The sequence below is a fragment of the Cryptomeria japonica genome, chromosome 3, assembly GCF_030272615.1.
Source record: "Cryptomeria japonica chromosome 3, Sugi_1.0, whole genome shotgun sequence".
Lineage (NCBI taxonomy): Eukaryota > Viridiplantae > Streptophyta > Pinopsida > Cupressales > Cupressaceae > Cryptomeria > Cryptomeria japonica.
Window position 1 is genome coordinate 795,094,205 of NC_081407.1, and position 144,179 is coordinate 795,238,383.

A 144,179-nucleotide genomic window follows, 5' to 3' on the forward strand; every position below is an offset into this window, starting at 1 on the left:
GTTTTTGATTCTCTCACTTTGTCCTCTCAATCCTCTCCCACTCTGTCAATCCTAGCCCTCCATTTTGAAATCAATCTTGGCCCTCCATTTTGGCCTCCTCCAATCTATAGATTGGAGTCTCATCTCCTCACAAATCATCTACTTCCATTATATTGTGATGTCCATTTGAGGACGAAAATCCTCTATCATACCATCCTAATGCCAAAATCTTGCTTCATTGAAGCCAATCCATCAAATCCTCACTAATTATTTGATCCAATCCCTTGTTGTGTAGTCGAGATAAATCCACAATCCACTTAAGGACCAATCCAATCAAGTGAGGAAGTGACACATTCTTCACTTCACCAAAGGTCTAATCTGAGGAGCAAGAGATCATCTTCAGGAAGGTATAATGGTTTTTGGTATATTTGATTATGTGTTTTATGCTTATTTTGATTTAATCTAACCATTTACCCTTGTGTGGATTTTCCCTTAGTTCATTTTGGCACGTCCAATGGGACCCACATCCCTAGAATCTAATAATTTTTGTCTTGTTTAAGCATTTTTACTCACAAGTTCTTGGAACGATGTCTGAGATTGCATTTCGGTGTCTTTGTAGTGTTGTTTTGGCGTCTCCATTTAAATTTAAATTTTCCCACTAACATTTTATGCAGAAAATAAGAATTGACGTCTTTGCCTACAGATTGGCATCTCTGCCTCTCTTTTTTAGTGTCTCCATAGCCCCAAATTAGTGTCTTCATTTGAATTTTATTTCTTGCTAACTGTTTTTATGAAAATATTGCAGATCAATATCTCCACCTGCAAATCAATGTCTTTGCTTCTCTGTTTCGATATCTTTGTAGCTCCAAATCAACGTCTCCATTCAAAAAAAATTCCTACCTAATTTTTTTTTGAATTTTTCATGAAAAACTATGAATTAGCATCTGCATAGATGTTTGTTATTTGCACTTAGTAAAAGGAAGTTTTTTGTAAAACGTGCATAACATTTTTCTCAGGTGTTAGATTTTTGAAATTTAAAATATGTTGGAAAGGGGTATGATCTACATCCCCATGCACCATCAAATGTGGTATTTTGGGCTACTACAGTAGGCTTCTTACTATAATTCTGAGAGATCACCAATCCAATGACAGATTCTCAAATCAAGCCACTTAACATTTTGACTAAGCTTATTGGCGTAGAGGGGGCCACTACATACGTCGAATTCACTCAGCACTTTAGCCGCTTGACCAGTATATTTATATAGAAGCTCAAAAAACATGCTCGAGATCGTGCCAAGAGAGACGATATCCTCGATGTGTCCCAATTTGAAGTACCCTTGTGGGGTGATGATATACCCAATCAAAGATACCCCTCATTACAAAAAGAAAAAGCAGGTGTTATCAATCACCTTTCTTGTCACCCAAGGTCCACAAAGGCGAGGGGAGAGGATAATAGGTGTGATGGTGGTTCCATCCTACACAAGTGCAAGCACACCAAACACGATAGACAATAGTTCTTTTTATTTCCACATATAAAATGTTGTCTACTCTAGATGCAATAAAGAAATCTACTTTAGTGGAAAAATAAAAAACCTTCGACAAATGTCTTGCAAAAGATGATTAGTAGTCTATGATGATTGATCTTGGACAATGAAAAAAAATCTGAAAGAACAAGATTATTATCGCAGAAAGATTACAAAAATTGTATCACTAATGATTTTTTAGGTGATTTCCAAAAAAGGTTTAATGAAAAATGATTTCATATGCTAAAATTATGTGCATTTAAAATTCAAAAAAAGAGTTGACTTTCGAAACGTCAAACTAACTTTTGAAGAATGATATAACCTATATTGATAACCCATTTTAGATCTTCAAGGTAAGTTACCTCTCATGTACCCACTCAAGATGAGATAGGAATCCCTTATATGATCTTAGATCTTTGGGGTAAGAGAATTTGGTATGCCGAAGAAGTGAGTGCACTGTAAGGGAGAGCCGGTGCTACTAGAATCTCTATTTGTCTTCTTTTTTGAGGTATTGTCTTGTGCGAGAGGCCCATTTGATGGTTTCCAATTTCCAGCCTAATTTGTATGTCTGACACGTGCCTTCGTTTGTGCAAAACTAGTGAAATATTGTTTGGGCTAATCTAGGCCCCCTTCACTCTCATGTTTTTCATAAAGCGGTGACTTGACCAATGTGCTTTTCATTGTTTGATTTCTCTTGCCAAGAGTAGATAACATCCAAAACATTCCCAAATTTGACCAAACCCTTCAATTTTTCATGTTATCACTATCAAACCCCTCCACTTGAGTCAAACCTCCAATCAGTTTTCATCCATCCAAATGATCATCAATCCTCAACTAATATCTCGATCTAATCATTAATACAATCTTGGGTAACCTTCCCCTTCTTCTTCTTATCGTCAATTCATTCTTCCATAATTATTTTCCTCCCACCTTTGAAGACAACACACAAATCAATCAATCCTCAATCTTAATGAATCATCAATCAATCAATCAACCTCATCCTAAGGTCAACACTTTATGAAACTTTGATTTAGACCTTTATCTTTAATCAATTAATCAATTGGCTTTTGTGCTTGAGAAAGAATCTCCCTCAAGTGCCTTTGTCTAATTCATTGTGAGTCGATCAAAACGCCTATCATTTGCCCTATTTTGCATAGGAACATGAGGCTATCCTAAGTAGAAGAAGGCTTGATCAATTGTAACATAATCCAAGGGTTTGAATTTTAGCTATCTTGGCTATCACCTTTCTTTGTGGTCCACATCATCAATTTCATGCCTCATCTAAGTCCTAATGCAAGGGCTAAGGCATCATCCTAATCCAAATCAATATTTTCCTAATCCAAGGACTAATCCAATCCAATCAAATCAAATCCAATCCAATCCAAGCAAATCAAATCGAATCCAATCAATCCTTAATACAATCCAAAGTTGCTAAGTCCTAGTCCTCATCTTCATCTAACATCATCTCATCACTTTTCTTGTTTAATTCCATTCATCTAATTCCAACTTGTCACCCCATTCTCATCATTTTGAGGTTACCCTTTCATGGTCTTCACATGCTCACAAAAGAAAAATTTGGCTACCCAAAATACACATTCAAACAACATGGGTTGGTTTCAAGAAATGGTTATTGAAGTTCAAGGATCACCCTATCAACCATGTCCATCTAGCTCATGCATGCCTCAAAGCTATCCAACTTCCACCTATTCATGTCTCCCACCCCAACCAACTTACCAATTCAATCCCAATTCATCTCACATTCCTTATCCTTCCCCTACCTTTGCCATCAAGAATGCATCTTATTCCCCATCCATGTCTTCATATTATCCCTCATCCACATACCTCTTTGATCCAATATCTATACCTCCATCTTTCCACCCATCCACATCTCAATCTCCATATTTTTATAACACTTTCATTATATCCACTCCCCATCCAAGTCCCTTACACCATAGTCCTCCAAGCCTTAATCCTATTCCTCCAATCCATAATCCCGATCCTCTCTCTAACACTAAACCTCTCCATAATTCTCATCCTCCAAAATCCACACCATCTCCATCCTCCAATTCCTTTCTCCATAATTTTATCCAAGAAATATTTGCAAACGAGACTAAATCTCCACCTTCAAATAAATTTTCCAAATCTCCCCAAGTCCTCCATCCACCTCCATCCCCTCCAAATCAAGAGAAGTCCCAATTCCCTAAGCTTCATGATGCTACCATCCCCCTATCTACCCAATTTGAAGAATACACCTCCTCCTCCATCACACCATTTGTCCAACCCCAACCTTGTCAAGCACTTGTTCTAGAGCATGCTAGCATAGATTCCTCTCCACTTCAAGATCAAAGCATCCATCCATCACATGATATCACTCCATCTCAAAATCCAAGTCTACCATTCACTCCATCTAATGATCCCCTTCCATCTCAAGATCCAATCATCACTTCCACTCCACCACATGATCCCATCCCATGTCAAGATCAAAGTTTCCTCCATCTCCATGTCATTACCCCAATCCATCTAAAGATCCTAATATTCCTCCTAATTCCCCAAATGATCACAATCCTACACAAGCTACCATCATCCCTATCCAAGCTATCCATGAATCCCATACCTATCAACCTGGCTCTTCCACCTTCATTCACTCTAGTTTCCTCCAAGATCTTACAATCCTTTCCACATCCTACCCCCCTCAAAATGGACTCTCATCTTTTTTCCAAAATAATAAGTTTCCTATTGGAAAAAAGAATTTGTTATAAAATGAATTATCAAGGAAAGGGTTAGGACTCCATGAATAAGGCATATTGGAACCTCTTCAAGTATAAGAAAATACAAATTCATATGGCATTGGCTAAAAATCTCATGCTCAATATGTTTTTATACCTTCCATCTCTTTTGAATCTAAAATCCTTTCGTCTAAATCCAAACATTTCCATCGCCCATCTTCCAAACCCCTTTTGGGTCCTTATGTCCTAAATTCCATTCCTTCCTCATCAATGCTAAACCCTGCATCCCTTTCGTCCATCTTGGGTCCTTACATCCCTCTATACACCACTCCATCACCTCAAATGATCACTAAGAAAGATCAACAAAGGCACATATCTTTGAATTCCTTCCAACATTATCCCTCCATCATCCCATCCATAAAATTTCCAAGTCATTTATCCTCATGAACCCACATCATTGCCATTGAAAGCAATTTGTATGCTAGATATAAAAAGCATAAAGCTATAAATCCACAAAAATCCAAGTATCAACATGTCCCATCAAAAATACATGCTTAAGAAAAGGAAAACATGATCCAAAAGAAAGAAAAATCCAAAAGGCCACAAAGGCCCAAAAAGAAAAAAGAAGAAGAAAAAACTATGTGGATTCCCAAGCTACTCATAAAAGAAATGCACCTCAAAGTAAAAACCAAATTGGCATTGAAACTTGTTAATCCAAATGATCCCTCCACTCATAAGTCTTCAAATCCTCTATCTAACAATCCTCCATCTTCAAAATCCATTTGGGCCCTTATGTCTCAAAATCCATTATCTCACATTCATCATCCCCTTCATCTATTTTGGGTCCTCATGAGTCATGTCCCAAAATCCATAATTTATCCTCCATCTAATTCAAAACCATCTCTTCCACAACTCCACCACCCTCCATGGTGTGTGCCAATATTGATCTTCCCAACATTCCCATCCATTTATCCGCCAGTCTTTGACAAGTCCATCCATTATCCATCATCCATTTTCCATAATCTCACCCCTTTGGTTTAATCTTTTGCATAAATCCTTATCCCCTTCCATCTTCCATCCATTCCATGTCCCCGTCTATTTCTGCCAATATCTATGAGCATACCTCCAGTTATCTTGGTTCAATATAGCACATATTTAGGGGATACCATCAATGGAAGTAGATGCTTGACTTCTTCCTCTATCCTACATGAGGGCTTCACTGGCTAGGCAATATTATATCACATGCATTCATATTGGGGTTTTTAATATCTCAAAAATGAGGGTGCAATATATTGCCTATTAGTAAAAATAGGAAGGTTTTCAATTCTAGCTATGAAAAAATACAATATTTGGTGAAAATAGGGGGGATTTTAATTTGGGTTATGTATGCAGAGGGGATGAGAAAAAAGGAGTTTAGGGCAATCTTTTTGAAAATAGGAGGATTCTTTAATATTCCATGAGCACACGTGCTATAATCCAGGTTCACTAAGTGAAGCCCTCGTGCTATCCTATCACACATGCACTATCTTCCAAATCCACTTACATGCATCCACTTATTCCCATCTATATCCATCCAAACTATTTCCAAAAATACAGAAAAATGAAAAAAAAAAAAAGAAGTAAAGAGAAAAATCCATCCAATGATGAAAACCACATCTTGTGGGGCCTTGGGTAAGTACCATGATGATAACTTGGTAAACAAGTGTCATGTGTAATCCCCCATCCCCTTGCAGTCTACACTTGGGGAAAGCTTCACCTATGCCATCCTACCATCCAAATCTTCCATATTCCTTATCCACTATTTGCATCCTATCTACATCCATCCTTCTTTCATATCTTTGATCTTTACTAGATCATATCCATATCCTCCATCTCATATCCCTCATCCTATCCAAATACATCCTCCATTCATACCTTTGATCTTGATCAATATAGAGGCAAAATAATATTCATTGATGCTTTGGAACACACAATCGTACATTTTTCCTCCATCCATATCCATTCCACTTTATTCTTCCATCTCATACATCTTTATCCACCACCCTTCTATCCTCAAATTGCACTACCCTTTGTGGGGTGTTTTACTCCTTTGTACAATAGTTCTTGGATCCCCATTCCACCTATCTTTCATGTTTTACTCCATATCCTATCACTATCCATCTACTTAATCCCTCCATCCTCTATCAAAGCAATCTCTCCATCCATTCCCTCTTTTCACCAAGCCTAGGTTCTCCCTTTCCCTAGTCCCCATCCATTTATCCTATATCTGCAATCCAATCCTATCATATGTATTCATTTATCCTCCTCTAATCCTATCCAATCCATTTATGATCTCCGTCGCACTGAGCTTTCATCCAATCACATTGACTTTCCCTATCACACTGATCTTTCCCTATCACACTGAGTGTTTCCCATCTATCTAAGCTTATATTGATTTGCATGTAATCAAACATCCATCCACAATGTGTTAACCAAATCCAAGCAGTAAGCCTGCCATCTGCAAACCTTGCTCAACCACCTGGTATTTTGCTACCTTTTCAATCTATCCATACCCTACCCATCATGATGCATCCTTCCCATGTCTAGCAGTTTATCCAAATCCATCACCTCCCCACCAGGATGTATCCTTCCCATGTGTGGAAATCTATCCAGATCCATGTCCTATTTTTGGCAAGAGGCATCAATTGGCCATGTGCATGCTGCTTGCATGATTGAGATTTTCACTTTGATTTTTATCTTGTGTCCCAATACTATACCTATTTAGGGCTGCCTTGATCATCCTATATCTGGGTATGTCTTGGTTGGTGTATAATGTGGCATAGTTTTTGTAGCATGACATGTTTGAGGGTTTCTCTTGTATGATCATGTAGTCTTGAATCTACACCATCATTGATGTTTGTGAACTTGTGTCCATTGAGATACCTATTGTCTGAGAGTTTAGTCCACATCTTGGATATTCACAACATCCCGATTCCTATAATTATTGGTGTAGGTAATCCATGGCAATATCAAAACTATGTTTTCTCTCCACATCTACACAACAATAAATCACATCAACTTACTTCCTTTTGTTCATTCATCTCATTTCATACATTTATCTTGGAGACTCCAATTCATTCATTCCCCCTTCATCCTCCTTTTCCTCTTTACATCCTTTCATCCTCAATCCTCTAGTCCTCTAATCCATTTCAAGAGAAAACCCGTGTTCTTGGAACCCACATGTCCTCTCGATGGGGCATACCACTACCTCCTCCTCATCCTTCCTCATCTCACCTATGACTGAGGCATCATGCTAATAGTCCTTATTCTTTTTCTATCCACTATGTTTTATTCTTCTTTGATATAGCTTAGCTTCATGATGCTATATCAAAGACGGGAAAAATTTAGATGCATAAAATTAATTAAATTAATATTTAATTAATTTATTCCTTTCCCCATAATAATTTAATTAATTGTGTTAGTCCTCTTCCTCTTAAAATTGATTAAATCTTATTTAATCAATTTTATCATTATAACCTTATGATTAATTTATCAATAAATTAGTTATTTCCCATTCTTCTAAAAATTATTTCAAGGATCATTTATTTCTTCTAAACCCTTCTTAGTTAATTAACTTCAACTAACTAAGCTAACCATGTGATTTCTACAAATCACTTTCTCTAATCCTCACTTAGCCTATTTAATTCGTGTAGAAGCATGATTATCATTATTCCTCAATTTTAAATTCCTCCACTCATTCTCTGTCCTCATGTCACATTCTCCTAACTTTGTCACTTGCACTTCTAATCCCTCATCAAGCCACCTAATCGATCCCCTTAATAATTTGCACATTCCTAATCAGTTTGATTAGAGATGAGTGAACTCTTTGGCATAAATGCCCACTTTGATCCTTTCAAAGAAATTCAAACTCTTTTAATCTCCTCTTGCATCCTTTTCCCAAGGAATTTTTAATTTCTTTTTTCATTTAGTCTTCCCACACATCTCTTATTTTCGATTTTTTAACTCCTCCTACCTTCCCCCAAGAAATTTTTATATTTCTTTTCTTTTCCCATTGTAATTGAGGAACTCTTCCCCATATACCTTGAGAGGTGTGGAGACAAGAAATTCCTTGAGGGAAAACCTCTTGGTTCTCCCTCTTTGTCCTCTCAATCCTCTTTCGCTCTTTCTTTCAATCCTAGCCCTCCATTTCAAAATTAATCTTGGCCCTCTATTTTGGCCTCCTCCAATCTATACATTGGAGTCTCATCTCCTCACAAATCATCCACTTCCATCATATTCTTATGATATCCATTTGAGGATTAAAATCCTCTATCATACCATCCTAATGACAAAATATTGCTTCATCTAATCCAATCCATCTAATACTCACTTATCATTTGATCCAATCCCTTGTTGTGTAGTGGAGAGAAATCCACAATCCACCTAAGTACCAATCCTATCAAGTGAGGAAGGGGTCTATTCTTCACTTCACTGAAGGTCTAATCCAATGAGCAAGAGATCATTTTCATGAAGGTATAATGGTTTTTGATATATTTGATTATGTATTTTATGCTTATTTTGATTGAATCTAACCATTTACGCTTGTGTGAAATTTCTCTTGATTCAATAGGATTTGAGTTTTGGGACCTCATAAATTATATAATTAAAATGGTGGTTGATGAAGACAATGCAGGTCATAAGCTCTTCAATGGATGAGAGAGTATTGCAAGTCCCACACTCCAATAAGCTCCATATTTTATTTTGTATTAATCCTCTCACATTTTGATGTAATTTGGAAAAAGGCACATCTTAACATTAAGATTGTGTCATACTTGCTTTATTTTTGATGTCTGTATGGACTTAATTATTAATACTATAAATTGAATATTTGAATTATAGTTGAGTACAATTATTAATACTATAAATTGTAACCTTCAATTACTTATCACGATTCTCTTTGTTCGATTCATTAGGATAGTAACAACATATGTAATCAGTGCCATTAACATTAAGATGTGGAACCCACTTTTTGTTTTCCAGTTCTAATCTCAAAGCTTAGTGTTTCCTCTTTTTCTCCCTTTACGACCTCCATGAAATCATTGTTTTGACTCCCCTCTAACTTTACCAAAGATATGCTACTTGCAGAGCCCTTTGAATTTTTCTTTGTCTTTCCAGTTTCCACAAACAAAACAACTAGAATCTATGTGTCCTTGTCTCTAATATAGGCAATAGATTGGGCTTCTTCACCCTCTTTAAATTCTGCTTCTGATTGCAAGCCATCAAAATCCCCTTTAACTAGAGGGACAACATCAATTTTCTAGTCAAAGCTATTGATATATGCCTCAAGAGTCAAGAAGGAAACATACCCAACATCCTCTTCCTCTTTAGCTAAAACCTCCTCTTTTTTCCAGCCATCCCACCAATGTACATGGTGCTTTGTTTTATCTTTTTCTTGCACAATTTCATTTCCTTTTGAGTCTAAATTCCTAAGAAATTCTTCAATGACAAAATCAGCCTTATCTATCAAAATCTTACACAAAGGTGAATCAAAGGTAGGATACACAACTCCCACTTCATCATGAAATTCTCTAGAGCCACAAGACCAAGACATTAGAGGTCGACATCACTCTTCCCAATTGATTATATCTACCATATCACCCTCTTATTCTTCTTCCATCTCCTCTCAATCCAACCATAGCTCTAATAATATTTTAATTTTGCCAGAGACTATTTGAGAATTGTACAGATTAATCTTCTCCAAAACAAATTGGAGTCAAAAACATCTTTTCTTATTAATTTTTCAGGCACAATTCCACCCATCCCCACCCATCAAAACACTACTATAAACAATAAAAGAAAACATAATGAAATAAAACTAAAGTAGACCTAAGCACATAACAATGCATAACATGATAGTTTAGCATGGTTCGCCAATAAATGTCTGCCTCCACTCTCAAGCAGCAATAACTTATATTAATTAATATAAAAGGTAATACACCTCATACATCTACGTCTCTAATACATAGACTGCACACATCTATTTATGCATCCATATTCAACTATGAATCAAAGAGTTGAGAAGGTGATTAATGATCACGTGACTGTAGGGCTTCACATTCCCAATAATACATATATATGTTCATGTGTATATGTATGTGTATGTGTATATGCATATAGACATATATATATATGTGTGTGTGTGTGTGTGTGTGTGTGTGTGTGTATGTGTGTGTATATATATATGTGTGTGTGTGTGTGTGTGTGTGTGTGTGTGTGTGTGTGTGTGTGTGTGTGTGTGTGTGTGTGTGTATGTGTGTGTATATATATATGTGTGTGTGTGTGTGTGTATATATATATATACACACATATATATATATATATACATATACATATACATATACATATATACATACACACACATATATATATATGTACATATATATATATATGTATATATACATATATACATATACATACATATATATATATATGTGTATGTATATATGTATATGTATATATATGTATATCTATATATGTATATATGTATATATACATATATACATATATATCTATATATGTATATATGTATATATACATATATACATATATAGATATACATATATATACATATACATATATAGATATACATATATATATATATATATATATATGTATATCGATATATACATATATATATATGTATATCTATATATACACACATATATATATGTATATCTATATATGCACATATATATATATGTATCTATATGTATATATATATATGTATATATATATACATATATAGATATACACACATATATATACATATATATATGTGTGTATATCTATATATGTATATATATATACATATATATATATACATATAGATACATATGTATACATATGTGTATATATATACACATATATATATATATGTATATATATGTATATCTATATATGTATATACATACATATATATATATATATATATATATATATGTATATATATATATATATATATATATATATATATATATATATATATATATATATATATTGGTCGGTAATAGTTTGTATTTTATTTCTTCATAATAATAAAAAGGATTACATAAAGTATATCTCTGGGTTTTCTAGTCTGCAAAACAACCCATCTTTGGAAATCACCTTTACAATCATCATCACTGAAAGACCCTCTACACCTGAATAGACTAAGGAACATCATTAAAAACTAGACCCATAACACTAAGTAAAACTTAATTAACTCCTTCAAGTTGGGGAAGCCACAAAACCCAGCCACCAATAGTAAAACCTACCCATTAAAAACATCATCTTGCAAAAAAGACCTATTCCAACTTATAACCATAATTCTAACTAAAAACTGTAAAACTTTTTTAACAAGAGGAGGTCGCTTATCAACATTTAAACTATAGACTATGAATTTTTTTTGCATTGTCTAAACAATTCTAGCACCTTCAACAAAGCTTGCACCAGACACTCACCTTCACCTAATCTTGGTTTGTCTACCTTTGGGAATTTCCTTTGGCCATGCCCATGTCAAATCATTATCTTCTCTCTCATGGCATAAAATAATCCATTTGAGCCTCTCCCATGCCTGCGTTCTTTCCATCTCATAAGCCTCTTTGAACACCTTCCCAACCCACCTGACAAAGGAAAAAATTCCAAATTCATCTACATCCCTTACATCCTCAAAGCCTTTTGAATAATCCAGACCTACTCCAGGCACAACCCACTCCAAAATGGAGTCCAAATCTTCTTGTTAACATTTGCATGAAGATTGCATTGATGAACTATTGTGTTGTCATTGATGTCGATTGTAATTGGTAATAGAGTGGTATTGCAATCGGTAATAGTGATGAAGTAATGCAACGTATAGTTGAGTAGTGAAGGAAACCAGTATTGTTATTTGAAGCAGAGCGATCAACCAGTAACCCTTCCTGTTGATAGGCCGAACCCTAAGTAATGGACCTTGGTGAATTGGTTGTGTTGATCTATGATCAAATGATGATCGAAGATGGTTATGCCACGTATGCATGATGCACGTGATGAGTTTCAAAGTTGTTTTTGCACTTAGAGATAATTGTTTTATCTTGGGAATGAGCGAGTGCATTGCATGAAGTGGAAACCACGTGATGAGTTATAGGATCCAATGTGCGGTGATCTAGGAGCGGTCGAGGTTGTCTTGTACAATGTGTAGTTGATTGCTATGTAATCTAATGGTCATGTTTGAATCAATTTGTTTATAATATCTATGAAATCTTAGGTTTTGTGACATGTTACCGACCTATTGTTTTGCTTATAAGGTCAATGAGTTGTTTTATAGTAGTGTTGGCAATTTTGGTTAAGTGTCAGTGTGATTGATTGCCAAACCAGAAGGAATATTTGTATTATGTTTGAAGGCAGATAGGAGTATGAAAAAGATCTGATCAAGAAGAGTAGTGCTATTACCAGATCAACAAAAACCCTATTGTTCTCTAACAATTACAATAGTTAAATACCTTAACCAGATAAGGTTTAACAAACTTGGTGTTTTCTAAATCCTTTAACCAAGTGATCCATTAGCTTGGATTTGAAATATTCTATCGAGGTTACTCCTAAAAAGGTATTGCATTTAACAAGGTATGGTAGTCAATCCCTTAACCGGGTGGTCCTTAACCAGATTTGTTCCTAATAGGACATTTTTGTAAAGCTTCTAACAAGGCTTGGCTCCGAACAGGGTGAAGTTCAAAAGAGTTTAGAATACTTGTGGGTATTCATCCCCACCGTATTTTTTCCCATTTGGGTTTCCACATCAAAAATCATTGTGTCAAGCAGTGAATGCTTTTTGTGGTTATGTTTTGATATGGTTAATTTGTTTAACTGGTAAAGCCACCTAGATATGTTAAGATAACTGAAAGTGATCTGAACTGTGCTTTTACTAATGTTAGTAAAGTGGTTTTATGTTTTGGTTAAATGCTTTGAGAGTTTCAAATCTAACACTATTATTTTTATATGATAGTCAAGTGGTAAACTTGATAGTGCAGTTGCAGTTTATAGTATAGTGTTTGAATCATTTAATTCAGTGATTAATTTATGAGTTGGGTTTTGAGTTTGGTGAAATTTTAGTTTGTTTTCTATCTAATTATTCACCCCCCCCTCAGTAGTTGTTTGGATCATTATTAATTCATCATCTCATCACTTATAACATCTCTTCTTCAAAAATAGAGGTGACATCCCATTTAACCATCTCTATGTCTTCCCCAATATCCAATCCCCAAGAAATGATCATGGATATTATATCCAAATTAACTTTCCACCACATTAAGTTCTCCATAAAATAAGGACCCAAGACCCCTAAGGCAGCATTGACACCCTCAACTTCCTTGAAATACAACAATCCCTGCATTCTTTATTTATTTACATGTCCCTAGAACCCTTTTTTCTATTTTCTTATGCTCACTGTAAAATTCGCTTCCATGATTTTTAAAATAGACAACACACTACTAGTTCTCCTCCTCACAAACCAATTTTAACACATAAAAGACACCACTTAACTCTTTATAACATGAGCCACACAAATTTCATCACCTTAAATTCCATCTACAACCATAATTACAAATCTGACATTCCACCCTGTAAAGTGTGCCATCGCAATTCCCATCATCCTTGGAGATTTCACATCAAAATTCCCAACCACCTTAACATGCTCACAAATCCTTCTCGAGGATTTGGAATGAGCTGTCCTGAGAAAATCATGCATTCACTATCATTAAAAAGATGGGACAAACTAAAATACTGCCATTCCCAACTTTAAGTTCCAATCGAGAGTGGGTCGTCCTTCCAACTCATTTGGGAAACATCACCACCACTTTTCACAAAAAGGCCGCACATTTAATACTACAAGATGACATTATCTTGTGATCACCACACGACCACCATTCAAATTTTAATCATTGCACAATCACATCGTCCAATATAAAATCCCCATGAAAATCTTTAATTCTTGATTCGCCTTCCTGCTCAAAGGATAAAGCCCATTTAGAAAGTCTATCTGCAGTCTAGTTTCCATCCCTGCAAATGTGATTTATTTTAATATTATCAAAAAAATTTAAATCTTCAATGATCATAGCTATCAACCCTTGTAAATGCCAGGCTCTAATTTTCCCATTCATGATGGCATGAATTATTATTAGAGAGTCCCCTTCCAAATGAACATTTCAAACACCTTGACTTCTGGCCATTCTAATGGCTAAAAGAGAAGCATGAGATTCTACCTCATTATTTGTGCACCTCATTAATCTTTTTGCTCCACACTTGATTAGGTCCCCAGATTCATCCCTAATAACAAACCTTGCCCCTACTACATTTCTACTTGCTTGTGCAGCCCCATCAAAATTCGCCTTGAACCAACCCTTATCAGGAGGATTCCAACACACACTTGGGACCTTCTTATTTTTACCCCTATTACTAGACCATGGACCATGTCTTATTTTGATTCTAGGCCAAGTTCTCTATATTCTGCTATCTATTAAGGTAAAAGGGGATGTCAGTGTTAGGGATTGTGAGGCTGTTGCACCAACAACTTCTTCAATAGCCCGATTGATTATGCCCAGTAACCTTATAACATCCTCTTCTTTGTTGTAAAAAATTCTACGGCTTCGCTCTTTCCAAATCTCCCATATGACTAAAGAGGGGCTAATACGCCACACACTTGAAAGAGTCAACTTACTTGATTGTCTTGGCCAACTTTCAAAGACCTCTGAGGGTGGACTGAAGATGGCCTTGCCAGTTTAATTTCTCTTTAATATCTAACCAAAACCTCACAACCACATCACAACTCAGTAATAAATGATCCACTGATTCCTTTGACTTTCTACACATCACACATTTGGAAGGGCCCATGAACCCAAGTTGTTTCCTTATCTCCCTTGTTAGAATTCTACCTTTTACCACTAACCATGAAAAAGCACTAGCTTTTGGAAGGCAAAATTTTCTCCAAAATAGATCCCAAAACCTAGAATGAACCTCTTCCCTGCCTTCTAATAATTGATAACCTATTTTAACTGAGTAATTCCCATCTCGAGCACCACACCAAATCAGCCTATCCTTTGATCCAAAACCTCCATGAGATGCTGCTGAGACTGAACTGAGAGACCTTTTGTCAACAAATATTTCCACACCCATTCCTTTCCAAAGTCACCTTCTATAGCTACTATATAGTCTTTTACACAATCACCCCAAATGGGCACCATATGATCCTTAATTGTAGAGAAATTTGCAATGTCTTTGATGGCTCAAAACCCTACCCAAGAGTCATCCCAAAACTTAGCTTTCAATCCTTTACCAATCTGCCAAGATAGATGATTAGTGACCACCCCTTTGTAACCTACTATAAAATTCTATATAGCCGATCCTTTAGGAGGGTTACAAATTGTGAAAATTTTATGATCCTTAAGGAGTCCAAATACTTAGCCCGCAAAACTTTTACCCAAATTTGGTCTGGATTAGTATAGATATTCCAAACCAACTTAGCCCCTAGAGCTATATTCATCTTGTGCCAATCTCTCAAACATGCACTACCCTTAAACTTTTCTTGAAAAACACTATCCCATGCCAATAAAGGGATTTTATCTTGATCATTTGCTCCATTCCAAAAGAATTTTTTCATTCTTTGTTGAATCACATTGATCACCTTTTTCACAATCTTTAGACACATCATTGAGAAGATTGGAATTGTAGATACAAGTGATCTTAACATTAGTATCCTGCCAGCCAATGTAAGCCATCTACTTTTCCATCCATCCATTTTATTTAGACAACAATCAATCAAAATTTTCCATAAATCAGACTTGTTCGCACCTCCAAAGAAAGGGATGCCTAAATATTTATTGGGAAGGATTCCCATCTGTTGGTATTTTGATGATGTTGTGATTGTCATTGAAAGACACACACTTGTTTTATGATCACATCCTTATGTATGAAGTTATGCTCAACTGGTAATTGTTCCAACTAGTATTATGTATTATAGTCTTTAGACTATCGGTGTTTTTGCAGAAGGTGTTAACCGGTCACTAACTAACTGAAGACCCAAAGCAGTATGAAGACCTCAAGCGGTTCGAAGATCTCAAAGCGGATCAAAGGAACAAAGTGGTAATTAACACTTTTCCCAGTCTTCATTTTGATAACCGGTAATCTGTAAAATGTATGAACCAGTATTACTCTGTGATGAGTTACCAACCGGTATTTTTGTGATGAGTTATCATCCACCAACACTTTGGTGGTGATTTTGTGCCATGTTACCAATTGTGTCTAGATGCATTGAACCTGGGAACTTGCAATGTAATCATATTGGATCGACATGAAATTAGATTCCTTTATAAGGACACCATGTCTACGGTTTTAGGTGTGGATAGGGGTTTTTAGTAGTTGATGAGGTTTTTGTATGTGCGATCATAGAAGAGCAGATTAGGTCTATGTGAAGAAATAGAGTGTGGAGATATTGAAGACTAAAGTAATGCTAAATGTGCATTAACAATGAGCTATCCTGGATCTAACCAAGCATACTATGCTAGTATCTAGATCACTCACTTGTTGATTACTCACATCTTCGACAACTCTAAAACCCTTAACTGGGTAGGCCTGGCAAAGCCTTTGTAAATCCTCTCACAAGGTGGTTCACAATTGTGATTCTAAAATCTTCTCACAAGGTAGCCTTTAATAGGACTTATCTCCTAACAGAGATCTAGATTCCTAACAGGATCTGTTCTGGTGAAGAACATTGTATGACCTTAACTAGTCTGGTTTCTATTCTACAGATAGTTACTTGTGAGTTTTTGCTCACAGTGGTTTTTCCTGTTTGGGTTTCCATGTCAAAACCTCTTGTACTATGGTGATTGTGCTCTTGTGGGTGAATTCTTTATTTGTTGTTTGTTTTGCATTTGTCTTAACCGGTTTGTTGGTAAATCTGTTATACCGGTTAACTGTTAAACTGTATAAGAGTTTAAGTTTAGTATTTTTTGGTATACTAATTCACCCCCCCACCCTCCCCTCTTAGTATTCATCAATTGGTATCAGAGCCAACCTTTCTATAAGTTTAACCACTTGGAAGGACATATGGGGGAATGCACTATGAGGGAACTTACTCAGCGTCTCACTCAGACTGAGAAAGCCCTTGATGAACTCAAAGTCAAATATAAGGCCTCTCTGGCAAAAAGAAGAGAGCATGCTGAGAAATTGATGGAGCTTACTAGAAATAGTTCTTCTGATGAAGTAGACATGGAAGCCCTAGCTAAGGAAGGTGAAAAATTGAATGAATCTAATGCCAACCTGAGAAGGTAACTGGAAGGACTGACTATCAGAATGTGTCAAGAGCTTGAGAACCAAAGAAAAGCCAAAGATCTGGTAAAAGATAAAGATCATGAGATCTCCAAGCTGAAGCAAGAAATCAATACCCTTACCACTCATCTCCAAGAGAGTAAAGTGGAAAAAGAAGAAATGCAAGGTGAACTAAACATGGCTATTTCTGAGAATCCAACCTTGAAGGAATCCAATGCTGCTATTTCCAAGGAACTCACTGAGTTGAAGGAAATACTTGCCAAATTCAATAAGAGTACTATTAAGCTAGAACAAAAGATTGAATCAACATAACCGGTAAAGAATACAACTAGACTTGGTCTTTCTGGTTATGAGAAAGGTGAGACCTCTGGAACAAAAGATGGAGCATCAAAGAAGCAAATGACATCAAAGGATAAAGGTAAGCAAAATTTTAAACCTATTTGCTTTAATTGTCTCAAGGAAGGACATACTGCTAATGTGTGTAGAAATAAGGCCTACAATAACTTTCCTTATTTCCTAAATGATAAGCCTAGATCCAATAGATTCAATGGAAATTGTTATGCATGCAACAAGTTTGGGCATAGAGCATTTGAATGCAGGTCTATTATGCACAACATTGGGAGATATCCTCAAAGGACTCAAGGAGTTTTTCCTAAATCATATGTGAACTGGAATCCAAACCAGTATAATGCCTATAACCATCAGTCACGTGGTGGTGGCTATTACTACTTATCAAATTGCCATTAGTTTCATATCCAAAGTCATACTATATTCTAGTCGGTTAGTATTACCAAATCATGTAGTCGGTACACACAGAGAAGTCGGTATGAACAGTCTAGTCGGTTACTGAAGAAAGCAGTCACAAAACATAGTATTCACCAAGCTGTTTACCGAGTAAAGGTTCATGGCTACCGAGTGGTAAAGTTAACTCACCGAGTTGATATTCACCAAGTGAAACATTTTACTAGATACATTGAACCTGGACATGCACATGAAAATGTGTTACAAGATTGAGGCACATCTAACTATTTTTGCATTGGAAATTGCACTATGAGATTGTGTATGATTACAAGGCCAATCTAACCTATGAGATATTTTGTTTAGTTATTCATTCGAAGAATCTTTTTGTAAGATCGAAGCAATAAATCAGATCACCGCTATAAGAGATCTATATATATACAACATGATTCTAGGGTTAGATATATGACATGATATGATGTGATAAGAGATGCAATGAGATAGCAATGTGTATACATGAAGGAAGACTATTACAGAGACACAGAGAGGTCACCGAGAAGGTTATCAGTGAATAGTCAAAGATCAGAGTAAACATAAGGGTTTACCAAGTTTCATTATGGGTTACCGAGGTATGCTACAAGCTAGGTAATCTTATTCAGAACACATAGAATCTGCTTTAACATTTTAGATGTAAAGTTGCAGATATTTGTAATGATTATATTGTAATAATTTGAAGTTGTAAGAGAAACCTTTAACAGGGTAAAAGACTCTGACCAAGTCTATAAATTGTAAATCCTTTAACCAGGTGCTACACTTATATAGTGTTGTAAAAATCCTTTAGTAAGGTAGATCTAATTGATCTTAATACTCCTAACAGGGTAAGCTATCAAAAATAGCTAAATGTAGCTCTAACCGAGCATTCTTTATTATTGCAGTAGTGAAGTTGTGGGTGCCATCCCCACCGTAGTTTTTCTCTCTAACCAAGAGTTTCTGCATGACAAAAATATACATGTTATGGAGTGAATCATGTATGATTGTTATCTGTTGATTATAGTTTTATATTGTATGTTACTACACTATTCTATTTATGCATAATAGTAAGGTTATTACAAAAGAAAAGTTTTGGAGTACTGATTCACCCCTCCCCTCTCAGTACATTAGCTTTCTATATTGGGCCTAACAATTGGTATCAGAGCTTGAATCGTGGAAAAGGGTTTAACCACCTAAAGAGAAAGATCTTAGCAATGGAAGGCTACAAACAATCTTGGATGATTGTGCATCTTCAAGAAGAGCTGGATAATGCCAATCAAGTGATTGCAGACATGCAGAGGCAAATGCAAAAATCTCTGAAAGTAAGGAGAACATTATCTGATGACTCGTAGGATTCTCAAGAGCTAGTGGAAGAAATCGAGACATCATCTGAGAATAGTATATCTGAAGAAACTGAGGAAATGATTGGAATGTTGAAAGAAAAGAACAAAGCATTGGCTGATCAACTAAAAGAAATGAAAAGAGAACATGAACATTTCAGTACACAAATGACTGAAAATCTAGATGCATTAAGGAGAGTTGAGGATAAAGAAAGAGATCTACAAAGAGAGAAACAACAACTTGAAGCTCTAGTATCTGATAAGGATGATGAAATCATAAGGTTAACTAGTATTCAACAAAATATGACGATTCAACTAGGTTATGCTCATCATGAAGCAATTCTGAAGAATGATGAAAATCAATCATTGAAACTTGAATTATCAAGGTTGACTGGTGAACTTGAAACATAAAAGAAATCCAAAGAATCATTGGAGAAAAGTTATGAAGCATCAAAGATGTTGGATGAGCAACTGAATACAAGAAGACTCTACAAAGATGGAGGACTCAGTTACAAAGGAAAAGACTCTACTGAGAAAGGAATTAATACTACCGAGAGAGGAGAATCATCAAAACAAGCTGAAAAAAGAAATAACATCAAAAGGAAGAAGCCTATTTGCTACTATTGTGGAAATCAGGTCATACTGCCAACATATGCCAGATCAGAAAAGGTAAGTAACCGAATATCTCTAAGTCCAATGGATATTGTTATAATTGCAAAAAATATGGTCACATACCTAATCAATGTAGGACAAAGTCTATTAACAACCATCAGAAGGCAAAATTCAAAGGGTTTTGTAAAAACTGCAATAGATATGGACATAGTATCGAGAGATGTTGGTTTAAGCAAAAGAACTACATGAAGTATCCACACCGAGCAAATACTAGAGGTTACCAAACTCACATAGATTCCTACCAATAATATGCAGCAGTACCATGGGATTACAATACAAGGATATGGTGTGAATGTTGTGGAAGATATGGACATATAAGTGCCAACTGTTTTATAAGGTTTGGAATGAACAACCGGAGATCATGGAGAAATCCCGGTATGGCATGTTTTCATTGTCACAAAGCTGGACATTTAGCTGGAGATTGTAGTTATCAATAGAGAAGAGACACTGAGGAGATAAAAGAAAAATTCAAGATGATTTGGAGAAAGAAAGAAATTATGTCTGATGAAGAAAGCACCCTACCTACCGAGTTAGGTGCACCTATTTCAAACTAATCAAGAAAAGGTATGAAGGGACTGCATTCTCTAAATGTTAAATCATAATAGTTCCTATTATGAACATAATTCAAAATTTGCATAGTTAAGATGCAATTAGAAAAGTTTGCATACTATACAAGAAACCTGTCAAGTCGGTGTATACAGGAAACATGTCAAGTCGGTTAACAAAGCAAAGTTGGATACTTGGTGAAAACAAAAAATGAAGTAAATCGGTAAAAGGTGAATCAAGTACATTTAATATCATGACCTAACTTGCACGGAGCCCAATAAGGTATTTTTGAGTACTTAAAAGTGTTTTCACGGTTATTTTCACTCACCCAAGTTTTTGAGAAGTAGAGCAGAGCGAATCAAAGCAACCAAACTTCATTCAGAGTGAATTTTCAAGGTATTTACATCAATCTATTCTTACTATTTAGCTGATTTTTGATCTAGTCAAATTGCTAGTGTCTACCGAGTGTGAAGAGTAAGCTACTTGTAAACCCTAAGTATAACCTATCGAATTTTTACTTGAGATCTACCATGGTGCCCAAGATCTAAGACCCTGTAGTTGTCCAAAATGTGGAGAAGCCATCTTTGAAGTATTCCCTAACTCCTAAAGTCACCTCAGAACTGGATGATAAAACTACATTTTCACTCATCCTGGATCGAGTCTTATTGGTAGAAGATGTCAGATTCTTTATCAAGTGCCATGTTGAGGAACTCGGTCATGTAGAGATTAGTGACACATATGATGAACTGTGCACTGATGGCAAACTGGATAGTAAATTTGAACATACCATAATCAAGGGATTAACTGAAGCCCTAGTCTATCCTCGTGTGTTCAAACCCCAATGGGTTAAGTTTGTATTGAGCAGAGTACATGATGATTTCATGTGGCTACAAGAGCAACCATTCAAGATCACGAAGGAAGTCATTCACCTGATCACCGAATATCCCATCTATGATCATGCTCATACACAAAAAATGATATCACAAAAGGAGCTAATCAGTCTAACCGGAGTAGAATCTGATTACCGAGGATTACAATTGAACAATGTCACTGATGCTGAACTGAAATTTGCAATCAGAGTCATTGGTTACTGTTTCTTCCAATCTGCAAGGGAAAACAGTGTACCATGTGCTACAGTGGACCTGGCCTACAAAATTGTAAAGAAGGGAATGAAAGTAGACTTGTGTGAAGTACTACTAAAGAACTTATTTGAGAACCTAAACACAATAAGGAATCCGAAGAATAACAACTCAACAAACACACTCAAGTTCGGTTCACTACTTGTCTATATGTTTTTCTATTTTGAAAAGTTCTTTCCCTCATTCGGTAAAGTAGTATGGGAGCTACACCGACCTATCACCCATCAGATCAATGATTACATCAAGAAGTTAGGAGATAACTTTAATGATGTCATGGATGATTACTTTAGCAAATTCCAAGATAAAATGCACAATAGGTACAGGATCCCACCACAGCTGGTTGAAAAATATAAGGACAATATTTGTTTGAAGTCAACATTGATTACTGCTATGTAAATGCTATTGAACCGAGGATTCAGTCGTTGCAACCAATGGGTTATGAAATTGATTATGACATCACATAGCAACAAATTGATGCCTATCTATCATTGTCAAGGCATGCAACTGAACTAAGGTATGGAACCTATGAAGAGGTAAAGGAGAGAGTAAAAATGAGCATTGTAGTTCCTAAGGCTACAAGGAAAGCTACAAAGATGATAAAAGCTTTATCTAAGAAATTTGGAGAAGAATCCTCATCTACACCTATCAAAGGCAATCTTGCCATTACTGAGGAAGAATAAAAAACACAAGAGGCTACAATAACATTGAGCACAGAGTTACCAAAGGGAAAAGTTCTAAAAAGAAAGAAACAAGACATCACAAAGGCCCTTCCGACTCCACCAACAAAGAGACCCAACACCAGAGCATCAGCTGCATCACCGAGCAAGAAACAAAAGACTATTGTTGCTCCTAAGGTAACAAAGACTTACAAGAAATCTACTTGGAGACTCATCTTGGCAAAAGAGTCGAGTGATACAGAGTCTGATGATGCTAACAAATTCCAGATTGTGAAGAGCAAAAAGGAAAACATTCATAGTGTTGAAAACTTTTGTGCCAATCTTAAGGAATACAGTGGATTTGTAGGATTCAGATATGTTAAGTATGAGTCTAGGAACAATGATGAGAAATGACAGATTGAAGAAGTTGTCATATGTACACTTCTGAAGTTTCAGTTAGCACCATTGGAACTAGAAAAGTCACTTCCAAGTGAACTCTACTCACATATTGATAACAGATGGAAATATGCATGGATTCAGAGAGACAAATAAGAGAAAGAAGTCTTGTCCACTTATTTCCTGACATGTCCGTAGCTGAGATCAAGGAGAATTTGTCCACATACAATTCAAAATTTCTTGTGAAACAGAGAGCCTTAAAATTGATGAATGGGCTATATATTGATGTGGAGAATGAGGCTAAGGCCAAGTGGCAGGAGATATTCAAAAAAAAGGACGTCAGTGAACAATCTCAAATTGAAATTGTTGATGTCACCGAGCAAGATCCAGATGTCACCGAGGAAGGTCCAAACCTGGTTGACACAATACAAATTGATCAAGATGTAATGGATGAAGCCACACCGGAGCAAGAAATGATTGAAGGCACCACTTATACAAAACTTGTGTCTAGTGAATCAGTCTTAGAACAAGTTTATCCTTATGCACCGGTGAAGCCAATAGTACCAACCGAAGCAGACACCGAACAAGTTACCAAAGGTAAGAAATCTGAAGCTGCAGAAAATATAGGCAACAAGTCTGAAGCTGCAGCAGACACAACAAAAGATCAATCGTCTCAGGGACAGACAAGCATAGCAAATATTACAGCAGAGACCCCTAGCACCGAGCCATCCAAAGACACTGCAACTGCTACAGGAATAGTGCAAAGTGTTGCATCTACCGAGCAACCTACTGAGGGATAGCAAGCCTCACAAGCACTTGTCTTAGTGCCCCAGACAAAAGGAAAAGAGAAAAAGGTGAGAAAGCATGGTTTTAAATTTGACTTATCTAAACCGATCGTGTTGCCCAATGTCGACATCTCCAAATTAAAAGGGCAAGCACTCATTGAATTTGGCAAACTATGCAAAGCAAAGGCCGAATAGGAGAAACAACTGGCAATACAGAAAAAGAACAAGGTACTTCAAAAGGTTAGGACACTGCTCACTGAAATGCTACCATCAGCAACAATGTAAACTGATGCAGCCATCCATATCCAATCGGATGAACTCCTTAATCAAATTGAAACATCTGGAGTTGATGCATCTGAATACCTAAGCAAGCTCAAGTATAAAGACCTCACAGCAAAAATGATAGAGGAAGTCCAAAAATCAATTGTTGTTGGCAAGGTAAAACTTGTCAAATTCATTGCTGAGTTGACCCCTCAACTCAAGCACATTCTTTATTTATTTTAGAAATTGTGTACATTTTCTTTATTTATTAAAGACATCAAAAATAAACTGATGCAATTGAGAAAGAGATCACTGATCTCTCATCCAAGTTGACCACTGAGCCTAATTTAGTTCAAATTTTTTACAAAAAGCTACAACAACTCATGGCTCAACAGTTAGAACTAAGGAATGAAGAGCATAAAATTAGGATGGATATAATGACCCTTCAAACATTATTCCTTCCTCATATCTCATCAGTCCAAGAGAAACTTAACTGAGCTACAAGCTTATCAACTACCCAAGAGGGAAGCACTCTTGATGGCTTGATATCACTCTTATCTGATATTCAAGCACAGAACTCATTAATGGAAAGTCTCAAGGACTCACTCTCAGTCGCCCTCACTGACGCCCAGACCAAGTATAAGACTATTTTTGATCAGTTACCGCCTCTAGATGCAAATTAAGTTTTTAATGTTTGTCAAAAAGGGGGAGTAATATTATGTTACTACATAGGGGAGGAAAGCCCAGCAAAGGGGGAGTAATTCTACACTTGGAGAGTAGTACAGTTTTGATAACACAATTTTGAGTATTGTATACAAGGGGAGTATACCGAGTAGAATATACAAAGCATTCAGAGCACACAAGTATAGTACAAAACATGCAAAATTTAGAGTTATGTATAGAATAATGATAAGGGGAGTATATCTACATATACTATTGACTATTGTACATATTGTCAAGTATAGTCATTTTGTCAAGTATATAGTTTTTTGAGTTATGACTTTGTAAGTAGTTTTTGTCAAACATATCAACTAATATCAAAAGGGGAGATTATTACTACTTATCAAATTGTCATTAGTTTCATATCCAAAGTCATACTATATTCTAGTCGGTTAGTATTACCAAATCATGCAGTCGGTACACACAGAGAAGTCGGTATGAACAATCTAGTCAATTACTGAAGAAAGCAATCATAGAACATAGTATTCACTAAGTTGTTTACCAAGTAAAGGTTCATGGCTACCAAGTGTTAAAGTTAACTCACTGAGTTGATATTCACCGAGTGAAATGTTTTACTAGATACATTGAACTTGGACATGCACATGAAAATGTGTTACAAGATCAAGGCACATCTAACCATTTTTGCATTGGAAATTGCACTATGAGATTGTGTATGATTACAAGGCCAATCTAACCTATGAGATATTTTGTTTAGTTATTCATTCGAAGAATCTTTTTGTAAGATCGAAGCAATGAATCAGATCACCGCTGTAAGAGATCTATATATATACAGCATGATTCTAGGGTTAGATATATGACATGATATGATGTGATAAGAGATGCAATGAGATAGCAGTGTGTATACATGAAGGAAGACTGTTACAGAGACACGGAGAGGTCACCGAGAAGGTTATCAGTGAACAGTTGAAGAACAAAGTAAACAGAAGGGTTTACCGAGTTTCATTATGGGTTATCGAGGTATGCTACAAGCTAGGTAATCTTATTCAGAACACATAGAATCTGCTTTAACATTTCAGATGTAAAGTTGCAGATATTTGTAATGATTATATTGTAATAATCTGAAGTTGTAAGAGAAACCTTTAATAGGGTAAAAGACTCTAACCAAGTCTATAAATTGTAAATCCTTCAACTAGGTGCTACACTTATATAGTGTTGTAAAAATCCTTTAGTAAGGTAGATCTAACTGATCTTGATACTCCTAACAGGGTAAGCTATCAGAAATAGCTAAATGTAGCTCTAACCGAGCATTCTTTATTATTGCAGTAGTGAAGTTATGCGTGCCATCCCCACCATAGTTTTTCTCTCTAACCAAGAATTTCTGCGTGACCAAAATATATGTGTTATGGAGTGAATCATGTATGATTGTTATCTGTTGATTATAGTTTTATTGTATGTTATTGCACTATTCTATTTATGCATAATAGTAAGGTTATTACAAAAGAAAAGTTTTGGAGTACTGATTCACCCCTCCCCTCTCAGTACATTAGCTTTCTATATTGGGCCTAACAGTGGCTATCAAGCGGCAACTGGTTGGAGAGCAACCTATTTGATCTACCATGGTAGTAGTCACACTACTACAACATGTAGGAGGAAGAATGGTAGAATAAACAATGGACCATGGAGAACACTTGGAATGGTATGCTATCATTGCAACAAACCGGGACACCCTGCCAGAGCCTGCAGAATGAGAAAGAACCTATCAGATGATATACCGGTTACTCCAGAAGGGAAGATTGATGTTGAAACTGTTGAAGTAGGAATGAATAAAACATGGAAAGAGAAACTTGAAGAAGTGTCACAAGATGAACCAGTTTCTGCACCTAGTGTGGAAATCTCTAAACCAACAAACTGAGCTTCAAAAGAGCTTAGGGGAAACAAATTGGTGAGATGTTTTGAACCCCTAGTTTATATCGGTAAAAGACCTTAATCAATATATGTTACCTATCAATCATTAGAAGATTGTGAAGTGGTAAAAGGCAAAATTAGGGTTTATGCCCTAGCGGTGGAGCATTTATTATGGTAGGTGAAGAATTCATTTAAAAGGAATTTTCAAAGTTATTTTCACTTATCAATTTTCGAGGGAAGATTTTTCAAGAGCAGAGTGACGAAAGGCGATTCGACTTGCGATTTAGAGGAATTTCAAATCTTGCAGAAGAATCAGGAGAGATTTACATTCAATCAAGTGAAGAACACGAAGCGGTATTCAAGCAACTGAAGTGGTGTAGAGTGAGTTGCATTTGTCAAGCCCTAAATTTCAAAATTCTAAAGGTATTTCTCAAAATTTTTGTTTTCAGTTAAATCATGGCTTCTGCATCACACTCCAGCTCTAGTGTACCTATGGACTCGACTAATTTCATTCAAAGAAAGATGAAATATAATGCCCTGTCCAAATACCTACTAGAGTCATTGTCGAAGGGGATATTTCAGGGTACATCAATTGCATCTTAGAAGACCTAGGATCCTTAGCAATTCATTCCCAACTAAGTCTGTTTTGTGGGGATGACAAGATGATCAAACTGGAATACAACATTATGGAGAAGAAGAAACTTCACAATACGGTTTACTTTCTTGAAGAGTTCACAGAAGACCACATCTGCATCATCCTGATTAGAGTACATGGTGACAAGATGTATCTTGAAAGGACGCATGACATTACGCTTGAAGCAATTCATGCTGTCACCGATTTCTACAATGTTGGTGAGGTGCTAGCCCTAAGGAAGGTCATCAAGAATGATATGACTAGGCTCACCGGTTCTCTGAGCAACCAACAAGGAATGACCACCAACTCCATTAAAGATGATTTGGTCAAATATGCTTTTATGGTGATAGGATACCAGACATTTTGTGCCAGCAGATTAAACTCTATCTCTGCTGTTGTGGATAATGCTGCCTACAAAATGATCATGGAGGATGCCTCATTTGATCTATGTACATGTTTTCAGAAGAAACTTCTTTTGAACTTAAAATCCATCAAACAGGATGGTGCCCTAAGATTCAAAATTGGACAACTTTTGGTGGGTCTGTTCTTCTACTTTCAAGGCTATTTCCCGGGAGTCGGTGACATTCAATGGTTTGCTAACCAACCGGTCACCAAACAAAGTAGGGAAAGTCTTGAAGTGATGGGAATAGGATATCCTGAAGTCTTGAATAAATATTTTGATGAATTCAAGCAGAAGATGATCCAAATGATAAGGATATCTGGCAATATTGTTAAGAAGTATGAAGAGGACATCTGCTTTATCATTAGAGTAGATGAGTACATAATGGAGGCAGTTGAGCCCAAATAGGAGGAAGTAAAATTGATGGGATATGAGGTTATGTATGACATGTTGGATGGGTATCCCTCTATCTTGATTGCCTCTCCTTTAAATGCAAGGAAAAAGAGAACTGACACCTACTTGGAAAGGGTAACACCAGTTGAAGAAACTTCTGTGAAAAAGGGAAAAGTAGTGCCAGCAACATCGGCACCAGTTACCTCAGCCAACCCAAAAGTGACCAAGCGGTCACTTGCCAAGAAGAAACCAGAAGTTGCACCCACTAAAGTATTTCAAAGGAAGCGGAAGACCAAAAGCAACTCAACTGGGTCTGAGGATACAGAGTTAGATGTGTAGCCTGAGAAGACCAAGTAGACAAGGAAGAAGGTAAAAACTATTAGAAATACACCTGCATCATTAGCACCAGTAAATATTGATATCTATTCTTATAAGCCAATGACACATTGTCAAAGGACTATCAAGAATATAAGAAGAAAATTGCTTAGTGATCTGAAGGAGTGTTTTGATGATTTTACCGATAGTGAAAAAGAGGAAATAGAATAAGAAGTCATTAATTATTTGTACATGAATGACCAGTCGCCATCAAAAATTAGATCTGAGGCACCTGATTCTTTATACAATTCTTTGGACAACAAATGGTGCATTGCCATAGAAAAAGAATAGGAAATAAGAGAGAAAGTATTTGCTCAATACTTTCCAGAAGCCTCCAATTCCGAACTATATGAGATTATGGCCACAAATAAAGGTCTCTTCTTCATGAGAAGAAGAAGACTCAGGCTGCTAGAAGGAAAAATATCTGAAGTAGAGGAGGGCACTCATTTGCATGCCAAAGTTGTTGTCCGGTTGCATCAAGTGTCTAAGGCCAACAAGAAGGCCAAACAGGAACTGGAAACTAGAAAACCGGATGAGGTATATGATAGTGAAGGAGAACCAGTCACTGAATAGGTCGACACTATTGATGTTTATGCCTTGGATGGTGAAAATGTCACTCCAGATGCAGCAAAGGAAAACGCTGATAAAGAAAAAGCAAACAAGGAGAAATAGGATAAAGAGAAAGCGAAGAAGCAAAAGATGGACAAGGAAAAGGTCGACAAAGAGAAAGTGGAAAAAGAAGAAGAGAAAAAGAAAGAGGAAGAGAAGAGGAAACAAGAAGAGGAGAAGAGGAAAGAAGAGGAGAAGATGAAAGAAGAGGAGAAAAGGAAAGAAGAGGAGAAGAGGAAAGAAGAGGAGAAGAGGAAAGCAGAGGAGGAAAAGAAACAAGTAGAGGAGAAACAGAAAGAAGAGGAAAGAAAGAAGGAGGAAGAGAAGAAAAAGCATGAAGCAGAACAAAGGGAGAAAGAAGAGGAAAAGCAAAGAATGGAAGAGAAGAAGGAAGCAGAAAAGAACAAGCAAGCAGAGACTTCAAAGGTAACCGATGGTCAAGCCAAACCGGCTGACATCACCAATCCTCTTGATCTCCAATCTACAGATGAATCAGAGCTGCTACAAGGTATAAAGCTAGCACAGGAAAGACTAGAAGCATTGAGAAGGAAAAAGGAGCAGGATGTCATTCACACTACGATTGACACCCTTACCAGTTTGATTCCAGGTACCAACCTTCCCGGTACAGATTCCTCTCTGGCCCAACTAAAAATTCTATGTACAGTTGTAGAGGATCAGGTACAATGCCTAGAGGAAGTTGCTGAAGCTAATGCACAAAAGAAGAATAAAAAGGCACTTAACACTGCCTTAGTAAAGAAACTAAATGAGCTCCGGTCTCAACTTCAGAAAGAGCAGAATAATATAAGAGATGCTATGGATGAGGAAAACCTATTGTTGAGCAAAATAAGCCAACCCCATCTATTTTGTGATGATGTGCTAGCTCAAAAGGATAAACTACAATCTGATTTGCAGGCATACATAAGCAACTTTAAGACCCTGTATGACTCTTTCACTACATATGGGAAAACTGTTCACTAGTATCAGCTTAGTCTTCCCAGATTGAGTTGGAGATTAGCAACAGGACAAGAGATTTGTAGGAACTTCAACTGGTTTTATTGCCTAGACTACAAATTCTTCAGAAATGCTTTCTCAATTTGGAAGCTTTGCTGGTAACTCAAGAAATGAGTACAATTGATGCCATGGAAGAACAGGTATAACAGATGCAGATAGAAAGTGAGGTGGCTACCTCATTACATGAGTCATGGTCATTATCCATGAAGACTTTTATGTAGAATTTTATATCAATTTTTGATAAGTTTTACTCATTATTGTCATAAACAGTTATTTATTTTAATGATAATGAGAAACAGGGGTTGTTTTGCATTACTTTGTCATTGTTGGCAAAGGGGGAGTGGTATCTAAAATTTTGATGAATGTTATGTATACTTGCATGTTATCTCTTTAAGGGAGTAGTATATATTGTATTTTCTACAAAGAGGGATAGTGTATATGATTAGGGGTAGTAATTTTGATTATGGCATATTTTTTTGTTGTAAAAAATTTAGATGTCAAAATTTTCCTAAGTGTTGCCATCAATGCCAAAGGGGGAGATTGTTGGCATTTTGATGATGTTGTGATTGTCATTGATGGACACACACTTATTTTATGATCACTTCCTTATGTATGAAATTATGATCAACCAGTAATTGTTCCAACCAGGATCTGGTATTATGTATTATAGTCTCTAGACTATCGGTGTTTTTGTAGAAGGTGTTGACTGGTCACTAACTGACTGAAGACCCAAAGCGGTATGAAGACCTCAAGAAGTTCGAAGATCTCAAAGTGGATTGAAGGAACAAAGCGGTAGTTAACACTTTTCCTAGTCTTCATTTTGATAACCGCTAATCGGTAAAATGTATGAACCGATATTACTCTATGATGAGTTACCAATCGGTATTTTTGTGATGAGTTATCATCCACCGACACTTTGGTGGTGATCTTGTGCTGTGTTACCAAATGTGTCTAGATGCACTGAACCTAGGAACTTGCAATGTAATCCTATTGGACCGACATGAAATCAGATTCCTTTATAAGGACATCATGTCTACAGTTTTAGGTGTGGATAGGGGTTTTTAGTAATTGATGAGGTTTTTGTATGTGTGATCATAGAAGAGAAGATTAGGTCTGTGTGAAGAAACAAAGTGTGGAGATATTGAAGATTGAAGTAATGCTAAATGTGCATTAACAATGAGCTATCATGGATCTAACCAAGCATACAATGCTAGTATCTAGATCACTCACTTGTTGATTACTCACATCTTCGACAAGTCTGAAACCCTTAACCAGCTAGGCCTGGCAAAGCCGTTGTAAATCCTCTAACAAGGTGGTTCACAACTATGAATCTAAAATCCTCTCACAAGGTAGTCTTTAACAGGACTTATCTCCTAATAGAGATCTAGATTCCTACCAGGATCTGTTCTGGTGAAGAACATTGTATGACCTTAACTGGTTTGGTTTATATTCTATAGATAGTTACTTGGGAGTTTCTGCTCACCATGGTTTTTTCCATTTGGGTTTCCACATCAAAACCTCTTATGTTATGGTGATTGTGCTCTTGTGGGTGAATGCTTTATTTTCTATTTGGTTTCCATTTGTCTTAACCGGTTTGTTGGTAAATCTATTATACTGGTTAACTGTTAAACTATTTAAGAGTTTAAGTTCAGTATTTTTTGGTATACTAATTCACCCCCCCCTCTTAGTACTCATCAGCATCTTCATTCCCAAAATTCTACAAATCTCCCTCTGTTTACACGGTTTGGCGTTAAAAAATTAAATTTCAGATTTGAACCAATTAACCCGCTATCCTGAAGCATTCTCATAGACATCTAAAGCTCCCTTGATAACTCGAGCTTCCCTAGCTAACACATCACCTCCCAGGAACATGTCATCTGCAAATTATAGGTGGGTTAGGGGATTTGCACGTTCTACAATTTGAACATCTTTCGATAACCCTTTTCTCCACTTCTTAGAGATTAGTCTCCCTAGTACCTCTACCATGAATTATGATGAAAAGAAAGGGGGAGAGAGGGACTCCTTGCTGAATGCCTTTCTTGGACTCAAAAAATCCATGAGGGCTGCCATTTACAATAACAAAAAAATGAGGGGAGCTGATGCAACTATGCACCCAAGCAATCTATTCCTTACTGAGACCAAATTTCTAGAGGACTTGTACAAGAAAGTTCCTATTTACCTCATCATAAGCTTTCCTTATATCCACCTTAACTACCATCTTTTTTCTCCTTGCCATCTGAATAGAGTGAACAACTTCATATGAAAGAATTATACCTTCATAAAGGGAAAATCCACTTTGTTCACTTGATATCACCGATTCCAGAACAAGTTTGAATATATTTTCCATTACTTTGGATATCACCTTGTATGTGATGTTACATAAAGAGATTGGATGAAAAGCATCAAAGGATGTGTAGTCCACCTTCTTTGGAATCAAGGCAATAAAAGTGTTATTGAAATCCTTTAAAACAAAGCCCCCTTTCCTTGATTCCTCCACCACATCCAAGATATCATTTGCAAGAATATCCCAAAATTTTTGATAAAATTGGGGCAGGGAAGCCATCCGGCCCAAGGGATTTGTCTGACCCTAGCCCAAAAACTACTCTTTTCACTTCCTCCAAAGACACTGAATCCAATAACATTTTGTTTTGTTCTTCCTTGACACGTGAAGGAATAACTTCTAGAATCTGATGTATATCCCTAATAGGGTTTACTTCACCATTAAAAATATTAGAAAAATGTTTAACTGCCTCCAAGTTAATCTGATTCAAATATGAGACAGTCACCCCATCTTTGTTCTTAATTGAAAATATCTTGCTCTGAGTTTGTTAGGATTCCCAAAGATACTGGGAGGGGGGGTGAATCAACATCTTGTCAGTTAACATATTTTTTGAGCTTATTAAATAAATTGCATTCCAAAACAGTGTACCGGTAAACAAGAATTAATGCAGTAAATATGAACAATAAACACAACATAGAAAGCACACCATAACATAATATTTTTAATGAGGAAACCCAGTGTGGGAAAAACCTTGGTGGGATTTGTGACCCACAATATTCACTCACTGGCCAATGAATGGATATTACTTACAATAGGGGCCCACACATGCGAGAAGGCCAACTGCCTAAAGCTCACTACTTAATTACAAAAGGAAGTCTCACTGACTTAAAAAATGGATTATGCAAATCCAATATAATGTACTTCTTTAGTTCAGCATCTGCTATGCCAGGTTCAGTACTGGTTTAATCTCTTACAACCACCATAAACCTTACTCCAAAAATTGCCTTAATATTTGCTCATTACATCCATCTATCATGTATATCCTATCCCAAAATGATCTACAAGATCTCATACTTATATGGGTCTTATTACAATATGTCATGTCAGCTTACAAGAAGACATTACAAATAAATACAATATATAATAAACAAAATCGAGTCGGCCAGGGTGTCGGTAATCATCTTTGTCACTGTCGGTAAACTATCTGCCAGTGTAGAGTCTGTCGGTGCCGGTGCCTGCTAGTGCCATAGGATTGCAAGGTCTCCATCAATGACAATACCTTCAATCACCTACAATTTCTCTTTGGAGTGTGTAATGCCAACAATCTCCCCCTTTGGCATTGATGGCAACACCCATGAGAAAAATTAAAAAATGTATCCAAAATTTGAAGTCCAAAAATCTTACCAAAAACTATGCCAAAACAGTGTGCTCCCCCTGAGCAGATGATCTCTTCTGTCCATCATTTTTCTCATCTCTACTACTCCCCCTTTGACATCAATGACAAAGGCTGTCAAAAATGTCAACTGAGTGTAGTTCTCAGCTGGAACCTTGTAACTGGTTGGTTATAATCTGAAATAGGTCTACTAATGCAAAATTCAGGCTCTGAGTGAACATTTCACTATCCTTCAATGCTGCTTCAGTCCTTTGAATTGTACTGGTGAGGATGTGAATTTTCTCTTCCGGTGTCTTTAGTCCTGGAACAAGTGCCTTTGAGATCTCTTTCCTCAAAGAGATGAGGTTGTCAAGTTTCGGACCAAGTCTGCACTTAAGCTCTTTAGCCTTGAATTTTATTCTTTCATTCTCTTTTTCAAATTTTTCAATTTTCTCCTCAAAACCTGCTATTTCCTGCTCTATAACTGATATGGGTTCTAATGAACCGATGAGATTATAAGCTATATCATTTATTTCTTTCTGGTTTTTGTTGATCTCCTTGTCTATATCAACTGTCAAAATATTAGTTTTACATGTGTCCCTGTCCAACTCTTTAAATTCCATTATTTTTTTGCTAAGTGCCGGTAATAGGGTATCAATGTGTCCCATGCACTTCTTTATTGACTGATCAAAGAATTTATCTTTTTCTTTATTCATTTTCTCTCTAAATGTCTCCTCATTTATCTGTTCAATTGTCAATATGTTACCGGTGATATACTTAGACAATGTATCTAATTGGCTCAAATAATCTTTATTGTCCACATTGCACTTGGGTACAATCAATTTTAATATAGGAATTGTATCATCAATATCTTTATATGCAAGTGCATTACAATCTCTTATTTTCTTGATGGAATCCAATAGTACCTATGTCACATTAGTTGGTCTGAATTATGTTATGGAAGAACCAAATGATTGTCCAACTACCTTAACAATCCCCATTTCATTGATGTGACTAACCTCTTTTCTTGTGTTGACCTCTGATAGGTCAGTTTGTGTCTGCATCTCAACTAGCAAAGGCTTGGGTTTCTCAGTAGTTGCCGGTGGCACTATCTCAATTTGTACCTCAACCTTTTTTTCTTCCTGTTTCTCAGTGTGTACCTCAGTTTGTTTCTCTGTGCTTTCTACTACCGGTTTCTCTGATGTTGTCTCAGTATCCACTATCGGTTTCTCAGTATGCACCTCTGAACTATCCATGGTCGGTATCTCAATGGGTTTCTCTGTGCTATCATCAGCCGGTTGCTCTAACTCTGTGGGATTTGCAATGTGTGCATTAGTGGTATTAGTCACCATTTTAGAGGCCAGGGGATCAACTGATTATTCAGTTTGTGTCTCAACCCCAATTTCAATATTTTCAACTATTTTTTATTCATGTGTTTCAACTGCTATATTCTCAGCCAGTGGCTCAGTAGCCACATCTTTCTTTTCACCAGTGGTTTCCTTATCAACCACAATATTTACCTCTTGTGTATCAATATTCATAGTATATAAAACTTCTGAATTAGGATTGGTGTCCTCATGTGTTGATTCCAACTCAACATTATCAGTTACCGGTGGTGTATCAACAGTCTCAACTGGTGGAGTATCAGAAGGAGGTGGGGGAAGGTTGTCTGTCACTTTTATGTTTGGAGGTCCACCTACCTTGCATTTACCTTTGTCCTTATCCTTTTGGTAAACTCTGAAAGTTTTGGGTCGTTTGAGCTCTTCTTGCTTTTCTTTCTCCACAAAGAAGATATCCCATTTATCCATTGTCTCTTTAGAGATTTCATTCACTCTTCCAACCATTAAACCTACATGCCGGTGACCACTAGATAATATTGTCCTGTTTGCCTCACTTATTAATTCATCAATTTCATCTGCTGATTTCATTGGATGAACTGCAAGCAATTTTTCTATCTTTATTTTCTTATCCAACTCTATAATAGCTAGTCTTTTTGCATCAAGTCTCCTATACAAGTCACTCAGTAAATCATCTACAACTTCTATCAAAAATTTCTTATATATGTCTAAGTGTAGAATGATACTATTTTCTATGGTTTCCTTTTCTTCATTAGTATAAGTATCATACAATTTACTAACATTAGACAAGTTTCCTTCATTTGTTATTCCATTTAAAATATTATCTAAAGGAGGAATAACTTGTTTTTCCTTCTTCTTCCTTGGTGTCATTTTCTTTGTTGGAGGCCTTTCTACCTATTGTTTCCTTCTTGTTCTCTTTGGTGCAGGAGAGGGTGCCGGTGAAGGTTTTCTTTTCCTTTCTAATCTCTTAAACTCAGTTGGGATTTCACTGTTAGATGAAGTTCCAATCGATGAAAGATGAGCTTCCGGTTGTATCCCTTCCAAGTCACTTTCCTTAATACCAGTAATATTCAATATGTTTTCCTTGATCTCTTTGGCCTGTTTAGTTTCTTTTTTGATATTTTGTTCTCTTTTCTTCCTTTGTTTAAGTGTTTGTACCTCACTCTCAATGGTTTCAGCATTTCCAAATATTTTTTCTTTGGGTTCTCTAGGGGCTTCAAGTAGGGCTTTTACATATGTCTCTATTATGTTTTCATCTTCCTCATAACCCATTTCTGTTACCCAAATAGTTCTTGGAACCACTGCTTCCATCCAGATTTCATCTTTCTTGATTACAAAACATATATCCTTTTGATATTTATTAGCTATGCTTTGAGATAACCTTTCCCTTGTTTTCATTCTAGCCTTAAATGCTTGGAAGTAGTCAATTATGTTGTTTTCCTTGTCATCTCCCATGCCAGTAAGGATATCCAATAGTTGTTTGCCTATGGGTATATCAAAACCAAATTCTTTCCTACCTATATCAGGAACTTCCTTAGTAATGTATAGCATTAGGCACACAAGTAGATTACCAAATCTGAAAGTACCTTTCTTATCACTTTTAATTTTCTTTAGATTGTCAATTAATTCATCCTTTAGCCATTCACATATGTCAATCTTAGTGTTACTGTTCACCATGTCATAAGCACTCTTGATACATAAACTAGAAACAAAGTTCAGTCTATTAGCATGTGTAGTTTTGTATCCTAGTATCATGCTAATGAATTTGACATTTATATCTTTCACACCATTGACTCTTAAGGATCTACTGTCATGGGTTGCACTGGTTAGGGTCATCACAGTGTTGTTTGGAACTTTCTTAGTTTTTTTAGGCCTGCTATAGGTGGAAGGTAGGCCAGTCACTGCCCTAACTACTTCTCTTATGATCTTGTGGATGGAGACAAGCCAAAATAATTCCCCATGAAATCTACTAAGTACAATCCTCACAACTTCCTTAGGAAAATCAGGAATACTAAGTATTTCCACAAAACCTAAGGTTTCTATGATCTTGTGTTTCGGTTTCACAATACCATTCTCATCACAAATAATAGTTCTATACATGTTCATAATTTTATCAGCACCAAGTTCCTCAATATGACAATGTATGTATATCCTAGGATCTTCTTCATATGCAACTCCTTTGGGTATTTTAGAGAATGCACCTAGGGTATCATCCTTCTTCGCTACTTCAGGTATGATCTTAAATACGACCCTAGGGCATTTAACCACTTCAACGACAGTAGGGTTTGCAATGAATTCAGGTGCAGAGGAGGAAGCCATTTGATAAATACCTTAATCTGCCTTTAGGTTTGGATGCTTGAAAGATTTTGCTTCACTTATCGCTGTGGATGCCTTCGCTTGGGTTTTTTTTCGCACTCTTAGGAAATTTGAATGCTTGGTGAGTGAAAAAGAGTGAAAAACACTTGCTTTATAATGTCATTTCCTTCAAATACCATAATAAATGTTTGTTGGTTAAGTGAAAACTTAACACATCTACCGGTAAAGAAGCATTTCATCTTCTTACCATCAACCGAGGTTAAACTAGCATGATTTTCAATTAGTTTCCATACCCCTGAAAGGTTTCTTTTTAGTTAGATGAAGAATCTCTTGCCGGTGGAGTGATACTCTATTCTACTGGTGAAGGAATAGCTTCATTAACATTATGATATGTCTTTCTAATCCATTGTTTTGAAAATTCTTGCTTTACCTCTTCAACCTTTTCTTTACCTTTCAAACTGGGTCCTTTGTTATTTGTCGGTGATGCCTTCTACAAAATTTTGCAATATGTCCAATCTTGTTACAAGCATAACAAGTCACATTATTTTTTTAAATAGCTTTTCCATATCCTATGCTGGTATGTGTTTTGCATTGATTAGATAAGTGTCCAAATCTTCCACAAACATAACATCTTACATTCATTCTACAATTTTTTGAATTATGACCAATTTTGTTGCATTTAGAACATTGATCGGTGGGTGCATTGGTGTTCTAATTGTTTCTGGATCTACACTGATTTTCTCTATGACCATACTTGTTACAGTTAAAATATTTCCCATTAAATTTGTAGTCATTAGGTTGTCTTATCGGTATACTATGATCATGATTGATTGCAGCACCAAAGCTTTCACCAACTTCAAAGCCAAGTCCATTAGTATCTCCATTAGGTTTCTGATTTCTCAGCATATCATCAAGTTCTTCTGAACTTTTCTTGAATTTCTCTTTATGTTGATTTACAGTAGCTCCAACTCATTTTACAAGAAATCCTTTTGTCTCATGAGTTTAGTTTTATCATGTTCCAAGTGAATTAGATCAGTCTTTAATATATCATTTTCATGACCGAGTCTTAGATTTTCATTTCCTACATCATTGATTCTCCTAGCCAAGTCATCTTCATTTTTCTTTTTGTCTTCAGTGTCTTTACAAAATCTCATAGTCATATCTTGCATCTCATTCCTCAAGGTCATGTTTTCTTGCTTCATCTTGCTTACAAGATCATTAAGAGTTTCCTTTTCATTATCATCATTCTGTATCTTCTCATGAAGTTCTCTTCTTTTATTTCTAGCAATAGTAAGATTCTCCTAAAGTCCTTGAATGATTTCCTGTGCAGCCTTCAGATCATCTTCAAGTTTGATATTCTTCAACTTTTCTACATCATAATCTGCAAGAGCTGTTTTCAATTGCTTTCTCAAGTTATCCATCTGTACTAGTGTTAGAATCTCCCTCAAGATGTTAGGCTTTTGAAAAAAGAGGACCAAGCTCTGATACCAATTGTTAGGATTCCCAAAGATATTGAGAGGGGGGGTGAATCAGTATCTTGCCAGTTAACAGATTTTCTGACCTTGTTAAATAAATTGCATTCCAAAACAGTGTACTGGTAAACAAGAATTAATGTAGTAAATATGAACAATAAACACAACATAGAAAGCACACCATAACATAAGATTTTTAACGAGGAAACCCGTTGTGGGAAAAACCTTAGTGGGATTTGTGACACACAATATTCACTCACTGGCCAATGAATGGATATTACTTACACTAGGGGCCTGCACATGCAAAAAGGCCAACTACCTAAAGCTCACTGCTTAGTTACAAAAGGAAGTCTCACTGACTTACAAAATGGATTATGCAAATCCAATATAATGTACTGCTTTAGTTCAGCATCTGCTATGCCAGGTTAAGTACCGGTTTAAGCTCTTACAACAACCATAAACCTTACTCCAAAATCTACCTTAATATTTGCTCATTATATCCATCTATCATGTTTATCCTATCCCAAAATGATCTACAAGATCTCATACTTATATGAGTCTTATTACAATATGCCATGTCGGCTTACAAGAAGATATTACAAATAAATACAATATACAATAGACAAAATCCTGTCGGCTAGGGTGTCGGTAATCATCTTTGTCGTTGCTGGTAAACTATCCGTCGGTGCCGGTGCCTGCCGGTGCCATAGGATTGCAAGGTTGCCATCAATGACAATACCTTCAATCACCTACAATTTCTCATTGGAGTGTGTAATTCCAATAGAGTCCTCCTTACCTTTACTGAAGTGTGGTAAAATTTTGCATTTTTGTCTCCATCCTTCAACAATGTTTCCCTTGACTTCTGTCTCCAAAAGATTTCCTCTCTAGCTAATACCTCAGAGTAGCATTTATTTAAAAAAAAATATCTTTATTAAATACATCTTCATACATTCCCTAACTAATGATCTTTTCACGGAGTATTTTTAACTCATCTTCAATTCCTAGTTTTTCATTGAAAATATTACTAAAAGATTCTCTATTCCATTTCTTGAATTGCTCCTTTAAGAACTGTAGCTTCTTGAAAAAAATAAAGTTTTTATTACCTGATCTTTCTATGATATGCCACCACCAATGCTCCACAAATTTTTTGTTGCTACTATCCCTTAACCACATAGCTTCAAACTTAAAAGGGCACCTCTCCGGAGCACTGTGATCTTGAATTCTGAGGCATATTGGATAATGATTTGAACCTGTTATAGGTAGAATTTCAGCAACACAGTTCCAATGACTATTTGACCAATCCCCCACAATAAAAAACCCATCTAACCACTCAGAGATATTAAGAAATCCACTCCGCCTATTAGTCCAGGTGAAGTTCTCCATCCTAAAGGGAATTTCAAAAAGCCCAGAATCCATTACAAATGCACTAAAGTCTCTATGACTCTATCTATTCCAACCCACACCACCCATCTTATCTAAAGGATGTAGTAGAGCATTAAAATCTCCACCAAGAATAAATAAACATTCCCTATCATGCATCAAAATGTTGAATAACTCAGACCATGGCTGCATTTTCAAATTTGAATTGTTAGGCCTATAAATATTGATAAGGAAAAAGCTAGTGTCTAGTTGCTTCGATCTGATTTTTAGCCATTGCCACCATCTGTTTATCCTAATGACATCCACCTCAACAAATGAGTCTAGCCAAAGAGAAGAAAGGCCTCCAGAAGCACCTTGAGCTCCCATAAGACTACATTTCCAAGAGTCAAACTTCCTAGAAAAAACACCAAAATCTTCTTCTTTAATTTTTTTTTCTTGCAAAAAAAAAATATTCAGTCTCACTTGATCAAGAAACCTTTTCATCAAGCAAATCTTGTCAGGGGCATTACAGCCCCTAACATTCCATGAAAGGGTCCTTATTTCTCTCAGGAAAAGGTCGATCTCAATTTGTTTTGGCCTGCTGCATTACCCACCATCTCCAATTTGGCCTTGTTAAATTTGACACCCTTTTTCATTTTTTCTCCCACCTTAGCTTTTGTTTGGAGGGATAGTGTCATCTCTAGTGTTATCTTATCTTGCGTTCCTACAAGGGTTGTTAATCCTAGTTCATCTTCTCCATCCTGCGAGAAGGAAGACTCACCCTCATAATCTGAATCTAGGAAGTCCCTCCACTACCCTTTACTTCTTCAAAAGAACTTTGTAGATTTCTTATCAGGGATATTTGAATGTCCTTAAAATTAGTTTCCTCCAAATTTGGATCAGGGTTATCAATTTGCATTTCTGAAAAGATTTGACAACTTTCTGGGTCTAGGAGCACAATGATTTCCTTTTGAGTCACAACTTTAAGGTCCTCCGTAGGTTTCACAAAATTTGTCAAGGGTTCCTCCTTATCCTCCACATGGGAGACACCTTGTCCAGAAATCATAAACTCTGGGATTGGAGGGATTTTTTATGTCTCCTGATCTACATTGATCTCCCTTTGAAAATTTCTCCTACCCTCTGAGATGGTCTCCTCTAGGCTCAAGAAATAATCCTTCTCACTCCTTCCCAGAGGAGTTACTACAAAGATAGATCTATTAAAAAAAAGGGTCACTTCTTCATCCAGCCTCATAGAGTCACCTTTAGTTAAACAAGAGGAGTTTTATTCGTTAACAAAAGTTTCATCAATAGCACCCTTATGAGATTCAAAAACCGTTGTCTTTTCGAGAACATAATCTGAGTCATCTCTACACTTGGAAGAAGACTGAATTGCCCAGTCCTTTTCATTCAAGTGTTGTTCCCAATGGATACCCTTTGATAGCCAAATGATTCCATCCACTAGCTGATTCTGCATCACTATTTTTCCTTTTTCATCTTTTTTACAGAAACCCAGAGGATGAATTTTGGTGTTACATTTGGAACAAGATTCCATCTCTTCCTCCAGAAGTTTTTTTTGCTTCCAAAACCCCGACCCTGTTTTGATCTCTAAGGTGTCAGGGAGATTATGAATCGGTTGCTAGTTAATACACAACCTAGAGACCATGCTAAATTCAGAGGAATCTACATATTCCTTTGCCATCACAAACTCACCTTGTTTGCTGCCTATTACTTTTAAGGTTTCCAGATCCTTGTATTCCTGAGGAAGTCCAGGCAGTTTTATCCAAATGAGGACAGTGTCCACTGAAATCTCATAGGGGTTGAAGTTGGCTTTACAGGTTGAAATGGTGAGTCCTTTCCCTTCTAGAAAAAAAGGCCCATTCTCTATAATCTAGTCTCTATCTTGAACTGTTGGGAATACAACCTGATAGTATCCATTTCCTAGGGTTTTGAGATCCATCCCCTCACCCCAGTTTTTATTACTCTAGTCCCTAAACTTAGAAAAAGTCGACCAATCTCCTCCCCATTTAACAAAAAGAGCTTTATCAGATAGAAAACTAATTGAATCCCTCCATTATTCATTTACAATTTCTAAAGAAAGAACCCTCTTGTATTTTGCATTAGGGTTTACCTCTAGCACCTTTGTTGCATCAGAAGAGGGTTTTGGTTGCCAAAAATTCTCCTGAACCATTCAAAAATCCACTTTCAGGCTAGAGTAGAGGTCCCAATAACCACCAAAACCACCATATTTATGAGCCCTTGAAGAGCTGACACCATGATTGACAAAATGATTCCATCCTTGAGAAGTCACAAAAGCCTTCCATGTCCATCTATTTTGGCTATTCTTCTTCTGAAAACCATTGTTCTATCTATTGTTGAAGCTCTTGCCTAGAGGCCATCTAGATCCTGCACCGCCTTCGTAGAGGAAACCCTCATGTTTCCTAAACCCAGACCTACCACTCCGGTCTACCATAATTTTTCTTTTGTATATATGTATATATTATAAGTGTGTATTTAACCATTTAAAATGTGACAAAATAAATTCATTGTCATTTTTATAAAAATATTCAGCACAAATATCATGAGGAGGAAAACCTAGAAAGGAAAAAATCCTAGCCAAGTTGAGATCTTGTGAGCTCGTAGAATGTGTGAGATTTTATTGGTGACTCTTTAACACCCACAAATCCCTTCAAGACCAAAAAAACTTCCACAAGAGAGAATGACAAAAATAACTTCAACAATGCAAAGTTGATTGATTGAACATAGGTTGAATATGATATACAATGAGATGTACTTGCTTATAAAGGCAAGGTGAGAGGTATGATTAGATAGGATGTTGACATGTATCTTAATCTTATAGAATGAGCTAATGAACTCAAAAACTAAGATCACCTAGGTAATTAGAATTAAATAAAGGTCATAAGGATAAGACATGTTGTCTTAGCTTGATAACTAACCCCCTTCACTGCCTTGGTAATGCTTGATTGCTTTCTCACTTGAATTTGAAAAAATATAATTGAAAACTTTTAGAGAGATGTGATGGAAATATGGATTAATTGATTATGTGTTGCATTGATGTCAGCACTAGCTTATTTGGTTGTCTACTGGGTTGTCATAGAATTCTTCGATTGTGATGATGATCAGGAGATTGGTCTTAGAAATGTGGAAATGGTTTGGTTCGGTCATTCATGTGGTTCATATGCATGTCACATTCACTTGGTTCGTGATTTGGTGATCCAGAAGCTATCATATGTTCTAGTAAGCCTTTTGGTTACCAGTAAGGGTTTTATCGACAGAGCTTTGTTGAAGATCTTTTTGATATATTTGATAAGTGGTGTTGGTGCAGCTTCTAGAAGGTTTTCAGGATACTGATGATTATCTTGTTCATGTTCAAGTTGATTGGTGGTGTTTGATTCAGCTTGTGGTGACCTATTTTAGGTCCGGTGCTATTCTTGACTCCTACGTTATGGACCGGTTTGTGTAATGTGTTGGTGGATGCTCTCGATGCTTTACCAGTTGGATTTATTGATTAGATAATGTTGTTTTGGCCTCAAGCTAAATTAGGGTTATTATTGGTTTGTGGATTTATGTAATGGATTTATTGTATTATATTTTAGGTGGTCGACCTAATTGTTTAGGTCCACGATTTATATAAATAGGATGTAAGATCTCTTTGTAGATCATGGTCATAGGATGGTTATGATATTATTTGTGTGTGATTAAAGTTTTAATCATATGTAGAGGTTTTGGTCGATCATAGGTGGTCCAATTAGGTTTGTGTAGGAGGTTTAATACCTTCAGTGTTGAGCTTAACCAAAAATGTACTCAGGTATAGGAGATTCTATTCTTCCAGTTCAATCTTTTTTCTGGATTGTAGTTCGAAGATTTCTTCTAGTCAGTGAGGCTCCTTAGTGATGAGAAGTTTGCTCTAGGTAGCGTGTCTTCCTATATGTGCAAGACCCTTATTGTAATCACATACTTATTGAAGAAGTATCATCTAACTATGGGTAGGGTTTCCCAACATGGTTTTTCCCTTTATAGGGTTTTCCACATACAAATTTTGGTGTTAAGTGTTGTGGATGCATGGTATTTAGTTTATGATTTTTGTTTATGCTTAATTGATATATCTGCTATTCTAGTATTTGGTTTATGCATTCCGCTAAAAAATTTAAAATGCTTAAATTTTCGTAACTTTTTGACAACTGATTCACCCCCCCTCTTAGTTGTCCACTAGTTATCCTAACAATCAGTATTAGAGCTTGGTCCTCTCTGCAAAAGCCTAACTTCTTGAGGAAGATCCTATGGCGTATAATAGTTCAACTTCAACTGTTTGCCAAAAGGACAACCATAGGCTTGATGGAACAAATTATAGAGTGTGGAAGCTTTAGATGGAGAAACATCTGAGATGTCTTGGGAAAGAGATTTGGGAGATCACTGAGAAAGTCTATACTCCTTATGATCTGACATCTAGCAATCCTGCATGGACAGACTTGGATAACAACATTGAAAATGACTGTAGAGCTAGAGAAGCCCTTTTGAGTGCCCTTTCAGATCAACAAATAATGGGATTAACAGACAAATCATCTACAAAAGCTATATGGGATAAGTTGGAGACACTGAATGAAGGTGACCCTACTGTTAAAGTTGTTAAACTTGATGGTTACTAGGTGAGATATGAGAACTTGACAATGGAGGAAGATGAAAGAATTGCTGCTTTTATGGAAAGAGTCAATGAAATTATCTTGGGAATTCAATGTTGTGGTGGATCTCTGAGCGAAGATGAGATTGTTTCTAAAGTATTGAGAGCTTTTCCACTGGCATACAAAATGAAGGCCACTCCATCAATGAGATGAGAATAATGTCTAACACTTTTGTCCATAGGGAAATTTTGGTTGGAAAGTTATCTACTTTTGAGCTTAAAAAATTTGGTCCTCAAGGAGCTGCAAAGATAGATTCTGCATTCACATCATATGACTGGAGATAAAAGGAAGTTTCTATCTTTGCAAGAATTTGATGGAGGTCTGGTCAAATTTGGAGATGAAAAATCATGCATGATCAGAGGAAGAGGAACTATATTATTGGATGGTAAGCATAACACTGATAATGTTTATTATGTAGAAGGTTTAAGGCATAATCTTTTGAGTGTAGCATAGTTGGTGGATAAGGGATTTTAATTACAATTCAAGGATGGAAAATGCAAAATCATCAAAAGATCTAGATTGGAGATTGCATCTGGTACTAATACTAAAGGTAACATCTTTCATTTGAACTTCGGTGAGAAGACATGTTTGATTGCACATATTGATGAGAGTTGGCTATGGCATAAGAGGTTGTGTCATGTGAATTTTGATTGCATTGTAAAGTTCAGTTCAACTAAGGAAGTTAGAGATATACCTAAGATTGTGAAGTCTCATAATCTGGTATGTAAGGAATGTCAAATGGGTAAGCAAGTCAGAAATTATTTTAAGAGTAGACAAGACAAATCTAATGATATTCTTGATCTTATTCATATGGATATGTGTGGTCCTGCTAGAATAAGAATCTTTCAAGGTGATAGATATTTCATGTTAATAATTGATGATTATTCTAGAATGATATGGGTTACTTTTCTAAGGGAGAAATTTGAGGCCTTTGAAAAGTTCAAGATCTTTAAAGCTAAAGACAAGATTGAAGATCAAATGCTTAAGATTAGATCAGGGTGGTGAATTCACATCCGATGAATTTAATAGTTATTGTGAGAAAGATGCCATAAGGAGATAGTTGTCTGCACCTTAGACACCTCAATAGAATGGCGTTGTGGAAAGAAAGAACATAACCATCTTGGATGCAGCTAGAACTATGATGATGGAAGCTAATTTTCCTCACATCTATTGGAGAGAAGTTGTGAGCATGGCCATATACACACTCAATAGAGTTCACATCAAAGGAGATACCGATAATACACTTTATTCATTATGGTTTGGTCATACACCTACAGTTAAGTACTTTAGAATCTTTGATAGTAAATGCTATAACAAAAGAGATGATTTCATTGGAAAGTTTGATCCTAGATGTGATGAAGGGATATTTCTTGGTTATTCAACTGAAAGCAAAGCATATAGATGTTATAACAAAAGATTACAAAGAATTGTGGAGAGCGCTAATGTCAAGGTGGATGAGCAGTACAAAGGTCAAATGAGAACTTATGAAAGAGACTAGTAGTGGAAATGATCATAACTAATCTGGTAATGCCTTTACTAGAAAAGAATGTTGAACTAGTTACCCCGGCAATATCAGAAAATTCAATAGTAACTGAAGATCAGAGCAGAGAAATAGAAAATTGGAAGACTCCTAGGTATGTAAGGTTGAATCATTCAGAAGATCAGATCATTGGAGACAAGAGCAAAGGATTGATGACAAGAAGAAGGTTGGCAGCTAAAGAGGTATGCTTAATTTCTTAAATTGAATCAGCATCAGTAGTTGGGGCATGTAAGGATGAATGTTGGATGAAAGCTATGGTAGAGGAATTGGATCAGATAGAAAAGAACAACACATGGAATTTAGTTCCCTGACCTAAAAATAAGAATGTTATTGGAACCAAATGGGCTTTTAGGAATAAATTGAATGAAGATGGAGAAGTTGTGAGAAACAAGGCTAGATTGGTCTACAAAGGATATTTTCGGAGGGAAGGAATTGATTATGATGAACCTTTTTCTCCAGTAGCAAAGATTGAAGTTGTGAGATTATTTCTTGCTTATGTTGCCCATAAGAACTACAAGGTTTATCAAATGGATGTTAAGTGTGCATTTCTAAATGGAGATCTTGAAGAGGAAGTTTACATTGAGCAGTCTGAAGGATTTTCACTTTCAAGTGACAAAAATATAGTTTGTAGATTGAGGAAAGCTTTATATGGATTGAAGCAAGCCCCTAGAGCTTGGTATGCTAGATTGGACAAATATCTTTTGAAGATTGGTTTCACTAAAGGTAATGCTGATAGTAACTAGTATTATAAGATCACTAATGATGACATATTGATTATTGAGGTCTTTGTTGATGATATCATTTTTGGAGGTAAGTAAAAGTTATGAATGGAATTCTCTGGTAATATGAAGAATGAATTTGAGATGTCTATGATTGGTGAAATGAGATTTTTCTTAGGTTTGCAGATTACTTAGACTAATAAAGGTATTTTCATCTATCAAACTAAGTATGCTAGAGAATTGTTGAATAAATTTGGTATGGAAAATTCTAAATTGGTTGGTACTCCTATGGTTACAAGTGAGAAATTTTCAAAGAAAGATGTACCAGCTCCAGTAAATCCTACAAGGTACAAATCTATGATTGGAGGTTTGTTATATTTGACTCAGACTAGATCGGATATAATGAATGCATTTTGTATTGTATCAAGATATCATAGAGATCCAAGAGACAATCATGAGAGTGTAGTGAAAAGGATTTTCACATATTTACAAGGAACAACTGAGTATGGTTTATGGTATCCTAAAGATGATGACTTTACACTATGAGCATATACAAATGCAGATTGGGTTTGAGATATAGATGACTGGAAAAACACATCTAGTGGAGCTTTCTTTCTTGGAAAGAAACTTGTTTCATGGATCAGTAACAAATAGTCATGTACTTCTTTATCTACTATTGAAGCTGAGTATGCTACTGCTACTACTAATTGTACACAAATTCTATGGATGAAGCAAATGTTAAAAGATATAAGGATAGGTTGTGATGAGTTAGTAGTTATTCACTATGATAACTCTGCTTCTATTGACATGTCAAAGAATTTGGTATTTCATTTAGAGACAAAGAGCATATCAATCAAGTATAACTTTTTGAAGGAAAAGTTAGGAGCAAATGAAGTCATATTGGTTTATGTCAACACTAAAGAGAAAATTGCAGACATCTTCACCAAACCTCTACCTAAGGAATCATTTGAGTACTTTAGAGACAGATTGGGGGTCTCTGCCCCTTCGATAGAGACTTAAGTGATGCTGATTGGCATGAGTTTGGTATGCATTATTAGAGATACTATTCATTCCGGATTGATGAGATGGTGCTACTACTCAGGGGGAGTAATTAGCTATGTGGTTCAAAGGATCTATGGTTTTTCTTTGATGTTTATGTCATATTTCTGGCATTGATGTCAAAGGGGAAGAGATATACATGTGAAAAATAGAGATATCAGTTATAGGGGGATTTTGGTTTAGGTCTATGTTTTGATTAATTGGTTCAAAGCTTCATTGATATATCATTCGTGGGAGATTGTTGGATGTCTTTCATTAGGGAGACTTGTTTGGCATTTCTTGGCACTTGGATGTTTTTCACATCTAGTGTTGCCATCAATGCTAAAGGGGGAGATTATTGGCAATATGGAGGAATTGATTATGTGTTGCATTGATGTTTGTCATTGATGTCAGCACTAGATTATTTGGTTATCTATCAGGTTCCGGTAGAATGCTTGGATTGTGATGATGATAAGGAGATTGGTCTCTGATATGTGAAAATGGTCTGGTTCGGTCATTCATGTGGTTTAGATGTGTGTCACATTTAGTTGGTTCGGGATTTGGTGATCCCGAAGCTATCATATGTTCTAGTAAGCCTTTTGGTTACCGGTAAGGGTTTTACTGGAAGAGCTTTGTTGAAGATCTTTTGATAGATATGATAAGTGGTATCGGTGCAACTTCTAGAAGGTTTCCAGGATGCTGATGATTATCCTTTTCATGTTCTAGTTGATTGGTGGTGTTGGATTCAGCTTATGGTGATCTATTTTAGGTCTGGTGTTATTCTTGACTCCTAGGTTATGGATTGGTTTGTGTAACATGTTGGTGGATGCTTCCGATGCATTACCAGTTGGATTTATTGGATAATGTTGTTTCGAGCTAAGGATGACTTAGGGTTATCATTGGTTTATGGATTTATGTAATGGATTTATTGTATTATCTTTTATGTGGCCAACCTAATTGTTTAGGTCTAGGGTTTGTATAAATATGATGTAAGATCTCTTTGTAGATCATAGTCGTAGGATGGTTATGTGATTATCCGTGTGTGAATAAATTTGTAATCATATGCAGAGGATTTGGTTGATCATAGATGATCGAATTGGGTTTGTGTAAGAGGTTTAAGACCTCCGGTATTGAGCTTAACTGGAACTATGCTTAGGCAAAGGAGATCTTATTCTTGGAGTTAAATCTTCTTTCTGGATTGTAGTCTGAAGATTTCTTGTAGTCAATGAGGCTCCTTAGTGATGAGCAGTGCACTCTGGGCAGTGTGTCTTCCTACATGTGCAGGCCCCTTATTGTAATTACATACTTACTGCAAAAGTATCATTTGATTGTGGGTAGGGTTTCCCATTGTGGGTTTTCCCTTTATCGGATTTTCCACATACAAATCTTGGTGTTATGTGTTGTTGATGCATGGTATTTGGTTTATGATTTATGTTTATGCTTAATTGATATATCTACTATTCCGGTATTTGGTTTATGCATTCCGATAAAAGGTTTAAAGTGCTTAAAGTTTTATAATCTATTGACAACTAATTTACCACCCCCCCCACCCCCCCCTCTCAGTTGTCCACTAGTTATCCTAACAAGATGTAAGATGGATGTCTCAAATGAGGGGGTAAGGCTTTCTTTTATACCTCACCTCGTGAAATGTTTTTGAATTTTTGAAGCAATCCAACGCAAGAAGGGAATTCTTGCCTACATTTTACAACCATTGAAGGGTTCAAAATTGGACCCTTTCAAGTTGAACAAGGGTGCTTGGGGTGCCCTTGTCCAGCCTATCAGGGCTGAACAAAGAACTACATGGAAAGGTGAAAATGAGAGTTGTAGATTTGGTACTTGTGTGAGCTGAATCAGACATAATCAAAACATAGAAGGCCAAAACCCTAAAGTGAGACCTAAATGAATGTGAAATTGTATAATGATATAATTTACGATGCTAAAATCACTTCAACTATCATCAATTACAAAATGGATAATTATAAAAAGTAAAAAGACAATGAACATCAATTTTTTCTCTAATTTTCCTTACCTTTTAAACTAAATGACCTGCCACTTGACCATTTCACACTATTCACTTCTATTACCATTAACATGGACTTACCTTGCTACGCTATTTACCTATCAAGATGATATCTATCCTTATAGCATATATCTCAAGAAGCTTTTGCCTAAGATAATGTCTGTAAACTCTAGAATCACATTGACTAGCATATGGTCATTTTTCATAAAAAGAAATTAATAAAATATATTAATCTCATCATAGACAAGAGAACAGAAGGTGAAATGAATGGATCGAAATATTTCAGTCGAGAGCCAATAAATAGGTGCATGAGTGGACAACCTGAGGCAATGATATGTCATATCATGGAAAAAGCTCCGGTTTAGGAAATTAAGATAGACAATTTTCAAGCAATCGAGCTTAGTACATATGCATGCATAAATTATGATAATAATACATTTACAAGACAAGCGGTTTGCACAATACAAGTAAATGCCCAAAAGAATCCTAGTAGAGCATAAAATGAAGTAAATACGTCGTAAATAACCGTGTATGGGCTATGCATGAGCTATTCTGATGAATCCCAAAGTTGAATAAGATTACTCGACAAGAAACAAAAGATATTTGATAAATAAAACAAGACATACTTGTGTCTACTTTTATCAACACAAGTTTCCCTCTTCTCACTTTCAAATGTTTTTATCCAATATATTGAAGCCTTGTGCCGATTCAATGGTTGGACTGCTGATTTGCAATGTTCTCTGGAGGTACCATTTAAAAGTAGACCCACTCCCTCCACCACTTTTTTCCAGTTTCTCAAATTAACATTGCTTGAACTCTTTTTATGGTCCGTCACAAAAGAATAAATGCCTTTAAAGACACATAAAAATGAGTTCACTTTTATAATGCAATGGCACTATTTATTAAAAAAAATTGTTTATAAAGTCAACTATCATATAATGAAAATAATAATTTATAATCTCTAAATGATTGAGTGTACATAATATATTTCTAATTCATAAATTAAGAATTGAGTTATGTTAGTCAAAAGGGGATAAAACTGATGGCTTTTCAGGGTATGAAGGGTTGCCCTCTAAAGTAGGAATCAAGCCAGGGATAATGTGAATAGGAAAAAAGATGTTTGAAAAAGGGTGGTCAAGGTTTAGATTTTAGGTAAATCGGTTCTCTCATCACATTCTTGCGTTGTGTTTGGAAAAGAACATGAGCATAGGTTAGTATTCAATCATCATTGTAGTGGGGTTGAACTATTCTATAGGATTGTCAAAGTAGTTGTCTCATAATTGATCAACATTTTGTGGGTACCACCTTGCTTGATGCAACGATGATGTAATTTTGGGTGTGTGCCATTATGATCGACACTACACTAGCTATGCACTTTAATGTGTAGAGTGCTATAACATTGATTTATTCTAATTGTTCAAAAAAATAAAAAAAAATCTCTTGACTATTACCTCTAGAATAAAGTAAGGTCACTTTCAAATCTCACTAATTAATAAATTGTTTTTAAAAAAAAGGTATTTGACTTGACTATTATCTCTAACACAAATATAAAATTGATTGACTTGACTATAGCCCCAAGCCTAAGATAAGGTGAGTTCAAATCTCTTTAATTGATTTTTGTTTTATATCCCAAATATGTAGCCGCCCTTCAATCATGTGGCCCACAAGAATACTTGTAGTTGATTTTAAGGCAACACTAGAGTTGCTTCTGGTGTTCCCCTGCTTCCTGGATCGCCCACAATTTGTAAATAGATGGACCACACGCAACAAGATCCAAAAGTGCCATCGCAATCGGATCTGAGTTGTGAGCAACTCTATCTCATTTGATGTGGACAACTTGGAGGTGTTCGTAAAATGGTTTTTGGATGGATGACAACCAAAAGTGAATACGACAGCCATTCTTAGTGAAGTTCATGCACACAGACAATACGGCACCGATTTTTTAGTCGAGATCAAATATGCGGGACAGACAATACGGTACCAATTCTTTCTCAAGATTTTCTTTTACTGTTAGAACAAGGAAGAGATTTTGAGATTGATCTGGGAAGACAAAAAAATTCAGAGATCGACGATGAGTTTTGCCATCAACTTCTTTCAAGATTGATGTTGGAATGTTCAAGATTATCAATTCTGTGAGATTTTGATGGGGGAAATTAACAAACTTAAGCTAGAGAAGCCATCAATGTTGGGAAAAATATTGTTTTTAATTGAGATTTTTTAATCTTTTCAACTATCGAGCTCCATGAAGTGAATAATGACTTATCTAACTCCCAAAATGTAAATTTAAAATAAAATAAAAATCCCTATTACATAAACTAACCTTTCAGCTCTGTACATACTAGGTCACAATCAACGGTTTTCTCCACTGCAAATTTGTTTGAGGTCATATAGAAAGTGAGCATTTAAACATGCACATTCATTATTTTTTATTAGACAAATCAAAATGTGTTAGTCAATGGGTTTTGGTCTATTGGTTCTTAATGAGCCCATCAAAGAATAAGTGTTATAGAGTACACGACTTCAAGACTTTCACATAAGGGATTTGCAGAATGGATAGCTCTCAATCCTTGACTTGAATTAGCTTAAAGGCTAGTGCTCTCATAACAGATAGCTAAAAGTTCAGTTTTGATTCGTGGTATATAATCCTCCAAAAAAAGAAAAAATGTTACCAAATATTTTTTCCCAAAATAAATGGTTTCTTAATTTTTTGAATCATTAGAATATCTTTAAATTGTAGAACATAGCATCAAAATGTGTTAAATTTATGTTTGGTTATCTCACTTTCAAATTTAGGTGAGATGATAAATGAGTTTATTCGAGCACATACCATCAAATTGTGTTAAATGTATGTTTGGTTATCTCACTTTCAAGTTTAGGTGAGATGAGAAATAAGGTCAGTCAACCAACTATAAATTTTCAAGTTTATAATAGAAGGGGGAAAGTTTGTGACTATGGACTTATCCTAGTTGGGTGATTAATCAAATTTAGGTGGCAAATATGAGGTAGATGCATATGTAATAATGATAAATTGGTGGATATGCTTAATGCATAATAGTGCATGTGCTTGAATAGATAAAATAAAGCTAAGTGTATAGGGATATGTGTATATGATTGGATAAAGGATAAGGGAATGAATCTAACTTCACAAAAGATTGTGTCATTTACCACTATGTACCCATCATGACATTTGTTTAAAAATACCAAGATAAAAATAAAAGGAAACTGATATGAGTACATACAAATTTCATCATCACATTTAATCCCTAATTTTTAGTGCATTTGAATTATAAAATGATCATGTATCTCAAAGTATCTAGCACTCACATGTTTGCATATTTTTACTATGTTGTAAAAGAAGGTGATGAAAGCTTGTGATATGAACTTAAACTCAAAGGTTTTGCAAATCTGAAACTAAAGATTAAGCATTAACATAGTGGTCATAGAATCAAAAAAAGAATAATAAAACCATTGCACTAAAAACATCATATTTAGGTGGAGAAACCCTTTCGAGAAAAAAATTCACCATAGAAAGAGAGGCAAGTATATTACTAATCCATTGACAAATACAACAATAATGCACTTCTCAATAGATCTCTATAAAACCCGGCAACACTCTGTTACCCTATGAAATGAACAAGACTGAATGAAGAACACTAGATCAAAGCAACAATTTATAGGACTTTGTGAGGATGAATACAACTATGGTACAACTGAACAATAGGCATAAAAACCACCTGGAAAAAACTCACACCCATCTCCCAAAATATCCTATTACAGATACTCTTACAAATTTCATAAGGAATCTACCATGCATGTTTGACATAGATGTTGTCACATCAATAATGACTATAATAACTACCATATATTCTCTTAAAAATCTTGAAAAGTGTCCAAGCACCTCAAAATACAATATTTCAAGAGGGTTCACCTAGCTACTTTGTCCTTTTCCTAGAGGACAAATTGTAAAAGACTTATTTTACATGGCCGCTTTTGCCAAAGTTGTTAAATACTTTTAAAATCTTATTGGTAAATTACAAATGACATTTGTAAAATAATAAATTAAAGGATTTATAAGGTTGATGACACCTAAATCCTAACATTTTCTCACTTGACATCATGCATAGCATCAAATTGTGTTAAATATATGTTTGGTTATGTCATTTTCAAGTTTAGGTGAGAGGAGAAATGAGATCAGTCAACTAAAAATAAATTTTCAAGTTTATAATGGAAGGGGAAAAGTTTGTGACTATGGAATTATCCTGGTTGGGTGAATAATCAAATTTAAGTGGCAAATATAATGTAGATGCATATATAATTATGATAAATTAGTGGGTATGCTTAATGTATAAGAGTGCACGTGCTTGAATTTGATAAGATAAAGCTAAGTGTACATAAATATGTGTATATGAATGGATAAAGGATAAGGGAATGGATCTAACTTCAAAGAAGATTATTCCATTTACCACTATATACACATATCATGACATTTCTTTAAAAATACAAAGACAAAAATATAAGGAAACTGTAGAACAGAAGATGCCACTGAGAGGGGGGGGGGGTGAATCAGTGGTTTCCAAACTTAAGCCTTATTAAACCTTCAGTATGTGTACTGGTTAACAATTACAAGAATAAGGAAGTATACCGGTTAGATAAAAGAGATGAACATAAAACAACCACACACAAGGATGCATCACCTAACACTGGATATACGAGGAAAACCCAACATGGAAAAAATCTCGGTGACAAATGTTGATGGAGTCTACTACTCCAATCCAGCCTCACAATAAACACTGTTACAAAGTTTAGAGCATCAACCCAAGGAGAACCAACCCCTGATTTAGGGTGCCAACCCAAGGAGCACCAACCCCTGATTTAGGGCACCAACCCCTGATTATAGGGCGCCAACCCAAGGAGCACCGAGCTCCAACTCAGTGATTACAATGACATATATCAATACAAAAGCAATAACCCATTTGCAAATGAGTTCTATAATATCAAAAAATTCTCTCTACCAGTTCAATTCTGCTATGTTCTCTACTTTACTGGATGAACCTCTTTTCTCCTCTCTGCCTCTTCTCTATCAGTCCTGTTCTCTTCTTTCCTCTCGAATGCAAACTTACCAGTTCAACTCTTCTCAATCTTCCTGCTTTTATTCTCTATCGGTTCTTTGATCACTCTGACATGCTTCTACTTGACACCACCGATACTCTATTTACCTTTGTTCACTGTTGCTTCTTTCTTACCAGTTTAATTCTACCAGTTCACTTGACTGTCAACTCTGAGACAGTTCACTAATTTCTTTGTTCCTTACCGATTTAAACTTTGTTAAACATTGTAACCAGTTATACCTCTTCACCAGTCAATCCCTATGATCTTCTATAGATCACACTTTGACTAAAACATGCTCTTCTTCTTCTCTATCCAACCTGCAATATCAAACTACTATGATCTCTAATCTACATATTTATCCTTTTTCTTTCCCACCAAGATGAACATTCAAACTTGGTATGCCAGGGTTCCTTCATCAACCACGAGGCATATCAAATCAGATCGGATCTCTTCTCTGAGATAGTCAGCCTACAATTGATCACCCATCACCGCCAATCTCGTTGCTTCTAAAACATGTTCTCTATACTTAGAAAACATGACAAACTGATCATCGACCAGCTTTTGTCAGACATATTAAATTGTCTCTCAGTTGTCACTCCAAATCAGATCTACGCCGGGACATCCAGCATCGATCAGAGCACACCATGGATCATCACTGTTCGTCGGACCTTGAGCCACAAACTTCTTCTCTCGACCCATGATTTACACTATCGATATTAATGTCGACCAATAACCAACTACTTCACTGACAACTTCGATTATGCACTGTTCATTTGCCACTTGGAGAGCACGTGGCAACTCAGTGGGTATCCAGCTCATCTCAGTCACCTATGTTGGTTAAGACTATGTCACCGACCACATCATACACTACTGGTTCTCTAACCCTGCTGGTTAAACCTTGACTGGTTAGCCTTCATGTCTACACTTTACTATCCCACTGGTGGAACACATCTACCCGACCATCAATCATACCAATCCACTGCATGTACATCTTCAAGAGATAGGAATCTTTCACTTCTGCACTTTCTTGCATACCAGTATCCCTATTTATCGGTTGACTTTACTCTTGCCTTCATACCAGTAAGCACCTTGATGAATCCAAACCATCAAACTCCAATTGTAATTCACCAATCTATGCATGCATTCCGATTGACATCAACATCCCAGAGTGAATCCATATCTGCATATGCTATACCTTGCCTTCATCTTTATTACCCCAAACATAATCTCACCCAGTTTGTCAAAGTGACAAACTCATCACAACATATTCTTCTTCTTCTTTTCCAAAATCTCATCATTCTTACTCTTGCTAATCTAGTTTATATCTCTAATTTCATGCACTTGAGGCATCCTCATGTTTCACTTTGTTCATCCAGCGTGTCCCTTCACTCGCCTACTTTTAACTTCTCTGTCTTATCCCAAAGCATTGTCACCTATCAGTGGGAGTAGATGAACCAATGCACTAAACATGTCAAACACCTAGTGAGACTGGATCCTTGTCACCTACTGGCCAATATATTGTTCTCTCTGCTTCCGGTATAGTACTGATATGGATTTTTTGTCCTTGAGTAGATACATCTTCAGTCAAGCACATAACCCAATAGAAATCCTCTTTTCCTACCTTACTATCTTTTAGCAATCCAAACTCTATTGGTCATATCACCATCCTGTGATAAGCTCTTCATCTAGCGGGAGTCCTGCTGATTGACATCCAACTACTAACTGGTTGTCTACACTTTCTCCATTAGCTCAACCTTGCTTGCTCACTGGTCACATTCTTGTGGGTTGGCAACAACACACTACCAACATATCACTTACCTGTTGACATATCATACCGGTCTCCAAAACTCACTCACCGATCAACATTCCACACCGGTTTACATCAATGATAACATAATGCCAATAATCTCCCCCTTTGGCATGGATGTCAACATATGTAGTATCTGGTATACTACAGATTCTCTCTCTCCCTCTTTGACAACAATGGCAAAGGGTACTGATAGAGCTTTCCACTAGTTGCTTCTTCCCCTTTTTGGCCATTTCACTCTGCATCCTCTCAATCAACAACACTTGAGATAGAGGGCTCAGACACCAACTGACATCAATTGCTTTGCTACCAAATATCTATACCAATTTGATATCAATTGTAGAAAAGTGTGTCAATGAATTTCACTTACTTGTCGGTCAGATTGCATCTTCTTCCCTTTGATATGTAGAAAGTTATTCTGAATCAAATTTGTTGATACCAAGTGTTGAAGCTAACATTGATAACAATTTGATATCACTTGTATATTCTCTGATACCAAATGTATGCTCTCTACCTATGCAAGAAACTCTCCCTCTTTGCAGACAACTCTCTTGGTGGTGCGATTGTGATTTCAATTAAGTACAAATTGAATAGATATTGAAAGATCTCACAAACAAGGATCAATGAGCACATCCTGAAGTCTCAACCATACCGGTATGCCCATAGACACTTGATCTCCCCTTGTGTTTAGTATATCTAATACCATTAAAAGATATGGTTGTGAACTCACCCTGAGCTATAGATCTCAGGTCATCTTTGCTTGTCAGGTTCTAAATCGGGACTCCAAATTTCACCTTATACCGATGGAGCTGAGCATACATGATCTATCAATGATTTTTCAGCTCCATGATATCAATCGCAACTTATGACATCATCTTATATGACCACAATGCAAAACCACATCACTATCGAGTCAATTATCAAACCGATTAAATCATAATGATGCATCCATATAAAGTCAATTACCAAGCCAACACATTGTCATTCAGGTCTTCTCTAATATCACCTGAGACATAACTTCCTCAAACCATGCTACTGGAGTTATTGCAATGATCCCGAAACACATTGACTTACATAAGCTGCAATATCGGTTAATATTCATACCGATAACATACTCTACATACCAATTTACTATACCGGACCAACATTTCTTATCGGAACCCTCCATTGGGTTAACAATCATTCTGTCCTTTGTCTTCTTGTGTCAAGTGCCTCTGATAACAATTTTCAGTTCGAGTCATCCATTGACACATGCATTAGTAATCCATCCCTTAGATGTAAATGTGTATCCAAGGCATCAATCACACACACTGCCATCTCAACTTTTCCCTTATACCTGTAGTAGCTTGTCTTTCCCTTTGTCCATTTCAACTATGGGGGTGAATGATGTGATGAATATATAACTCCCCCTAAGCCCTACATCTCCTTTAAGCGTTAGGAGATATCACTTGTGCATTGAATGCACGAAGCCGGTCCATGGTTTTATTTTCTTGTTTCTTCCTCCATTCCTTCTTGGTCTCCCTCCTTTTCTCATTTGCAGTCTTGGAAGCAACATTGACTTCCTTGTGTTGATTGGTTCTTTCTCTACTAGATTATGTAGCATAATCGGAGGCATTATTGTAGAAGCAGACTGTGTTAATACAAAACAACTAATTGGGGGAGCTTCCATCACACTGATTTAATCTTCTTCTCCTAACCATGTTGTTGTATCCAACTACCGGTTTCAATAGATCTCTTGATCTTGCAGGGACATTTCTCCATTTGTTACATGCAGGTCTTTGATGCTCATATGTTCTATACCTACTTCCATATTGAGCATAGTTGTTATATTGGCTATCATAGGACTGAACTTTCTTGTTCCTACACTCATGGCTTCTATGGCCAAAGCCATTACAATGATAATAGACGGGATTTCCATTTCTTGGAATAGCCAAATAGTTCTTGTTAGCATAACCAAAAAAGGGCATATGCATGTTTCTACATTTTGACATCTTATTCACATATGCATTACATCTTTTCCCAACAAAATTAATATTCCTAGATTTTTTTTTTACATTCATCTACCCTATGAGCATAATATTTACAAGAGAAGTAGTAACTTGAAAAGGGGGATTTATAACTTATAAACTTATTCTATCAAAAACGAGGAGATCTTACCGGTTTGGCTTCTCCATTTCTGCTTCTCCGAGTACCTATCTTGAGTTGTTCGGTCACTGCAGTCCATTCATTTGATCCCTTCCTTTTCCACTCTTGTCTTGTTTGGTGGGAAACAATATTTCTTTGTCTTTTACTGGTAGGAGGTCTTCTATGTTGTTTTCCTCTCAACTTTCCTTTCCCTTTAGGATAAACATTATTCTTCCTTGTAGCACTGACCTTCTTTAGCTTCATGTCCTCACCGGTTGTAGTTAGGTCAACCTTCCTTATAGGAGCATTTCTAACGGTGAAGGTCTGTCCTTAGTCATTTCCACTTGAGGAGACAAACTAAATGTCATTGTTGGAGACATCCTTGCTTGTGGAGAATTCGCCGGCAATAAGACCTAATCCTCCGGTATCCTTGGAATGTTTTTGTTTCTTCAACATTTTGTCCAAGGCATCAGAGCTGCTATCAAAATGGATCCTCACCTTGAGCTCATCTTGACACTTATCAAGGTCTTTTATGAGATTCTCCATTTTATCTTTTAGCTACTAATACTATTTATCCTTGGCTTCTAGCTCTCATTCTGAATCTTTTCACCTACACTTCTTGATATGCAAATCAAATTTTGATTCTACACTTACCCTTTTTGCATCATCCACTTGTGCTTTAAGATAGGCAATGGATGACTCTGATTCTAGAAGACTTTTGAATAATCGGTCTTTTTCCATAATAGCAACATTCTTGAACATCTTATATTCATTTCTTATTCTTCTAAGTTCCTTGAGTGCACTCACTAGTTCTTCTTCAAGATTTACCTCAACTTCATCTTCTTCATCACTACCAAACACATCTTGTCGATGGGATAGATTTGCATGATCACTTTGAGATGTGTTGATTTAATTTCTATTTCTTGGGCCATGAAGAGGTGGGTTTCTTATTCATCATTGTTGTTGCTGCTAACTGATGTATCTCCATCTACAGACTCGTGTTCTATTTCTTTTCTTTCTCTCACAAACTGGTTCTACAATGCTAGGTTCATTTCCATATAGCTTCTTCAATCTGTCCCACAAAATCTTTGTTGATCTGCATCTGTCCACCTATGAGGAAACATCACCAGAAAGACCACTAAGTATAACTTTCATGTCTTTAGCATTGCACATAGATCTTCTTTTAGCTTCAAGACTGATGGGAGGACTGGCAAGACTAGAATAGCCATTTACAACTGACATCCAGACATCATACCCTAAAGAGGACAGGTAGACTTCCATCCTATAACTCTAAATGGAAAAGTTTGATCCATCAAACAATAGAGTAGGGGTTGACACAAAACAAACCATTGTATTCTCAAAATCAGAAAAGTTTGCTCACTATTGCTTCTTTCTTACCGGTTCAACTTTGTCAGTTCACTTAACTATCAACTCTGAGAGAGTTCACCGGTTTCTCTGTTCCTTACCGGTTTAAACTCTGTTAAACCTTGTCACCAGTTATACCTCTTTACTACTCAATTGCTATAATCTTCTACAGATTGCACTCCAACTGAAACACACTCTTCTTCGTCTCTATCCATCCTGCAACATCAAACCACTATGATCTCTGGTTTGCATATTTATCCTTTTGCTTTCTTGCCAAGATGGACATTCAAACTTGGCACGCTAGGTTTCCTTCATCAACCACGAGATGTATTAAATCAGATTGGATCTCTTCTGATATTTTCAACCTACAATCGATCACCCATCATTGCCAATCTCACTGCTTGCAAAACATGTTTTCTATATTTAGCAAAAATAGCAAACTGATGATCAACCAACTTGACTCAGACATATTAAATGATATCTTAGTTTCCCCTCCAAATTTGATCTGCACCATGACATCCAACATCGATCAGTGCATGCCATGAATCACCACTGTCTTTCCTACCTCGAGCCGCAAACTTGTGCTCTCGACCCATGATTTATGTTATCAACATTAATATCGACCAATCACCAACTACCTCATTGACAACTTTGATGTTGAAATGTTCATTCACCACTTGGAGATCACGTGACAACTCAATCGGTATCCAGCTTAGTCACCTGTGTCGGTTAAGACTTTGTCACCGACCACATCATACACTACCAATGCTTACCTACTAGTTCTCTAACCCTCTCGGTTAAATGCTAACTGGTTAACCTTCATGTCTACACTTTATTGTCCCATTGGTGGAACACCTCTTCTTGGTCACCAATCATACCTATCCACCGCATGTACATCTTCATCAGATAGGTGTATTTCACTTCTGTACTTTCTTGCATACCAGTAGCCCTGTTTATAGGTTTGAAATTACTCCTTCCTTCATATTGGTAATCACCTTGATGACTCCATGCCATCAAAATCCAACTGTAATGCACCAATCTATGCATGCATTTTGGTTAACATCAATGTCCCTGAGTGAATCCATCTCTGCAAATGCTAGACCTTGCCTTCATCTTCATTATCCCAAACATCATCTAAACCGGTTTGTCAAAGTGACAAACCCATCATAACATATTCCTCTTCTTTTGTCCCAGAATCTCATCATGCTTACTCTTGTTGATCCAGTGCATATCTCTGATTTCATGCACCAGAGGCATCCTCATGTTTCACTTTGTTCATCTACTGCGTGCCTTCAACCACCTGCTTTTAACTTCTTTGTCTTATCCCACATCATTGTCACTTACCGATGGGAGTAGATGAACCAATGCACTAAACCTATCAAACACCCAGTGAGAGTGGATCCTTGTCACTTGTTGGCCAATATATTGTTCTTTCTGCTTCTGATATAGCATTGATATGACTTTGTTGTCCTTGAGCTGATACATCTTCGGTCAGGCACATAGCCCAGTAGACATCCCCTTTGCCTACCTTAGTACCTTGTAGAAATCCAAAGTCTTTGGTCATATCAATATCCTGTAATAACCTCTTCATTCGGCGGGAGTCCTATTGATTGACATCCAACTACTTATCAGTTTTCTGTACTTTCTCCATTAGCTCAACCTTGCTTGCTCACTATTCACAAGCTTGCCGGTTGGCAGAAACATACAGCCAACATATCACTTACTTGTTGACATATCATACCGGTCTCCAAAAATCACTCACTGATCAACATCCCATATCGGTTGACATCAATGACAACACAATCCGGTTGATATCAATGACAACACAATGCCAAGAGAAACTAATATGAGTACAAACAAATTTTATCATCACATTTTATGCCAATTTTTTAGCATATTTGAGTTATAAAATGATCATGTATCTCAAAGCACGTAGCACTCACAAGTTTCCATGTATTTACTATGTTGTAAAACAAGGTGATCAACGCTTTCAATATGGACTTAAACTCAAAGTTTTTACAAATTTGAAACTAAAGATTAACCATTAACATAGTGATCATAGAATCAAAACAAGAATTAAAAAAACCATTGCACCAAAAACATTATATTTATGTGGAGAAGTTACCCTTTCAAGAAAAAATCCACCACAGAAAGAGAGGAAAGTATATTACTAATCCAATGAAAAATACAATACTAATACACTTCTTTGTAGAACTCTATAAAACCTTGTAGCAATTTATTACACTACAAACTAAACAAGACTAATTATTGAAGAGCACTAGCTCAACTTGGCACCAATTTTTTGGATTTTGTGAGATTGAATACCACTATAGTATAGAAAAATAATAGGTAGAAAAACCACTTGGAAAAAACTCACACTCATCTCCCAAGATATCCTACTACAGATACTCTTGCAAATGTCATAAGGCATCTATCATGCATGTTTGTCATAGATGTTCTCATCACAATAATAACTTACATAACCACCACATATTATTATGCAACTCTTGACAAGTTTCCAAGAACCTCGAAATAGATTATTCCAAGACGGGTCACCTATCTATTTTGTCCTTTTCCTATAGGACAAATTGTAAAAGTAACTTTTATTTTACATGGTCTCTTTCACCACAATTGGTTAAACATTTTTAACCTTGGGTAAATTACAAATGACATTTGGAAAATAATAAGTTTAAGGATTTACAAGATTGATGACACCTAAAGCCTAAAATTCTCCCACTTGACCTCACACATTGTAAATTACCCCATAGTGATACATGATACATGATACAAATATGTTGAGAAATAAAGTGAAGAAAAATTGCAATATTAACTTTCTTATGTGACTAAAAATATGAGAAGATAACCAAATATAAAATTGAATCTAAAATGAAAATCTGATTGCACCATCCAATATAAATATAAAATAAACCATACCAAAATAGACACTAGATTTACACAAAGAAACTCTTTCAGGAAAATACTCCACTAGAGAATGAGGGCAAATATATTATTATTCTTCCAAAAAAATAACACCATAATAATATACTTCTCCATATTATCTCATAACTACTTTAAAACAATTAACAAATAATCAATAAACAACTATGCCTTGGCTCCAATTTGTAGCCAAATGGGAGAGGAATTTAACAATTGTTATTTTCCTAAAATAAGAGAGCAAAACCACTTGCAAAAACCCATGCTTTAGAGAATAAATATAGTAAAAAAATATAATAGACATAATAAATAACTCTTCAAGTGACTCCTCATGGGCGTTAAAACCAAAGCCACTTAGTTTTTACACATTCAAAGTACTTTGTAGCTTGCAATGACTATTCGAATCCCTAAATGGACACATTTTCTCCTCTGAAACTTGATATCCTTACGCATGACCCTTGATGTCTCATTATGGGTGTGGGAAGGAGTTCATTTTATCCATTTTGATTTATATTTATCACCTCTTCATGTTAACCTCTTGAAAATGGAATTACAAATATCTATAAAGTGGAAATATTTAATATTTTTCTCACATGTCCTAGAGAACACTTTTCAAAGAACATGGAGATATATGAATGGCTTACAATTGCAAGGTTAATGTCACCTTATCCTAATATTATCCCACTTAATATTATACATTTCAATTACAGCCAATAGATAGAGAAACTAAAATCAAGTATAGTGATCAAGGCCCATGTCCTTCCTACACCAAGAGAGCATTTTTGTGGTTAGTTTTAGCTTTGTAATAGAATCTGCAACATTATCCAAAGTGTCAAGTTTTTCTATCAATGCCTTACCATTATCAACTATTTCTCACACAAATTGATATTGTACATTGACATTCTTAGTATGAGTATGATATGTGGGATTCATGGTCAAACATATGCCGCTTTGACTATCACTTTCGGTCTTCACAGTCTTGCAATCAAAAGCAATGCAAATACAAAGTATTTGTAACCATTCTACCTCCTTAAAGGCATGACTAGCAGCCATATACTCTTCTTCAATGGTGGATAGGGCAACTATGGGATGCCTCTTTCTCAGTCCACTCACCGTTCCTCCAAGTATTGTAAATTCATAGCCACTAGTGGACCTTCAACTATGTATGTCTCTTTCCCAATCTGCATCAATAAATCATTCTATGTGCAATGACTTAGGAACATCGTCAGTACCATGATAAAAAAAAAAAAACTAGAATTACCTCACAAAAATATAAACACCTACTTAACAAAATTTCTATGGTCTTTACCAGGATTAGACATAAACTTGCTCAAAATTCCCATTGCTTGGGCTATATTTGGTCTAGTGCAAACCATTGCATACACCAAATTCCCAATAAAACTAGAATAAGGAACACTAGACATATCCTCATAATCATTAGCAAAACTTGGATACGTGTCTAAAATCAACTTAGCACTAACTAGAAAAGGAATACTAGCTAGCTTACAATCATGCATATTAAACCTCTACAAAATAGTATCAATATACTTACTCTGACTTAATTTAAGATTTCTTTGAACCCAAACTCTACTAATTTCCATCCCAAGAGTATATTTTGCAGCCCCAATATCTTTCATATGAAATGTAATTGAAATTTGAGTCTTGAGTTCTCTAATCACCATCTTGTTGTTACCCATAAACAACATGTCATCAACATACAAGATGATGATTAGTACCAGATCATCAATAACCTTAATATAAACACAATGAGCTTCCCCACTCCTCTTATAACCCAACTTCAATACAAAAGTATCAAACTTTTGGTACCACATTCTAGGTGACTATTACAAACCATACAAAGATATCTTTAAACTACAATTGTTCTCTTCATTTAACTACATAATCGTTAGGTCATCACATATAAATATCCCCTTATAGTCACCTAGTGAAAATATCTGTAATTTTCTCTTTAGTGTTCACATAAACCAGTCTAACTTCATTTTCTTCGACCTTCTCCTTCAAAAGGTTATACTTAATAGATATGTGCTTTGTATTAGAGTGAAATACTAGATTCTTTGATATGTCTATAGCAGCAGAGTTATCACAATGAATAACTATCGGTCCAGTGCAATACACTTTGATATCCTTCAACATTTGCTTCATCCATAGAAATTTTGTATAGTTAATAGCAACAACAACATACTCAGCTTCAACAGTAGATAAAGAAGTACATGACTGTTTCTTGTTGATCCATGAAACCAACTTCTTTATAAGAATGAAAGCTCCATCAGAAGTACTTTTTCGGTCATAGACATCTCCAGCCCAATCAGAATCTGTATATGCACATAAAGTAAATTCATCGTCCTTAGGGTGCCACAAACCATATTCTAATGTAACTTGCAAGTATCTAAAAATTATTTTCGCCACACTCTCATGATTTTCTCTAGGATCACTCTGATATCTAGATGTAATACAAACAACATTCATTATGTCAGGCCTAGTCTGAGTCAAATATAGAAGACCTCCAATCATAGACTTGTATCTTGTAGGATTTATCAGTGTAGATTCATCTTTCCTTGACAATTTCTCACTTGTAACCATAGGAGTACTTATTGGTTTACAATCATCCAAACCAAATTTCTTCAACTATTCTCCAGCATACTTAGTTTGATAGATGAAAATACCTTTATCAGTCCGATTAATCTAAAAACCTAAGAAAAAATTGATTTCCCCAATCATAGACATTTCAAATTATCTCTTCATATTCTTAGAAAATTCCATGCACAACTTATCTTCACCTCCAAAAATGATGTCGTCACCAAAAACATCAATAATCAATATATCATTATCAATGACCTTATAATATAGATTACTGTCAACATTACCTTTAGTGAAATCAAGCTTCAAAAGATATTTATCTAACCTTGCATACCAAGCTCTAGGTGCCTGTTTCAATCCATATAATGCTTTCCTTAACCTGCAAACCATATTTTTATCATTTGAAAGTAAAAACCCATCAGGTTGCTCAATATAAACTTCCTCATCAAGATCCCCATTCAAAAATGTACATTTAACATCCATATGATAAACCTTGTAGTTCTTATGGGCAACATAAGCAAGAAATAATCTTACAGCTTCAATCCTAGCTACAGGTGCAAAAGTTTCACCATAATCAATTCCTTCCTTATGAGAATATCCTTTACAAACCAATCTAGTCTTATTCCTTACAATTTGACCATATTCATTCAATTTATTCCTAATAACCCATCTAGTTCCAATATCATTCTTATTTTTAGGCTGGGGAACTAAAGTCCATGTGTTATTATTCTCAATCTGATCTAATCTTTCTTCCATAGATTTCAACCAACATTCATCTTTACATGCTTCAAATATTGATACCAGTTCAACTAGAGAAATTAAACATACCTCATTAGATGCCAATCTCCTTCTTGTCATCTCTCCATTGTTCTTATCCCCAATAATTTGATTTCCTAAATGATTCAATCTCACATACTTAGGAGTCTTCTAACTCTCTATTCCTCTTCCTACTTCTTCAGTTACTGTTGAATTTTTTGATACTACTGGAGTAACTGGTTCAACATTCTGTTCTTGTAAAGGTTTTACTAGTTCAATTATGATCATTTCCACTACCAGTTCTTACTCATAAACTCTAATTTGACTTCTATTAAGCTCATCCACCTTGACATTAGCACTCTCCACAATTCTCTACAATCTCTTGTTATAACATAGAATAACCAAGAAATATGCCTTCATCACATCTAAGATCAAATTTTCCAATGATATCATCTCTCCTGATATAAAACATTTACTACCAAAGATTCTAAAATACTTAACTGTAGGTGTATTACCAAATCATAATTCATAAGTTGTCTTACTAGTTTCTCCTTTGATATGTACTCTATTGAATGTATAAACCGTTGTGCTCACTTCTTCTCTCTAGTAGATATGAGGTAGAGTAGCTTCCATCATCATTGTTCTAGAAGCATCCAAGATAGTTTTGTTCTTCTTTCCACAACTCCATTCTGTTGACATGTCCGGGGAGCAGAAAATTGTCTCCTAATACCATCCTTCTCACAAAAGTTAGTAAACTCACCAGATGTGAATTCTCCACCATGCTTCGACCTTAAACATTTAATCTTCAATTTTGTCTTTGTCTCAACTTTATCTTTAAATATTTTAAACTTTTCAAAAGCCTCATATTTCTTGCTTAGAAAAGTAACCCACATCATTCTAGAATAATCATCAATGATTAGTGTAGACACCCAAAATTGTCCAGTCTAATTAAATAAATATTTTATTTATTTAATTATCTTAGCCTAATTCATCTATTAATTAAATAAATCTTTATTTATTTATTTAATTCATTTATCCTCTTCTAGCCTTATTTCTCATTTAAATAAATGCCTTTATTTATTTAAATTATTTCTTTTCCTAAATTAAATAAATATTTTATTTATTTAATTATCCCATTTCTTCTATTAATTAAATAAATATTTATTTATTTAATTAATTCATTAACCTTTTCTACCCATGACACATGTCATTCATCTCTTAATTCCTACACTACCTACCCCTTTCATTATTTTATTATTTCTTTTACCTACCCTCTAATCATAGCCGACCTCCTTTTACACCTCTCAATCTTATCCCTCCATTTCATATTGTGTCTTCTATATAAGGAGATGCTTCCTTCATTATCAAACCCTAACTACCTAACTACTTGATCAATTGACTACTTGGCATATGCGATCCTACTTGCAACCACATTCTGTTCTTTGTTGAGCTCTTGTGCACATAAAATCTGAGAGCAAATATATCAAGCAAGATCAATGGAGATAGGAAGAATGGAGATCCAAACCCTATTGGACATGTGATGGTATAATCTTTGTGATTTCATTTGATTTGCATTGTCTTAGGTAATCTTCATATGTTATGGTGGATCTTTGTTGTTGTTAGGCTAGGGTTTTGTGGTCGAATTCATTTAGCCTTTCAATATTGTTATTATTGTTATCCATTTTCACCATATAAATTTTGGCACGCCCGGTGGGACACTTGTCCCTTTTTGCATTTAACATCCTTGTTGCAGATTTTGTGTTTTGAAGTTGCAAATCTAACATTTTCGACAACATTTTGATATTTTTGCGTTTGCGTACTTCCGGATCGCGTTTTTGATTTTCTAGCATGTCTATGACATCTTGAATCGCGTCTCTGTCCTCGACAGTATTTTATTTTACAGATTCCGAAAACCGCATTTGTGTTCCTCAGTCACATCTACAGTGTTTTTAGACGCGTCTGTGTCCAGAAGTTGCATATGGGTTCTAGAGCCGCGTCTGTGTCTCACAGAAGCACATTTGTGTCAGGGATTCGCATCTGTGTCAAAGGTAACCGTGTCTGTGTGCATTGGTTTCATTTTTTTTTTAGTTTATTGATTTAGTTTTGGGTCTTGCATTTAAGGTTTCAGATTCGGTTTATTTTGAGCTAACATTTTCAGATCTAGCTAATGAAATTGGTGTAGCTTGTCTTGAAAGAAAAATCATTTTCTTGAAGGCCCCTATTTTCACAAAGTCTTTTGGATTTAAAAATTTACCTAACTTGTGTGCTTGTAGGAAGGGGTGATTATTTGAAACAATCCAAACTACTAACAACTCTTTGATGCAGGTCCTTGGCAAAGGTTTTTTGGATTTTTATTCTGTGCTTTGTTTTCATAGACTAGCAAACACTTCAATTGGTGCACTTAAATTGAATCATTGTCTTTTGTGTCTGGAGCAATAGGCTCTTTTTGTTTAATCTTTAGAGGGCCTGTCTTCCCGTGTGGTCATTAGGACTACTAGTGAGAAGAGAACAACCCAAGTGGTAGCAAAAGAAAAGCCATCTTCTTCCAAACCACTATAAATAACTGTATTCATGGTGAAAATTATGAATGACGTGTGTTTATTAGTTCATTTCGACACTATGTCTCCCCATAAACCCATTTGATCAAATTTATTTGATCATTTGTAGGGCTTAACCCCTACCGGCTGGGAGCCTTCTGTATTTACAAAGCTGAAAGTGCCACATGTATGGCCACACGAGCGGATGCCCTTACTAGCACCTTTTTGTTTTACAAGCCCAAATCCTTCTAGTTGTTGAGGCAAGAGGTTGGACCTCTGGTAGCGGCCCACACACATACGGTTCTTAGTAGAGATACAAAGTTTGCCACAGGGATTTTTTGTGGGGACTGATGCTTGGTTGACCCGAGAAGTGAGTGTCGAGGGTGTAGCCAGTGAGGTCAAGCATCTAAGTATCCGCTCTGAATAGCGTAGCCTCAGGGGTAAAACCCCATGTGGGATCAACAACTATTGCCTTGGCCAGCCATAAGAATTGTGCTTGACTTATTTTAAACATTCAAAACATTCAAGGACCAAACAGCAAAACATTGTGTCTTTTGCATCTTCAAGTGTATGCAAAACAATTTTACATCAAACAACACACTTTTCTTAGAGTCATTTTGGAGTCTAGACACTTGCAAACATTGAGTCTTCATCAACATTGTGTCCTCTTGTCATGAAAAGCAGTCAAACAATTAGATTTGGTCACAACAAAAATGACTTCACAGATTGGAAAAAATCGCACAAATTTTGTAGAAATGCATCTGTGTCTGATATAATAGCATCTGTGTTGTATAACCGTGTCTGTGAAGGGAAAAAATGCGTCTATGTTTTCAGAATCAGCAGTGCACTTTACAAAAATCTCAGAAACACGTCTGTGTTAAACAGAACCACGTCTGTGTCAGGAAATCGTGTCTATGCAGTATACAAGCGCGTCTGTGTTCAGAATTGAAAAAACTTTTACAGTCCAGCAAACAAACACAGTCAGTTTCAGAATTCTTGAGCTTCCTAGGTCATTTCTCCAGGGTTAATTTAGCATTCAACCTGTCTTTGGGTCTCACAAAGTCCATCATTGCTTTACACCTCACAGTACATTCACATTTGTCTAAACTTGAGTCAAAAGGTCACTTGCTTGTCCTCATCATACTTTGTCAACACACTACATACAACAACACTTTGCTAAGTGGTCCCTCATCAAGGTCTATCACCTTTGGGTCTCATTTGGTCTTACTTAGAGTCAAGGTCAACTTACCTCATCAAGAGAAACTATCCTCTCTTTGGAAGTCACACCTACTCTACTACATACATACTTGGTCTTACACTTTGGACATCGCAAGTACACCTCATATTCATTTACATTCCATCCATTTCTTGGTCTTCCATACTTTTTCCATTTTCATCTAGTCTAACACGTCTTGGTCAATACCTAGTTCATGGTTGAAACTTGTCTTAAAAAATCTAGGAGAGAAACTAAAGAGGCTCAAGAGTCCGCAAACATGAGTTTCTATGAGTATGACAATGATATCTTTTTCAATTCTGATCATACTACATTACCTGACATGGATGCCTATAGAAACATTCCAAAAGTTGAGAACATGGACACTACAAACAACAATGATACACACAATGACAGTATGGACAACTTTTTCGTACATTCAGCAGATGTGGAAGAATCCATTATGGACCCCCGCTTCAATCGATTGATTGAGGAAATAATGAGGAGAGATAGACAATACTTCTTACAAATGATGGCACAAAGTGGAGCCAAGATCGCTCATGATTTCGACATGTCTCAAATAATGGAACATAAACCTTTGCAACAACCTCACTCCAACATGGATCAAAGAAGGCCTAATAGTGGAGGCAATAGAGGACCACATATGGTGCCTAAATCACCATCATCTTTGTTTCAAAAACGAAAGGTCCCACATACACATGGTCAAGCATATGATACTCACCTTCGCAAACCATTATGGAAGTCTTATGTAGAAAGATATGCTCAATCACATACCAATGCTAAGGATCAACCACCAAAGCAATTGGATATTCAAAGGCATGCTCAAAATTTGGACACAAGGAAACCCTGTGTCAAATTTGGCGGCAACACATTAGAACATGACATGCTTGTAGAGTATGGTATACATCGACAAAATAGATATGGTGTTCCTCAACATGAATCTATACCAAGTGGTCCATATACATAGCATCATTATAGACCTCCTCCATATGAACATGTGTATGATCAATATCATCCATATATGCAACATGCTTCTCCTCCAATTGGTGCCTCAAGCATGGGGTATGGTCCAAGAAGTCGATCTCCACCTAAGAGCAATTTGGAACAACAAATCAGGGACTTACAAAAGAAAATGGAGGACATAAATACACCAAAGCCAACATACACAATGAGAGACATATGTCCTTATCCATTTGACAAGAGCATTCCAATGCCTCCTTTTCCTACACACTTTGTGATGCCTAAATTTGATAACTATAGAGGAAAAGGGGATCCTAAGGCACACATAAGATAGTTTTTCACAACTTGCATTGAGGTAGCAGCAAAAGAGACATATTTGATGAGATTATTCCCACAAAGCCTAGGTGATCAAGCTATGGAATGGTTCTCCCAACTCCCACCTGGTATTAAGTCATGGGGTGACTTAGCAGAGGCATTTATCCAACATTTCTCCTGCAACGTAGAGACAGACATATCAGTCACTACTTTGTGCAACACCAAGCAAAGGGATGGAGAATCTTTTTCATCATTTTTACAAAGATGGAGAAATCTAGCCAGCAGATGCTCTTGTGAAATTCCACAAAAACAAATGGTAGAGATGTTCACCCAAAATGTTAACAAAGACATTGGATATGATATAAGGAAAGCTTGTTTGTCCACCTTCAAGGACGTCATTGAAAAAGGCTTAGCGACAGAGAAGGTCCTAATTGAACAAGGAGTCATTAAGATATTCAAGGAAAACAAAGATGACTTTAAAGGAAAGGACAAGCCAAGATTTTGGAATAAAAACAAGAACACAGTCAATGATGGTGTTGTTGATGCCAACACAGTGCGACCCAAATTCATTTTTTCCGGATCAAGCTCTACAAACAATCAGGTGAATACTCAAACAAATTCTAGATCACGAAGGAAGTACACTCCATTGGGAGAACCACTTGAGTGACTTTTCAAGAAGCTAGTGGCAAACAAGGTAATCACAATTCAAAATTTTCCTCCATATGAACCAAAGGTTAAACCAAATTGGTGGAATGATGATGAGTATTGTGAATTTCATAAGAGAAAGGGTCATAAGACAGGAAATTGTCATCGACTGAAGAACATCATACAAGATCTCATTGATAGAGGTGACATTGAGATTGAGGGAAACTCATCCAATCAAGAACATGAAATGTTTAAGGAACCATTCCCAAAACATGACAAGGGAAAAGCTAAAGCCATAGATGACCAAACCAACTATACCAGAGCAACCTATAACTATGATTCAACTATCAATCACATTTTGATGGACAATTACGTCTCTACCATTATCATCAAGGACAAAAACTCTGAGAATTCTACCTCGAGACCCAAGATTGTCCTAAAAGGTGTTGGATCTTCTTCTGAACCTACCTCTGAATGTCATGTTACAACCTGTCGAGGTAAATTCACTTTGCAAGGTGCTCTAGCCAAAAACACCCCTTCTTCATCAACCAAGCCTGAGTATGACCTTGTAGAACAATTAGGGAAAACACCCGCGCTCATCTCCATCCTTGAGCTCTTACTCATATCCCCCGCACATAAGGCTATTATTGACAAAATCTTGAGAGACACTGCCATTCCTACTGATCTCAATGTGGACCAGTTTCAAGCCATGGTGGGATACCTTTCCATTCCACATTCCCTTACATTCACAGAAGCCGACGATGCCTCCGTAAGTTAGCCACATAATGCACCACTACACATTGAATCCTTCATACACAAACATTGAATAAAATGAGTCTTGATATATGGAGGAGCTGGTCTAAACATTTGTACATTGAGCACAATTAAACAATTGGGATATTCTGATAAAGCTATGAATTCTACAAATAAAATCACCATCAAGGCATATGATGATGAAGAGCGTTCATCTAAAGGCACAGTCACCTCGCCTCTCAGAGTTGGGCCGGTTACGAAGGATGTGGTTTGTCAAGTCCTAGACCTAGATCTCACTTACAACATATTGCTAGGGTGTCCTTGGATTCATGAAATGAGGGTAGTCCCATCTACATATCACCAATGCATTAAGTTTCGTCACAATGGAGTGGAGATAACAGTTAATGGTGATCCTAATCCGTTCATATACTGCAATAACTTAAGATCAAAAATTGAGACCATCATTCCCAGTAATCGCGAAGCTGTTCCTTCTTCGACATACATTGATCCTGAGTCATTAAAACTTTCGACATCAAAACAAGGTGAGCTTAAAGGCAAATTTCAAGGCAAGGGCATGGGGGAATACACTTTAAATCAGACCATGTACTTACAACAAGTCATGAGTTCCCCAAAAGAATATGGAAGACCACATCCTAACAAGCAAGTATCCATCATGGTACTCAAATGGGACCCTACTACCTTTCAAAGATGGGGCGAACTGGAAGAGGAAGACTTATACAAAATTCTTTACAAAGACATTGAAGATAATACACAAGATCACATCAGTCTACCATGTGAGAAATATGGCAAAGGCTTCAAGATCCTACAAAAATTTGGGTATGATGGAAAAGGCCCTCTTGGGTTACGAAAGGAAGGCATCATTGAACCTTTACAACCTAAATTGACATTCAAAAAGGAACGCTTGAAGGGACTTGGTTTCCTGACTTCCAAGGTCCACACTCAAAGGATAGAAGAAGCCTTACAAATCAAAGCTGCCAAAATTCAACAAGAGGATCACTATTCCACAGACTCCAATGAATGGGAATGGGGTTCAGACAAATCCTCCAGTGACTACGAGCTCACCGAGACATTCAGAGAGCCAGATGAACCCATAGAAGAAGAAGAATTTTATAAAAGATTCAAAGTTGGCCAAAAAACAACCCATGAGGATTCCACATAGTCCTCATCTCAAGGTCCTAGGTTGAAATCACATAGGATGAGAACACCTGTCCCAGAATGCGCTGCTAGTGATGATAATTTGGATTCGTTCGCAATCAAGACTGATGAGGAGAATGCCATCGACGACCTCGATAATTACCTTGACATACCTGAATATAACTGCATCTTCACTCTTAGCCCCGCTAACTTCGAAGACATTAAAGGCCTTCCCCTTGTTCACCACCAACTCATTGACTGGGATCATGAAGGACCTGCACAGTTTGACACATTCCAAAATGATGAAGCTTTTATTGACTATCTTGGCATACGAGATGATCTTCCCCCTGGGGACCATAAAGCGGGATACACTATAGAACTCAATAGTGTGGCATATTTTGGTGAGGGCATCGGACCTTCCAGTCGCAAAAATGTGAAAATAAGAACAAACCAAGGGTCTTATGGCGAAAACCACACTGTGGCGCTGTTTGACCCCAAAAAAGTAAAAAGAAAGGACGTATTTGAGGGCGAAAACCTCTCTGAGGCACCCGAAGATGGAAGGCTTGACATTCTCCTAGCATCATATGAGGAAAAGTAATCCATGTTGGTAGAGGAGACTATCAAAACAAACATTGGTACATAAGAAGTTCCACACAACATATTCCTGGCTCAATCGTTGACAGAGTCAGAAAGGTCAAAATTCATAAATTTCTTCAAAGATCGACAAATCAACTTTGCATGGTCATATGCTGATATGCCTGGATTAGATCCGGATTTGGTAATGCATCATTTGATAGTTAAACCGGGGGCAAAACCAGTGAAATAGAAATTAAGAAAGATGCATCCACAAGTTACATTATTGGTCAAAGCAGAGCTTGAGAAATTACTGGATGTCGGATTCATACACCCAATTGATTATCTTGAATGGATCTCCAACTTAGTGCCTGTGAGTAAACCAGATCGCAGCATCAGAATATGTACAGATTTTAGAGACATCAACAAAGCTTGTCCTAAGGATGACTTCCCATTACCAAATATTGACTTGATTGTCGATCTCATAGTAGGTCATGAAATGTTATCGTTGATGGATGGATTCTCTGGTTATAATCAAATAAAGATCGCGTCTGAGGATCAACATAAAACATCATTCACTTGTCCTTGGGGAACCTTTTTCTAGAATGTCATGCTCTTTGGGCTAAAAAATGTAGATGCTACATATCAAAGAGCCATGACTACTATCTTTCATGATCTCATGCATGTAACTGTGGAAGATTATCTCGACAACCTCTTGGGCAAATCAATAGATAGAAATACACATTTGGACATACTTTTAGTCGTCTTTGATTGGTTGGAAAAATACAAAGTAAGATTAAACCCCAAGAAATGTGTCTTTGGAGTAACCTCCGGGAAGCTCCTAGGATTCAATGCATCCAAAAGAGGAATCAAAGCTGATCCAGCAAAAGTCAAGGCCATCCTAGAGATGCAACCACCAAGAAATATCAGTCAACTTCAGTCCTTACAAGGGAGACTCCAGTCCGTATGAAGATTCATAGCGCAACTTGCAGATAAGTGTAATCCTTTTCAGCACCTGCTACATAAAAACATCAAATTCAAATGGGATGATAACTGTCAACAAGCTTTCCAGACACTCAAAGATTATCTTATGAATCTGTCAGTTTTGATGCCACCAGTTCCGGATTAGCCTCTGTTACTATACATATCAGCTACTCCAACAGCACTGGGGGCACTCTTAGCACAACAAATTGCTGAGGGCAAAGAAAAAGCAGTATACTATATCAATCGCACCTTGGTGGGATATGAGCTAAACTACACACCAATTGAGCATGCATGTCTCACCGTGGTCTTTGCTTCGCAGAAATTATGGCATTACATGCTCACTCATAAGACTAAGTTGGTTGCAAGAATCAATCTATTGAAATACCTTCTCAATAAAGCAACACTTACTGTGCGACTAGCCAAATGGGTAATGATCCTAAGTGAATTCGACATCGAGTATGTGGACAGAAAAGCAATAAAAGGACAAGCCATCACAGATCAATTAGCAGATGCCCCCATGATAGATGATGTTGCTCTAAGTTCAGAATTTCCAGATGAATCCATTTTAACAATGTCACATGCAAAGCCATGGCAATTGTACTTCGATGGCTCATACACACGGCATGGGGCAGGAGCTGGCATCCTCTTTATAACTCCTCAAGGGGATTCTATACCAAAATAATACCGCTTATCATTTCCTTGCACTAACAATATAGTGGAATATAAGGCATTAACAATTGGATTACGGATTGCAGTTCAGTGGAAGATCTAGGAACTTCATGTTTTTGGAGATTCTCAACTTGTAATCCATCAAGAAACTGATGATTACCAAACAAAAGATGAAAAATTAATGCCTTACAAACAAATGGTGGATGACCTGAAACAACACTTCACAAAGATAGACTTTGAGTAGATACCAAGAGAGCAGAATCGAGCCACAAATGCCATGGCTACAATTGCTTCACTGATCGATCTACCTCCAAATGAGACCCGCTATGAGTTCTTAGTGGATAACCTTTTGGTTCCTTCATATGAAATCATTCCTACTGAGATGATATGTGTTGTCGGTCCCGAGTCCCAGTTATATGGTTCCATTTTCACATACCTTCGTGACAATACCCTACCTCCTGATCTATCAAATAACCAACGTCACACTTTCATTCACCAATCCTCTCGATATGTCATTTTAGCTGATATCCTATACCACAGAGTATTTCACAAAATGGATTGAAGCCGTGCCTCTTACACAAGTCACTGGAAAATAGATTGCTACGTTCTTCCTCAACTATATCATTTGCCGATACGGTATTCTTGTTTCCATTATCACTGATAACGGGCATCCCTTCAAAAATCAGGATGTTTGCGAACTCTATGATCACTTCCATATTTCCCATCGTTTCTCCACACCATATTACCCCCAAGGTAATGGTCAAGCTGAGGCGTCTAATAAGACAATACTTAAAATCCTAAAAAAGATAGTCGACGACGCTGGACGTAATTGGCATATCCAACTTAATCCTGCACTTTGGGCCTACCACACAAGTGTCCACACACCTACAGGAGCTACACCCTACTCACTTGTGTACGACACTAAATCCATCTTGCCTATTGAGGTCGAGCTACCCTCTTTATGAGTCTCTTTGCAAAACATCATCAGTGACGAAGACTATAGGGTCTCTTGCTTACAAGAACTAGAACTATTGGATGAACGAAGACAAACTACTTTTAATCATCTCAAGGCTTATCAACAACAAATGAGTCACAACTACAATCACAAGGTCAAGCCTCGCATATTTGAGGTAGGTGATTTGGTTCTCAGAGAAAACCCCAAAAATCAGCAAGACAGAGAGAAGAAGGGCAAGTTAGAACCAAATTGGCTTGGACCTTACATCATTACAGCAGCATATGGATCTGGGGCATATCAGCTCTCCACTATAGAAGGTGAACCTTTGGAGGATCCTATCAACAACATGCAGCTTCGCATGTTCTACACATAGCTCTTTGGAATATCCTAATTCGAAAAAAAAAAATCAAAAAAAAAATCGTTACTTGGTGAAAACCTAGCAAACAGGCGCCTTGTGACACAAAAAAACATTGGAAAATCAAAGAAGTAAAGAGAAATAATTTCATCCAATGGTGAAAACCACTTTGGTGGCGCCCTAGGCAAGTACCATGGTGAAAACAGGGTCACTAGCGCCATGCATAGAGACATTGCTCCTCCCTCCTTCAGGATTCACTTTCATCCTTTCACTTTGCACACACTCACAACCTATTCGTTCATAATAAACTTACCCATTCCCATCATGACTTGTTATTGATCTGCCCAAGACTGGTTAGCCATTCATAATAAACCTCCCTTTCCATCCATAATAAATCAGATCCTATCTGTGGCTAAGGCAAATCCTACGTCTAGTGATGGGTGTGGAACTGAGAATATCACATATTTTGAGTACAGTTTCTTTCAACTTTCTTCAATCTATCCGCGCACAATCCATAATAGAGCAACATTTGCATCGCAGATCCACAATAAAGTATCAGTTTCATGGATTCAGTCAATTTCAGATGAGACACAACAACAACAATGGGCTTCAACAAATCAAATCTTTCAATAGACTTAGACAACATATGGTTCAGTGCTATCTATCCTTTCTGTGAAAGTAAACATTGTGACCACAATCAAATAAGACTTATACAAGTTACAAGAGACACTAAATTTGAGGACTACAGTGGATGTTGGTGTCGAGTCTTGGTTTTCTTTTGATTTTATCTTTTGGTGACATGTCTTTTAGCTTTTCTAGGATGTCTTTGACTAGAGATTCTATCTCCAGGGTGTCTTTGACTAGAAAGGCGAGGATGGGGTATCGTCACCTATTTTTCTTTGCTGTCTGTGGATTGTCTCTTAGTAATGCTATGACTTGTCCAAGAATATGAGGACACTATGAGTCTAGTGTGAACTAGGGCATTCATTGTTTGTGACTATCTTATCTCCATGCAAACAGGTACAATGACTTTCTGGGTCAAACATATGCCTCGATTGTCATAACCTACTTGCCATAATAAAGCTCAATGATGATAACACACAAGAAGCTCTTTCACTTTCATATCTTCTATCTTTCATCCCCCTTTCTTGATTGACTTCCATCGTCCTTCTCAAATCCACGTAGCTTGCTATCACATGACTGAGTATAATGACACACCAAAAACATTTGCATTTCATGTAGTTGCACCTGCATTACCGCATACAAGCATTTCATACATACATATAGATATCACATCCTGCACACAACCCCTGTTAGCACAATTTACATTTGCATTATCATATTCATCTGCATTACATACATTCACATTTTCATCATGCATACACATATAAAACATAAAAGAACAAAAATATTGCATTTCCTCATGTACATATTTGCATCCATATCATAAGCATCACATAGTAACATCATAGAAACACATAGATGCATCACATAGGTACACATGCATATAGCTGCCACAAAGAAGAATCATGTCATATATATAAATCAAAAGTTTCATGATACAATGATGTCAAAATCATATGGCTACAATCACCCGCAGGTGTCTACATCATAATACAAAATGGTACAATACTGATACATAGGGAGCCCTCTATGGCTATGATGAAGTCCCTCCCTCGGAGCTGCCTGGCCTCGACAGAATCTGAGCCCCTGAAGGACCCGCCCCAGGATCATCCCTCCTATCCCCTCTCTCTAGTGGTGGTGGAGGACCCATAACCCCACCACTGGATGCCTGTCGCCTCTAGCTCCCTCCCATAGCTGTCGTTGTCTGCGATGGTCTATGGAAGCTCCTCGCCCGCTGATCAGCTGGCACTACACCATAATAGAGATCCTGCCAGTAGCCTATCTCCTCCCCTGCCTGCAGGACATAGGCGTATCCAGCCCTTGTGTCCTCTGTCGCTTGCCTCCTAGCCCTCAGTGTTGTCTCAGCCTCTGTGTAGCACTAAATGGCCTGGTCTTGCTCTCCCTCAGTATCTTTGAGCCACCTCCTGAGTTTATCCCTCTCCCTCTCTAGGTCCTGGATATCATCTGCCTGTCCCTAGTAGATCTCCCTCAGCTCAGTCAGCTCATCCTCCTCTGCCTCAGCCCCCTGTGGCTCCCCCTGCACCTGTGCCTGCCCCTATGCCTATGCCTGTACTGGTGGTGGTACCTATACCTGTCCCTGTACCTATCCCTATCCCTACACCTATCTGGGACCCTATGCTGCTGGCACCTATAGTGGTAATCCACCATGAGCCCTCATCACCTGACCTGCCTGTCCTCTCCACCCTCCCTCTACGGTGCCACCCTCCTCTCTCCAACTACCCCCCTCCTCCTCTGTTGGCCTCTACCCCCATCATCTCCATCATCATCACCATCCCCACCACCATCTCCATCTAGTAGCTCTCCTGGATCCGTCAGGCATGGGAATGGATGCTCGGCCCAGTATGCTGTGTACTCGACATCCATGCCGGCATCCTCGATCTCTGGCCATATGTCCCAGGGTAGGGGCATCATCTCTAATAGCTATGTAACAACCTAATCATATGATAGTAATGGCTCAAACTACGCCTGATCTTGGACAGTCCATGCATACATGCCTGAACCCCATGGCATCCGTTGGATCCTGCCAAACTGCCCGCCCACCCTGTCCACTAGCTGCCTCTCCAATACATAGGGCATCCGCCCAATCAGATACCTGCTCTGGAAGGTGTAGGGTAGCTCTACCACATCATCCTCCCACTGCTCACAACCCAGGTATGGCCTCCATATAACCATATCAATGTCATCAATAACCCGCCACCAGTGCTCTAACCTGCCAATCCGTGGTTGTGAGGTGATCATGTCGTACAAATGCACGAAACTGCGTCTGTGACCTCTGCCCCTGAAGTGTATTAGTCTCATCACCAGTAGATTCTCATAGGCCCACACCTGTAACAATGTGACCCCACAGCCCAATCCCACTGACCCATGGTACACAAACTGATGCAACTCGTAATATAGGTGCGCTAGCATGCACGAACCCCAGACATATCTAGTGTGCTATGTCACCAGTGTCTCCAATGCACCTCCCCAGCCCACAGCCAACCCTCGTGTCACTCTATCCGGACACAAGAACCCATTGATCGCTCCTCCTATCACCACTGGTAGTGTCAATCCTGTTTGTATCATGGTATCCCATGCCACATGCCCGACCCTCATCTCCAGTCCTGGATCCTGGAACACTCATCTCAGGGCCTCCCTGTCTCCATCTCGATCATAGGGAATCAGCTCTTCATCGATCAGTATCCTCAAAATCCTGTACACATCCTCGAGGGTGACTGTCATCTCCCCCATCAGTAAATGAAAGGTGCAAGTCTCGGAGTGCCACCTCTCCGCCAGTGCAGTCATCAGTCCCATGTTTACCCGAAACTCAGGCACATACAAAATATGTCTCAGACCCATAGCCTTAATCGCAACTCGATCCTCAAATGTCAGCTCAGGTCGCAACCTCCGAGTCGATGGGAATCTCTCCTGTGACTCCAACATAGGCAAATACTCCTGCAGTCAAGCAAATCAATCATGTTAGTCATAGTGGCATTCACTGTTCATCACAAAATGCTACTTTTTATCTAAGTGCATATGGTATTCTATCCTAGTGATACTCTCTGTTCATCACAAAGTGTTGCTTCTATCCTAGTGGTACTCCCTATTCATCACAAAGTACTACGTGTTTGGCACTCACTGTTCATCACAAAGTGCTACTCACATTTGCACTCACTGTTCATCACAAAGTACTTCTCATATTTTAGTACTCCCTGTTCATCAAAAAGTACTATATTTTGGTACTCACTATTCATCACAAAGTGCCTAGATCTATCCTATCCTAGGGCCTCTACTTGAGTGAATCCTCTTGAGTAGTTTCCTAATTGGCAACATATGTTCTATTACAAAATTGTCAATCCTACCCCTATTTGCAATCCTAGTCTTCCTTAGAGGACCTGCTTGAGTGTATCCTCTCAGTAGCTTATCCAATCGATAGCGTATGTTCATCACAGAACTATCGATTTGACCTAGAAGACACAAATTCATATTTTTGGACACAAATGCGCTTAGAGACTGCATAAATGTGCCTGTTCTACACAGACGCGCCTGAAGCACACAGACGTGCCTGTTCTCTGTATAGACGCACTTGGGCGACACAAACGTGCCTACCTAGCATAGACGCGACTACACAACACAGACGCGTTTTCTAGCACAGACGTGCCTGGCACAAACACAGACGTGCCTGGCACCAACGCAGATGCGCTTGGACATTTTTGACATTTTTTGGACCCTAACCTAGAGCGCATTTATTACCCTATCTAGCATGAATTAATGACAACAATAAATGCAACAAAGAATGAGGAAGTTCTAAGGTACTCACTAGCTCTCCTGCCTCTGCTGGTCTCTGATATCGGCGAACGCGATCGAATCTGTGAATTAAAGCCATCACTGCTGACTGCTGCTACTCTATTTCGCTTTGCACTCTCCTCTTGTGGATGTGTGGATGACAATGAGGATGTATTTTCCCTCGTGGTCTATCTTATAGACTATCCTAGCCCTAGCCCTTGTATCCTGAGTCAGTCTTCATTATCCCGTGACTTTGTCACTTTATCCGATTAGTCTATTCTAGCCTTTCTTTCTTATCGAGAGATTGTCTATGATCTTTCCATACATTTTCATCCAATCTCTCGAGGGGGCATATCATTCCCATCTTGGGGCAACTCTGTATCAGTTCATCTTATCTTCTTTGAAACAACGCGACAAGCCACACTGTCTCAAAGAGGGGCAAAATGTAGACACCCAAAATTGTCCAGTCTAATTAAATAAATATTTTATTTATTTAATTATCTTAGCCTAATTCATCTATTAATTAAATAAATCTTTATTTATTTAATTAATTCATTTATCCTCTTCTATCCTTATTTCTCATTTAAATAAATAACTTTATTTATTTAAATTATTCCTTTTCCTAAATTAAATAAATATTTTATTTATTTAATTATCTCATTTCTTCTATTAATTAAATAAATCTTTATTTATTTAATAAATTCATTAACCTTTTCTACCCATGACACATGTCATTCATCTCTTAATTCCTACACTACCTACCCCTTTCATTATTTTATTATTTCTTTTACCTACCCTCTAATCATAGCCGACCTCCTTTTACACCTCTCAATCTTATCCCTCCATTTCATATTGTGTCTTCTATTTAAGGAGATGCTTACTTCATTATCAAACCCTAACTACCTAACTACTTGATTAATTGACTACTTGGCATATGCGATCCTACTTGCAACTACACTCCATTCTTTGTTGAGCTCTTGTGCACATAAAATCTGAGAGCAAATATATCAAGCAAGATCAATGGAGATAGGAAGAATGGAGATCCAAACCCTATTGGACATGTGATGGTATAATCTTTGTGATTTCATTTGATTTGCATTGTCTTAGGTAATCTTCATATGTTATGGTGGATCTTTATTGTTTTTAGGCTAGGGTTTTGTGGTTGAATTCATTTAGCCTTTCAATATCGTTATTATTGTTATCCATTTTCACCATATACAATTAGCATAAAATATCTCACCTTGAAATTTTTTAACTCTAGCAAGGCCACACAAATTAGTATGAATAAGATGAAGAACATCATTAGATTTATCTTGTATACTCTTAAAAGAGGTTCTGGCCTCTTTTCCCATTTGACATTCTTTACATACAAGATTATAGGTCTTTACAATCATAGGTATATCTCTAACTGCCTTAGTTGAACTGATCTTTATAATTCAATCAACATTCGCATGACATAGCCTTTTATTCCATAGCCAAATCTCATCAATTTGGGCAATCAAACATTTTTTCTCACCAGAATTCAAGTGAAATATATTACCTTTTCTCTGTGTACCGGTTGCAATCTCTAAACCAGATCTATTAATGATTTTGCATTTTCCATCCTTGAACTGTAATTGAAATCCCTTATCCACCAATTATCCTACACTCAAAATATTATGTCTTAAAACTTTAACATAATAAACATTATTAGTATTATTCTTACCATCCAATGATATAGTTCCTTTTCCCTTGATCATGCATGCTTTGTCATCTCCAAATCTAACCAAACCGCCATCAAATTCTTACAAAGATAGAAACTTCCTTATATCTCCAGTCATATGATGTGAACATCTATTGTCAATTACCCATTCAACCTTATCTTCAAATTTAATAGAAAGTGCCTTCACTCCAAGTACATTTTCTTCCAGTGCTGGAACATCTTCCTTGATAGCCAGGAACACCCATTCCTTTCTATTGCTGGAACCACTAGGAAAGTCTTCTATCAGTTCATCATCAAAGTCAAACACACCTTCCTCATCCGCTATGTAGCATGGTTTATCTCTATTTTTCCTATACTTATACTTGGTATAATATCCAAGGTTAGGCTTAAAAGATCTTCTAACTCTCTCTTCAAATCCTTAATTCTTTTCAGGACATCTAGGTGCAAAATGACCAATCTTATTACATACAAAATATTTAAAAGGTGTTTTTCCTTCATACTTACTTCCTACCGATCCTTTAGGTACTCCTCTAGAAAATAGGGCTTCAAGTTGCTCAAACTCTTCATCTTATCTCTTCATATCATTCACTTCCTTTGCATATGGAGCTTTCCAATCTTTCTTTCTGGTTGATGATGTAGATGCATGAAAAACAGGTTTAGACTTCACAACTCTAGAAGGTCCAAATTCTTCAAGCTCTAAAGAAGATAATTTCCCAACCAAGGTATCTTTGTTGACAAAAGTATTAGCCATTGTTCTCAATTCATTAATAGCAGTAGCCTTCATCTTGTAAGTTGGTGGTGAAGATGATTTTTCAGTTAATCCCATTATTTGCTGATCAAAAAGTGCACACAAGAGGGATTCTCTTTCTCTACAATCATTCTCAAGCTCCTTGCCAAATGTTGGATTATGAGGTGTAACACCATTCTTTGTGATCATCCAAATCTCCTTGCCAAGACATCTCAGATGAGTCTCCATCTAAATCTTCCATACTCTGTAATTTGTTCCATCAAGCCTAGGAATATCTCTCTGAAAGATAGCTCCAGATGAAATTGAACTATTAGTTACCAAAGGATCTTCCTCAAGTGATTAAGCTTCTGCAGAGAGGACCAGAGCTCCGATACCAATTGTTAGACAATTCAAATGACCGAAAGACAAGTGAGAGGGTGGGGTGAATCAGTTGTCTCAAATTACTGAAACCTTAAGCAATTAAAACTTTAATACCGGAACCCAAAAGATTAATACTAGAATGCATAAACCAAATATCAAAATAGAAGATAAACCAATTAAGCATAAACAACAATTAGAGAATAAATACTATCCACATGACACCAATATTTATACGTGGAAAACTCAGTAAAGGGAAAAACCTTGGTGGGAAGCCCACCCATAGTCAAATAATACTTATGTAGTAAGCATATGAATTACAATTAAGGGGACTGCACTTGTAGGAAGGCCAATAGTCTAGAGCACACTGCTCATCACAAAAGGAGTCTCACTGACTACATAGAAATCCAAACTACAATCTGGAAGAATGAATGGACTACAAAGATAGTATCTCATATGCTTGAGTACAGTTCCGGTTAAGCTCAATACCAGAGGACTAAATCCTCTTACATAAACCCAAATCTATTTCCAATGATCAACTGAATCCTCTACCTTAATAATATTACATTATTCGCTCATTACATATCCATATCACATTCCTATATAATCTACAATGAGATCTAACATCATATATATACAAACCCTCGACCATAAACAATCAGGTCAGCCACCAGACAATAAACCAATTACATTATTACAAGACATGTCGGCCTAAGACCTTCCAAAAACACACTGAGAGGTCCAATCCACATGTTACATTAAGCTGGTCCATAACCTAGATACACCGGGATCCAATATAGGTCCACACGCTAAAGCAATGATCCCAATCCGCCAAGTCTCAAACATTATCACCATCAACATTCTGAATCTCCACTAGAAGTCACACCAACACCACTTATGTATATCATCAAAGATATCTATCAAAGCTCTGTCAATGAAACCCTTGCCAGAACCACAAACCAAGCTTTCTAGAAAATAGAATAGCATCCGACCACCAGATCAAAACCAACTAACTGAACATGAACTCGAGTAGCTTGAATAAGCCAATTCCATAACCAAATCATACCGTAGCATATTGGAGCATACCGGATCATGTTGGATCCAAACTAACCAGAAACCAAACAACCTACCGGGACTAGAAGGGTGCTGGTAAAGCAGCCAAAACAACTAGTGTTAGCATCAATGACAAAACATCAATGCAACACATAATCAATTCCTCCAGATGGCCAACATGGTGTTGGTGGGGTATGGCTCTGGACATTTCATTGAGTTTGGAGGCACAAAAGGAGCAACCTATCGTAAAAGTGCCCACCTAGATGTGCTTGTGCTGGTAGTTCATTCCCATGACGAACGAAATGAAAGTTACCCTATCTTGCAACCTTGCATTGCATGCATTTAACAATATTCACACAGTTTTTAAAGAAATTGTAATATCTCCTAAAGTATTGGGTGAAAATTGATGAAACCAAGTGAAAATGGAACTAGATTCACATATCTAACATTTCAAACAAGTCTCGGGTCTTTATTCGATATGTATAATCCACAGAATGTGAAAGAGAAGCAATATTGCAAGAAAACACATAGAAATAATCTCCAAATTGATTCCAACTTTATTCAAAACTTCAATACAAAGTTTTTCAACCCTTGGGTCATGTTGAAGATTCCTATTTATGAACACATAAGTGGTTTCCATCATTTGACCCCAAACTTTGACAACTTTGACAACAACTGAGCAACTTTTACATCTTTTATCCAAATGACCCTAAACTTTCACAAATGTCTCCAAATGATCATTAATGGTACCAAATGACCTTATTTAGATGAATAAACACAAAACAGGACAAAAACCAAAATTTGACCATTGTTAGCATGAGGGTGATCATAATTGTATTTGGTCTCTAAGAGCTTTGGTTACGTTCACATCCTCTTCTTCTTAAAGCTAAAGTAGTAACAAAGGTTGACACTCGCATTGACAAAGATTCACATTGAAGTTAATAAGAATCTAGCAGTGCATGTATTGAGTAGATACTTTGATTATTCTTTATGTCTTCATGCATTCATGTGAATACTTCCTACATGAAGGAGTTCCTTTTTGCTTGAGTGTATTCATATGTCTTATGTATAACATATGTCTTATGCATTCATGTGATCGCTTTATGTCTGATATGTTTTTAATATATGTCTTTATGTGCCTCATGACTGATGTGTCTCCATCATGTAAATATACGCAAATACATTATACATCTTACGAGATTTAGATGCACATCAATGATAAAATTGTCAAACAAATTCCATGTAATGATCACGACTCATACCAGTATGTAGAGCCTATTGTAAAAATTAATAAATTCTGTTGCATTTTAATTTGATAAATCCACAATATGCTATAATTGGGTCATATTTTAATTGTAAACATTTAAGTTTCAAAGTACAAATACATGCACAGAAATAACAAAATGGATCAAATATCAACATTTCTATGTATCAAAATGCACAATAATTGTGTATGTATACAAAAATGGCATATATACCAAGTCAATAAGAGTTATACACAAATGTGGCATATGACATGTCCAGATCGATATATAATAAAAATGTAGAATATATAGATATATTGGTCCTTCGATGACCACAACTAACACTATATGATCCTATAGTTGTGGTGGATCATCAAAATCGAGCCTCTTTGATGTAGTACACAGTTTTGTAGATGGCAGCACACCACAATTCAAAAGCCAAGTTAGAATCCTTCTATAAAAAATAGTTCACAATTCTCAACATAACTATACATTCAACTATAATTTCTTTGCAATTGAATTGTAAATTACATCATCTTTTGATCTGGGATCTACCGTCTTTTCTCTCGTTGCCTTGTCAACCTTAGGAGTCTTCTTAAATTGGTACTTGAGAGGATCCATGTTATGGCCAAACCACGAAGGGGCCTATTGCAGGTTAAATACAATTAATACAAGGTAATAACATATATAGATCAAAAACACTAAAAATTACCTTTTGACGTTTTGGTGTCCTTGGGGATTTCTTTTACCTACGAGGTGTCCTAGACATACATGGAGTACCCTAAAAGAAACAAAATTAACACAAGAGATATCAGTAGATAATATTAAATATAATTTAACAAATCTAAATTTAAATGAATTTCATATTCAAAAGGATACATATATAAGAGGTGTCCAAAATATGATACCACATAGCTTTCTAGGCCAAAATCAATGGCTGAAAGTGTGACATGATCCTCTCACAATGCCTATAAAATGTAAAATAAATATACATGAAAGAGAGTTAGTATATCTTATATATATATTTTTTTCAATTCAAGGTACTATTGTATTTTAACATGTTACAAATTTTTTACCTTAGGTGTTGAAGTTGTAGCTACAACAATAGTGGGAGTAATATGAAATGGTGTATTAACACTAGCTGCTACATCCTAAAATGCATATTGTTTGTATCAATTTTAATCGATCTATAAATAAAAATTCATTTACATTTACAAGATTTAAGTGATTGATGAATAAAATGTTATCAATTCAAATCAACAGACCTGTGTTTGTGTCTAATCACCAAATGCAATATCCATCAAATCATTAATAAGTGCCACATCCTCTACAGTAATAATCTGCCATCTACGCCCACAACATGTACACATATGGGATGTGGAACTATCTACACTAGCCTTGGTATCTTTCCCAGAGCATATACTTAAACAACTAGGACACGCATGCTGAATGGGCTCACCATGGCCAAATGGTTCAAAAAATGCATTATTGTGTAGGCCAAGAGAGTGTGATAAATGTGTGCCATACTGAATTATGACACCAGTCAATGCAGTGGCCGCCTAAAGAGTCTGCACCTCCATCGACTCTTCCAGTGCCATTTGGACCGTGACATGGACCACAGGTTTTGATGCTAAAGGGATGTGATTTAGGGGTTTAGTAACCTTGAGGTGTTGGCATATAATGAACCGATATGATGATAATGTATGTTGTCATTGATGTCAATAAGTGCAGGTGAACCAGTATGAAGATTGGAAGAAGTTGTTATTGATGTTCAAGTAGGAGAACCGGTATGAAGGGATGAAGTGGACTGGTGTCAGGGTTTCACTAAGTGTGACTATCAGTTGGTAGTCTCAGCTCTAGGGTTTCCGGTGACATTCTGTGATGACTTAGCTAAGAGATAAGGATGAGATCGAGATGCCACATCATTTTTGTGCACCTGAAGGATTTACTTGAGGATCTTGCATGTGTGATTGCATTAAATGTCTACCTCGGGAATGAACATTCTCTTAGCGGTATGTGAAGAGAGCATGATGGGTTACTGATTTCCATATGTGGTGAAGAATGGATGATACAGAATGACTTGTGATCTGTTTGAGATTATTTTATTCATGCAAAGTGTTTGAATGGTCAGGATTGGACCCCTTGTAATTGTAAACATAAAATGTTTAGGGTTTAGGGTTTATGTTACCGACCTAATTATTATTTATAAGGTCAATGATGTTTGTTATTGTTTGTGTTGGAAAATGTTGTGTTTATATCTAAGTGATGAGATACTTGCCAGACCAGTGAGTGGGAAACTGCAGAGTGTGATTGCAGAGTAGAGGAGCTAAAAAGGATTTGCCTTAGCATGTAGTGTTGTTATCAGATCAGAGCTTTACCTATTGTCCTCTAACTATTTCAATAGTAGGAAAATCCCTTTACCGTGTAGCTTTAATAGGCTTATTGCAAATCCTCTAACCAGGTGACTCAAGATCATTGATTTCTTCAAATCCTCTAGCGAGGTAACCTTTAACAGGGTATATAGCCATCCCTTAACCAGGTGATCTTTAACAGGATCGATTCCTAATAGAACCTAATTGTAAAGTCTTTAATTGGACTAGGCTCCTAACATAGTGAGCTTCAAAAGAGTTCAAAAAAAAGTTTGTGGGTATTCATCCCCACCGTGGTTTTTCCCATTTGGGTTTCCACATCAATGTGTGCATTTTTCATGTGATGATTGAATAGTCTTTGTTTAGGTGAATATGCATGCAAAGCTAATAGTTATGGTATTACTAATACAACACATGCATGAGTATATTGGCAAAGTAGTTATCAAGTGTTGAATGTTATTTGAAGTATTCAGTTTTACTAGTTTAGCTATCTCAAGTCTTACTGTGTTTAACCGGTATTGCCATGGTTAAGTTCAGTGATGAAGACAACCAGTTAGCATTGTTTTAACTTGATAAGTTTTTGAGAAGTTTTTGTATGTACTGATTCACCCCCACCCTCTCAGTACCATTTAGGGTATTTGTTGTTCATCATTATTCATCATGAGGTTCCAGGTCTATTTTGGGAAAATTCTCCACCTCTACCTTGGAACTCTCTCATATCAAAATAGTCTAGCCTCTCATTGAGGATAAACTTGCAATATAGTTTCCTCAAAAAGTATAATGGAACCTCAAAATTATTACAAGTTTGTTAGTCAAAGAACATCCACCACCTATTCCAAAAAGTATTTTTCATCACCAAATGGTCACACAGTGTATAAGAAACCTCTTTGACTTAAGAGGTGGTCTCATTCGTTTTGGGGTCATTAAAAAAACACATATTTATGCTTTACTTATATTTTTTTTTCACTTGATTATAGGACAACCCACTAACTTCCCCATTTCGTAACTTGTTTGGAAAATTAATTGGCACTACTAGCCATTGATTCTAGGGTTGTGGCAAGGGATGCATGATGCTCATGCTCAAATGCCTTCAATCTATTCACCAATCTAGTTGTTTTGGCAGTGTTTTGTCTTAATTGATTTATCAAATCCCCCTGTGTAGCTTGTGAATGGTCTATTGGAGGAGATGGAGGGTTTGTATCTTAAGGGTCTAGCTGTGGGTTCTCCAATGGGTTTTTCCTTGAGTTCTCAGGAGGTGTGTCTTGTTGGGGGGTAGTATTTTCATAATCTAACATGCATTTATAACAAAAAATTAAAAAAATAATAAAAACAATAAATTCACATTCAAATTCCAAATAGAACTTTTCAAATAAATAAAATCGATGAAAAAAGCTAAACTTTATACCTCTTGGTTGCCTTAGCATTGTGGATGGCTTTGGTCTTCAAAAGCCTATTTGTGTATTTTATGCTCCAAAATCCTTTCCAAACAATTTTTGTGTGGCCACAGGTGAAAATGACCCAGTCAGTTGTAGTAAAAAATAATTTATTAACAACAAAACGTGTATGAGGTTTTAAAAACTAAAACCCGTAAGCATTTATTCTAATATAAACCCCGTACACATTTTTGCCACTAGTACATTCAGGCCTAATTTCCAACGGCTCATTGTCGGAAGTCAAATGAAAACATAGCGGACTTCTGACAAATTTAACCATCAAAAACCTGTTGTCGGTCTTCTTGACGATGCCATTTACGTCGGCAGTCCGACAACGTTATGAACTCTTCCGACAGTTGCTATGTTTGCTCCTTTGGCCAAAATAGCGTCGGATTATGGTCAAAATTCTGATGATTTCTATGTTTGCTCCTCGATGACTGTCTAACAAGGAAGTGACCTCAGATGTACAACATCCTTGTCAGATGTTTCTTTAGTTGTTGTCGGAATTCCGACGGTATCAGATGTTGTGGGTCAGATGGCTTGGCCGTCGGTGCATGAAAGCATTGAACGAGTTCTACTTTTAAAAATTGCATAAAATATTTTAAATTTATTTGATTCAGTGTTATTTGCAAAAAAATATTATGAATGATCGATGTTTCCTTTCTCCAAGAATTGGATCTAGGATCTTTCCGTTAGATAATATGTAACATCCAATGACTAAATCTTTTCTTTACAAATGCTTATTTTATTTAATTATCATCTAAGCATGAATTATAATTTATATCTATGTGGAAGCAGAAGATACAAGTTGAAGACTTGTGTGAAAGTAAATTTCATAAAAGAAAGCAAGCAAACATTATCTTGAATGACATGGAAACAAGCTCATCAACTGCCTAGAAGAGAGAAATTGGAGAAAAGTAGAGGAAAGTGTTAAAGGGTGATAAATATATAAAGAGTATGCAATACAAACAAACAATGTCTGGAGTGTGTGATGTGACGTCTCTAATTTATGTCCGGAGGGACTAACTGGTTTTGGAGTTCCTGGGAAACCTATTGGGCCACGCTTGGAGGAAATCAATGTGCTCATGCAAGGACCACCTTTTTTCTATTATGAGAATGATGCTTTTGCACCGAAGGATATTTGGAAGGCAATATCAAAAAATTTCTATGGTGTGGAACCAGAGTTGGTGGACTCAAAGTACTTTTTAGCTTCCAGAAGACCAAGAGGTTATGTACTCAATCTCCCAATAGAAGGGTGATTTCAGCATTACCTCTCCCCCCCATGACTATTCAAGAAGCACTTCCTTAGACAAAGGACTATTGGCCTCCATGGGATCAAAGAAAAAAATTGTATTGCATAGACTCTAGACGATGTGGTGGTGTCCTTCATGAAGAACTCTGCACTATAATTGAAAATTCATAAGGGAAATTGCAAGATAGTGAACATAAATACATTCTTGATAAGTGCAAAGAATGGAACTTGGTTTGGGTGGGGCCAGGTCAGGTGTTTCCTCTAGGGGTTGACAAGATAGAAATTATATTAGGATTTGAAAAAGATCACACTCGTGGAACTTCATGTGCAATTGATCGATTGTGATGTTTGGGTAATGCATTCTAAATAGATATAGTTGCAAACTGGTTTATTTGTCTTGAAAGCATTTGATCCTGATGGCATTAAATTAAAGTTCTTTCTCTATTTTCTGGTGATCTCTAGAGCAGAGGTTTCTTTGCATCGACCTGGGATACATTTAAGTTGTGTTGTATCTGTGAAAATATGTATCCCAGGTCGATGCAATGCAACCTTTGCTCCACCAACACTAGATAATAGAGAAAGTACTTTAATTCAATGCCATCAGGATAAAAAAATTTCAAGACAGATAAATGGTATGCAATTGTATCTATTTGGAATGCATTACCCAAACAACAATTTGAAGGGGTCTACCCTGTCATGATTAGGTATAAAAGGAAGCCTACCCTATCATTTGAATGGGCCTACCTACAATTCAAGTGATCTCTTAATTATAAAATCAATTCAATTCCAAGTCAACAAGCAATCAAGCACTCATCAAGCATTTAAGGAGAATTCAAGTTAAAGCACAACATTCATGATCAACATTCTGCATGACATCCTAAAACCTTGTGTGAGGATTCAAGAAAGATTCATCAAGTTATCATGTTCAATTTCAAGCAATTTTATATTAGATCTATCCTTTCCCTCAAAAGGAAAACATTATACTTCAAGGTTAATTCACAACCCGAGGTTTGACCTAGGAAAGCCCCCATCAAAAAACTTATTTTTGTCATTTTGTGTGTAGGAAATTGATTCAAGAGTTATGTGTGAAGAATTTGGCAAAGTAAATGATGACAAGAAAACTCAAATTTTGATGGCATGAAAAGTAGAAGACTAGGCCAGTTCACACCTCCTAGTCCCAAGAATTTTTTACAACCTTTTGATAGTAGATTTTGTGCACCATCCTAATCCAAAAAGCATTCATTTTTTCTACATCCAACAGGTGGAGGATCTAGTCGATCCGCACATCCTAGTCCCAACGATTCTACTTGAACACTCTATCACAATAGAAGAGATATGACTTCTAGGTCTACTAAGGAGATGCTTACTATTAGTCATATGATAAGAGAAAAGAGAAGAAACGTGAATACTACTAGCTAACAAGTTGTCTAATTTTGGGTGATTCATGCCACATCATGGATTTCATTGGCTAGCAAGTTGTGTTATGCTAGGTGATCCATGATAGAGAAGATTAACAAACAAAACCATTTTTTTGCAAGGCAATCCAAAAACTCTACTACAAAATGGTTGTTGTAGTGACACAAAACACAAACAATAATAATAACCAACACTTGCAAAGGTGTAAACAACAACAATGATCACACTAGCATTAATCCATGCTATTTCAAGTAACGAATCTCAAAAAAATGATAACCATTCCCTAGGGGGCACTATGTACACAACACTTCTAGTTTGAGGATATAACATAAATGAATTAACACAAGAAAAAAAGAGAGCTCATATGCCTCCCCTTAAGATGTCAACATACCTCTTGGTTGATATCTTAAGGTAGATAGTGATCAAGGATAAGCACCTTCAACACCAAGAGGATACCCTTAATAAACATACATGCATTCCAAGTTAGGAAGAAAGATCCTTGTACATGCCTCATTGCTATAAGAAAGGAAGAGATAGTTGTAAAAGAGATATTTTTCAACAAGTGTAAAGGGATCATTTTAAAGAGGGAGGAAGAGATCTTTTCCTAAAGATGTCTACCTCCAAAAATAGAGGAGATATTTAATAAAGATATCATCTTTTAAATTAAGAAATGGGCAGGAGATTAAGAATACAAACCTTCCATATTGCTAGGAAATGGTATCCTTGATGAAGGATTGCACACTTTCTATCACTAAGGAGAGATTGTTCATAAAATACATACTGTTTCAAGAAAGAAAGAGGTCCTAATCAAGAAACACACACGTCCAAGCAAGGAGAGAATTTGGATTGAGGACAATTCTATGCAAGAAAGGATATCAAGTTATAAAAGATAAAAATAAAAAAAGGTAAAGTGGATCCTTAGAAAAGAGGAACAATTGACAACTATTATTCTTGCTCCACAATGTAGAGACAAGAAGAACTAGGCTATTACGTTGCCTCCCAAGTATGATTGCACATGAAATCATAGTACCATGAATGACAATGAGCCCCTAATAGGTAATTAAGCTACCAATGTCATATAGCAAGATACAAACATAATAGGTTATAAATGTCATTTAGAAGGGATATGATGAGTGTATAACTCATTGTCACATATTATTTAATTGTTACTAGAACTAAAATAGGTTGTGGATTTTAATCTCCAAATCATGACATTCATTAGTGGAGTAGTTGATGATGCTTGAAAAAAGGATTGTCCTAATTTTGTTTATGTTTTTTTCTTCAATTTTTCAAGGGGAGAGTAATAAATTTGGCTTTAAGAAACTCATACAAAATTATCTCTTTTTGTGATTAAAAGTTGTTGGAAAAGTCATATATATATTAGACAATGTGGGAGGGGTTGTCAACAAAGGAGGAGTATAGAAATCTAAATCTTCTTTAGAAAAATGTAATGTATATTTCTCATGAACCTCCACAATTCATTTCCCACATCCTAAATCATGTCCATTGCATCCATGTTTATAATTAAATGTGGTATTTAAATCATGTCTATAGGAGTGTGTTCATTCATATTTTCAAAGTCTAAAGATCCTCAACCATCATCAAGACATTTGTTGGAAGAAGAGGTTGGAGTAGATTTAGAAGAAGCTTGAATAATTGACACATGTACAACTCCCTTGAGACTTCATATTTGGATAGAGGGACCTTATATCAAATTAAGGAAGGCATGAGAGTGATATATGTATTAGTGTACTTATTATACTTTTTGAATATTTATCCTTAGTATAATATTGGAAATTGTATCTTATACTAATTAGAGAGTCATAATTAGGATATTATTTTCCCATTTTTAGTTGTTGATCTCATTATTTAAGACACAAATGATTTTCATCATTTCTTTTCTTTATGTGGAATATATATCTAATGTAATTATTTATATTTTTAATAAGAAAAAAGATTTATTGTAGTAATCATGTGGTTTTTAAATTCTATCTCTTGTCTATTGAATATCATAACTCTAACATGGCTTTATTTTGGATGAGTAATGCTGGTGTTTACATCGCCAGACTTGGGCATAGCTTAATCAGGTTCTTCAGACCTCTTCTTTCATTGTAATTTTGAGATATAAGTTTTAGTTAGTGACTGTCTAATATCTTTAGAAAATCAGTAGCATATCTCTTGGTAGTCAGCCTATGTATAGATCCTATGATTGCATGGGAACTATGAATAGTGTTTATTTACACTATGAATATTATTTGATGTTGTGATTAATGTCTTAGGCATGGACAATTTTTTAGGTGTGAATAATGTTTTCAAGTATGAATAGGTTTTTTTGATAATGAAGAGATTTTCTAGGGGCTATGAATAATGGTTTAAGCCTTGTGTACTTTTTTCAGGCTTTTTTTGCTTGCCTAAAGGAATAGTTTCATGAATATAGACACCAGTTGGGAATATGATATCCAAATTTTAAAAAATAAATAGACATTGGAATGTTGATTCTATGATATAAAACATCTTTAAAACATGTACCCTGGCAATTGCAGCTACAACATGTGACAAAATTCCTCTATTATTTATCCTATGATAGATGTTCATGCCTAGTTCCAAAACTTCTAATTTCTCTGAGGCAGTCTGTCAAACAGTCAGCATGCCATTTCAAAGCTCCCATTTTTGCACAGGCTGGGGGATCATGTTGGCAGAGCTTTACACCTGTGCCCAGGCCAACGGAGAATCAAAAACATCACTATCTATAGGTGCAAAATAGATGGGTGACCGATACTAATGAATGAAAGAAGGGGAATGAAGCCTATTAGTCTTTATCCCCCGGGAGCATGCCCCTATTCCATGAGCCGACATTGCTCCCATTTTCGTATAGGTTGGGGGATGTTGACAGAGCTTTACAATTGCCCTATTCCATGAGCCAAAATTGCTCCCATTTTCGCAAACCCTATTCCATGAGCCGACATTGCTTGGAGCTGGCATTAATCGATCAAAACAGTTCACGTGCCTCATCCAAAACCTGGATTATGCTTACTCTGGGTAGGAGTATGCTATTGGGGCGGCAACGTGAGAATGGGAAGAGGCTGCGAAAATGATGTTTGAAATGTCTTGGTTTTTTTTTTTTTAAGTTATGCCTGCGGTCGTCAGAATTTTGACGAACGCGGGCACTTTTTGTAAAAAAGCACAAATTTCATTGCCAATTCCTTCTCTGTCAAAAATGGATATTGAATAATTGTCAGAATTCTGACGAATGCGGGCAATTTTTCAAAAAAAAATCAAATTTGTTCACAATATACCTTCTCCATCAGAAACCTCTGTCAGAATTTTAAGCCAAATGTATTAGTGTGCTTCGTTTAGGCTCGGTAAAATGAGCCAAAATATGAACGGGCTATTTAAAATTTAAAATAAATCATTCACATTATTAGTATTTTCAAGTTTTTTTGGGGGTGTGTCCACTTTTTTGCACACCATCTTGGTGCACTTACCCTCATTATTCTTCAATTATCATAGTTGTAATCTTCTATCTCTTTGGCATTTTGCCTCCTCTCTTTGTGCTTGAATTTCCTCTATTGACAACATCTTTCTTTGTCTCTTTTGACGTTTCTTTGAACCCATCTTTACTAAGCCGTTTTGATTAAAAAATTGATTCATTTACAATGCAAATTTTGAGTAAATGGTAGTAAAAAGTGAGTCAAACACTATAAGTTTTCTCTGTTAGTATAGATCCGAATAATAAGATCTGTAATTATTACATCATGTCCTTCTTTTGATAATAAAGGATATTTTATAACGGAGATCCGTTTTAAAAATGAGAACCCACTATTCAAATAACAGGGCCCTGTTATGTAAATTAATGGTTAAAATAATAACGGGCCTAGTTACTTAAATTTTGAAACCAAAGCCTACCATGTGCATTACGTTTAGGTTTGGGAAAGGCATGGAATACCCAACCCTTAGCCTTGGACTTGGAAGTTCAAGCTTGTTTCAATGAAATGCTCAAAAACTAACTTATGTCATATTTTTCATGTCCATTATCAAAGAAAATTTTGACGAAATTAAAAAACATTTCAGATTACATTGTGTAGGTTTTGAATATGTAATTTTTTTTAAAGATTTGATTATTTTTCCTATGTTTCAATTAATTGTACTCAAACTAGACCATAAACTTCAAATATCAATTAAGTTTGTTTATTCAATAACTTTTTTGTTTTTACATTTTTTGAAAAGAAAATTATACGTCATCAATCTACACATAATTATTTTCAATTTAAAAAAAAATTAAAAAATTGATAAGTTCAAGTCAAATTATGTTAACCATACATGATGAGTTTTTAAAACGACAATTAGGGTCAATAAAAAATTAATTAAAAAATTATTGAAAAAAAAATAACACAAAAATATCCTCATCAATCTATAGTGTATTAGAGATCATTTCCCAGGAGGATTTGAAAAAAAAATTATTTGGGTCAAAAAGTGACGGCCATACGCATGCATGGTATGGTCCTGAAATAAGGATTTTTAAAAAGTGGTTTTTAGAAATCCATTATGAAAATCAATTTTTATTATTTGGATATTAAGATAAATTACATATTTGGAAAGAGACTCCAAGTGCTATATTTCATATTACTGACTTTTTCCAAGATGCAATCTCAAGTGCTTCAAATTTTAAGGTCAAATGTGGAAAAATCTGAAAATCAGGAAAAACACTTCCACTTTTTGGCCAAAAAGTGGACTCAATTTCTTCCATTGGCCCATTAGTAAACCCCTTTTTTAGGTAGGAAAATTTTTTGCACTGAACCATTAGTAAACCCCTTTTTTTGGTAGGAAAATTTTAGGCAAGTTGTAAATTTTTTGTTGAAACATGTGTTATTATTCTTCCAATTTGATACATTATATAAGGCCTTCTATTTAAAGTTTGAAAAGATTCTTAGGGACTCTATTTGGACATCCTATGATAACTTTAAAGGTTTTCATTGTGTGGGATTGGATTTTATTATAGCTCCCAAATGCTTTTAGTAGACTAAGGTTTCTTTCAACTCAACATTAAGGATCAACCTTGTGTGCAAAAAAGATTATTGAAACATTAAAATATTTTATTACATTATTGTATTTGTTTTAGTGCCCCATATGGGTGACAACTCTAGAAGTGTCTTGGTTTATATACTCTTCTAAATATGAATGATCCTATTAGTATTTTTATGGGCAAAAACATTGGAAAACTTGGGAAACCATTAAACAATATCTTATATGGAATGCAATAAATTCTACAAAGGGATATCTATCAACAAAAACAATCTATTTGGAGTGTATTTGGTTATCTCTTCTTAAAATTAGTTGTCCTCTAACTAAGACACCATGGCTATATGTGTTTTTTTTTTTAAGAAGGGAATCAAAAACTTTCAAACCTTTTTTCCAAGGTGACCAAGATTTTCTTTTCTAGCTAGAAGTTAAGGCTACATAAAGAATAGCTAAGCAAGATTTGGAATCTTACCAAATAATTATTCATTTAGTGCCCAAGCCCAATATGCTTAATAATATTGGGATTAAAACCCTCAAACCTTGGTGGAAAGATTGTAAATGATATCTTAATATACCATTTTCCTACTACATGTCCCATAAAGGTTAGGCTTGGATCTTTTCACACCTTCACATGGTACCCAAATTAAACTAGAGATAACTGCTTTACTCTTCACCATGTTCTTGGCAATGTAGGTTCTATACTGTTTTTTTGCCTATTTACGAGCCAAGGTTGGCTCATTTCCACAACGCATTCTTTATTGAGGTTTCCCTATTGATGCTTTACCATCTTATTTTGTGGTCAACAAGAGACCCTTTAGTATATTTTTAAGTTGTATGGCAAAGCCAAAGCTTCACAATGCTAAATTGATTAATTTTTCAATCCTTTTAATTTTGAACCTTTCTCATGCCATATGACCATCTTAGAGGGTTGACTCAAAATCCCATCAAGTTTACATAGATTTAGCATGATTTTATGATAAAAAAATAGTTTTAGTATTTGAAAAGACATGAATTATGCTATATTTTTTGGTTATTCTATTGATACTTTCTCTTTGCTATATACTGATGTTGTCATATGTTCTAATGTGCTCATGTAAATTTAGGTACAAGTGAACAAAGTTGTAATTAAAGAAACACATTTGTAAGCTCTTCTTGATCATTAGGGAAATGCCCTTTGCATAATTACTTAGATTCCATCAATTATAACCTCTAAAAAGAATGATTCTCTTCTACATGACCATTAATGTGAACACAACTAATCTACTCATAATAATCAAGATGTTCACTCATAATTTCCCTTACACAAAGATCCAAGGTCGTGAGTAGTCTCAACTCCACACCCACACGCTCTAGTTATTTCACTTTTTCATAAAGTAAACATAGGAGGATAAAGAAGATGAAAGTGTTTCTAGGCGAGAGCCTCCTCAAATGATTTCGACGAGAGCCATCAAAATCCAAAAGATTTGATATATCAAACAAATCTTTCACATTCCAAAAATCAATTTTGAAAGAAATTCAATCCATCGAATTGCGAAAATCCCATCTTGAGATTTAACTGTAAGCTGTAATTATGACGTATTGTGTTTTCCATTGGGTTGGGTACCAGTACATTCACATTCATATTTTCCATTGGGTTGGGTACCAGTATCTTCAATTTAAAGCGAGAGCGTAGAATTTGGGCACAAAATGGTAGGAATGACAGAAACGATTTTGTTGTTGCAGTCAACATTTGAAGTGCTAATCCCATATCTGATGAATACAGGCTTTTGTCTGAATACAGGACTTTGAAAATTGAAGTATCGGAGCATCCTATATTCTTTGTTTTTTTATGCAACCATCGCTCTTGAAGGGGATTCTTGATTTTTTAAAAATCTTCCTGAATCTTTACTTTTCCAATTTTTCCAAGTAGAAGGAGATTTCACTATCCATAATTTATATATTAGTTGTCAAAATCTAGGCTGATTTCAATGTCGCTGTCAAAGAGATTTTTTCAGTAATGATATACATTCTATACAACTATAATATATTTAGACACTTGATCTCCCCAAATGTGCTGTGTCTCTCTCTCTCCCTCGCTTCGCTACCATGGAAATGATAATGAATCCTCTCTGCATTGCTACACTCACCTCAAATGTGCATTGCTCTGCTCTCTGCCTTACGCTTTGCTCCATTTATACTGAGAATAATCTTCAATGCGCTCTGCCTTTCTCTGTCTCTCAAAATAAGCAGGCCTCTATCTATGCTTACAGCAATCCCAACTGTCTTCTGCTTCCCCCTCTCTGTCATTCTCTGACTGAAAATAACGAGCTTGTGCATTCTTCATTGCTTCCAAGATATGATGTATTTCTGAACCATCGTGGGGCAGATGTGAAGGAAAGTGTGGCCAGCCTTATCTTTTATAATCTTCAGAACAAGGGATTCAGAGTGTTTCTTGACAAGAATTCAATTCAAGTTGGAGAAAACATACCCCAAGCAATAGAGGAGGCTATTTACTCAACCTCTGTGCATCTTGTTATTTTGTCTCCTAATTATGAAGAGTCCGTTTGGTGCTTGAAAGAGCTTAAACTGATCCTCCAAACAGGGGCTCCCATCATACCAGTATTTATTGGGGTTCAGCCTTCAGAGCTTCGAATGAGAGAAGAAAACAGTGTGTATGGTGAAGCCTTCCAAAGGCATAAGCACACTGGAAGAATGGAAGAGGGCGCTTTATGAGGTTTCATATATAAGGGGTCATATTTTTACAGGGTAATTTTTTTTAATTTTTATTTGGAGGGATATGACTGGATTATTATAGATATACTCTAACTTCATTTTTGGATCGTCACCTAGTTATTTTTATTTTAATTTATGTCTTTCAGCTTTTGTATGAAAATTTTAATAATTATATTTAATATTTTTAAATTGGTTTGTTGTATGTATTACGTATGTATTACAGAGATCAAGGAGAGCTATTGGAGCAAATTGCCGTCAATGTAGTCGAACTTATTGATAAAGTCAAGTTTCAACCAAAAGAAACAGCTGCCAATTTAAAAGAAAACAATTGTCTCCATTTCTAATGGAAGATGATTGATGCAAAAATTCAAATATTCAATCCCATCGTGATAAATACAATTATCAATCTTATATATTCTTTCCTATAATTTACTTATTAAAATTTATTATAATTCATAAAATAATATCAATATATAATGGAATTTTAAATAAATGTTATGTAAGCTACATATGAGGTATGTAATACTTGAGGTGTTGACATTTGTTGACAATGCTATGATATTAGCTTTCTAAAATTATAGTAATTTTCTTGGAGGAGCTTGGTTGTATATGCTCTAGAAGAGCTTGGTTGTATATGCTTTGGAAGATCTTTGTTGTATCTTATTATTATTATTGTTAAAATACAAGTCAACATGCCATTCATACCGAGTGACTTGTTTTTCAATTTTAACTATTTTTTTTTTACTGTTGTACAGAAAAAATGTTTTATATGGATTATTTTAAAGGTTAATCGAAATAATTTTATTTGGTTTTTAATTGTTCGAGCAAAATAAATGTTTAATATGGATTGATTTAAAGGTTAATTTAAATATTTTTTGTAATTAAGTATAATTAATTTAAGTAAATTTATGAGTTTGAAATTGATAATATGTAATAAAAATTTAGAAATTAAATTAAAAGTTATTTAAGGCCTTTAGATTTGAAAATTATGATGTAGAATAAGAAATATTAGATAATCTATTGAAAAGATGTAACATAAAATGATAAAGAAAGTATTGAAACTTTAAAATATAAGAAAAGAAAAAGAACTATTGAAAACATTATTATTCTAATGATGAAATTTGTATATTTATTTTGTTTCCTATTTAATTTTATGTTTATTTTAAAAGAATATCTTTAGACATATATATAATGACAAATGATACCAGTTTTTTATAAGTGAAGTCATTTGTCTAATCTTTTCATCTATTTAATATCATAATATAATTCTTTGGATTATTCAATTTTTAAAACACATTATTTTATTTGAAACTATACATAAATGCATTTAATTAAATCAAATTAATTGAACTATTTTAGTTTGCCTATATTTAATTGTCCTAACTTAACTAATAAGGAATATTTGTTTGCCTTTCCATCTATGAGGACAATAGAATGATATGAAGATTGCACTCCATGTGCATTAAAATATATTAGTCAACTCTCTAGAGTCTTTCATGGGTTACCGTGACCTTGAAAATCTAAGGATGAAAACATCCTATGATATTATTTATAATCTTTTAAACTATTTCTATTAGAGATGATTCTTGATGATTAAGTATCTTGATTTACTAATCTTTCTTACAAATCTTTCAATTATTTTCATTCCTTGCCCGAATTATGAAGTAGAGAAACAAGTACTAATGCGATAATTATGTGTATGTTGTAAAAAACTAGGCCTTTCTTAATGTCACTCTCAAGGAGATTTATTTCAATACGATAGATCGTTATATGTAACATAATATATGCACATTCTTACTTCCCCATAAGTTCTGTACCTCTCTCCCACTTTTCTGCCATGGAAATGATAATGAATCATCCATTCGTTACCCCACTCTCTACCTTATTCTTGCAATAACATCAAATGTACTCTTTCTCTCCCTTAGATGAGTATTTGATAAAAAATGCATGTTTATTTTAAGAGTTCCATCTAACAAATCTAGTAGACACACTTGAGAACATCCATTTCCTTTTTGATGATATTTTCTTCATTGTTGTTTTCATACTACTTCATCATTGGATCTTATTCTTCATTTGTTTGCACATGGTTGTAGTTTGTCACATTTTTCATTTATCAAACTTATACTTGATTTGATTGTCTCATATTTTCATACGAACATGACAACACCTAAGTAAAATTCAAAGACAACATCATCAACAATAAAATTATCAAACATTCTACATCTCTAATTGGATATGTTTCTTTCCAAAGTGAAAAATGATATTTTGTATTCATCGATCTCCTTCATCATCATTTGTCAAGTAGGAATCATCAATACAAGAGATCATACATTGTGTGGGGATACATAATCTCTCTTTCTTCTATATGGAGAATATTAATTGTGCCTTGGTGAACAAGTATTCCTTGGGTCATGTTGGGTCCTCTTTCTTTGACATGTGCATATGTGGTTGATCTTTTCTCCTTTGGATGGGTTTTTTTTCCATACAATTTATCTCCTTTACTATGTTGAGTATCTAATATAGTTTTTTAGCTAAGAACCATCTATGCAACTTCCATTTTTGTGTGTGTCAAACTCTTAAAGTTCCACTTAAGTGGGTTGTATGATGTGAAAATGTTATGGTGTCTAACTAGTTACTTCTTAGGTCCTATTAATAGTTACATACTCAACCTTACTTAGATAATAGGATTAAGACACTTGATGTAATCTTAGTATGGATCAATTTCATCTAAACTTCCAACAATGTATATTGTATCAGTTGTCTTTTACATTGAATGAATTATCCATGTTCATAGCATTTCCTTTGCTTCTCTCTTGTGGAAGGTTCTTTTGATTGTAGGTGATTGTAGGTGATTGTAGGTGATTGTAGGTGATTGTAGGTTCTCTCTCTCTCTCTCTCTCTTACTTGGGATTTATCTCTATTATTTCCCTTTCTCTACTTGTCTCCCCCTCTCTTTTTTTCAACCCCACTCTTTCTCTCATACACCCTCTCTCTCTCTCTCATGTCTCTCCCTCTCTATTACTTGGGCTCTCTCTCTATCTAGAGTTGAGGAACCTAGAGCCTAGGGAGAGAAAGAGGTTAGAGAGACAGAGGGGTAGAGAGGTGGGTAATGAGATAGAGAGGAGGCATTAGAGTGGTATAGATGAAGGGAGAGAGAGACATAGAGATGGGGAGATAGAGAGGTGGATGGAAGAGAGGATGATAGAGGGAGGGAAGAAGGGATAGGAATGCGGGTAAGGAGGCAAGGCAAGGTAGAAAAGGAGAGAGGGTGGGTGCAACATAGAGAGGGGAGAGATATAGAGATGACAAACCTAAATCTTGGGGAGAGAGGGGTGAGAGACCTAGGGGGTAAGATAGAGGTAAGAGAGATAGTGGGGGAGAGAAAGGTGGGTAATGAGATAGGGAGGGAGAGGTGGAGAGGTAAAGATAGAGGGAAGGAGATACCTAGAGATGAGGAGAGATAGAGGGTGTGAGAAAGAGGCAGTGATCAAGAGAATGGGGCTAAGGGAAGGTAAGGTACAAACTAATAGATGGTGGGAGAGATGTCGGGAAATAAAGGTATTGAGGGAGAGAGGGGGATGCATATAAAGAGAGGAAGGAAAAATATAGTAGAGAGTGAAGGGTAGGAAAGAGAGAAGAGGTAGTGTTAGATCTTGTGGGGAGAGAGGAGAGAGTAAGATAAAGAGAGGTAGAAATGGGACAAAGAAAGAGTGATAGATAAAGATCTATAGGTTTAGAGTCTATGAGAGACAAAGATAGCAACATAGAGAGAATGAGATAATATTGATACCTGAGCATGTTGATTAAAAAAATTGACCAAGTTTGAAATTTTAAATGATCTTCTAAAACCTATAATCTACATTATAACTCCTAGAGATTTGAAACCACTCTCAAACATCCTACTAATATATACATGAAATATAACTTAAAGTATAAGAAAGGAAAAAGATATTTTTAAATATGAATTATTCATGCATGTATTCTTGTTAGGAAAGAGAGTGAAAGAAAAAGATAAATTGTCAATGCTTAACATTTCTCTAGTGCCAGATTTGGTGCTTACCAAATGGAAATGTACTTTCAAAAGTGCATTTCAATTTGGCGAGTTCCAAATATGGCACTAGCCAAATAGGTTTGGTGTGACCAAATCTTAGGCTTGAAATGCCAAACCTATAGAAACACACCAAATATGATGAGAGCCCTATTTGGTGCATGTCAAATGGCTTCATTTAGGAAAAAAAATAATTGGCAACCTTTTGATCCCACAACTTGGTGCACTTACCCTCATGTACAAGTAGATAAATTATCATATTGATTTATATGTAAATGTATATATCTTTATTTAAAAGGAAACATTTATATTTGTATTGATAATGCTTGCATATTTTATTATTTCTGAAATATATCAACTAACTCATTAGAATGAATATGTCAAGAGTCCTATTATTTTTTAGAATGAATATGTCAAGAGTCCTATTATTTTTAAGTGTTAAATAAATTTAATGGAAAAATTAGATAATAAATAATTGTTCATTACATAAAGCATATAGTTTGATTAGTCACAAAATCCAATTTTAAAAGTAGTATTTCTCCCATAATCTTTATTTGCTTGATATCTATCTAGAAGTCAATTAAGTGCAAGGAAAATTTTAAGTTTTGTAGCAGTTCATTTAGATTTTAAGCTTCTACATCCTTTTTGTGGTAAGTAGTTATTTATAAAATTAGAAAGAAGTTAGCCTAGATTAGTAAGTCTCTTTCTTTAGTAGGAAAACTTTAGGTATGTTTTAAAATGTTTGTTGTCACACATGTTATTATTCTTCCAATTTGATCCAATATAAGGTTTCTTAATAAAATTTTGAAAAGATTCTTAGGGACTTTATTTGAATCTCCTATGATAACTTTAAAGGTTTCCAATGTGTGGCAAAGGATATTTTATAAATCCCATATGATTGTAGCATACTAAGGTTTCTTTCTACTAAACAGCGAGGATTAGCCTTGTGATCCAATTAAATTATTAAAGTATTGAAATATTTCATTACATTATTGTATTTATTTTGGTGTCTTATATGGGTAACAATTCTAGAAGTGTGTGTTTCTATAATTGTCTTAATATGAATGACTGTATCAAAATTTATGGTACTTTTATGACCCAAAACATTGGAATGATTGGAATCCATTAAAGAATAGCTTATATGGGATGAACAAATTCCAAAAAGGGATATATATATATATATATATATATATATATATATATATATATATATTAACAATCTGCTTGGGGGGTATTTGGTTAACTCTTCTTAAAATTAGGTGTCCTCTAGCTAAGACACCATAGTTATATGTGTTGAATAATTTTAAGGGAATTAAAAACCTTTCAAACCTCTTTTCCAAGGTGGCCAAGAGTTTTCTTTCCTAACTCAAAGCTAAGGCTACATATAGTATAGCTAAGAAAGAATTTGAAATTTACCAAATAATTATTCATTTAGTGTCTGAGCTTAATATGCTTAACAATAGTAGGATTATAACCTTAAAACCTTGGTGGAAAGATTTAAAATGAAAGTTTAAAATATGATTTTGCTAATACAAGTCCCATAAATATTAGGTGTCACAACCCTCCTTTATCACTTTTTTTTTTGATCTAAATACAAAACTCTATTTATATTCTTTGGATGAATTATTGAATGAATATTGTAAGGGAATAAAAATAATAAACCACACACACATGGAAAATGCATATATATTTTAATTTGTTATTTAATTTCCCTCACCCAAATTAAGGCACATGTTGTAGGAGGAATAAGAAGCTTCTAGAGGCTTCCCCACCTCCTTGCATGTAACTCCTCCCACTAAGCCTAATTAATTTGCATGGAGGCCAAATTGGGAGAGAATCTCTTTTTTTCCAATTAATAATTAGGTAGTGGGAATTTGAAATTTCTTTTATAAAATAGGTACAAGTTTCAAAAATGAGAGTTAGCTATTCCATAAGAAATTTCTACAAGTTGAATTCTCTTTTGTAGTCCACTTTCATTGGCAGCTAAGATTTTTGTTGGGAGGATTTCTCTTCAATTTGGAGGATCAAGGAAGACTCTACACCATCTTCAAGCATCCAGGTTCCTTCAACTTAGTTCATGCATCTCATTTTTATGGTAGATTAGATTTGATTAGATTAATTGTGAGTATGAAATTAATTTGTATTTTGTTAAAGAATTAGTTTAGATTTTGTAGAAAATGAGAGTCATGGTTTAAATAAGATTCATTGTTAAATTTCTTGATATGAAATTAGTTTTAGATTTTGTAAAGAATGAGATTTATGGCTTAAATGAGATTCATTGTTTGAAATTTTGATAAGGAATTAGTTTTTAGATTTTGTAGAGAATGAGATTTATTGTTAAATAAGATTCATTGTTTAAATTTTTGATAAGAAATTAGTTTCAGATTTGTAGAGAATGGAATTCATTGTTTAAAATTTTGATAAGAAATTTGTTTCAGATTTTGTAGAATGAGATTCATTGTTTAAATCCTTAGTTTCTGATTTTGTAGAAAATAAGATTCATTGTTTTAATTCTGATAAGAAATTAGTTTCAGATTGAAAGAAGTAGAGTAAATGGAAAATAGATTCATTATCTTCAGTTTATTTTGATAAAAATAAGATCTCCCTGTGTGTACAAACAATTTTCTCTGTAGACAAATCTCCCTGTGTGTATAAATAAATCTCCCCTCTCTGTGAATGAATTTTCCCTGTGTAAAGAAATGAATTCCTTTCTCTGTGAATGAATTTCCCTGTGTAGAGAACAAAAGAAAAGAAACAAAAGAAATAATCTATTTCTTCCTCTGTGAAAGAATTTCCCTGTGTGAAAAAGAAAAGAAATAAACCATTCCTTTTCCTGTGAAAGAATTTCTTTGTGTGAAATAATCTATTTCTTTCTCTGTGAATGAATTTCCCTGTGTAGAAAACAAAGGAAATGGAAAAAAAATCCCTCTGGTTACTGCTTCATTTATTTCCTGAAAATTAATCTACAAACATTGTTAATTACCTATTATTACCCTGCCCTGAGTAATCTTCAATAACTCATTAAAAATAATTATAATACTCTTGTATAAGAAAAAAAAAATGATAATAATAATATTATAACATTTATGTACTTATTATATATATATATATATATATATATATATATATATATATATATATATATATATATATATATATATATATATATATATATATATATATATATATATATATATATATATATATATATATATATATATATGCATTATAACATTTATGTACTTATAAATATAAATATATATATATATATATATAAATATATATATATATATATATATATATATATATATATATATATATATATACATATATAAATAAAAAAACCCAAAAGCAAGAAAACCCCATCGAACGTAGAAAAATCTCCTTATGCCTCCGTAACGCACGGCTTTCCATGTGCTTGGGTCACTGTTTGCATGGACGGTTTCAATAAACCGTCGCAGGGGTACGGTGGGGGCCCACGGCATCCCCTCATCCCTGCGGACCTGCGCATGCAGGGCCGCAGGGGTGATGGGACCCGTGGTCCCCACCCCGCAGCCCTCCTTATTATCATAAACAAATGCAAGCCTTTGCCATTAAATTTTAAAATTTGTTTTTTTTAGTATTTCGAAAATTGAAGTTTAATTTGTTTTCTAAAAAAAAAATTAAAAAAAAAATGATAATCTAAGTTAATTACCATTTAGTTAATTTTTTTAAAAGTTGATAATAATGACATTTAGGATATGATGATTTTTTTTCTCCTTAGTGTAAATTTAAGGATATTGACTTTCAATTAAAAATGGGATTAATGTGTAGCAAGATTGTAATTAAACTATCCCTAATAGACTTTAAAATTGTAGACTATATTCTTCTAAAAATTAAGAAATCATTGGGACACTTGATTGGTCCTTGGAGATTAACTTACCTTATTATAAATATTTAGATTTAATCGTCATTTTGAACTCGCTAAGTCATCTTACATCATGGATTAATTGCTTTCGTTCATAGCATGCGAATTACTATATCTTTCATGCAATTACTATTATGCAAGTTTCATTTGTATGTAAATTACACTTCAAGTAGTTACTTCCATTATTTACGCTTTCATTTTGTTATTCGTAGTTAGAAAACTAAATAAAGGAAGTTGGAAAACCAAAACTTGCAGCGTTCGGTATATATGGTGCATCTGGGTCACGCTTACGGGTAATGCCGTCGTGTTGAACTACTGCACTTAATGCCTAATAAAGCTGCATTAACGACGTCTGTGGCATCGTACCTATAAATCGTCGGGGAGTAATAAGGGACATTTGGAAGTTAAAATCCAAGGGGCGGGTAATCCCTCTTGGATCGATAATTTAATAAGATAACTTTTAAATGAATTCCACATCCGTTGAGATAAACCATAGTAAACCCCTCTTAGGGATGGTCAAGTTAAGAGCTCTCGTGAAATTTACTTTATTTATTTAATTGTTTATTCACCTCAAAGGGATATTGGTGATTTGCAATTGGGTGACGCTCATGATAAGTATTAGGTTCTAGTTATTTTGTTTAGGCCACAAGCAATAGGCCATCTTGAGCCTTCGCTTAAGCGCTACCTTCGTGGGTAGCAACCGCAGAGAAACTGTCTGGGACACTGACCCTAGAAAGGGTTGCGTACCCACAAATCAGTTTACATCAAACCATAGATTAGAAAATAGAACTACATACTTTACGCCTTGATCCCGTGCCGAAGCGGGTATGTAGGTAGTCTTGGGACGGAGTTGTCCCTCGTACTCAGGCGTTCGTGGGTGGGGTCTAGGCTTGGTTGAGTAAGAATCCTAAATGAAAGATCAGATAATCAAACTTAATTCAATGCATACTCGGAAGGAATCCCGTATGGATTCGCTTGACTTCCCGAGGCTTTAAGCCAAATTCCGAGGCGGAATTCAAGCTTGTATTATTTTCTTATTACTCCTAAGGACGGCGACCTCGGTGCATTCTTGTTAGAAGAATGTAGTACTTAGTGAGTGGCTCAGGACCCGAATGGTCCCGATGAGTCTAAGTCTCTGGCCAGAGCATCTCCTATCCCGTTTGGATGGATGCCTACCCCGTATGGGTAGATGCCTATCCCGTATTGGATAGATGGAATTTACGTCCCGTATGGACAACTGCCTAACCCGTATGGTTAGAAGCTCATCCCGAATGGATGAATGCCCAATCCTATTTGGATGGATGCCCAGAGTATGCAATTGAATAAAACATAAATAGAAAAAAAATATATATATATACTCAATTTTTGTTGGATGAATTATGTTGGGTTATTACATTAGGCTTCGCTCTTTCCACACATTCACATGGTGCCCAAATTGAACTAGAGACAACTTCTTTCTAAGTCTTCACCAGGCTCTTGGCAATGTATGTTCTATGATTTTTGGTTGGCTATTCATGAGCCAAAGTTGGCTCATTTCCAAAGTCCATTCTTTACCAAGGTTTCCCTATTGATGCTATATCATCTTATTTTGATGTTATGGATCCACATTGCCCATTTTGTGGTTAACAAGAGACCCTCAAGTATATTTTTAAGTTGTATCCCAAAGCAAAAGCTTCATAGAGCTGAATTAATGATTTCTTTAATCCTTTTAATTTTGAACCTTTAATGTGGCATATGACCATGTTTGGAGATTGATGCAAAATTCCCACCAATTTTACATATATTTAGCATGCTTTTATGATAAAAAACTATTTTAACATTTGGAAAGACATGTGTTTTGCTATATCTTTTGGTTATTCTATTGATACTTTCTCTTTGATATACACCAAGGCTATCATATGTTATAATGTATTCATATAGATTTAGGTGCAAGCGAACAAAGTTGTAGTTAAAGAAACACATTTGTAGGCACTTATTGATCATTGAGAAATTGCCCTTTGCATAGTTACTTAGGTTCCATCAACTATAACATCTAAAGAGAGTCATTCTCTTCTACATGACGATTGATGTGGACACAACCAATCTACTCAGGGTGATTAAGATGTTCACTCACAATATCCTTGGATGAAGATCCATGGTTCTGACTATTTGTGAATAGTTTCGACTCCCACACCCACACTCTTACTGTTTGCTCTCATTCCACTTTTCTCTAAGATTGTCATCATAGATTTGTTAGATGACAAATTTCTTTAACATGATCTAGTTAATTCACTTTTCCATAAAACAAACATCAGAGGATAAAGAAGATGATGGTGCTTCTAGGTGAGACCGTCCTCAGATGATTTGGAAACCAAAAAATAAAAAATAAATAAAGTACCATGACCCGCACACCCTAGCGATATAAATCTGAATGCCCTGTGACTGTTGACTTTATTTTGTTTGTTCCAAAACATTACCTATCATCTCTTATAGATTAATGCCATGGCATCGTTTGTTAATTTGTCGTGTTTTGTCAATGGGCCCTTGGTCTACTGGTGAAGTTGAATGGTTCCAAATGAGCCCACCAGTGATCAAGTCTTATTGAGTGCAAGGCTCTGACATCATAAGGGATGAGGTCGAGATCGTGCCCCAGGCGAATTTGGTGGAACTGGCAGCTCGCGGGCTTCATGCCTTAGCTGGGCTGTTGTGCTCGTAAATCTAGACTTCCATCAAGATAAAACAAAAAAAAAAATGTTTTTTTTTCGCATGGCATGCTACAATCTCCACCACCAGAATCGAAAAAAATTGATATATCAAACAAATGTTACACATTCAAGAATCAATATTGGAAGAAAAGGATGACGAAATTCAATCTATCGAATTGTTAAAATTCCATCTTGAGATTTAATTGTAAACTGCAATCATGGCATATTGTGTTTTCCATTGGGCTGGGTACAAGTACGTTCGCATTCAATATATTTTCCATTTCTGATGAATGAATGAATGTCGTGGAAATTGTATATCCAAACCTTGACCACATAAAAAGAAGAATCTTCTTTTGTCTCGCCTTTATATTTTCTACGCCTTGTATTCACATCTCATCCTCATCCTCTTCCTGTAGCAATGGATCACATCTCATCCTGTATCCAAGTATGTTTTCAAACTTTTATTGCTAATGCCCTGTACTGGCTTGGTATTTTAATACATTTTCTGTAAAGTTAATGGTATTCCATGACAAGCCATCTTGTTTTTCTTCTTTCATGTCATCAAACTGCCACACTTGGCATACATGTTGATAAGATTATCTTGAATGACGTTTCCATATCCCCTTTGAGTGATGAGAGAGTGGGTTCATTTTCCTTGTGAAAGAGCTTTCTTGGCAATGTAGATCTGCAATAGTTAAAAATAAGTGTTAGATTCTTCATGGAATTTGTGCTTTGTAAGAAGAATGTGTAGCACATCTTTAAACTCACTATACCCACATATTGCTCTCAGATTGAGAAGGGCAATGGATGTTATTGCCATTGTGTCATGAAAACTGGAAAATTGCATTGTTGGTCAATTTATTCTTATCATAATTACAGGTTTTAAATTTTCCATGTATTTTCATATAAAATTCATAGATTTCAAAGTTCAAAATATCATGCATTCTGATATGATTGTTATCATGCATTCCAATATGATTGTGTAAGATTTCTCATTTTGATCATAGGATTTTCCTCAAAACCCTTCTCGAGGAAAATTAGAAAATTAAATATAATTGTAATCTCAATCAAAATTAAACACAAAGACTTTGTTCATCCTCTCAAGTGATACTGTGGTCATTTATCAATTATGTGGATGACAGTGAAATGATAATTTCTCTATTAAGGAGTATTTCACTATCTTTCTAGTACTAAATTTTAGTCAGAGTAATGACGTTGAAGAAAAATCATATAATGCAATTGATATGCTAATAAAAGAGGTGAAATAGTTTAACTAGATAAAAATCTCATACCCATGTCAAAATAAAACCCATCACAACATTGTGAAGTTGGAGCATGTTTATCCAGATCAATATTTTTACATTGTTTTATTATTTTAAGTGGGTGTATCAACATTCTAACAGTGCAAACAAGGTCAACACAACACATGACATTAATTCTCTTCCCTATTAACAAATTCTTTAGAGTAGGGTTAAGGACACTCTTGAGATGGTTCACATCTGCAGGTACAACTTAACTGCTCTTCTTCATTTTTTCTTCTCCCTGTTGAGTTTGAAATCAATATTTCTTTCAAGCTTCGACATTGTGAAAGAATAGAAAAAATCCCATGCAAACTTGTTCCACCATTGTGTTGTCCTCTAGGATTGTGTAGACATTAGATAGGTTCGATACATGAATGCTCAAACAGGAACACATCAATAAATGTTTAGAGTTTTGCACATGTAAGCTCACTCTAATGCAAAATAAATTAGATGTGTCTACTAAAATTTTAGGCTCTTATCAAAAGGGTTATTTAATAATTGATGAGTTTACAACTTGGGGTTTTTCAAATGTAAAAATTTCGTAACAGATATCATCACAGGTCATTGGCAAGCTAGACATCTCACATAACTAATGCATCATCTCGAAGATGAGAATACCTACAACTTTTCATAAGAACTCCTCTGCTTCAAGAGCATTTTTGTTATAACAAAGGAACATGATAGTATACATTGTTGGTTTATCAATATTTAAAAATTAGACATGATCATAAGTGTGTATGCATGTACATCCTCCGAGCATCCACTATTATCATTTAACACACCATGACCACCTTTACACTATTGGGCATGAACTACGCTGCCCTGCAACCCTTGTTTAATTTATAAAACATTTTATCCATTTAATTGTTTTGAATCCAAGTTACATCTATTTATTTAACCTACATCGAATAATAACTAAACTTTACTTTCCTTTTCAATTATAAAGAGGACTAGAGGACATTAAAATATATTATAAATATCCAAATTCTTTTGCCTGATATCAGGAATTTGAAAATTAAAGGATTGGAACATCCTACATTCTTTTTTTTTCCTCAACCATTGCTATTAAAGAGGATTCTTGATTTATTATAAATCTTTCTTACAAATCTTCCCGAATCTTTTCTTTTCCAATATTCCCAAGTATCATAGAAACTTCTAATGCCCAGCCTCCACTCTCCATAATTTAAATATTAGTTGTCAAAATCTAGGCCTTTTTCAATGTCCCTCTCTCAAGGATTTTTTACATAATGACATGTGTTCTATGTTTTTGCTGTGTAACTCTCGCTGCACGGTCCAAACTATTCTCTTTGATGACTCTCCCACCGTGACTACACCAAGTGGCTGAAACAACTCAATGTGATGGAGGAAATGCATAAACAAACTATATATATATCATGTAAATTAGTTATAAGATGTCGGCAACATATAGACTCACAAGATTCGGCTCATAGGCCTGAGTGCAAAACATGCCTGTTATGCAACATTCAGGCTCAAGCAAGAATGCGAGCCAACTCTAGACCTCATAACCTTAGGATTGTTCTCCTATCTTCTAATAACTTATTACTAAATTATTGATGACTTTGATTTATATGATCAAGAATGATCCGCATCGGCCCAAGATGGAACAAATGTTGATGAACAAAATGAAACATGTAGAACAAGGTTGACCTCCGCCAAAGAGATCCTTTCAAAAAATTCATAAAATGAAGTGCGAACCTAAGGGAAGGTTAGCCACACACCAAGGAATGTTAGAAACAAAAGACCAAAGCTCCGTAAGCTAAAAAAGTGATCCACAAGATCCGCCAATAGCCAAATAGGTCCAAGCGGTTCTAATGTTCTAAGCCAGAAAATTGTCTCAGATTTCAAAAGTGATAACTTGCTGGAAAGAGATCCAAACATCCCACAGACTTAGGATAAGGTAGATGAATATGTCCAAAATAAAAATCTATCTCCGCAAGATCCGGTGAACAAATGCTAGGAAACTCATAATGAAATGTTGAAACTGCAAAACAAGAACAAACTAAAAGAAAATGTTTTTCATTGATGAAAGATTGCCAAGAACTAGGGATTCTACTACATCATATATATGGGGTTGTTGAAAAAGTGAGTCCCTCACTTTACTAGGGTCAAAGGAAAACCAAGCCGGTCTACCTCTTCCTAAGAAATCCATGATGAATCTTCAATTGGTCTTTCATTCCACCTCACAAGATACTCTTTGTACTAATTACTCCAAGTGCTACATCCAATCCTAGTGTCCAAAATGTCTCCAATCTTATCTAGTTCCCTCTAGGGTATCTGCTTCTCCAAGTCTACAACACTGTCCTCAGTGGATTTTGTCTCATGATACTAGTGTAGATATACAATATTGAATATAATTGAAATACACAAGCTATCTAATAACTCCACTTCATATGCATTTTTGGAACTAAATTTCCTCAAGATCTTACAAGGTCCAAACTTCATCATCTTCAACTTATTATAGGTCCCAACAAGAAATATCTCTCTTCTTAGATACACCGCACTTCATCTCCCACTTCAAATTCTCTATGTATCCTCTTCTAATCTACTTTCTCCTTATACTTACTTTTCATGTCCTCCAAATGTTTATTTAACCTAAGTATGTACTGGCTTCATATGCTCTGCAAATTCTTCTGCTCCTGCACTCCTCTTGTCTTTACTACTAATGTCTCTCAATTCTAATATTCCTCTAGGGTGTGCTTTGGTAACAATCTCAAAAGATGTTCTTCTGGTACTCCTATTCACTGAATTATTGTAGGAAAATTCCTCTTGTGCAAGAATCAAGTCCCAAATTTTGGTTTTATCTCCAACTAATCATCTCAACAAATTTCCCAAACTCCCACTCACTACCTTTGTTTATCCATCAGTCAGTGGGTGAAAAGTAGAACTTAACTTCAAATGTGTCTTCATCTTCTTCCAAAGTGTGATAAAAAAATATCCAACAAACTCAGCGTCTCTATTTGAAACTATGCTCTTAGGTAGTCCATGGAATCTCACAACTTCCTTGAAAAATAGGTCAGCTATGTATTGCATCCATTTTCTTCTTACTAGGTATGAAATGTGTCATATTTGAGAATCTATCTACCACCACAAATATATAATCATTTCCTGTCCATGTATTAAGAAATCCAAGTATGAAATCCATGCTTATATCCTCTTAAGGTCTCTTCAAAACTGTCAAAGGCTTATACAATCTGACATTTTGACTACCACCTTTTGTAAGTTAACAAATTCTATAACTCTGCAAAAATTTCCTAGCATCCTTATGAATCTGAGGCCAAAAGTAGTTATCACTAATTAATGCCACTATCTTGTCAACACCAAAGTGTCCGAGTAATCCTCCACTACGCTTTTCTTGTATTAGATTCTCTCTCATAGAACTCCTAGGTTTACACAATTGAACTCCTATAAACATCTCATGTTGAATGAAATAGTACAACCACTTACTTTTGTCCACCATAACCGGTTCCTTACAAGATTCCCAAGGTTCTGCAAAATTTGGGTCTTCCTCATCTAAGTTCTTCAATTCTTCAAAACCTAATACCTCCACTCTCATCTCTATCAGCAAGTTACTCCTTCTACTCAAGGCATCGAAAAAATTAATTGACTTTCCACTCCTATGCTTCATAATAAAGGTATAACTCTGCAATAATTCTACCCATATCATATGTCTCTTCAAAACATATGAATTACAAAAATATTAAATTCTGAGGGTGAGAAGGTTAGTTCTCAAGAAAATACCCTTTTATGAATCATTGTAAATACATCATAATGAAATTATCTATGGATTCCCTCAAATCATAAAGGTTATAAGTAAATACACAATGGTGAAAGAAGAGGTATAAGATGATTAAATTGGGACTTTAAAAAATAAAAAATATTGATGCTACATCGAAATTTATATTTAGATGTAGAGGAAGATGACAAAAATATTGTTCTTACTAGAAGGCTATTACATTTTTTTAATTGTGGTTATTCTTACAAGATCTATATAACTTAGATAAAAATATGAACTTTGATAGTAGGTACATGATGGAAGAGGAGGAGACATTGGTATAGCAAAAAAATGAATGAAATGTCTAAGTACTTCTAGAAGACGATAATGCACATAAAATATTAAAATATGTCATAAAAATATTTGAATCATACAAAGAAACTCCCTTTTTGGTAATGCTAGAGTCACACTTAATCTATTAATATCAATTGCAAGTTCCTTTTTGCATATAATGTGACCTAAAAAAATCATTCATAGTTTGAAAATATGAAATTTTTGGTATTGAGTGACACTCCAAATTACCTACACATTAAAAAATTTCTTAAAGTGAAATAATGGTCTTTCATATGAGATTGAGAAATACACTATATATTATTATCAAGATAAATAAACACAATTTTATTAATCATCACACAAAATATAATATCCATAGCTCTTTCCAAAGTTTCCCCTACATTAGAAAAACCAAAATGCATCTTTCCTATAAGTCATTTTGCCCCATTTTGTAGTGAATGATATTTCAAATTGATCGACCTTATTAACCAATATCTTATTGTAACAAAAATAGTAATCAAGAAGTGATGTTTATTTTGAAATTGATACTTCTTGTAATATTTATTCCATAGAAGGAAATGGGTAGTGATCCTTCAAATAATATCTATTCAAATCTCTAAAATCCACACATAACCTTAACTATTTATTCTATTTTTTTCACAAGTACCAAGTTTTAAACCGAAAATGTGTGATTAATAGGAATAATTTTATTCTAATCAGGAAAAGTGAGATAGGGAAAAAAGGCATTTAAAACAAACCATTGAGGTAGAACAGAGGTGTCTCATGATGTGTGAGACCAAACAAAAAAATAAAGATAAGCTAACACCTAGAGAGAACCTGAAAACAACAAAAAGAAAATAAGAGAAGACCAAATAGTAAGAAAACCGGCTACAATTTTTTCAAGATATTAAGGCCTTTCATTGCCTCCAACTCTTTGATGACAATTTCTAGCCTATCCACAAAGGACATCTGTTTGTTTTTTATTAGGGATAAAATAGGTTTTGAGGGGACCTAAAACCCAATAATTTATATTTTGAATGGACCCAAAACCCTTGAATTTTACAGGGATCCAGAGTCTCAATATAGTGCTAAAGGATACAAACTAGGAAAATCAGTAGCCCAATCTTAGCAAAATCACTAAAGAAGAATCATTAAAAGGCTAGCTGAAAAGAAAAGTAGGCCAAAGAACTACACAAGAGATGACTAAACAAGAAATCCGAGGGTTTTATAAAGGCTCCCTTAACCTTCAACAAAAACAAGGGGATTTTCCAAGCCCCAATATCCCGAACCTTTGCAAACAAATATCCCAACACCAAAATATCGAGATCCTTGAGGATAAGAATTAAGTAACAATTTGGAACCAAGGGGTTTTTAAAGGCTCCCCAAACCTTCAATCCCAACCAAAAACCAACACTAGCCAGGTTGGGCCCTTGAAAAATGCTATCATCTAACCTGTCCCTACAAGAAACATAAAACATAGGGATTTTTGGGGCTCCCTGATCCACCAAGGGTTTTAGCATGGATCCCATAACCGTAAGCTTGAGAATATGCTGCACTACGAAAAACTTTCCCACCCAGATCTCCACCTCAATAGGAGACAGACGAAAATCAGCAAGAAGACTAGCATCAACCACCTTACAGCCAAAGGAAAGGTCATCAACAATCCCCCAACAATACTTCCAAGCCATACTAGAAGCATCCAACTCCATCCACATCCATCTCCCCCTCAATAGAAGACACAACCACCTCTATAGGAAAAACTAGAGTAACCCAAAGATGCAGAACATGAAGAGCCAAGACTTGGAAAAAGCAGAGGATAGGGATAAAACTCCCATAAAAAAAAGCACCAGGGGTTACAAGAGAATCACATAGATAACCAAAACCCATCATAAAAGGAAACCCTCACTAATACATTTGGACTAGATTTTCGACTGAGGTTTCCAATAGAGAAGGTATATTGTGGCCAAATTTGATTTTTTTGAAAAAATGCCCGCATTCATCGTAATTCCGATGGAAATAACCCATTTGGTTTTGATGAAGAAGGCATTAGCAATGAGAATTTTCTTTTTTTCAAAAAAGTGCTCGAGTTCATCGTAATTCCAGTGACAGTGGCCATTACAAAATAAAAAAAGAGGTGGGGAATTCATTTGTGAATTGCAATCCCGCATGGGTGTCCATGGCGACTTCAACCCCCAAGAACATCAAATCCACGTCGAAGGCAATCCCACGCAGGAGGTAGATTCAAATTACCCTAGTTTTTAATTTCATGTTGCAAAAAATATACATGTGGTGGTTAATTGTCCTAGTTTAATCTCATAAAACCATAGAACTGTGATTGAGGAGTGAGCATTCAATTTTGTATCAGCAATCCCTTCCTCCCGTATACGCATGTGTTGATTGTTCACATGAGATCACATCTCTTTGCGGCATCGTATCAAACAATTCAGGAGCCTTGTCCATGTTTCCACATTTTGCATTCATGTCAAGTAGGGCATTTGCAAGTACAACACCTATTAAAATTCCTCTATCCGTTATGCTTTGATGGATGTCCATACCCTATTCCAAAGCTCCCATTTTTGCATAGGTAGGGAGGATGTTGGCAAAGGTTGTGGAATCTAGCTTTATGCCTTCCAATTTCATTTGCTTGAAAGTGTCTAAAGCCTTTTTGACAAATCCATTTTGTGCATATCCAACAATTGTTGCAGTCCACGAGACAACATTTCTTTTAGGCATTCTATCAAATAGTTCATGTGCCTTGTCTATGCTTCCACATTTTGCATACATGTCTACCAGGGCAGTTACAACTATAACATCTGACAAAATTTCTCTATCCTTTATGCTTCAATGAATGTCCATACCTTGTTCCAAATCTCCCATTTTGGCACAGGCAGGGAGGATAGTAGCAATGGTCGTGGAATTTGGCTTTACACCTACTGATTGAATTTGCTTGAAAGTTTCTAAAGCCTTCTCAACAAATCCATTTTCTATAGTTGCAACTACATCTGACAAAATTCCTCTATCTTTTATGCTTTGATGAATGTCCATACCCTGTTCCAAAGCTCCCATTTTGGCACAGGCTGGGAGTAGGCTGGCAAACGTAACTAAAGAAATGCAATGATCAGCTCCAAAGACATCAAACCACTACTAACAAAACCAAGAGTCTAAAATATGATAGGGAATAGTGTGAGCTGTCCTGAAATAAAATATTTTATTTTCAATTTCAACTAAAACATAATTACTCAGCCATTTAATGTTATTAATAAGTGTTTAATTTATGAAAGAGATAAATGGTTGGCCACAAGTACATGAGTTACTAAATGAACACAAATAAGTGAATTTGATATTCAAAACTATCTACAATGAATTCAATTCTTGTCCATTAGTCATTTATGTTTGCAATAAGCATCTTTCTTTGTTTTTCTTAATCTTTATTCATAGTTATGTGCATATTTCAAATTCTATAATTAGGATATCAATTGCTATGGTTGAACACTATCATGATGTTTGTGTTGTGGTATAGATGCGTGGAAACATAATTATGGGATTGTTATATTATAGAGATCATAAATCTAGATATCGCATATTAGTTCTAGCTCTTCTTGGATTGAGTCTAAAGTTGACATACAGTCATACAGCCAATATTAGCAGATCTATCCATTTCTAGTAACGACAATTGAGAAAGTCATTTTGATATTGAGAGTTTCTTATCTGCTTACCTATTGATCATTATTAAGCCATAATATTTAGGTCTATTTATCTCTCTTGCAAAACCTCTATAAGTGTCCTAGATTGTCCCTACTACTCACTCTTCAATTCGGACAAATGGAGTTCTAAAGATTTGTTGCACAAGATGGTGTTGAACATATCAACAAGGCTAGCATGGAAGGCATATTCAAGCTTCCACTTGTACAACTTACAACAAATGATTTTTTGATAGAAGAAATTCTTGAAATAGGGATACAATCGAAAGACAAGTACATACAAACCTCCTCAATTGAAAGTAAAATTTGTGTATAAAAAGAGTACATTGAATCCCATTCCATAAACACAATAGAGATACTGATGGAGACTTAATTGGATGTAGCATGTCACACCAAAGTTGTTAGAGTATGCTAAGCTAGTACATAATGTTTCGTAAAGCCACATTAGTATTTTACCCAAATCATTATCTACCAAAACTAACTATAGTAATCCCTTTGAGGATTCATTTCATGGTGCTAGATCTTCATTTAGTTTCACTTCTTGTTGGAGAAAAGAATAGTTATTTCTTGAGGTAGATGAATATCCCATCAACAAAGGAAAAGACCCTTTCTAGAATATAACAAATTCTACTCCAACAAAAGATCATGGGGGTTTCACTAGAGATATTGAATAAGAGATAGACTTCTACTGCTGAATTTAAAGGATTGGCATGTTCTTCATTTACTAATGTAAACTCTCTATGATGCCACCACAACCAACAAAGGCCTAAAAAGTTCTTTGCAATGCATGGATTTTTAGGATTGTCCTTTGAGAAAACAGAATTAAAGTATGGAAGAAGGATCTACCAGCTCCTGAGGGAAAGACCATGTCAGACAATATCAACGAACAACAAAATGAGGAGACAATTGCTAGATTGTGGTCTAACTTGAAAAGAAAAGGTGATGGAAAATGTTATTGTCCATGCAAAATTTGTAAGGGGTTAAAGACTAGAAGACCTCTAATCAAAACAATGAAGAAACATTGTAGGCTACATGGTCACATTGAAGGTGGACATGATTATCATCCATTGGTAAGTTTTTCATTATATCATTTTGACAATTTATATACATAATAAATCCCTTGATGATGAGATCATGATCACGGTTTATTTATGTATATCAATTTTATATAGGTCGAGTACCTTGGAGCACATGGTATGGATCAACACAACCCTGAGAATATGGTTTTTGAAGTGGATGAACATGGAGGTGTGAATATCAAATCTGAAGATAATGATCCTATGGAAGATGATGATCATGAGCCAGAAAACACAATTGAAGATGATGGTACAAATACATTGATCCATGACTCATTTAGTACTTGTGCAGCTGATCATGATGATGAATATGACCTTGATATTGTTCATGATGTCCCTCTACTTGAGAAGGCATTTGAGGCCCTTTACGAAGGCTTGGAGGCAACTCTTCTCTCCGCTGTATTGTTGTTGGTGAACTTGAAGGTTATGAATGGTTTATCCAACATAACAATGTCACATATGTTAAGGCATGTCATATATGTCATAATAAACTGTGAATCATGTTGTACCATTAATATTCTTTATTATAACAAATTATATTTTGTTTTTGTAGATTGATAGGTGAGTTTTTGTTACCACCATCAAATATTCTACCTCACTCATACCGAGAATTATCTGTCGTTATGCAAGATATTGGAATGGAATATCAAGCAATAGATGCTTGTCCCAATGATCATATTATATATCACAAACAACATGAATTTCAAACTAAATTCCCTGGATGTCATATCAGTAGATATCAAACAGATCAAATAACAAAAAGGGTTCCTTGCAAGGTTCTTCGCTATATTCCCATTATTCCACGTATGCAACGATTATTCAAGTGCACTAGCTTGGCACAATTTATGGATTACCATGCACGCAATATAATTTGAGATGACATTATTTCAATGTTTGCAGATGGTTCAACATTTATGGACATAGAGGAAAAGTGGCCACACTTTAAAGAAGAACCTCGTAATCTCAGGCTTTCATTGGTAGCGGACAGTGTCAATCTATTTGGAGAGATGAGATCTGTTTACTCAGTGTGGCCTATTTTTGTTATCAACAATAACATTCCTCCATGGATGTCAATAAAGAGGGAGCACACAATGTTGGCAATGATTGTTCCAAGTATTTTATCATTTAAATATAGTAGTCTAAATTTAATTATAAATATTGCAGTAAAATGGTCATAATAATTATGTAATGTTTTTGTTCATTCAATTAGGTAAGTACCAAGTTAAAGATATGAATGTATATATCGAGCCTCTTATCGACGAGTTGTTGGAGTTATGGACTGGTGTCACTATGTATGATGTCTCTAGACCAATAGGACAAAGACAATTTCAATTCCATGTGATGCTTCTATGGACAATACACGATGCCCCGGGGCTAACACATTTTTGTGGTATGTTATAGTGTTTAAGTTGTGCATGGACATTATAATTCAAAAAATTGTCATATTTAATCCAATTATACATTATCTTTTAGGTCTTCAAATAAAGGGAAAATTTGCATGTCCTGTTTGTGGTCCAAAGATGAAATCTCGTCGTTCAAAAAGTTTAGGAAAGGAGGTGTTTGATGAGTATAGGCACTTTCTCCACAAAAATCATAAGTATCGAAATACTGAAAAACATCTTTTCAATAGGAAAGAAGAGAATACATCAAAGCCACGAAGAATGACACCTCACCTATGGAAGTTGGAATATAATAGAATTAATCGTCAAGGTAATGCCATTCCATCTATTGGTTTGTCATAAAACATCTTTTCTATTTTGTTTTGTTTACTGATGATGTGATTGATGATCATGAAGGTCGTGAAGGCATAAATTACCACCTTCCTAAGGGAATAAAAAGTTATCCCCGACAATTTAGTAGGTTGCCCTACTACGAGCAGTTACAAATTGGTCATTTGTTTGATAGTATGCATATTGGAAAGAATATAACAGAGACATTATGGAAAATATTGGATGGAAGGCATGACAAAGAAAAAATTATCAAAATATGTAGTGACATTCAGGATTCCAATCATGCAATGATAAATGTCATTCAAACAAATAGCCATGGAGACCGGATTAATATAAGTGAGCTTCCTTGGTTATTAAAGGACCAGCAAAGCATGCTATAAAAGAAGTCATACGAAAAATTCGATTTCCCACAGGATTTGCTACGAACATAAACAATCTCATATCAAAGAAAAGTGAATTAGGGCCAGGGATGAAAATGCATGATTGGCATACCTTCATTAAGGTAATTCATGTTTTTGTGTTTTTAGTATGTATTTAAGTACTGCGTGTACGTGTACTTTTCATTATGTTACAAAAATATTAAAAGATAATTTTATAATTGTTGCAGTACGTTCTACCTCTATCTCTCCCAGATGACTTCGACAATAATGTCAAGCAAGTCATATATGATCTTGGAAAATACATGAGGTAAGTAGTGATATTTGTTTAGTTCGTTGTATAGATATTATATTTGTGATTTGTTTTACTTCTTATGTAATATATTTTTTTTGCGTCTTGAATACCTTGTAGGTGGTTGTCATGTAAAGAAATCCATAAAGACGATATAAAATATTGGAAGAGAAAAATTCCTCATTTAATGTGTGAAATGCAAAAGTGTCTACCTCCAGCTTTTTTCAATGCACAAGAACACTACCTCATACACCAAGTTGAGGAGATTGAATTGTGTGGACCTGTACACTCTAGGTCAATGTGGATGGTTGAGAGGCACTTGAAATTTTTCAAGGCTTTGTTTCAACAAAGAGAACATCCTGAGGGTTCTATGGTGGAGGGATATATGGTATACCAGACTATGGTGTACATTTCTGAATATCTTCCTAAGTTTGCAGCAAAGATCCATGTGGATAGCATTTGGGATCCCAACACCATTAACAAATTCGAAGGGGAGTACTTGATGGGGAAAGGTAGATTGAGGAAAGTGAGAGGTAATTATAAGATATTATTGTAGTTAATTAATTCTTAATTTTCAAAATAAATCAATTGTAAGACATCTATTTATTTTTTGTACATTTGGTCGAGAGTGGGATGCACTACATTTGTATATTGCAAACAATCTTGATTGGATGACGGTATGGATTGAATGTTGTCAACATTTTGGATGCACGTTAACATGGGAAGGTGTGGCTTCATTGGTTAAAGAAGCACATCGTAACGGAGATTCCAATGTTACGCAAAGGGAAATTGATTTAGCATATGGTTTAAGAGATAAATAGGTACGTATAAATTTATTTATCACCCATATGTTTATCAACTCACAATACAATGAATTTTACATGTTTGACATATCGCAGGTCAAACACCACAACCCTGTGTGCTACAATGGTCATAAATTTTGCATAAAAAAGTTGGATGACATGAAGAAAACTTGTGATTCTGGCATCACTGCAGTCTTTGAGGTGACAAATATTTCATCAAGAAATGACATTCATCCTCAACAGTCTCAAAATAGATACTATGGCATTTTGGATGATATACTTGAGTATGACTTTAATTCCTTCAAATTAGTTTTGTTCGTCGTCAAATGGTATAGGCTACAATTGAATAAAAATGATCCTGATAGAACTGTTATTGAACATGATAATGGTTTTATAATGCTAAATACAAGGTCATTTGAACTAGTTGGGGATGAGCCCTATGTTCTTCCAAGCCAGTGTGAGCAAGTATTTTACTCAGAGGTTCCACATAAACCAGGTTGGTTATTTGTTGTTAGACATGACCCAAGAGGAAGGCCGATAAAGTATAATATGATGGAAGAAGAAGATACCGAAGAAGAAGATACTGAAGAAGTAGAAGATGAAGTGGATGATGATCACGATTGATAGTTTCTCAATGACAATGAAGAACAAGAAGAAGAAGAAGATGATGATGATGATGATGTTGATGGTGATGGTGATGGTGATGGTGATGGTGATGGTGAAGGTGATGGTGATGGTGATGGTGATGGCGATGGTGATGGTGATGGTGATGGTGATGATGATGATGACAACGACGACGATGATGATGATGATGATGATGATGATGATGATGATGATGATGATGATGATGATGATGATGATGGTGTTGGCGATGATGACCTTGATGTTCATGATGATGAAGAATAAAATGTATGAGGTATGCTATTAGTATATTATCTATTTAATTTTGCTAACATTTTTTATATTTTTTCTTTGTCATAGGCCGACATGGATCCATCACATATCGCAGATAGAGATGTAGCTTGCGACACTTCTACTAAGCAAGTAAACCTCATTGTAATTGTACAAATTAAATAGAAGCAAACTGTTACATTATTATGTTCTTTTTTTTAGTGATTTATACTAATTTTGTAATTGTTAATGATATTCTTGACACAGATGAATGTTCGGGGAAAGGGAAAGGGAGTTGCAGTACCTGAGCACCTTTCTATGGATGTGGAATCATTAGGGTTAAGCAATGATGACCCTGAAGATGCCACAGACCTTGTAAACTTCTTTAAAATGCCTCTTATAAAAATTAGAAAAGAGATTGTTTCTTTGGTAGCCGTGCATCCAACCACTGATGAGATACAACAAAGGGTGGAATTATTGTATAAGATAGCACAAAACTTGCAAGTAAGCAGTAATGAAAGTTTTAATTATAACAAAAGTTCAATAATGGTTTATATTTTATTGTCTTTTATGTCATTAACTAAAATATGTACGTATTGTTTTTACAGCAATTTATCCACCCTCATGAAAGTCGTTCCCATGATCAGGGTGTTGCAGGATCTTCAGGTGATGACGATTTTCTTGTATTATCACTTGCTTGGCTTATCACTCTGACTACCCAAAACACATCATACTTGATACTGTCAATTTTCAAAATAAAGGTTCATCCTTGTTTACAATTCTTGCACTTTTCATATATTTAATGTTTGATATATTTAATGTATTATTCTTTAGGTGCTGTCAATGTTACTGTGCAAATGTCATCGCCACCTCATCAGAGGTCACCCTCACCTGTATTGCCAACTGCAATGCTGGTAACATGTAGCATGCAAACATCCTCTAGTGCACATCATATTGGCCCGCCCACCGTTGGTAGATCCCTCTTTTGCTCTATCTTCTGTCATGTGTTTATTTCCCTTCAAGCGTTCTTTCTTGAATTCTTATGCCATTTCATAGTGGATTCATTTTTTGCAGGAGGAGATGCACATGAGGATGTGCCAGAGGTGAGTACTACTGATAACATACCATCATTTCCTGGATCTTCTCATATTGCTAGTACGGGAACATTGCAGGCCACATTGGTGGTGAGTGACGAAGAAATGCTTCCCTTAAAGATACAAAAGGTTCTAGGTACTTTAAAATTATTATTATATATACTCTAATTGTAATTTACTTTATGATCACTCGTTTTGGACTAATGATCCCATGAATTTTTTGTAGGCAATGATATTTTCTATAAACATCTTAGTGACACTGCATTGCAGATATTTGGGCCCACCATACGTAAAAGGTGGTACATCATATGTGAACTAACCCTAATCCACTTTTGATTTCATATCATTGCTGGAATAGTTTACCTTTGATCCATTTCTTGAAGTGTAATAAATGTAGCTTTAGTTCATTTCTGAATCTAACAAGTTTGTTTTTTCTTTAAAAGGTGGAATGACCAAGAAAAATGGTTAAAAGATGAATTGACAAACCAAATGGTTGAGTGGTTTGGAAATGACACCTTTGACAAAACCAAGCTCCTTGAAAAAGTTGGCACATATCTAAAGTATGTGAGGGACCAATACAGGACCCATTTGGAGAGGAACCTAAAGTACGAGCGTCCCCCCATGATTCTAGAGAGGGAGTGGAAGGACCTGATTTTGTATGCCAAGGAGAGAATTGAAAGGAAAAAAGGAAATACACCACTAGATGCCAGAAGAAGGTACGGGATACTATTCAGAATGTAATTATGTACTAATTAATTACTCTTTATATTTATATAATCTAACATATTTCAAACTTTTTATAGACTGAGTGACACGTCAAAGGCAACCAAGGCAAGGCAAGAAAATCATGGGAAACACAAACTCAGCTCTAGTGGTTATATGAAACTTGCTACACGAATTGTAAGTATCTCATGTAAATGAAATATTGCATCAAAATATTAATAAATTGCAAACATTTTTTTTTATCAAACAATGAAAGAAAAATTCATGGTACCAAGCAAAAATTCAGGGCTCTGAATTCAATATAGCACCCACAGAAGATGACAAGAGAATTGCCTACCAGCAAGGCTATTTAGTCATGGCTGATTGGCTATGAGAATTGAGTGGGCATACACAACATTCTAGTGCATCCGTCATACAGGTAAATATGCTAAATGGAAGTTGTTTCAAATTGAATACTTTACCAATAATCTAATTGATGTTGAGTTCCAACATAAAGTGACTATATTTGTTTTAAATAAGCAAGAACTACTAACAATGTGCATATCATTGGAATGGAGCTTGCTAATTGTGAAACACAACCTGCACATGAAGGTCCGGATGTGCATCCCAGTAGCAGAGGGATTCATTTGCTATTCACATTTATTTATTTAGCTATTAATAAAATTAAACATCTTAATTTGTAATTAGAGTAGTAATTAATGTAACCTTTTTTGTTAATATTTTAGAGCATGTAGTCGGTGGTGAGCAAGTGGAGCATGATCTGGGTACACAACCTCAAGAACGTGATGTTCCCCACTCAGGCAAAGAGGACCATTGTTATTGCTTTAAACAAATATAATTACAATTGGTGTTCAGCATTAATGTAACCTTTAGTATTTCAACTCCAGATGATCTAGAGGGTGTTCAACATGTTGAGGTTGAGGCTACACAAAATGATGTGGCCCCATCAGGTAAAGAGCACAACAATTATGTTCTCTAAATTAATGAAATACTTGTAACAATAATTTTTTTTTTTTTTGAATTTAACCCTTTTCTTTGTTATTGTAGAGGACCCCCCTTCGCTTCAGCGTCCTTGTCCTTAGTATAGGACTAGGCATACATTGAGATCACAAGTAGTTGGCAGAACATCTGTAGAGGGGGGAAATGATGAAGAAACTGATGTTCCACTTAGTCTTTTCATAGCTTCAAAGAAAAAACAAAGAAAGAAATGATTGTAATCTAACTTATTTGATAATGACTGATTTTTATGTGTTAGTGAATGTAATTATGTGCTAATTAATGGTTATGGATGATATGTGTTAATTAATATTGATGAATGTTGTGTTTTAATTAATGTTAATCAATGTTATGTGTTAATGAACGTTATGTGATATTAATGAATGAATGCTATATTTTATTAATGGTAGAAAGAATGAATAAATGAATGTTAGAAGATGTTAACGGGGAATTTAGAGTGATGTTGGGGGGGGGGGGGGGGAGGGGCCAAATGAGCTTCCACATTCACGTGGTTGGCCCTATTAAGTAGAGAATATTAAACTATTCTCGAAACCAAGTGAAGCTCAACAAGGTAACACACTTTTCAATATTTCATTATGTTGCACAGTTAATCTTATTGAATAATGTATATTGAATCTTAATTGCAGGGTCCAACAAAGCTAACACGAACAACAACACCACAAGTTGCTGGGTATACTGAACTCCCATATTGTCTTGTCTGTACACGAACAATATGAGTTGCTTCTAGTGTTGATATCCAAGGTGGGACTGCAAAAGTTATGAATATGCCTTATCCTTGTAAGTTTTTTTATTACTTGTAAGTCATGAATATTGCTCTTTAGTTGATTAAAATTAAATGAAAATCTTTAATGAATACACAAAACTATATACACATGCAGGTGCACCATGGTTGAGATGGTCCAACTCCCTAGTCTCACTCTACGACTAAGCTCATGCCATATCTAAATCAAAGACATCTCAAATACATGGTCGGTGGAAAGTTGCAAAATTGCATTTTCATACATAAGCAAGACATACACAATTGGGCACAATCACCAAGAGAACGGTAAAAAGTGTGTTTGAGATTGTATCATGGATGCTTTTAAGGATTGTATCATGGATGCAAAAAATCTCTTCATTAATCCTTGACTCATGATTGCTATAATACTTCTTCAGACTTCTCATGTCATTTGTTGCACTTCTTCACTATTTTGGACTGAGTTTCAACTATGTATTTGCCTTGACTTATGACTGTACCTAGCTTTGTCCTATCTTTGTAAGCTTCCTCTTTGAATTGTGGTTGTAGCTTTGATAATACCTTTTTAATGTTGCCCCATTTGTAAGGAGGACAACTCCTAATGCATGTTGCAAATTATGTTCTAGTGACTGAGACTAAACTTTTTGTACTTGATGTTTTTGACTAGTTGTCATAACCTCTGACTTTGATGCTTGTGCCTTAATAGAACTAGATGTTTCTTGTATGCATACTTGGTCAAGGACTACATTATGATGCTATAGGGCTACAAACTTAGATTATTTATTGTATTGAGTTGCACATTTGACATGAGTTGCCCTATGACTACTATGCCTCTTGACATAATAAGGTGTTGTTCTTGTCAAGTTTTGACAATGTTGCAATAATAACGTGTTATTTATTGTTAAGGTTTGAAAAGACCTTTTAGAAACTTATACCCTGCTCTTTTTCACTCAGTAGACATGATTATTGTCATTTTATTTGGTACTAGGTATGACTGCCTACTGGCTTTACTGTAGACTGCAATCTCTCTCGACTATATTTTCTGAGTGTTGTTGTTCTATACTTGACCATCTATTAGGAAAACATAGCTTGAAATTTCCAAAAAAATTAATGAATGTGTTGGGTCTCAAATCAACAAATTGGATAGGTTCTAAGGAAATGCCAACTCCTATGATCAAACCCTCCAATTGACTTGGCCAACTCGCTCACTTTAGGCTCTGTAGGACCTAGGTGGGTATACCTACTCACTAGTTGTTTTCAATGACTAATGCTTTTTATAGAAGATTAAGTATCTTGATCTGATTTCTTCTGTAGTTGTTTTCGATGTAGTTTTCTTCTGTTTTATCGATATCACTTTTTTGATGAGAATGCTTCTTTCAGTGAATCTTCTTTATCTTGCATCGATGATATTGTTTCTTCTAGTTATATCCTCGAAGACCTTTTCTTGTTGATGAGAACCATCTCCACTTTCCTCGATATCTTTTATCGATGGAGTTACTGTCTTCAATGAGTCCATTCTGAAGTTCATTGGCATTTGCTTTCTTTGATGCCCTTTTTATATCGATGAGACATCGCTAGGTCTCATCGATACTGTTTGAATCTTAGATACTTCGATAGAATGCTTTTAGACTTGTTCGATAACTTATGGGTTATTATGGTATCAATGAAAATGATGATTTCTTCCAAAGAGAGATGGCTTCTATCGATGAAACCATGTGTATCAGAGACACGCCTTTTAGTCTCCTCGAAACTCATTCTCATCGAAATCTTTTTGCTGTCCACTGGGTTTCATGTCGAAGAGACTTTGGACTTTCGTGACTTCTTTTGTCCTCCCATCGAAACTAATATCCTTATTGATATCATTCATCGATGTAGTTTGCTTATGTTTTATTGATATCACTTTTTCGATGAGAATTCTTCTTTCGGTGAATCTTCTTTATCTTGCATCGATGATATTGTTTCTTCAAAAGCCTTTTCTCATTAGTGGGGGCCACCTCTGGTTTCTTTGATACCTTTTGTTTGTGGGACCATCCCTTTCGGTGAGTCTTTTTGCACTGCTAGTGTTATATCCTCAAAGACCTTTTCTTGTCGATGAGAACCATCTCCACTTTCCTCGATATCTTTTATCGATGGAGTTACTGTCTTCAATGAGTCCTTTCTGACGTTCATCAGTGTTTTCTTTCTTTGATGCCCCTTTTATATCAAGGAGACATCACTGGGTCTCATCGATACAGTTTGAATCTTAGATACTTCGATAGAATGCTTTTAGACTTGTTCAGTAACTTATGGGTTATTACGGTATCAATGAAAATGATGATTTCTTTGAAAGAGAGATGGCTTCTATGATTTAATTTCTCAAATCAAGATATTTTACTTAATTCAGATTTGATGCTCAACAGAATGACTGCACTATCACCAATCTATCTTGAAGATTTGACTACTCTTTACATTATGATTACGACTATCATGATATTTCATGAGACTTCTCTATCCCGATATGAAACCCTTTGTTCCCACAAATCAATGCTTTGAACTTGATTGCAACTTTATAGTGATCACTCTCTTTGTACAGTAAGCTTGCTACTTTCTCAACTTTTGATATATTGGAGGCTCCTAGGATGGTTTCTATCTTATAGTCACAATACCTTGCTATATTTTGCAGCTATTTTATGTTTATTTGTTTTCCACTCTTAACTCATAGTTTAACCAAATATGGTTGATCTTGGAATCAATGTACATCAGTTATAATCAGATTATATCAGTCTCCATGGTTGCAAGACCTAAAGAAGGATTCTTATCATCAATTAGATGCATACTTTTGGGAATATAGAAAGACAAAAAAATATATTAGAACCGTATATTTTGTTGAGTCATAATATGATGTGTTAATTTAGCTAAATAAGGGAACCAATGTTGTATGAGGTTTAATTCCATGATGACATTTGAAGCTTGTTAGAGATAGGGGATTTGTAGTAGTTGGCTTCTTAGGTTATGTCACAATCCCATGAAGATCCTTGTAAATCGTTAATGTCAGTAGACATGAGACTATTATGTAACGAATTGGATCAGCTAAACCTAGAAGTTCTGTAACCAATGAATCGACTGACTCAAGTGTATGTTAATTATCTTATGATGGTCATTTATGACCGTTATTCTTAGTAGACATTAAGTAGTTCACTAGATAGTTGGTTAGTAAACCAGTGAGTTAGTTGGCTCAAGTGTATGCTATTTATCATATGATGGTCGTTAATAACCATTATTGTTAGTACACATTAAGCAGATGGCTTGTTTATATGGTTGGTAACTAGTGAGTTTGTTGAGCTCAAGAATTGGATGTACAAGTCGAGCAAGGGAGGTGGACACTAAAAACGCATTGGTGCTTGCAATGTTAAAATTACTCAAAATTGAAACCAATAAACTATTGAAAGTAAACCAGAAGACAACACAAAATCTAGGCTCAAAAGTTCATAGTTTGTATATTGATATTAATTTTGAAAAGTATTACAAAACTCGGAGTATTCTCCATAAGACTAGAAAATCCCAGATATATTTCTGCAATGTTTTCTTACAAATTGATGGAACAAGTCAAGGGCTCTTCTGTATGCAATCCACTTCTCTTTCCTCAATTCCTGCTCATCTAGACTAAATTCATTCCTAATCAAATCTTTAGGGAATTGGAATTGGTGAGGCCTGATTTTACAAACTGCTCTCTTCCTGAACATGTCGTTGAAGAAATCTTCAGGGTCGGCACACCTTGACACTACAGTTGATAACATGTATGGTTTAAATAATTCTTCAAAATACTTCCATCCACCTTTGGTAATTACAAAATGATGATCCATGGTGATGGTTAGGAAAAGTGTCCCTTTACCCCTACCCCTGTTAGTTAACTCGGCCTCCTACACTCCTCCAATTTGTCTTAATACTTCTGCAATCCCTATCTTTAATGGAACCTTATAGGGCAGTAGATAAGGGGTACCCCTAAATCCAAACACTCTAAAAATAGTAGAAACAGGATATAGATACATATCTCCCCAGTTATGAACAATCTTGATATCCTCTGCAAATTCTTTGGGCCTAAGGAATTCCAAAAGAGCCTTGGGAATGCTAGGGTTTTCTGCACACAATAGAACTCTAATTTTAGATGCAAAGCATCTATCAAACTTTAGATAACTTACATCCTCTCTATCCCAAGATAGAACAGTACTCCACAATTGCATTGGCATCTCCTCTTTATCCTTGACCTTAACCAGGTCCATCTCTTTTGCAAAATAATCAGCCCCTTTGAATAGAAACATATGCATCAACAAGGAATACCATCCAAATGGCTTCTCTACCTTACCATTCTTAATTCCTACTAAGCCTGCATGGATAGCATCAGAGAGGAAAGGAGCAAAGTCAAATGTTATGGCCAAGGAAGTGTTCAAAATTTGGGCAATCATTAACATATAATGGACAGGCATGTTTTTCTCAGCATCTTCTCCAAAAATTTGACACAGTGTCCAGTACATACACTTAGCTCTGAAGGTAAATAAATTCAGGGAAAATAGCTCCATTGTGCTAGGGTCTACAACTGTTAATCCCCCTATTTTGATAAAAAATTCTCTCAATGGGCCACTCCTAAGATGATCTCTTTGGGCATTGTAAACTTGGGTTAATGCCTCAAAATCAATAGGCTCAAGGTAGCTGGAAGCTTCACTAAGCTTGAAGACATTCCTAAATTCATCATCTCTGATTTCGACAAGGGCTGATCCCTTTATGTTTCTAATGCATCTGGTAGCAGGGTCATAATTTTCCACAATTAGGGTCAACAGATCTACATCCATGAAAACACCTGGGACCACAAGCTTCCCTACATCTAAATTCCAGATACTATTCATAGGGGAAGGGGCATGTCTCTGACCAAAACCCACTTTAAACAAATTGAGATCAGATATCCCTATTTCAGGGTCCCTCAACCAATTTCCTTATTCATATAAACCATCCCTAATTTTCAAACGGGGGTTTTTTGGCACTAACTCCTTGGCCCTAGCCCCAACATTGGTCGACATATTGGTTAACTGCTCAAGAAAGTCATCACAAATATTTCGGTCCTGGTAATTTACCTTCCCTGTTAATTCTCTTCTAGGTCCCATTTTAGGAGTATGCAACTAAGCCAATTATCAATCAAAGCAATTTTCTAACAGGACAAGACCACAATTCAACAATCTTTAAGCAATGGGTAAACAAAGAGCAAGAGAACCTGATTTTGGTTTTTCAAACTTCTGCACTGGACCAGCTCTCTCTGCAACTTCTTCTCTGAAATGATACCCTCATTCAATTGATGCGGGGATATATACGGCAATTTGGCTCCTTAACTGTGGCATTAACACCGTATGCTTTGGCCGTCCCTTCAAAATTGAATTCATGAAAGAATTCAAAAATTTGGCTCCAACAGATCAAAACTACTCTGAGTATTTTTCATTTTGCTCTTTCACTATTTCACAGAGCGTAAAGCTCTTGCATGTTCATCTAGATAAAAGACGCCAACCATTGGATCAGATAGAACTTGCACCACTTTTACCCTTTTGACTCTTCCTTGCTTGGCAATAGGCTGAAAATCCTTTCGCTATTTCACGATGGGTAACCATCTTTCAACTTGACCTCACGAAGCTGTGCTAGCTATCCGATCAACTGAAACTTGATTGATCTTTACATTGTCCTAACCTGGCGGTTTATATCACTAACCACATTCAAAACGGTTAATGCTAACCATTTTCGCTATTTCACGAATGGTAACCATTGTGCATTTAAAGGTTGCAAAATAACGCTCGCCGTTAGATCCTTCTTGAGATGCCCTTCCTTTAACAACCTATTAGAACCATTAGACGTGGGCCCTCTAAATCAACTCCATTCACTTTGGCATTCAATCCCTCTTGAACTGACGTGTCAACTTCCTACTCGCTGAAAGACTTCAGCGGGATCCACTTTTTAAATACCACCTGTGCCTGATAGGTCACCTCTTTGTCTTCAGTTTATATCATTCTATTTGGTGGGCCCACCACTTGGTCGCCAAGTTTGTTCTTTGTTTTACGTGATCTGGAGGACATGTGTAACCTTTTGATTTATGATCCCTAACTCCTGAACTGCTCACTTGGAATGCCATGTCATTTTGCCACTTCGCGAAAACTAACTCTTGAGCATCTTTGGGTTGCGAATCAATGCAGGCCATTGATTATTCTCTGAACCACTCACTCTTTACTCGTTAGAAAACCCATCAGTTTCTGGGACCCACCACAACCTTTCGCTATTTCAAAATAGTTAAAACACGTGTGCTTTGATCTCACAAAATAACGAGGGCCATCCGATCAGATAGAACATGATCGGTCTTTAATCTTCAGACGAAGCTTGGATGTTGGGCCCACCAAACCCTTTCACTATTTCGCAGAAGGGTAAAACTCGGTTATCTTTATCACGTGAAACAACACGGGGCATCAAATCTCAAGGACTTGCACTATTGTTACTCTTTCTACTAACCACTTCACCCAGTCCCACCATCTTTTCGCCATTTCGCAACTTGTAAACCATGAGCATCTTTAGGTTGCGAATCAATGCGGGCCATTGATCTCTTTCCAAACCGATTGCCCTTTAGCCAAGAAAGAAGTCCTCATCACTGGGTCCCGCCAAACCTTTTTGCTACTTCGTGATAGGTAACTTTCGGGCATGTTGAGTTCGCAAATCCACATGGGGCATCCAATTGACTGAGAGTTGCGTGACAATTAAAAGGCCCAATGGTCATTAGAAAAGGCAATTTAAAGGTGAATAAAAATTAAAACATTTAAAAGGACCACCTAGGTAAAAAACAACGGGGGGAACACTTTGCATGACAAAAGGACCCATTACTGAAGTGAATAAAGTAACACGGAAATAGAATTATAAGGGTTTTTTCTGAGACATTTTGAAAGTGATTAAACCTAAACCCTAAAACCTCTTTAGGACCCAAAGCAATAGAAGTCACAAGGCCATACCAGACCCAAGAATTTCATAGACTTAGCTAGTTATGGAAAAGATTACCCATTTTTTAAACAGTGATAACAGTAACCTCTGAACCTTTATCTCTTCCCTCAAAAATGAAACTTGCCATTTGAATTTCTTTCTCATATTGATTAGCTTAATAATATTTGTTCAATGTTTTTTATCATTAAAAGATTACCTTACTTTTAGATAAATTAGTTAGATTCTTATTATGTTGAAGAACATTTAGTTAGTTTTCTCCTTCAACTAAAGTAGTTATGTTTATTTTGAAATGCTCAATTTTTTATCTTAATATAGATCACAATTTATTTTCTTTAAGTATAGAATTAATGAAATATTACATATGATATCAGAGCAACCAAGTTCGACATTGAACTTCAGGCTTTCCACCTATAAACAAAACTATATACATATGCACGCGCACCATGGTTGAGATAATATGCATGCACACTATATACAAAACTATATTTGCAAGTAAATTAAATCTTTTATTCAAATCCACAATATGAAACACAGAGTTTTACTAGAAGAACACAAGTAACCTTATCTCCTTTAGATAGTATCACAAGCAACTGCCTACAGAAAGATGCAGTAATCCACAACATATACACAAAGGAAAGACGACTGATTATATTATGTATGTTTGCAAAATGGTACAATAGTAAGCCTGAGGCTATATTCTACTTCTTCTCTAATGATGCTTATTGTTACAAAAATTCCCTGATTTATATGAGGGTATACATTGTCACCAAGCATCGTGGATTTTCAACACATAACTATTAATTAGCACTTTTGTTAACAAATTGGAAGATAAACAAGTTCAACATTCCTATGTGTTCAATGTACTTATCATCTTTATATATTAGAACGTCATTGTTTAGTGTCCTCATGTCGCTTTATGTCTAGAAATGATTGGATAGAATATTGTTAACACAAAGTGACAAATCTTTGTCCTGATCCAACTCTGCCACTGCTTGATTCTTCTCATCACCGAACTCTTGTTTCCACTATTCCAATGATACTAACTCACCATTACTGTAAAAAGAGGGCACCCTAGGGGTATTCCCATCATCCAGCCTCTGATGCTCTTTCCTTAATTGATTTGCCAATTCATCATGGGACTTCAAGTGACCCTCGGCTTCAATTTTCTCACCTGGATTCATCAAATTGTTGTCATTCATCAAGCCTTCCAACCGAGACCTGAGCCTTTCATGCTCTTTCATAGCTTTGACTATTCCAGTGTATGTCTTCCAATAAATTTCTGCAACCTGCATCATACTTTTGAATCTATGGTCAATGACCTTGAGAACTAACTTATCCATCTTTTTCTATTCCTTTTTTAGTTGTCGAGATGTCTTTTCGGCCCTGTTCCTCCAATACATAGCATCTATCAAGGCATCCATGGCATCTCTGTCAACACCGTATGCCATCCCTATTTGACTGGTACCTGTATCAATCTGAAGCAATCTTGCTTGCAGCCTCTGTTTTTCTTCATCGGTTTTCTCATATAGGCTTTTGTATGTATAATTTTCTCAGACCAAAAAATTATCTGATCTTGGTTCAGTTTAGCGACGTCCAAATTTAGTTTGGCAGTTTTCTAGGGTCAGTCTTTCCAACCTGCTGCACCATCAAATGTCCAAAAGCTTCTTCTGTATCAACCAATATAGGTCTTTTATCTTTGGGATAGATAGCCCACTGTAGAAGAGCCTTTTGATCTGGATCATATCCTGATCCTCTAAAGAGTTTATCAATCTCTTTTGGCATCATTTGCCTACTTGGGTCATGTTTCTTGAGGAATCCATCAAACAACAAGGCAGAGTTCATGTCCCATTTAGAGTATAATAGCACACCAGCTTCCTTAAGCAACTGTCTTCCCTTTTGAGGTGTCATTTCTCTCATCACAAGATCCATCTCCTCTTGTAACTTTTGGAGCTGCTGCTCTTCTTCACTATTTCTCATGTTATTCCTAATTTGAGATCCTTTATGTTGATAGAGGAATGCGGTGAACTCCTTGGAAGTAATGAAGTCGCTATCAGCAATGAAATCCTCATGCTCCAGGAATCTGATGTCAGCCACTTCTCAAACATTCAGTTGTCCTATTGCCAATTCTATCGATGTATCCTCTACATAACTAGGCGGGTAATCCTCTCGAGGAGTGAATGGAATGATGCCAGATGTGGAAGCAGGAGACATATGAGCCAAAGGCTCTATATTCCTAATAGTATCAATGTAATCCCTAAAAAACATGAGGCAGGACTCCCTCAAGTATTTCCAATTCATGCTCCACAAGTTTGTTGGCCAACTCCAAGGGGTCTTCAATCTTTTGTAGCACGTTCTCATCCATTTTCCTTCTATAAAGCTTCCATTTATAAGCCTGCATTTCTTTCTCAAACTTTATTCGCTTCACTCTGGCCTCTTCTCTGCCAATGTTCTTAATGAGGTCATCCAGTAGGTAAGATTTATGCTCTCCATCCTTCAACTTTTGTGATGACCGGGCTATCCTTATGTATCTTTCAGGATCAAAATTGGGCCTTGGATCCCCCATAGCCATGCCATAATAATCCAATTTTGACTATAGCAGGGTATAACTCTTTGAACTTTTCACAATAAAATCTAAAAATACTAACAACCCAGGTACAATTGATTGTTTTCCATTGCTTGTTAGATGTTCTGTACTCACTATTGATAGTTGCCTCACAATTTCCAGATAGGCCACTCTATTAGGGACTATATGTGGTAGTAAGTATGGTCTCCCTTCGAACCCGTATACCCTGACTTGTGTGCAGTCTGAAAAACAATACCAATCTCCCCAATTGTGTTCAATTGAGGGATCTTCAGCGAAATCTTTTGGTCTTAGGAATCTTTGAACCTCTGGTACAAGGGCATGATCGCATGGGCATCCCAACAGTCTATATAATGGCTTGACAAAGAACTCGTCAAAATGTCAATATTGATTATTCACATACCTCTTGTCCCATGAAGAAGCCCATAGTTGCACTGGTTTTCTCATTCCAGCATTGTCATATGTCCTGACACATAACTCTTCTGGCCATAACTCTTCATCTTGTCCCACATACAATAGCATATGCATAAGTAAGGAATAATGCTTGAAATGAACATTGATGACATCCCCCTTTAACTTTTCTAACCCATGATTCAAAACCTCAACCAAATAAGCAGAAAAATCAAAGAAGCGAGGGTCCTTAGATTGTAAATCGGCACAAATGACCATGGCTGCAATATCCATCAAAGGATGGGCTTTTATCCCTAGCACTTGGGCAACATAGTAATAGGTATACTTGAAATATGGATGGAAAGAGTTGACATCATAGGGAGCTTTGTCATCCTGACCTAGTGGCACTAAGGACCTTGCATTCCTAGGTCTATGTATAGGGAGTCTCCACGTTTTGTAAATGTGCTCTAGGTTAAAATATTCACTTGTTAACTTCTTCAGGTCAATCAATTCTTCAAATCCCCAATCCAACTTGAACATGGTGTCAATAACCTCCTTTGTGATTGCAAGAATTGGCTCACCCATGTAGTTATATATGGTTCGGGTTTTAGGGTCACAATTGTTTGCCAATGCCTTCATGAGCCCCACATTCATGAATACATTAGCCACAACTAACCTTCCTAAGTTCAATTGCCATAAATTGTTGATAGGTTGAGGAGAAACTCTTTTGTTGTACCCATATATGAATAATTCATACCCTCTCAACTCTATCCATATGTCTCCAAGATCCTCAAACCGGTCCTCCAGGCCTTCCTCATCAGCTCTAATCTTCTTGGACCTCAAACTGGATGATGGGCACTGGTCAATCAGGTCCTGGGCCAAAGAACGCCCTTCCCTTTTCTGTCTTTTAGGTTTTTCTTCTATAGCAATAGGTTCTTTTCCCTTTCTGGTCGTATTAGGTTTAGATGATGACTCCATTTGAATTTTGAAAAAGAGGTCTATGTGCAAACAACTTACTTGGAATTACTGAGCTTTATCTATGAATTCGCCCAATTCCTGCTTTCGGTTCGTCGCCTGTGAATTCCTTAATGCTGTGTCCTTTGATGGTTGATCCACTACTTATGGCGTATTTAATCAATTAGTAATGGCACTTTGGACAACAGTCACTCAAACACACGTTTGAATTTAATGGCGATGTGATCTTCCTTGGGATTTATTTATGATTTTCATGACAATCAATAATCATTTCGATGAGGATATGTCTTTCGATCATTTGTTTCTTTAGTCCATCGATCTCTTTGTTTCTATTGACAATACTTTTGTTTTGAATATTACATCGATCAAGTATTTTTTCCCTTCATCGAAATACTATATTTGGTCAGTATGGCTGTCTCCTCATCGAAACATATCTGATATCCATCGGGTCTTATGTCGAAGAAACCTTGGACTTCGGTGTCCTCCTTTATTTTTCCATCGAAATACTTCTTTCATCGATATCACTATGCGTTGTCGATGAATGAGTCTATTATCTCACCGAAGCTTTTCTTTATTTTCCCTTATCGTTCTTCACCGATAAAGTTACATCGGCAAAACCACTCATATTGAGAACATGCCTTTTAACCTCCTTGAATCCTATATCCTTATTGATATCTTTTATCGATGTAGCTTCCTTTTGTCTGATCGATATTATTCTTTCGAAGAAAACGCTCCTTTTGGTGGGTCCTTTTTATGTTGCACCGATAGTATTATTTCCTCGAGAACTTTTCCTATCGATGAAGATCCTCTCTGCTTTCTTCAATATCTTTTGTTGATGAAGTTTAACCTCCTCGAAACCTATATCATCATCGATATCTTTTATCGATGTAGCTTCTTTTTATCTAATTGATATTATTCTTTCGATGAAAACGCTCCTTTCGGTGGGTCCTTTCTATGTTGCACTGATAGTATTATTTCCTCGAGAACTTTTCCCGTCGATGAAGGCCCTATCTGATTTCTTCAATATCTTTTGTTGATGAAGTTATTATCTTCAGTGAGTCCTTTCGGAATTTCCTTCCTTCGATGGCTCTTTTATATCGATGATAATTATTATTTTTTTTAAAAAAATGATCATCGTCGGAATTACGACGATTACCAAGCTTTCGACCAATGACTTCTTTGACCATCAGTAGAGTCCATTGGATTGTCGAATTTCCAATGGGCATGGCATCGTCGATCAATCTAATACCGAGTTTTCGATGGTGGATTTTGTCAACACTCCGATGAAAATTCATCAAAAATCCGACAAACGACCGTTGAAAATCAGCTCCGAATGTACTAGTGCCTACTCATTGAGGTTAAAAAAGAACCCAAAACCCAAAACCCTCTCCCGAATAATAAAAAATAATAGAGGAGAATAAGGAGAGGAGAGGGAAAAGGAAACCACCACAGTTCCAAAACAGAGGAGGAGAATAAGCAAAGACTAAGAATGAATCCCTGAAGAAAACAAACATGAAGATCTCCTAGTCAGGGCATAAACTACTTCTACTTGACCCCCCAGAACTAGGAGGGAACCTTCCAAATGTATATGTATATATATGTATAAGTATATATGTATACATACATACACACACATATGCATGTACATGTGTGTGTGTACATATATATATATATGTGTGTGTGTGTGTGTGTGTATACATGTATATGTATATATACATATATATATATATGTATATACATATATATATATATACATATATATATGTATATATATATATATATGTATATGTATATACATATACATACAAATATATACATATATATACATATATATACATATATACATATATATACATACATATATATACATATATATATACACATACACACACACACACACATATATATACATATATATATTATATCCCTCAACAACGAGGCTCATCAACTCATTGGAGCAATCATGAACTTAACCTCAAGAACAAGGCATCTCAACTTGCTAGAGTAGCAAAACAACCTCTATGACAAGGCTAAATCAAGTTGTTAGATCCATAAATACAATAAAATAATCAAATATAAACATATATAGCATTGGAAAATCTTAGAAAACATCATCACAAGCCTTTGGTACAAAGACAGAATTGATAAAATTAATTGAGACTGGCTAAAATCATCAAAATATAAAAACAAGGCAACAAGGCAGAATCACACATATGTAAAACATAACAACACATTCATCATATAGTTTAGTGTTTAGACAAAATAGTATAGCGCTTTTGTTATTTTTTATAGCACTCTTACATAGTGATTTAGTGCCTTTGTAAAACATTAGTGCCTTCAACAAATGAAACAATGCATTCAGGAAACAGGTTAGCACTTATGTGGAATACAATAGTGCCTTCTCAAAATACATTAGAGAATTCAATAGAATAGTGCATTCACTTAGACAAACACAAAGGTAGAACATAAAAATGTGACAATGAATTTAATTCATTGAAGCTATAAACGAAACTAGTAACACGTCTATTAAGGACACTTTTTGTGAATAGAGACAAAAGGAATGCTCCAAGCTCAAATAAATTCACTATATAATGAGAATCAAGAAAACACAGAATAAGGCTTTTGACAAGCTCAATTATGGAGAACTCCAAACACGGTCCATACCAAATCTCCAGGATAAAATATGCATAATCAAAAGGCAAACATATGATCCTAAATGGTAAATTTCTCCAGCATCTCAAACCCACACAAACACAAAGGGCTCTAATATATCACAATTCTCAGAGCATTCACAGAATAAGTACAAAGTCGTTGATGGAAGTGAAAACATTTAGATTAAAAATATAAATAAATATATCCCCAAACTGTATGATATATCCATATTATAAACAATATCTATTCCATTTCTAAAAGTTTCCCAAAAATTCCCGAAAGCAATCTTTCTAGAATTCACTGTGCAAACGATT